At 29.9% G+C, this 144179-nt stretch overlaps 12 protein-coding genes across 20 annotated transcripts; 6 read left to right on the plus strand and 6 right to left on the minus strand.

Annotated features, from left to right (window-relative positions):
• Nucleotides 1-27642: 27642 nt before the first annotated feature.
• LOC111040330 (MORN repeat-containing protein 4) lies at nt 27643-30710 on the minus strand. Its single transcript, XM_022324205.1, has 4 exons — nt 30602-30710; nt 29470-29656; nt 29238-29347; nt 27643-28957 (listed from the first exon to the last, which is right to left on the minus strand). The coding sequence occupies exons 1-4, from the start codon at nt 30609-30611 to the stop codon at nt 28803-28805; spliced, it is 462 nt and encodes a 153-aa protein (XP_022179897.1). The 5' UTR covers nt 30612-30710; the 3' UTR covers nt 27643-28802.
• Nucleotides 30711-43799: 13089 nt separating this feature from the next.
• LOC111040100 lies at nt 43800-59103 on the plus strand. 2 transcript variants are annotated; one of them, XM_022323859.1, is made up of 20 exons: nt 43800-44041; nt 44407-44647; nt 46443-46636; nt 46711-46871; nt 46948-47225; nt 47327-47457; nt 47558-47666; nt 47746-47943; nt 48038-48213; nt 48482-48604; nt 48672-48813; nt 48876-49127; nt 49198-49440; nt 49891-50005; nt 56361-56522; nt 56603-56697; nt 57442-57629; nt 57692-57963; nt 58043-58430; nt 59013-59103. In XM_022323859.1, exons 2-19 carry the CDS (start codon nt 44414-44416, stop codon nt 58054-58056), a joined length of 3087 nt encoding a protein of 1028 aa, XP_022179551.1. In that variant the 5' UTR covers nt 43800-44041; nt 44407-44413; the 3' UTR covers nt 58057-58430; nt 59013-59103. The 2 variants fall into 2 exon arrangements, with proteins under 2 accessions (XP_022179551.1, XP_022179559.1); XM_022323867.1 differs by lacking the exon at nt 43800-44041 and adding an exon at nt 44218-44328.
• A 690-nt stretch (nt 59104-59793) lies between these two features.
• LOC111040081 (glycosylphosphatidylinositol anchor attachment 1 protein) lies at nt 59794-63860 on the minus strand. Of its 3 annotated transcripts, none has more exons than XM_022323815.1 (13): nt 63500-63860; nt 63255-63428; nt 62965-63188; nt 62679-62838; nt 62510-62617; nt 62230-62438; nt 62044-62156; nt 61897-61977; nt 61709-61812; nt 61451-61566; nt 61184-61383; nt 60719-60886; nt 60367-60652 (listed from the first exon to the last, which is right to left on the minus strand). In XM_022323815.1, exons 2-13 carry the CDS (start codon nt 63394-63396, stop codon nt 60367-60369), a joined length of 1911 nt encoding a protein of 636 aa, XP_022179507.1. In that variant the 5' UTR covers nt 63397-63428; nt 63500-63860. The 3 variants fall into 3 exon arrangements, with proteins under 3 accessions (XP_022179526.1, XP_022179507.1, XP_022179517.1); XM_022323825.1 differs by having other exon boundaries at nt 63494-63860; XM_022323834.1 differs by lacking the exon at nt 63500-63860 and having other exon boundaries at nt 59794-60652; nt 63255-63396.
• Nucleotides 63861-65301: 1441 nt separating this feature from the next.
• On the minus strand, nt 65302-67691 carry LOC111040092 (60S ribosomal protein L26). Its single transcript, XM_022323845.1, has 4 exons — nt 67558-67691; nt 67189-67370; nt 65557-65697; nt 65302-65492 (listed from the first exon to the last, which is right to left on the minus strand). Exons 2-4 carry the CDS (start codon nt 67354-67356, stop codon nt 65340-65342), a joined length of 462 nt encoding a protein of 153 aa, XP_022179537.1. The 5' UTR covers nt 67357-67370; nt 67558-67691; the 3' UTR covers nt 65302-65339.
• Nucleotides 67692-73125: 5434 nt separating this feature from the next.
• Nucleotides 73126-86080, minus strand: LOC111040262 (heat shock 70 kDa protein 12A-like). Its single transcript, XM_022324099.1, has 13 exons — nt 85846-86080; nt 80739-80885; nt 80412-80553; nt 79377-79711; nt 77731-77909; nt 77433-77654; nt 77132-77303; nt 76847-76978; nt 76334-76545; nt 76113-76238; nt 75730-75997; nt 73956-74131; nt 73126-73818 (listed from the first exon to the last, which is right to left on the minus strand). Exons 1-13 carry the CDS (start codon nt 85925-85927, stop codon nt 73633-73635), a joined length of 2379 nt encoding a protein of 792 aa, XP_022179791.1. The 5' UTR covers nt 85928-86080; the 3' UTR covers nt 73126-73632.
• A 907-nt stretch (nt 86081-86987) lies between these two features.
• LOC111040153 lies at nt 86988-90038 on the plus strand. Its single transcript, XM_022323914.1, has 2 exons — nt 86988-87728; nt 89843-90038. The coding sequence occupies exons 1-2, from the start codon at nt 87583-87585 to the stop codon at nt 90036-90038; spliced, it is 342 nt and encodes a 113-aa protein (XP_022179606.1). The 5' UTR covers nt 86988-87582.
• On the minus strand, nt 89785-99539 carry LOC111040170 (integrator complex subunit 10-like). 4 transcript variants are annotated; one of them, XM_022323955.1, is made up of 14 exons: nt 99239-99379; nt 99108-99175; nt 98918-99051; nt 98640-98755; nt 97662-97743; nt 97414-97538; nt 97242-97354; nt 97010-97161; nt 96604-96816; nt 96363-96538; nt 96108-96281; nt 95725-95981; nt 95461-95641; nt 89785-90032 (listed from the first exon to the last, which is right to left on the minus strand). In XM_022323955.1, the coding sequence occupies exons 1-13, from the start codon at nt 99377-99379 to the stop codon at nt 95461-95463; spliced, it is 1932 nt and encodes a 643-aa protein (XP_022179647.1). In that variant the 3' UTR covers nt 89785-90032. The 4 variants fall into 4 exon arrangements, with proteins under 4 accessions (XP_022179647.1, XP_022179663.1, XP_022179654.1 ...); XM_022323971.1 differs by having other exon boundaries at nt 99112-99175; nt 99239-99279; XM_022323962.1 differs by lacking the exon at nt 89785-90032 and adding an exon at nt 91892-92068.
• LOC111040189 lies at nt 90077-90942 on the plus strand. The gene is made up of 2 exons (XM_022323992.1): nt 90077-90667; nt 90730-90942. The coding sequence occupies exons 1-2, from the start codon at nt 90303-90305 to the stop codon at nt 90863-90865; spliced, it is 501 nt and encodes a 166-aa protein (XP_022179684.1). The 5' UTR covers nt 90077-90302; the 3' UTR covers nt 90866-90942.
• On the plus strand, nt 92514-94682 carry LOC111040197. The gene is made up of 3 exons (XM_022324005.1): nt 92514-94189; nt 94253-94406; nt 94488-94682. The coding sequence occupies exons 1-3, from the start codon at nt 93994-93996 to the stop codon at nt 94594-94596; spliced, it is 459 nt and encodes a 152-aa protein (XP_022179697.1). The 5' UTR covers nt 92514-93993; the 3' UTR covers nt 94597-94682.
• Nucleotides 99540-102668: 3129 nt separating the features above from the next.
• Nucleotides 102669-104864, plus strand: LOC111040299 (coiled-coil-helix-coiled-coil-helix domain-containing protein 7). The gene is made up of 3 exons (XM_022324165.1): nt 102669-102931; nt 103176-103274; nt 104571-104864. The coding sequence occupies exons 1-3, from the start codon at nt 102890-102892 to the stop codon at nt 104670-104672; spliced, it is 243 nt and encodes an 80-aa protein (XP_022179857.1). The 5' UTR covers nt 102669-102889; the 3' UTR covers nt 104673-104864.
• A 204-nt stretch (nt 104865-105068) lies between these two features.
• On the minus strand, nt 105069-111671 carry LOC111040030 (AP-1 complex subunit beta-1). Of its 3 annotated transcripts, none has more exons than XM_022323728.1 (15): nt 111452-111671; nt 111320-111362; nt 111074-111199; nt 110101-110271; nt 109790-110035; nt 109522-109715; nt 108822-108996; nt 108553-108740; nt 107789-108493; nt 107370-107702; nt 107209-107295; nt 106237-106366; nt 105985-106156; nt 105634-105788; nt 105069-105235 (listed from the first exon to the last, which is right to left on the minus strand). In XM_022323728.1, exons 3-15 carry the CDS (start codon nt 111179-111181, stop codon nt 105161-105163), a joined length of 2739 nt encoding a protein of 912 aa, XP_022179420.1. In that variant the 5' UTR covers nt 111182-111199; nt 111320-111362; nt 111452-111671; the 3' UTR covers nt 105069-105160. The 3 variants fall into 3 exon arrangements, with proteins under 3 accessions (XP_022179420.1, XP_022179428.1, XP_022179413.1); XM_022323736.1 differs by having other exon boundaries at nt 111447-111671; XM_022323721.1 differs by having other exon boundaries at nt 111443-111671.
• Nucleotides 111672-114309: 2638 nt separating this feature from the next.
• LOC111040047 (transmembrane emp24 domain-containing protein 3) lies at nt 114310-115872 on the plus strand. Its single transcript, XM_022323750.1, has 3 exons — nt 114310-114647; nt 114724-114969; nt 115048-115872. Exons 1-3 carry the CDS (start codon nt 114486-114488, stop codon nt 115288-115290), a joined length of 651 nt encoding a protein of 216 aa, XP_022179442.1. The 5' UTR covers nt 114310-114485; the 3' UTR covers nt 115291-115872.
• Nucleotides 115873-144179: the final 28307 nt, after the last annotated feature.

Raw genomic sequence — 144179 nt, forward strand, 5'->3', positions numbered from 1 at the left:
TAATAATAATAATAATAATAATAATAATACGCGCTTCTTGGTGTCGTTCACGCACGATCACACGCTCCCAGGCGACAGGAATGTGGGTCATGCTCGATGAAAGTGAAATCTAGGTTAGCGTGCGTGCGTGCAAGACGAAAGACTCACTTTCACTTTTATTCCGCCAAGTCGAAGCCGCGGAGGTACGCCTACGACTGGGTGGGCGCGCGTTTCCTTAACGAAAACCTCCTGTGACGATCCTGTGAATCGGATTTCTGCACGCCACACGTTTGCACGCGGCCCGACTTGCAGCGAGTCCGTCCCATACGTAACACGTAAATCGTATAGAATGTGTTATAACTTATGATATTATTATGTACATTGGGTATGGGCTGTGACCTGCAGTCGACGGCGCTGTTTTTATTTTTTATTTCACATTATATCATGAAGATCTTACAACGATATGAGTGTCTGTACGACAGTGGGCAATCTTTCGCCGGTGCTGCTGCTTCCGCCAATATAACGAAAAATTCGTAGCCCGAAGCAATGCCCCCCCCCTAGCCACCAAATGACAGATCATTGACAACGCATGCACTGCAGTGTATATATATATAGTCAATTACAAGCGCACTGCACAATTCTCGTCCAGTTTTCTATAGGGATAAAGCCTATAATATCATAATATTATATTGCATAACTCATCACTATTATAATATTTTTATTCCGAACCGAAAGCCGTTCAAAACGTCTGATACACTCGTCGTGTTCTAACATTACATTTTAAAGAAGACTCGCACGGGATTTGCTGGCTCACGAAATTTGAATAATTTTGGTCACAAAAAAATAAAATAGTTATTGTAATAAATCGTTTATGATTTTAGACCTGCATTTTGTGTTTGGTCAAACCACCAAAATGTGACTGTGTTAAAAATACGTGTAGTTCACATATAATGGAGTTTAAGTCAGGTACTGGCATTATTTAATTTTCCCCGGGATTAGCAGGATCAGCGTTCGGCTTGAAGAATATTCAGCGGAATGTTTCTTTTTGTTTGTTTGTTTGTTTGTTTGTCCTCTATATAACTACTCAATAACTACCGACTGGACCGTTTTCAATAAAAGTCCAGCACCAATAAATGTACCTATAATAAACGAATTCCTTGAAACTCGGAGGGTGTTTATATTGCTTATAGCTATATATAATAACCTCTATATTGTATGATATACGTTACTGTAGAACGGATCATAAAATAATTTAGTTTTGGCCCACGAAATTCGAATGTACTTTTTTTGCTTGTACACATGGGGATGCCACTGCAGGTCGGTACAGAAAATAAAATTGTTATTACCCATCATATTACTATATACTGTTAGGTTATCGCAGTTATAATTTTAGACCTGAGTGTCAAAACCACCCAAATCGTCGCGTTAAAAATGAGTGTAGCTCACCAATAATAATATAATATTGTAGGTACATTCGACGGAGTTCAAGACGAGATAAATCCATTGGCGCTTTTTCGTGATTTGTCACGGGCAGCAACGCCGTGCAGGATCGGCTGTACACATACCGCGGTAGGCATAGCGTGTTTTACGTACACTTATACCGTGGTGATATTGTACGGTAATTTCGTATTAATACACTGTACGGTAGTTCTCGCCGTTCTCGGGCCCCGGTGCGAATTATTGTTATTATGTATACGTGTTGGTCATGGTACAGCGAATCTCGTGTGTATATATTATATATATATATACACGGGCGAGCGTGTGTGTCGTAATACCCGGGGCCACTGGAGCAAAGCGACGGCAGCTATCGCGCGTTCCAATATTTTGTTATTCCGCCAATTACCGGTGAACCGAATAACAAATCTTAAGTATATATAATACTCATACATAATAATAATATGTACCCACCGCTGCAGTCTTCCAGTCCGTGGCTCGTGGCCTGGAAAACAAAAAATCCGTGAACATAATATCTCGGTAATACACTATACCTGTATATTTATAGAAAAGAGTACCTATAACTGCCTATTTGTGTATAATATGTAGGTACAATACGATTCGCCGAGCGCGTTCACTGCTTATTTTTCTTCATCGCTAACGGATTTATTCTGCAAAATCTGGTTTTCCAAATTTGTAAACTAACTCGAAGACCATAATTTCGAATTCTCGAGATTTTTCCTACTCATTTTGGAGTGTCCCGTGGATACACAAGCTTCTGGTTTTCAAAAGACGACCCACTAAAAAATGTTATCGAATGATTTTGATTTCCCTATAATGTTAACGTATCAGAATCAAAATTCGATTTGGTTCATTTTGAGTTATTTAACGTTGTGTTCTGCGGAAAATAGATTCCGCAATAATGGGTTTGGAAAATAAGAGGGCTTTGGTGATTTGAACATTTTAGTGATATATATTAATCTATCACCATAAATGATTTGTAAAAATGGTACATAATAAGTGATAATTGATCTAATATTACATATATTTTATACTTTTATGACACTATTTTAAAAGGACACTATCCTTTGAAAAAACATGTCTAAAACTACTAGATGGTTCAAACTTTTAAACTCAAAAACAGAATTTTTCACCATTCTCTGAGTAGAACATAAATATTCAAGAATTCCTAAAACGTAGCTTTTGAGTTTTGAGTTGTTTTTTTTTATCGACATTTATAAGTTCCAAAAATCATAAATTGAATAAATTCACTATTAGAGAAAAACATAATGGGAGTGAGCATGCATGGTAAATTAATTTTGTATAATATGTGCATGGTTATGTACGACATAGTCTTGGTATATATTGTATAATATATAATATATTTATATAATAATATGTACATTTTACAATGTATCTAACCAAATGTGAGTGGGGATTTTGTATTTGCCGAACGGCGGTCGTCTTTTTGGGTGTAATTACCTGCTTTAATGTTTTCGAAACCGTAAACACTAAACTTCTTTTTAACCATGAAATGATCAGATGACGACCGCAGCAACGATTAAAACTAATCATACATTCATACCGCATATATACGTAAAATGGATCTACAGTTTTAAAATAAATATAAAATAATCAGGGTTAGACTAGCCCCAAAATGTGCACCGAAAATTCTATTTTTTGCCCTAAAATAATCCTCAAGGACTCAAGGGCAATATAGCTGAGGAGTACGGCCCCTTCATTGCTACAGCCCACAAGGGAAATTCCCGGGGCACTGGTGGGCTAATCCAACCCTGAAAATAATTGAGATTAAAATTGATTGTAATTTATTCACGTGTTCACTTTTTAAGATTTTAATTTTTTTTGGAATATATATTTATAAATATGTTTGTGTGAATATAAAAATATAGTAAATACTAAATACATTAAAGTTTATTATGTATACATAGGTAGGAGAAAATGTTTACGTAAAAAACATATCATTATATAATTTTGGTATTTTAATATTTTATAGTATTATATTTTATTCACTTGGCATAGTGTTATTTTTGAATGATTTTTAATTTTAATTAAAAAGAATTTTAAAAGAATGAATACCCACGGAAATATTTTATTGCAGCATATATTTTTTTCAAAACTTAATAGGTGGGGTTTATATGAAAAACAAATATCGATAGTAGAATAATCGTAGTACTAAGGCCACATCAAATAACCAATTCATTTAGATTGTATAACAGACCATTTGAATTTTGCATAAATAAATAGATCAATGTCTAACATGTTTACTAAATGCATAATTTTTTGCTCTGGCCGAACATAATTTGATACAGTTGCAGATGTATTATAAAAATATATTTTGAGTTTTACTGTCAAGTAAATCGAAAAGTTCAGTATAGGTATAGGTACCTACATACTTGCATGTTTAACAATAAACTACCTACCTACGCTTGTAGTTCTGTAGTATTGATATATATATATATATATATATAATGTATTATAACATGCGAATAAATCGATTTTGATATACGAAAACGGGTAGCTACATTATAATATGCTCAAATCGCACCTATAAAATGTCTAGTGCCCCACGGTCGCCAGCACACAGTGTAATTTGTCTAGTGCGATAGGTGTATGCAAATCTTCAGTGATCTGGATCAGTCAAGTAGCGTCAGAATTTAAATAAGCCGAAGAGCGCGGCAGCTGTTTGATTGTTCCTCGTAAAAAAGGGCAGTACTACACTGTTAAATCTCTTTATACGATTATTATATATTTCTCATTGTGATGCAGAAAGGGAATCGCGGGACTTCTCCACGACTTTCCTTCTTCCGTTCGCCGTGGCCAGGCTAAGGGGGGCACCGCCTCTTCCGACCCACCGTATCCTTGAGTCTTTTGTCACGCACACACACACACACACACACACACACACACGAACACATATACACCGGAAGGGTCCAGATGTTTCTCTCCTAAAAAGAGGCCCCAATGTTTGCCGTCAAACCAGAAGGGAAGTGTATATTATGTACAGAGCAGGTTTTCCACCAACACCGATAAAACATCTAAAGCAAAATGTTTTGTTACGCAACGATAATTTGTACCGAGAAAAACCAAGTGTTTATTGATGCATAGTTATTTTATTTTATTTTATTATTATTTTTTTTTTTTGATCTTAAAACTCTTCATGTTCCAAGTACAGAGTACTTTGAACAGTTTTCAAATAGTAGCGGTTTCTTAAACTTGATAATTCAGCGCTAGACTCCATTGTTGCCTGCATATGGTTTCGAAATTGACATGTAGGATTTACTTTATTTATAATATGATTCACATTCGTCTTGAGTGTTGTTCAGATATCAGCTATAAAATGTGATCTCTATTTATTTACCGAAATACAAATCGTATTTTTAATTCGCTTACATAAGCCACAAACTATTTTGATGTGCAGTACCACTACTGCATGCGTTGTCTATAACTACTATATTTTATTGTTTCAAAGTGTTAAATTATTTAAGTTCCTAAAAACTAATATAGATACAAAACATGTATATAACAGAAAGAATGTAGTGTACATATTGTTATATAAGTTTTTTCTTATTTTTTAGGTACAAAGTAGCTACGCATTTATCTTAAGTAATGGACATAGACAATTATTTATTAAAAATAGGTAAGTGTATAATTGTATTGCTTCATCAATGTCGTACTGATAATATACGTTTTTCTAATCGATTATTATTAAAATATTATATGACGTACCATTTATTGTACTGAGTATCCACATAAAAAAAGTGAAAAATTTAACACATAACCTATTTTGGTGATTTTTAGTACCTATATACACGTTCAACGATGTTACACTACTTGAAATAACACTATAATATCAGAAGTACACAATAAGAAGTTATGCAATGTGTAATTAAAATTAGTACTTATCTCCTTAATGTAATTTCTATCTACAAACGATACACCGTAAATATTATATATTAATTCAAAAGCAGGTCTTTAATATATTGTGGGTTTAAAGAACCAAGGACTTAACACCCCTTTTTGTTGTTAAACGAACATAAGGATATACTAGAGTGTAAGTATAATTGTGTGCACCCCATATACTCGCACTGCTGGTGGGCACGACTTACAAATGTTACGGATCAATGACCTCAATTAAAGTATTTATCTCGATAATTTTGTTTATGATAAAATATGTCATAAAAATAAAATAAATAATTGTTTTGATTTTATTATTAAAATAGGTATGTATTCATTATATTTATAAAAGATTTGGATAAGGTTTTAACTATAACTTTTAGCTCAATTTTATTGAAAATGTAAATAATATGTGTTTACAATCGTTGTATCTAAAATTCATAAATTGTAATATTAAAAAACAAGTGATTTGAACAAAAATATGACTGAATTAACAAATTTTATTGTCAAAAATTTAAATAATAAGAATTTAAATGATGAGTCCAACTGAATTGAAAACCAACAATAGACTAGACCGTATTGTATTTCTCACAATTTTCGTTGTTAAATGGAATACATCTTCGTTTGGGTAGAAGAGTCCTACATCACTTACCTATGTTTTTTTCATATTGTAAGATTTAAAAGTATTATTTAGTAAAATGAGTACTTCAAAACCTTAATTGAATTAAAGTTAATCCTTCTATAAAATATAAATGACAAATTTTACTAACTTTAATAATTATTGTTATCAAAACATATATTATTACAGTAAGAAAAAAAAATAATTCTAAATCATTTATATACTTATTACGTAAAACTCCAAAGACCTATTTATTAATGATAAAGACATATTTTATAATATTTACCTGAAACTGTACTATTTCATATAAGGATGTATTTTTAATCCCACACAAAAATTCTAAGAATTCAATAAAATGTACTGCGCCTGAAACAAAGTATAAAACATACATACCTATATCTATGAGGGTATGTTTTCCCTATATGAATATCAATATTAAAGATTGCACATAATACAAACATATTTTACTACAGGATTTTGAATTTGAAATTCTTCACATGATATTTTTCAATGAAATTGTTAAAAACATATTGATTTATTTGTATAAATATTCTGGAATTTATATGATGAAAATTGTTACACCTAGCAATCATTGATATTGAACGATTTATTAACGTCGATACACTATTCACTTCTAAGTCACATCTAATGAAATATTTCAAGAAAATAAATTTCATGACATTGTTCAACACTACAATAGTACATAATAACCCAAAAGTCCAAAATGCTGCTTAACAATAAATCTTTTCTAAATAGTCTTAATCAGTAACCTCTAATATTGAAATATAAAATTACTTCATATTATTTCAATACTTGACAGATAGTTAATCGTATATTATTCGTGAGCACGTGGTCAATGGTCATTCAACTTTTAACTTCCACGATATTTTAAGATTGGGTTATACACTAAGTGATTTCTATATTATCAGTTATCACTGTAACAATTTAAATTATTGTACTCAAATCTTTGTAATACATACAGGAATTATTCATGTGATGTGTCTTGATGAGCTTCCACAGTTCCACTAATAGGTTTGATAAAATTATAATTATGTGTAGATTGATAATTTAATTGGTTGAATAAATTATAATTATTAATTAGAACATATTAGTACAACAATTTTAAGTATCTTCAATAAGCATTATAGATGTACATATTGTGTTTTTAAATTATTGTATTGTTTAAAAGTTTTTTGAACTTAGTAAATTTTTTTTTTATTTATTACGGAGTTCGATAAACTGTATAGGGGGACCTGATACACGAATCAATTACCTATATATAGTATTACACAATAAGAAGGTCAATCTGTACGTTTCCCTTTAATACTTAAGTCGAGTTTATTCGATTAAAAACCTGTTCTTCACTGACCTCATTACTTATGTTATATCAAATACTTAATCTTAATCAACGAATTCGATTCAAAATTAAATGTCATTTGTACTTCCCAAAAATAACATTAAGTAGGATCGTAAATCAAATACAATTTACATCATACTTACAATACAATTAAAAGAAAATCAAATCGAAAATGGTTAATATTATATCCTATTTCTCTATAATAATTGAATATTATATATTATATTCTCCTTTGACCTCTATTGATTAATAAGGTGTGTTGATGAGAGATGCCATAATATAAACAAAGCCAAAGAAGAATGTCCATTAAACAATTTTTTGTGTGGCAGATGTTGATACATTTGTAAATTTTATTATATTGTCAATGTTCCCCAAAAGTTACTATTTTGTTCACAAAACCCAAATATTTAGAAACAATAAAAATACCCAATAAATGATAACTTAATGAATAGTATAAATTTACTTACAAAACAAACAAGATCATTTCATAAGCATATATATTTTTTAAAACATACGGATTTCGATTATGAAAATTTTTGTTTATTGTAATTTAAAACGTCATTTTTCAATAAAATCTTATAACATGAATAATTAACATTACGTATAGTATTTTTATATTCAGGAACTCAATGAAATAAATTATTCAATTATTTAAATCGCATTAAATATAGTTTACTTGTTTAATCATATTACTGACAGTAAATATAATAATGTACAGAATCAACAGCTGCGCATATTGAAATAAAAAAAAAATCTAAAAAAATGCATGTGTTTGTAATGTTAAATTGACCCTTTATTCAAATCACTGTCTCCGTGTGCCGGATAATCATTTAATAGCATTTATAGCTTTAAAGTTTTTGTGGTAAAACTCAAAGCTGATTATAACCATACCATAAGATAATATTTATTAATTATGTCGAGTCAAACAAATGTTGAGTACTCCGAAAGTTTTTAGTTATTCGCTGTCCCATATAATATTACGGTTTACAGCCTACGTGCCTACAGAGCAGTGAGTACAGACACCATTATTAAATTCCACAATAAAATAAAAGCGTCTACCTAATTAGTAATTAATGATTTATTTTTTAGCTAATATAAATGGCAAATAAATATTATGAGATGCGAAAAATAAACGTAAATATAACTTATAAGTTACGCCTATGAAGTCAATTGAGTTAAAAAAACAAACTGACCTACACTAATATCCGACAAGCAGAACTCACTGTATATTATATCACACCTACTTCCACAATGACGAGTCATTACTCATTTGTACTTTGTGTAATAATAGTATCCAATACACACGCATCACACTCATAATAAAAACTTTTTTCAAAGTTGGAGTCTATATTATTGTTTCTGAGAAATGTATAATCAGTGGTAGCGACTATAAATATTTCTCAACCATATTTGTTTCAATAGTTTTCCTCGAATTCCCTCCGTAGCCATCGAAGATACAAATGTGTAGGATAATACTACTGAAACAAGTGTGTATTGTTTTGAAATGTTATAATTATGGCTAAAAACAGCAACGATGTCCAACAGGTAGGCTTTTTTACCTACATACACTATGTTTCGATCAGTGATAAAAGTACCACGTGTCCACGAGAGACGTTAAACAGTGGGTAATGATGAATCATTTACACTAACATAATACATTTTTCTTTCTGCAAAATGATTCCCATATATTATGATCCCCATTATATACTTATATTGAATTTTTTTATTCAAGTAATAACATGAAATATTATGAAATAAACTCTGTATGCTGTCGTTCAATAAAAACAAAGAACATCAACAATTTTTTTTTTCACGAACATTGTTTAATATAAATTAAAATTATGTAAGTATAATATTTTTTTAAATGTTAATATTTTTTGAGATAATCAGTGCGGTTACTGTAAAAATAATCAGTTATATAATTACAAAATACAAATATATTACAATATACATATATAGCAGTGACGTAACCAAGGGATAAGTGGGTCCCTGGACTGATCCACTTGGGCTGTATAGCAAAATGTGCAAAGTGTACGTTTATATTTTATCTTTTTTTTATGCTATTGAGATAAACGCCGAGAATGACTCAATTAAAGAAAAATAGGCATACATAATATAAAATAATATAACAGTAAATAATGCAATTTCATTTCGTAGGATTTAATCTAGGATATAATATAGATAAGTTGTCCACTAATAAAAATGTTGGGGTAGTTTCACATGATTATAACTGATAAGTCATAAATGATATCACAATTATGAAGAACGTTTCGTAACTTTCGGCACATCAATCAAACAAGCTGTGAACCCCACTTGAAAAAATTCTGGTTGTGCTGCTGATTTATAGAAACTATATCTGTCTATATAGAAACTAAATAATAGATTTTAAGTAAATGCTCCACCAAATTCGTATACTCGATATTTCGTATATTCGTGTTTTTTTGTTTCTATTGTTCAGTTGTTATGGTCTTCATTAAACAATTTTAATAACATTTACCTATGATTTTAGAGTAACATCAATTATATTACAAAGTCTTAACAAAAAATGTATATGTTATGTGTTTTAGAAAAAAATAATTAAATAAATATAGTCTTAATTACCTTTAAAAATTGTATAAAGCTACCTAAATATCTGATCTAATAATTGGTATAATATTATATTTATTTTTTGTGTCGAAATTCGTTGTTTCGAACATAAAAGTACTGGAAATGTGATAATATTAGTGGCTCTCTCACATTCAAATTTAACATAAAGTAGTTTGATTTTAGCTAACCTATTTATAGAACAATAAATAAAATGCAGATAAAAGATAAGTGTTTTTATTTTTAAACACTAAAACATATTGTATATACATGTTTTATGATAAATAGATTTTTGGTAACCATTATTTATCCAATAGTCTATACAGAAAACCAAATTGTACTTAGTTAACAATGACATTATTGTCTATTATTAGGTTTTAGAAATTTAGACATTCAAAACATCACATGTATGACATATAACACATTTTTTTCTGCTTGACAGGTGGTGTGACAGAAACGCATAGAATCAACCTTGAACAAACTGCACCTGGATGATTGCATGAATACCAATACGCTACTTGGACATAATATACATACAACAAATTATATATATTAGCTTACGTATACGTATAATATTAACTGATGCATACAATAAGATCTCAGGGTTAGTTTAATGAAATATCTGAATGTTTAAAAATATGTATATCATATAGACAGATAGGTAGTATTAAATTATTTTATAGAAATTTAGATGAGTGCAGATAATGTATTAGTGTTTCATGGCGTGTTCACATAATAAATAATAATATTAACAGCTATACTATTATGTTTTAGAGTATACAAATTCAAGGATATAAAATTCAAATCTAAATGTTACCAATTTACCATTTACAAAATCTAACCGATAAAAAATATAACATTAATCACAATTTAGCATTAAGGAAATAATTGTGCAAATAAAATGCATTAGATATTATAAATGAGTTTAAAAAATGTTTGATTGATCTGAGATGCCCAGACATCACTAATTGCTTCAATATTAGTTAAAATATTATGGAGCATTATCAATAAATATAGGCAGATAGGTAGGTATCATAATTCATAATCTATTTTTCCTAAGGTACGAATATAGGTACTTAGTTATAGGTAGGTACCCTGAGATAAATCATTACTTCATTAAATCTATGATTGCTTTCCTTCGTGATACATAGACATATATAACGAATTCCCTTAAAAGTTTAAATGGATTCCCTGTTAATGGAAAAAAATAAAGAGTCCTGTAATTATTCCTGGTTGAACATTATTTTTTTAAATCTTTGATTTATTGATTTTTTTATACTTTAAATAGTACACATTACCACTTAATATACTTTTAACCGGACAAAACTTTAAGCCCTTCGTATGCATGTGATCCGGATCCTGACTGTTTATACATACCTACCATAAGATTTATTATAAAATGTTTATTAAAACGCTAAAGTATCTATGCTCATGCTGCCCCTGAACGTTTTGAATATATTCGTTAGGGCCGAACCGGTCACATTGTCCAAGCTTGGCCACCGTATAATGTTCGATAAAAAATAAGGTAGTTATTCAAAAAGAGTATTGAATACCAATATAATCTTTTTTGTGTTTAAATAGATCTATCTTCAGGGCTACTTTTAGATACGATCGACAGGTGTGACGGTACAGGGCGCCAAAATAAGAAGGGCGCACTAGAAGCATCCAAATTATAATCTGAGAGGGGACGACGGATGCCAAAATAATTCTTGTACTGGGCACCGAAAGAACTAAAGTCGATCCCGTAAGGGTAAATCTTTAAGATTTAGTCCACAGTATATCATTATTAATATTATTATTAACATTCATTAAGGATATATATGATGTATAATGTATATCTATATCACGTTGGGTTCCATCACTGGTTAGCCTCCCTTCTCAGAACATTCAAAGTAATTGTACAGACAATTATTATATTTGCTTATTGTGCCATTCTAACACAGATTGTAAATATCTTTATAAATAAAAAAAAAATACAGTTGATCGAAAAGTAAAAAGTAAAAATAACTAGGGTTTTCTGTGTCCCATCATGACGATGCAGTAGGTACAACTAATAATTGTATACCTAATAATAATTAAGTAATTGCATACATACTTTGTATTCTGTATTATTATATCCTAAAGATTATTAACAAAATAAGTATACACGATTATTATAATTCATAAAATATTACATATAATGTTAATTATAAATTGTATTATTTTACACACATAAAACATAAAATTAAGACAGACAATAACTTCGAACGATTTGAAGATGTTTTTCTCCCCTTCTACAATTTACAGCCTTGAAAACATACTGCATCTTAATTTATAGATACTTAACGAATTAATTATTTTAATCGACATTAATTATTTGTGGAGGATATATTATTATGATATAAAATTTAAATATGCACATAGTCAATACACACATATTTTAATTGAAATCCGGACTAGTTATAATAAACGATTTACTTTTATAATTGAGCATCTACAAACTACAAAGTAGAATACATAATATAAAATATAATATTTATAGATTTTATAGGCGTATAGGCGTGTAGCAAATATGAACCGTTCAAGTAGGTAATTGGCTGAACTGATAAATATTTTTAAAAAAAATATATCTATTGAGAAAGATTATAGTATTTCACTCAATAATATATTTGTCAAAATATGTACGATTTTGAAGGTAAGCATGATTAAAATATTGATGTTTTTTCACATTCTGAAATCTATTTTCTAATATTTTTAGAAAATATTTCAAATAATTTTTTTTATACGATTTTAAATTAGTAAATATGTGAAAACTGAGGTACAACATCTATGTACAATATACATACCTTCAGCTGAAGATGGTATCAATGTTAATTTATTTTTATATCAGTACCTATTTATTATGATAAAACGTTTCGAAACAATATTATTAAGTGATATTATATATTATTGTAATGCATAATGATTTGTTGTGTATTATAGACGTTTACTAATTACTGATGAATTATGAATATTAATTATTAAATAATAATGTATAGAACCACTTAAAACATTATAACATTATATTTTTATAAAGTCGTTAGATACTAAAATCATAAAACTACATCCTTGGTAAAGTTTAAAAAAAAAAAGAAAGATATTATTATCTTTTAAGTTTTTTAGTTTCATTCCTATTAATTTTATGATTCTTAGAAATTACACTAAAAACTCATAGGTACGCCTAACCTTTTTTTTCATTCATCCGGTACCTTATACGTCATATCACACTAAACTTATATAATTTAAGTGTTCATATATACCAATAATACAAATATTTTATATAATATTGATTATAAATTATATGTAACACGTGCAAATACACATAAAACATAACCAACCACTATTTTTTTTTTTTTTAATCACTTATGTGTTACCTTATTAACGTTTCATTATTAAAAAAAAAAAAAAACAATGGCATAACATCATAAAGACCTTGTTATAAATTTGTAATGTTGAACAATGTCGCTTTGTTAATTTATTTACATTTTGCATAAAAATGTTGCTAATTTACAAATAAAAAGTTTTGTATACCAAAAATAATTATTAAGTTATTAAATTATTAAATATTTAAAAAGCAATGTTCTTATTTTTGTTAAAAAATGAAAAATGAAATTAAATATTTACTTGTACAGAAAAAATTACAAATTACAAAAAATGAGAGCATAATTATAAGCTATATCTGTTACAAGTTTCTGAATATGTTATTTGAAATCATTGATAAGGCAGTGACGTTTTTGTAAAATTGTACTGGCTACTGTGATGACTGATGCCCCTTAAAAGTAAAAAAAAAATATTAGTGATTTAAATTTAACATTTTGCTGAAATAAAAATAATACCATACCTGTTTAAATGTACGACTGTGTACAATATGGTGTATGACATATATAATGAAATATATTTGTGTACTTTTATGAATATTGTTTGAATATTGTTAAGTCCTGTTAAAAATATTTCATATTTTAAGAATCAACCTAAAAACTTTAAATTTAATATTAATACATTTAAAATGTATACGTATAATATTCCACATTTACACTTATATAAAGTACATAATTCAAACAGATTCGAATAAAAGTAAAACAAGAGGCTTGGGGGTTCGTTGCAGGGGCTGGAAAGGCATTTGTTCCTGATTGAGGGGTGACGGACAAAACAAATATAAAAATATGCTTTTTAAGTTTTCTTTCATTCATTCTTTAAACAATATTTCGTATAAATATATTTGTATTATTGGGGGCAACAAACTCTGTCACCGCTTACCAACCTGCTTTTACGGCAATTCCTTGCATACCTTTGAAAAGGTCTTCAAACCGCAGTTACAATGCACTATAGTAGTAAAAAGGGCATGTGATATATTACATTATATTGTAATTTAGAAATTTGGTTTGAGTAGTATAGTACCTATATAGTAGGTATATGTGATATCTCTATGAGTTTTTTTAATGTATAAATTAATGTACAAACAAAATAATATATATGAATTATAAAATATGTATAAGCAACTATAAATGTTTAGTATAAATTAATAATTGCAATTATTGATAATAGATGTTGAAATTATTTATTCAATGATTTTTTTTCGTGTGCAATGACCTATGGCACACGTCTTGAATATACCTACAATTTTCGAAATAAGGAGCAAAGATAACAAATTACATATGATAATTCCTGGTGCTGGTTTAATGTATTTTCAGTTTATTGAATACCTAGGTGGTTTAAACGTATATAGCAGGTAGGCAGTTGAGTTGATTTAAAGCATACCTAAAAAAAAAAAATGTGTATAATATAATATAATTTCTCGTCTACAAAAAGGAATTCTATTCAACTGAAATGCACAAGCGTGATTTAAAAATGATAAAATCATTTACATTTCCCTACTCGCTTTCATTTCCAAAATTCCACTATAAAATTCAAGGTCGTCCAGTTCTATGCACGAACACAGTATTCTGTGTCATCGTTATTCTATGATATTATTTTATTATACTCTCTCGTTCGTACGCACGCGGTGTTCTTTTGACGCAGGTACACCACACACATAAGCACACACATGCACACACAAACACACTAAGAAGCGCGCGTACACACAATGCACTTCTATGACGTGCTGGTCTCTCGATTATTGTTTCTCGATTGTATTGTTCCACCGAGCCGCCGAATAAAAGGACATTCCTGCAAAGGGGGAAACGGTACAAGCTGCGCACAACGGGAAAACGAAAGGGAAATATTATGAAAAATCCAAACGACCAACCCCGCGGGCTTCCTTGTCCATCTGAGCGGCGATGCCGGTCCGTATCCTATACGCGGTGATGGGGGGGGGGGGGATAAACTAGTTAAAAAGTTCATTGTCTCACACTTTCAGACCTGACTAGCGGTAGTCGGTTTTCTAACTCAACTAGTTTAAATTACTGCAAAAGCTTTTTCAGTTGAATTGATAATAATCTAATATTAAATGTGCGATAAAAGCGATAAATTAAAAAGAAAAAATTTTACGCTAAAAACTTTTGTTGTTGAAGGGAATCGATCAATTAAAAAAAAAAACAATAATAGTAATATGCACCTATCTCCTTGTAGGCACTATAATTTCTGTTTTGTTTCTGGATAGAATAATATAAGGCAGCGGTTCCCAACCTTCTTAGCTGTGCGGGCCACCAATTTTATAAAAAAATCTTTGAGGCCCACATATAGCTCACCTATATACACGAATACAGAAATATATATATGTATATACAAACGTCAGTTGTTAGAACTAAAAATAATTACAAAATCAATTGTTTATCATGAAAAACACTTTATTAAACTTAATCACAAGTTAAACAATTAAATGTGATTTTTGATATTACTTGTCCTTTATGAGAGAATCAATATCGGGATGAAAACTGGATAGTTTTAGAATTAAATCATCTTCAACATTCAGTTAATTTCCTATACTCAGCGTTGATTTGACACTAATTTGACACTACAGAGTGAAGATAATATTGATAGATATTATTATCACCAGAAATATTATTGGGCATGTACTAAAAATATATAATATTAAATGTCATATATGTTTATATGGTTCACGGCCCAATACCACGCTGCTCGAGGCCCACAAGTGCGCCTCGGCCCATCGGTTGGGACCTGCTGATATAAGGTATACATATAGAATATGACTACTAGATAGGTACTATTTATGTGGTCCGTTTCGGTACTAATTGGAAAGAAAAAATTAGATTGGGTAACTCGTTTTGACCCGAGTCGTGTCAATGTATTTTCCACATTAACTTTAAACTTAGCGGGTTTAACTGATTATTTGTTAACTAATCGTTAACTTGCAGCTCGACAACAATAATTACGCCGTGCCAACATAACTCGAATCGATTATTATACAATCAACTTGTCCAACTTTGCGGCTGCACATAATAATATATAGGTACCTGCACATTTAATGCGCGCACGGTGGCTGTCGGTACTAATAATAATAAGTGAGTAAACTGAAACTCGACCGAAAGAGCTTTGTGCGGTGTGCCGTGCCGTGGCAAGCGAGTGAGCAGCCGTGGCGGACCGCGCGCATCGCTGCAGGCGGCGTGAGCGGCCCGAGGGGAGGGGGAAACGTGTGCATAATACACTGCAGTTTAACATGCAACTGTGTAATACACCACTACGGCGGTGATAATAGTAATAATAAAACTGCAACGCCGCGGCCGCAAATGCATTGTGCATTGAGCGCGCGCGGGTGGGCGGCGTTTGTGCGTGTGCAGATTGCAGTGCACAACGCAAACACGCACACACACACGCGCACACACACACGCGCACACACACACACACACGCGATGTATACGTGTGTGAGTGTGTAATAAAGTCGTAATAGCACACGTCCAGCGGTGGCGGTGGCGGCAGCGCGGTCCAGCATCTGCTGCAACGGCCAAGGCCGTCCGCCTCCGGTATCTCGGGCGCACCCTTCCGCCCGCCCGCCCGCGAACGTTTCTTTGTTTCCGGCAACACGACATACGATTTTTGGTTCGTGCGCGTGCGCGAGTGTGGGCTATAATGATAATGATGTCGATACGATATATTATCATACATAGGCAGAGTAGGTCGTTTTACGAGTGTGACAATAATATTATATCGTTATCGTTAGCGCAGCAATAATATAACAACAATGCATAATATAATATATTTTATGGGTACCGCCTACGCACGAAAAGGACGTGGTGCCAAGTCCAGTTTCCGCTCACAGGCGGCAGACGACACGCTAAATGATGATGGTCATTTTCTTATTAGCTAGGGATGGGTCGAACTTGGGGTTTTCCGGACTCCAACTCAAACTACAACATTCCACGAACTGTTCGGAGCATTCGATTTCCATTAAATTATAGTCGTTTCCAACGAACAACCGTTTGAATTTCTCGAAGTTCGGAGTGTTCGAGAATTCGATCGGTATTCGAGACACGTTTCTAATAATTTTAATGGACCACACATAGGACCCATCGGTCATCACTGAATGTTGAACATATTTTATGTTTTTATAAAATATATCGTAGAAAATTCCCGCACCCAGCTATACAGGTATTAGGTGCTATAATAAAGTACATTGTACGTACTCTGATGCCCACCTCTTGGCTGTTGCACACTTGACTGTAAGACGACAGAATACATAGTATAAGTGCATACAGTAACTATTTTCCAACAATAAATTCGTAGAAAAATTATTATTTTATTTCTCATACCGTTTATTGTTTTTTTTTCGGTAGTATTTTCTGCTGGTTGAAGTGATTAAAATGACTGCAATGAGTATACTGTCTATGCGTATTTCTATGTCGTCAACATTTAATTGTCTTAGAGATGACTTATCGTTTTGAAATTTGTTGGTATAAATAAATCCAACTAAAGTTTACACATTTTGACATCCTGTAATGTTAAAAAAAAAAAAATTCAAGCCTGGTTGTTAGAATTAAGGACCAATGGTTTATGTATAATAAATGTTTATTTTGTCACGAGCATTGTAAATCCTAGTTGCACCACTGATCATTTGAATAAGAATTGTTTGTTTTCTTCATAGGGGTTCCGTTTCTGAACTAGGGTAGATACCTGTTATTTATTGCCCTGGTGAACCACTGTCCAAGTAACTGAGCGATCGTTCCCTCTGTATAATCACTAGTACCGATCAGTTCGGCTGCCACGGTGAACAGATCATAATAATTCATTTTATGATATCATTTGACACATTTGCAAAATGTGATGCCCAAGTGCACAACTCGTGATGTTATGTAAATGTACATCACATAAACCATGATTTTCTTTGAAAATATAAGAATTTTCAAGTTCTATAGTTAACTGGTTTTCATTTTTTTTCAAAAGTGTTCGCAAAATATTGGTGACTGGTAAAGGTGGTAACATCTGCACACTCAAATCGAATACCACATAACAGCCCCCATTAAAACAAAAAAAAACTATCCCTCAGATTTTTTTTCTGTATGCTCGTATTAATCAAATTTATAGTGTGTGAAGTGTGCACCAAAAATTTGGTGAATTTTAACGCGTTTATATTAATTGATGACTTATAGTAGGATAGGTAATAACTTGTAACCATTAGTTACTTGTTACGGATTTTTTAATTGTTCACACTATACTCGCATTTTCAGGGCCACCATAATACGATAGCTGTATAATATATTATTGTTGCGTAGTATAGCGTAGTCGTGCTCCCTTCGTTGTTATACGCGAAATCGGTTCGGCAACTGACACTTGTCATTGTCACCTTGTCGTCGTTGCATTATGATTTACGATTGTCCGAGGTGAATAAAACTGTAAAATAAAAAATATATATTAATATCGATGTCTATACCTACTCTATATCGTAATAATAGTAATACTATAGTAATAATATTATTATAGTCACGCGTATTCCATTCGTCGCGCGACGGTCTTAATCGTTTGTTGTGATAGTTATTTGTTTTTTGCTCTATGCTTGATATTCGTTTTTCTTTTCCTAATATTATTCAACGCGTGTACATGTCGCGATAAATAATACAACATAATGTCTCACAAACGTTTAAATAATATATTAATATGCACGGTTAATACACATAAGTGATTATTGATCGTCATTGCAATATATTATGCGTATATATTATAAGTAATAACTCTATAGAATCAGGAGTATTTAGACATTTTCATGGGAAGGGGCCCAGATAATTTTTCCAACATTGGCCATTGGCCCCACGCACTTTCCAATATCACACTATTGGAAATTTGTAACGGGTTTAATTAATACAAGTACAACTTATACAAACTGTTTTGACTTTTGTTGCTCACATTTTGATTTTAACAAAAGTATTATCTTTTTCAACTGGTGATTAATAAAATTCAACCAAATTCCCAAATGCTAACTCTTCTTTGTCAGTAAAATTTGAACTAAATAAAGTTCAATTCCCTCCCAAAAATATCAGGAAAATTTAAAAATGCTTTCAGTATTCTGTGAACTTGCTACATTTGATTATAAATAATATCTCGTAAATCCAGGCTACACCATTGAATTTTAGGTTCAATTATTGCATTATTATCAGACATCAGTGTTGTGCCAAAAATAGATATTTTTAACAATTATTATTGGAGCAAGTGTACTGTGTAGGTACTTATAATAATTTAACAAGACGTTATTTTGAATACTTCTCAAATATTATGGCATACGTCGGAACTAAATAATTATTATTATTGATTTATTACATAGTACATACCTACATTTGCCATGTTTTTACCATCAAAAAACTTGTTTATAAGTTTATAACACGAGTAATCAGTTAGTTATGAAGTAAACTATACCTGTACGTGGATAATTGAGTATTACCCCTCCCCGCAACAAATGTTTACAGTTGACAATGAATTCAAGTATTTACAATTACAAGTTTGTTATTGTTTGAGACATGATAATTAAATAAATATAATTCCGAATTAGGTTATAATTGTATTACCTAATAATACATAACATAAATTATATACATATACTATAATATAGTAGTATAGTATAATTATATGTAGTATGTATATTAAAGTTATAATGGTGGAAGCCGGTAGGCACCCATGTATACAAATGAAGATAATAATGTTGATTTTAGTATTTTTTTTTTTTTTTGTTACTCCTCTCTTGAATATGATATTTTGACTTACACTTTTTTTAAATATTAACATGATTCGCCAATTCACACGCGTACACAATAATAACTATTCGTTTTTCGCATGCGTATCGTATATTAATATTACGGAAAACGATATTAAATTGTTCTCTACCGTGGTTGAAAATATACAAACCTAACCATTATTATTATCTATTAGTTATTACTTATTTGATACGTAATGGGCTGTCTTGAAAAATTCGAAACGCGTAATCACAAACCACCAGATCGGATTATACGAGTAAATCGCGTATGTGTGTTTGTGGCTTGAGCTCTGCAATACCTTTAAAGGCACATACGTATTGGTAGTTTCATATTATACCTACGTTATTTTTTTTGTTTCAAGAAATAACACATTAGACTCATGCGACGTATTATTATGGACTGTGTATGTATTAATAATCGTTTAAGCAGTGTAAACTAACAACGTATAAACTGGGTTATATATGGAGACGACTAGACGGTCAGACGGTATTCACGTCAATCAATCTTAACTTAAAACCAATATACAGGTATAAAGATCACCAGAGCACACAACTCCTTAAAAAATAATTTACAACAGTTTTCGTCTGAAAATGTCTATCTAATGTATTAATAAGTCGACGCTCAGTAGACAAAATTAATGAGTAAAAAAAACACGTATTATTATTTTGGAATTCGCTCACACAACTGCAATAATTTCGGAGCCTCCAGTGTGGTTTTGAACACAATAATAATATTTATATACATATAAATTTATTTGAATTTTTAATAAGCTATCTACATAATAGTTATTGATAATATTACATATGATGTGATGAAGAAAACAATATTTATACAGATCGATTTTATAGTAAAAAATTTTTGTTCCGATAACGAACACCTAGTAAACTAATACTTTAGTATTATATTGCAAAGGTCTTGGTCACTTATCAAGGTTAAATAAATTGTTAATATAAGCCATCACAATGGAAACACGTCAAAAATTATTATAAAATACAATAATGTACATTGACAATAAGTATGCCTATATTCATAATATTACATAGACATACAGTGTACAATTTTACTATATTCAAGCTCTAAACTGCAGTAACTTATTACAAAAACCTGGTGGTTTTTTTTATAACTTTTTATGTTTTCGCCCATTCAGATATACAATTGGTGGCATTATTTTTTTAGTTCAACAAATGCCCAAAAAACAAATTATATATCTGCAGTCCAATGCAAGATTATACTATATTATTACGACGCTTATCATAAATGGATCTAAAGTCGACCCAGTGGCCCGATAGTAAAAACTATTGGCAACGTAGCATTATGCACTTGGCAGTTTATAAAAGTTGGCAAAGATTGTCGTTCGAAAGGAAGGCCAAGGTCAGCAGAATGCAGCGATAATAATAGTCAAAGTGCACTGTACAAATATAAAAAAGAAAACCTGTGATCATACAGAGTGCATTATAAGTATAATAGTAAGGATACTATGTAATGCCATCATCAACGCGCAGTTCGCAAGCTGTTTTTAAGTATATAGAAAATTAATAAACATTGAAAAATATAATTTCTATTTGTAATTTACTTAATCGTTTTATAATGAATCCACATTTTGTCACTTACACAGAAAAGCAATACAATAATGTTTATAATATTCATGTCACATTACTGATTGTTGATATCCTAAAATTATAAATTCCTAGTCAACTATCTTCAGAATAATATAATATTATTATCACCGAGCCTTTATTTGGATTTATAGTTACTATTTATTTACATAAGCTCTGAATCACGGATGCAGTTGGCAGTTATCCTATTGGCACTGCATCGAATTATATTTATAACGTAAAAAACACTATTTAAAATAGATATTATATTGAACGGATCACCTACTATTTTTTTTTTATTATTATTATTATTCATCTCATTACCAATTATAATGTACAATATCAAAGTGATTAAATATGTATCTATTTTCCCCTAGTTTTCCGATCTAGATTTTGCTTTGTTATGTAACAATACCTATGTTCGAAGCTTAAATAACGTAGTTGCATTAAATAGGTACCTACTATTATATTGGTATATAGATCTAATCACGCATAGAATATGTGGAATAGATCAATATATCTGCCGGCCCTCTACAATATATTGGACGTATTAAAAAATAATAATCATCACAATAATAACGCGAATCATTAAAATAACACAAATGACAATCGTTTGTATTTCCTCCAATGCAGAGGGGCCCTCTCCGCCCCCTTCCTCTATATTTGTATATATACCTACTCGATTGAATGCATTTTTGTCCTTGACCAAGAACGATTTTTATCAATGCGCATACAGAGCGCTTTGCAGTGTGCGTATTCCGTTTCATACGATTTCCTGTGCTCACGCCCCCTCCCACCCCGTACCCAGTTAACCGTACACGGAATGGATAGGCAAACAAGCGGGAAGGGCCTCTATAATAATAATTGCCTCGCAATGCATTTTCAACTGCATTCACTTCCTGGTGCAAATTGACCTTGATAGACGGTATAATGCATGTGACGTGGGGGGAGAATCTTAAATTTTTTATCCGGCCGCCCATACGCGAGGTTTGCAGAACGCTAATCAGCAACTATATTATTATGTAGGACGTAGATATTATATTAATGCATATATGTCTATATACATTACGTGTATATAGGTACAAACTAAACAATTTATTATTATATGTAGATGATGAGTAGCAGATATTATATTGTAATATGTGCACGGCAACAGCATTAATACGATACGCACTTGTGATTTATGACACGGCCAACCGTGGTCGGGGTATACTGTCAACGTGTCTTTCGTTATATCAAATGCATCATATTTTTAACATTTTTTGTGATTAAAAAATGCGCTGCCAAGTAATATTAAAGTATAAAAAGCGGTCACAGCGGCGGCTCTGCAAATACGCATCATAGATAGTTGGGTAGGTAGGTATCTACACGACATAATATTATAGAATGCAATTCATAACAAACGGTTTGTCGTCAATTTGCAAGCACGTGATAAATGCAACAATCAGCTGTTTCTGATTAGTCAGGACTAGGTCAAGGTGACCTTGATATTGGATATATAACATATTATATATAATATTATATGATGTGTGTGTGTGCTTGTGTGTGCATTGCGTACAGTTCAACTGCAGTATATGACGTGTACTTAACCCGCAGTATATAATTAATTGCGACATATTGTACTTGTACTTATATACTTATATATATAATTAATATGTGTATATATATATATATATGCGTATTATGAATTATTGTTTTTAAAATGGACTTACTATTATTTATTTAATTATTATTAATTAATCGATATCTTAATGTGATTCGAGTGGAAATAATATAGGTGTTAAGATGTTAGCAGATGATTACAAAAAAAAAAAAAAAAATACAGATACCTTTACTTATATCGATGGTACGACCGACACCTTACCCCGTGAATAATACACAACAACAGAATTACGATTTAATTAACGTTAAATTCTCATACAATATTCATATATTATATAGGTATGAACTGTTTTTAAATTTGACGAAATCGGTAGCGTGTTTTGAACTCATTGTTGAGTAACGAGTTTTAAATAATATCTGGTTCTAGTATAAGTCATCATATTATAATATAATTAAATAAATAATAATAATTAAATAACTTGCTGGTATTCATATTATATAGCAACAACTCGCTGTAGATGTTATACATAGAACTATATACAACTTTAGTACTCTAATATACATACATGTCTGTTGGCGTACCTATGTTTTTAAATCATTATCAAGGCGATACTTAGCAATATTTGTTTAAATAATTAATTTATTATTAAACATGGAAATATAATATTAAAAATGTTAAACTGCGTGTTTATACATTTTATACAATAATTTTCCTTATTATCTATTACGTTTATATAATAATATCGTTAGCATAATATGTATTTTTTATAGCATGAACGTAAAATACTGACATACAGAGTAAATAATTTATTGGTTAAAGTGCATAACTTATATTAGTGCATTAGTGCGTGCATTAGTGCATGACTTATATAGTTATATTAGCATGTCTTCATATTTTCATTGTAATAGATAAACATCTAATTTTAATATAATGTACAATAATACACTTTTTGACTTTTTAGAATTTTTTTATTTCATCATCATAATTATAAATTAAAAATATATTAAGACAAAAATTGCAGTTAGAGTTTTCTAGTTTGTAAATGTTTTAAATGTTGTATATTATAATATCTTATGTAAATTCATACCATACAAATTACAATATAGGCATAGGTTTATTAGTATAATGGTAAATTATACTTAGGTACCTATATGGATATTATTCATTGGATGTATAAAAAATACATGCAAGTGTTTGTTTCTTAATTACGCTATACAAATTACTAATTCAAATGACATACGAGTTAACATTCTGCATTTTCAACTTATTAATAGGCATTTTCTATAAAACATAAATTTTATTTTGGAACTCTCCCAACAAAGATAATAAAAATAATAAATACAAATTTATGAATTCATTTTCATAAACATCGTTTTTTCTACTATCTATTAACATAAAATTGTGTAAACACCTGTGTGAACTTGAATTACAGAAGGTTCAATTAATTAACATTTTAATCAATTTATGTTGTTCGGAATTGTTTTGAATTTGTATTTCATCAAAACTCTATATTATATAATATTACGTAGATACGTATACTATACTTATGGTAAGATTTCTGTAAGTCATTAACTTTTTTATAATTTTAAAAGTCTTATTAAATGTATATAAATTATTTAATATTTAAATTTATTGTCCTATAAACTCATAATAAAAAAAATATATATTCTTAAAACGTAAAAATCTAAGAATGGCAAAATATTATATGAGGATATTTAAATAGTTAAAAACATGACTCATAATATATTTTCTATGAATAAATCCTAGTAAAATTGTTATGTACTTATCTATGCTGTTTTAAAGTTAGTCAGCAAGAGCCAATCGGTGGACACTAGAGTAGGTATAATATGCATTATTATAGTACGAGTGGGCGGGAATAAACCTTGGTACGAGAACAAACACGACTTACGACTAAACGATGGACATTGAACACCCCATAGCTATTATACTTTTTACCTATTCGTAGATATGATAGCACAATATAGTTTACTAGCTATGCCCATACGTCCTGGTCCTACAAAACTACCTACTGTTATACGAACGTTCAAGTGGAAAATATAAAATTATGAGCAATTTGTATTGATTGTTATTAGTTGATGGTAACTACGTCGATATGATTAAAATTGTAAGTTCAAAACTTAGAAAATAATAACATATTATATCATATACATAGGCAAAAAGTAAATTGCCTACATAATAAAACAATATACATAAAATATATACCATAATATGTTAAATTGTTAAATATACTTCTCATATTATCCTAGACCACAATAATATATACATTATAATATAGAATGTATCAACTATAATTTATTCGTCGCATTCAAATCTGTAACTTTCTATTAGAGCAAGCATCTATATAGTAGGAAGTACATTAGGAACCACAAAAAGTGTCCGTGGTTTAGAATAATGTAAAACATAATAGTTTTCTTTACAATGTTTTATTGAATTCTTTACAGCATTGTTTTATTTATTTATAATTTACATACACACAGAGTATATTTTATATCAGTGCAAAATGTTTATCCTGCACACAATGTCAAACAACTTTTTACAATAGTATATTCAATTTATCTCATACTATAAACTATAAGCTATGCTCACCATCCACTCTAGATTTTATACAACTACCCCCCCCCGAGATGTTTTAACTAAAGTGATTTTAACATTTAAAGACAATGCTTTAATCATAATTTTTTTTTCAGTTACCTCGACATTTATATAAGCACAATACTATTTTCAAAACTTTTTTTACGTATTATAGAGAGATAACCATGAATAAGTATAACTGTACATGTATTATGAACTATTTAGCTGTACCTACTACTGTAATAATTTTACAATGATGTGTATTTGTTTGCATTGATAAAAAAACAGTTTGAAAATGAAAAAATTCCTGGTGATGCTTTGTTATAATAACAGTTAAAAAATATTAGAATTACATGGACACCATTTTTTTTTTATTAGCATTTAAATTTTGTCTATAAATTAAATATTTTAACAAATAATAACGATTTTAGTTGTTTTGTTGTAATTTAAAAATATTATTTGGAGTAGTGGACTGACGTTTTGTGGGGTAACCACGTACCCCTCCACTCCGTTCATCTAAACATTTTTAACTTTAATTACTTATAAATTATAAGTTATAACTAATAAACAATTCTTCCTAAAATTATTCTGCATTCAAAAATTAAATGAGAGCTATAAGTCATCATTCAAAAAAGTAAAAAACTTAAAAAATTATAAGGATAAAAATATTTTAAAATATAATTTGTTTTTTTAAACACGTTTATTTGTAACAAATTGACGCCGTGTAAAAAAAAAATTTTCAAAAACATTAATAAGTTTAAGAATAATGAGTGGCTCATGATAAAAGAATCACAATACATTATTACATTTTATACGCGCAATGACATTTCAAAATGCAATGTTTCCGGCAAAAATTAATTCACCCTACCTACTGTATTAATTGCAGTAAAATAAATAACTTTAGCAATAATTTCATTAAATATACACAGTAATATAGGTTGATTGACTTACGCTCAGAATCGTTTTTCTTCTTCAATGATATAATATCGTTGAATTCAAATTTGACACATTCATTACAGTGACCCACATGACACCCTACATACTATATAGTATATATAGCAGAGCAGTACCCATTTGCCTACTTTTTATATATGTGTCTTGTTTGAAATGAAAACTGTATTATAATAGTGATGAGTCCAATAAAATTATCCTTTACTTAGAGTGGTTCAGTACCTGGATATTTCTCTTTTGTGCATGATTTTACTCCACCTAATACCATAAAGGCGCAAGATTCTGTCAGTGGTTCAGAGATTGATAGAGTTACATGAAGTAACGACTTGGGCGTTATTTTCACTGCTGATCTTAACTTCCGTCCTAACATTGGATCTATCTTATCAAATTAACTTTAAAACTCCACATCGCTCCACCAGGTCCAGAGTTCCCTTTTCTGTGCCTTTACATAGCACCAACTATGGTAGAAACCAATTGACCGCCTAATACATCTGGGTAACTAGGACCCTACCTTTCTGAGTGAATTCCCATACTGTATTCTTGATTTTATTTTGTTATATTTCATTTTTTTGTTATTATATAATGTATTTCATGTATAGTTTTTGTTTATGCTGTTACCATAATATGAATATCTTATTCTTTATGTCTTAATTATTATAATTTATGAATTTTGTACCTGTAATTTTACTGTACTATTGGGCCACCGCCCGTTATAAATGATAAATAAATAAATAAATAAATAAAATTAATATTCGATGAAATGGTTTTCTTAAAATAAACTTCTAAAAGGGAGAAAAATATATAACTGATTGGCAGAATTTTAGAATAAATAATGAATAAATACAAACTTTACTTAGGTAATTATCGTTCTTGGATGTAGTTATATAATTTTCATAAATATTAATAAATGTAAATATAATAATTCTAATTATACTATTATTAAGTGGTATCAATTCAAAACGATATGTTTACATTATAGGTACCTATATTATTATATTTATAAAACATTATGTTAATATTACTTATTATCACATAGCCACATAGGTATGGCAGTATTTGTGTATTTGTAGTGTGTATACACTTATTTATCACATGTTGTACTAGTGCAAGGTCAAGTTCACTAGGTTAGAAATGCAGGATCCAAAATACATATAACTAGTAACTACCCAGTGTAACAGAATATTATGTAATTGATATCTACTACTTTAATATAATACTTATAAATTATAATAATATAGATACCTCTAATCTATAATATAATATAAACACATTTCGATTAAAATAAGAATTCAATTACACTAAATCAATCATTATTATTTATTTAGATAGGTAAACTTTATTCAATGTATTAAATGCCATACTTGTTAAGTATACAAAAACTCAATAACTATTGTGTATTATACTAAATTTTAATTCTGTATTCATTTTACCAAATACAAAATCAAAAAACAAATATTTAAATTTAAAAATAAACCAATCTGTGAATATCATTGGTAGATGACTATCTAATTTATTCTCTCTCCGTTAAGATTATTATCTAAAATTCTAAGGCACCTCGGAGGCTTTTATTGATGTTTTAATTTTAAAGCAAGTTATGTTCGTTTTAAGATTTACAAAAAACTACAGATTTAAAATGCTTTTAAGTTTACTTTGTAATTAAGATATCGTTAAAATCCTCAGAGATGCTTTAGAATCTAGACGGACTAGATGATAATCTAACCTTTATTTTTTATAATTGATAAATCACTCTAATTTTAAAAATAACAAGATAAAATGGATTAAGATGAACGTGAAATTTGCTATGATATACCTATATGTTTTTAAGACAAAGACAACAATGTGTGTGTGGTGTCCTTTTAACATTAAAACTATTGAGAATTACAAAATCGTTTGAGATAAAAAAAAAATCCCATTTCTAGTAGATTATTTATCAAGAATTATAATATTTTTTTTTTTTGTATTTTGCAAGATCTATTTTTTTATTTTTTACACTATACGTAGAAAATTGTATTAAAAAAAATTATGTTTGTTCAGTTTGTATTCTTGCCATCAATGCTGCTCGTTGTGCATCTGTAACTACAGCCGGACATTTTTTCTTCTGTACAAATTTGCAATCTTTGAAAAATCCTTCGTGCCTTGGAAGCCCGTGGGATCCATCCTTAAACGTTACTAAACCTATACAATTTCAAAAATCATACTACATATTTTATGGAAGAATATATTATTTGATTTAGTATACAATATAATATGTAAGCCTGTATAAGAATTATTATACACAAACCTATGCGCATATCACACATTCGTATAACCTAAATACTTATATTATAGTATATTAGTAAAGATTTTTATAGTTTTATTTATACATAAAAATATATAAAATATATAGTGATCTTAGCTCTCGAGTCTGCGTGTTTGAATAGTTTTATTTAAATGCAAGTACTGAAATCTGTATTACCTAATCCCCAAATACGGCCACCTCGAAATTGTCCTTCGTACTTCATGCCATCAGCCCTCCAAAACATCCCGTGACCATGAAACCATCCTTCCATAAATTCTCCTTCGTATCTGCAATGTATTCATATAAATAAAAAATGCACTAATAAGTCATTGAACCATTAACGTACTATGTTTGAATAATTACAACGATGTTTCATTGCTATACATTATTTATTTTTTTAAGTATCTACCTCGCTCCATCCGGGTACTGGAGAACTCCAAGACCCGAGCAAAGTCCATTGCTAAATCCTCCTTCATAGCGTGTGTTGTCTTTTAACTGGACGTGACCTAAGCCGTGTTTTCGACCTCGATCGTTCCAGTCTCCTATGTATTTCGTACCATCCTCGTACACATAAGCTCCAAATTTGGTAACCCTAGCTAAAAAACATATATATATATATTTGCGATATTGTTATAAATCGTTGTTCCAACAATACCTTTTAAATACAGTTGCTTAGTAGAGGTGAAAAGTTATTTATTTTTTATTAACAAATCTGCCATTAAAAATTATAGTAGATTAAATAAAGTATTAGATACAGCTTCTACACGCCCACCAATAAAGTATTTTGTATATTTTTAATACAACCGTTTACTGAAAACTAAAACTACCTAGGTATTTATAACAATTAAAAATTATTATTAATTATTAGATATAATTAAATTTTTGATTCAAAAATGTTTGAATAAGTTTAAAAAAGATGAATAAGCGATAAATAAAATAATTGTTATTTAAAATAAGACCATCGCAATAAAACAAATAAAACCTAAACATTACATAAAATTATATACATACCACCAATTATATATTCTACATTTCTACATAGTATACACCATACAATATATATTATTTTTGTAAATGTCATTAGTTTCATATGCCAAATGAACTAACTTAACTAGGTAGGTATCAGGTATGTATTTTTTATTTCCATAAAATAACTATCACTTATCTGCGTTAGTATTTAGACATCAGAAGTTAAAATGTTCGTCAACAGATTGTATTTAAATATATATTTTATTCATCAAATAATAATATCATCATAGTTCGTCATTGATTAGATTATCAATTATTTGCACTATTGTATTTGTATATATTAAACAAATATTATTTTTTTATTCTAAAATGTGTATACCTACTTAAAACGTATTCTTTCATTATTTTTTAAGCAAGTAAATACTAAATTACTTATTATAGGTACTATAACACTTATTATGTTACTATAACATTTTATATTTAATTATTAAATCTACTTATAGGCAACGTTGACAATTTACACTTGTATTATCTAGTCTTTTCAGTATGAATTAGTACAAAAATGATCTCACCTGGCTGCATAGTTGTACTCCAAAATGTACACGATATGTATAAAATGGTAGATACTAACGTTATTGAAAGTAACAAAAGCTAAGAATGTTTTATTCTTATGAGGTTTCATTGTCTGCTATCGATTAGCGTTCATACTATATTTAATTTAATTAAGCGTAGGTTGTGTAGGTATCTATGCTTACAAGTATGACGTACGTATGACCAATCATAGCCTTGTACTCCAAATTTAAATATTATAAATTGATTTTTAGACGTTACTCTAAAGTCTAGATAATGAGCCATGTACATGGTTAGGTTGACTAAATATTTTTACATAAGGAATTTTGTACTTAATTTTGGGTGTTTATTATTTTGGGTCGTATATTGAGTCACGTTGTTGAGTACAATTGAGCACGTTTTACCTTTTTGGGTAGGTAGACGATTGCGCGCAATGCCGGAATGACAAAGAACACGATTTGGACTCTTCAACGGCGTTCGACTGCACGTAAAATTGGAAGCGACGTTGTCATACGTTTCTAAAACAAATTACAACTATTTCAAAATTATTTTTAATATTCAAATACATGTACAAATATATCCTTTCAGAAACTAATTAAATACATTTACTCAAAGAGTTATATTAGCTTAAAAAAAAATATTATCATCTTCTAAATTCGAATGGTTACATTTACATAGATTAGCACATTTAAGGATAGGTAGTCCCCAAATTTTTTCATGTTAATTTTTAAATTTTAATAATCATTGTGCGAGTATCCATAACCATAAGATAATATGAAAAAGATATAGGGGTTTCAGCACCCCCGGTTTTTTTTATTGAAATTGGGCTCCTCATTAGACCTAAGTATTTTACTAATTGGAAGGTGGTGATTGAAGTATAATATGTGTTTAATAAACAGGGTATCCGAATCGATGACTATAATTCACCGCAAGTACAATAATTATTACAGTAAATAGGATTTTTAAGTGAGTTAATTTTAATTTTTTTGTGTTTTTATAAAAAAAGGTATTTATAGGTAATTGTGATCTTTCTCGAAAATTGCTGATTAGTAATAACTGATAAGTAATAACAGTTAAATATATATTCAATATTGTAACTTAGTTCCAGCCGTATTTTTATGACACATAGTTAAATTATTTTTTAGATACATGGTAGTTAATTCAATTGTTATACTACTGTGTATTATCTACCTAACAAATTTAAATTTACTTATTTTCGTTTATTTAAAGAAACAATTATAGTACTTTGAAAAAGGTGCTATGAATGCCATTTAAAAACATTTTTCAGTGTTTTCACAAATAATAATAGTCAAGTATAACTTTTTAATTTTAAGCAGTCTGTTTGGAGACATGTTCAACTGTCTGTAGGACTTCAACAAAAGCACTTCTGAATTTGCTCTTCAAATCCGAATGATGAGTGACTACTGTCGTTGATCAAGTTTTTATTTTAAAGGTTACTTATTAATAATAATTAATAATACACACAAATAAAGACATTTTTTCATCTACTGCGATCTATTTTTAAAATACTTGTATTGGATGAATGGATTGCAGAAGTAGAAGAAAGCCTTTGCTATAATAGAATTATTATTAAATAATTCTACCAAGGTTGGAATAATGGAAAATTTGCCACTACATGAAATATCACTATCATCCTAGTATTTGAAAATGCCCTGATTAAAAATAAATTTTTTTTTAAATGTTTTAATTAAACAGTATGTAGATCAGAACATTCCACGAGAATTAAAAGGAAGTATAAACACTTTTCAGAATGGTTGTGGTCGAAAAGTAGGGTCAAATGTACCGCTATAAATTGATATAATATAACCTTGTGAATCGAAAACTCAGCTACTAATGTATTTGTAGAGGTAGGTTGATCAGAATCATAAAGTATTGGCATTTGGTATCTATTATAGAGGGTCGTTAAGAGGACGCCGCACCCCCGCGGTGCGTTGAAACCCGATTTACTACAGTCCCTTTTTTTTGAATAGAAAGATTGAACACAATCAAAAGAATGCAACGTTGTTAATTTTTCTGTTCGTGCACGATCAAACATCTCCACATACGGATAAGCTTATGGAATACTCGTACATTACGTAACGTTCATTGTACAGTTTTTTTTTTGTTATTTACACGTAACATTTTATTCTAAGTTTGTGATTTTTGACAAAAAGTAAATTTTACGCTCAACTATCAGTCGTTAGTCGAGTTAAACTTTTTAGTTTGATTAGTTGTTTGATGTTACTCGTTACTGCACCATCTTAATTTAGTAGGAAGATATTACAGTTTAAGTTAACTAACTCATATACGCAGTGGCGCACTACGAGAGTGCTTAAGCACCCCCAACTTAACTTTGAGCTCCCGTTGTGGAAAGTGAAAATGTGTGAAAATATACTATTGGACTTTATATTATTCGACGTGCCCCTAACAGGTTAGGTTTTATACTCATATTCATACTGTGATAATTTATTAAAGTGTCGAAACAAAAAAGAACTCAACCAAAGGCTTTAATAAATTACCATTTAGAGACCATTGCCAGACTTAGCTAATGACATTATTCCAGACGAAATATTGAGTACATTGGCTATTATTGATATTTTATTATTATAAAATACTACAGTAAAAAGATAAAATGTGTTACATTTTTTTATTATAATGGTATTGTGAATAATAGTATAGTCAAAATATTGGTAATATGTAATATTGAAGGGGGGATGGAGAACGCTTTGTTAGCAGTTCAGAATTGTAACAATTGCAGCACCCCAAATATTTGAAAACTTTAGTTGCTCCACTTCATACACGCGATAGGAAATTATAATATTAAAGTTATTTTTTTGTTAAGAGGAAAAGAATTTAAAAAAAGTTGGAGCGAATGTTATAAGTGAAAAGTTATTCACTATTTATCTATTTATATTTTTATGGTATTTCTAAACGACTTGATATAATGTTTAAGGACAAGAACGACAATATTATACTGAAATATATAAAAATTAGGAATAAGTACACCAATTCGGTTAATAAGTTAATAAAAACGGCAACGTTGTACATAGGCCAATGTACAACACTCAATCTTATTGCATTTTGATAATTTTTGGATTCCTATTGTTTGATTTAATCTGGGCTCAATCGGGCCGTGAAAAAGGTGTTGTCTGGTTGCGACCCCACAGGGCGACTCCACTACATCATGTTAGGTTACTTGTGGTATAGAATATTTGGTATTCCTGAATAAGAATAATATACCTATCCAAAGTAAAATATTTATAGGTTTGGTTACGAAAAATGAATGGTTATCTATACTTAAACACAATGGAATTCAACATTGATTTATTTTTAGTTAATTTAAAACGATATAGGTATCTACTGTTAGTGCAAAAAAAAATACATATATATGATAACCATAATTGACTATGAACATTACATACAAATATTATGTATTATGTGTAAATTACCAAATGCATTTATATAAAAATAATTATATTAGCTATTATTGTGCATATGAATGACAATGTAGGGAAAACTCAATACAATAATAGGTGGTTAGCTGATTTTCTTTACAATAAGTTACGTAGCAATACTTTAATAACAATAATAACTTTTATATAGATATTTTATATTTAAATTATCTACGTACATTCAATAGACCTAAGCCACAGTAAAGTGTAAAGTTCTTGTTTGCATTTCCTATCATCAACGCATAATATTTTAAATAATTTAGAATCAAAAGTCACACACGTCACAAAGTACCGATGTTTACATACCTATCAAAGATTTACGTAAATAATAATATTATATTATAATAATATTATAACAATATATTTATGCGTTTCTCCCCCCCTAAATATAATTCTATATAAATGCCCTTGGTCGATGCCAAAAGTTGTTCTTAACAATTTTCCTCTGACGTATAACACAAGGTTAAATTAATACAATTATTTATATTAAATGTAAGTAGGTATGACTATACAGAAAGGATACTTAAGGTATTATTCCTGAAATGTATTTTTCCACTAAACTATAATTTGTAACTAAGCGCTAACTATAGAAGGTATAAATTTCTATGAATAATTAATAAATCATGATTACTAAATTAATTATTATGTTGTTAGGTTAGGCTAAGTTACTTGGAATCTATTAAAATAGTATAGACGCTTGTACACTTACAGTTCAAAGTTGTAGACAACGTAAATCTCGGAAGTTAACTATTTATTGTCGAAACTAAACAGTTTTTGATATTTTATGAAAATAATTTAATTTGCAAGAATTTATAAATTTCTGTAAATCATTATCCAATAGTATTTCAATTATCAACTGAAATATAAAATTTAATTTTTTTTTTAAATACCCTGGGGCTTTATTATTTTAACGACCCAAAGGTCTTTATACAAATGTTAATGATACAAATAATTATATTTTATTTTACATACCAGAATAATATTTTGAACATTTTAATTTATTTTATGAGGAAAACATTTAAAATAATTTATTAAAGTATTTCAAGTATTTATTGAAATATTATTAATCACAAACAATGAAACAAAGGCATATAGACAACATTAAATAGGTATTATTATTTAAAATTGTATTAAAAAGAGATTTATTTATACCAACTGCCTCTAAAAATATTCTTAAAAATCATTATTATTTTTAATTGAAATGATATTATTCGCATAATATGTAGAATATTGTTATTATTAATTTTACTAAACTACTAACTATAGTTTATAATGACAACTGCAATTTGATATGTCATTCAATGTCATTAGCAAAATCAGCACAATTTAGAATCCGGTATAATGGGCACGGAAATTATTTTTAATTTGGAGTAAAATGAAAATATTTAATGCAGCTCGATCTGGTGGATTATTTTTATAATACATGTTTTACGGAGTAACCGTTAGGTTACGTCACATACATATTTTTATATTTAATCACGGACATACGCATATACATAAATAAATATGTACGTCCGTGTATTTAATTGAGAAACATTACTATATGATTTTTTATTTTTTATTTTTATAATATGTAGTATACCTACTGTTTGTGCAGCCAGTAGACTTTTGCAGGTCAAAAATAATTAAATTGTACGGTTGTACATCTTATATTTACTTACCATTATGTATATATAATTTATATATAATTTATAAATACACTATGCATAACAAACCTTTATTATTTCGCAGTACCTACTTAGAAATTAGTAGGTACATAAAACTACATGGTCATTTAAATAAAAAAAAAAATTCAAAATGTTTATATGTAGCCGGACTGTTTTTTTATTGGCCTCATTAAAACACATTTCGGTGACTTCTTTCCGCGGGTATTAGGTTAAGTGCATGTGTAATTTTCATTCGAGTGCCTATAACACCTATAGTTATAAATTATAATATCTAACTGTTTCAGGTGTTGAGCGATCTTTTTGAAAAATGAAGTAAAAAATCATTCAAAATCGACTCACTAAAATATCGAGAGGGAGATAGGGAGATGTCGAATAACACAAACATGCGTTATACCTTGTAGCTATCACACAAGTACATACAACAGTATGTAGTTTGCAAAAAGAAGGCAAGAACGAATGACTTTTTTAAACGACCACTTCTCATCGATATGTGTTAGATAAAAATGGACGTTTCTAACCTAACCACACGAGTACGTAAGTGGAGAGAACAACTGCAGTGGGACGAAATATCAACCTGAGGTACCAACATTAAATGTTTGCGAGCCGCATCAATAATTCTAGGTTCTGGTCGCCGCCAGTGCCCAGTTTCCTGAGGATTAAACGAGTCATAAGCGGTACGAATACGAGCACAATAGACGCACACCGACACCGTGTAAGTGTGTCACGCTGTCACAGTGTCATAATTCACTGGTTCCTTGTGAGGGTGAGCCGTCTCATACGCTTTGACTTACATTATTGGTGTGAACGACCAATATTATTTTCATCCACGTTTAAATGTTATAGTAATATAGTATTACTATCATCTGCATAATATTACAGTAAAGTCAAAAAGTTCGGCGCATCAAAAACGGCTCCCGTTGAAAAGGGATAACGAACAGGTAAATTCTTAAACTGCTGACGTTATTACTAGTACACCGATTTAAGGTCGATGTACTGGTAATCAATTTCCCTTATATTTAAAACAAAATACCGAAAACATTAGACATAATATTGATACCAAAATTATTTAAATATTATATAAAATCGTGCCCATAAAATTTATCCAATGTATGATTTTTCACATTTTTTTCTAATTTTTAAGATTCTAATTCTAAGATTTAACTCATGATATATGATTTATTATTTAATTTTTATAGTTCACTTAAAGTGTACACCAACACATTTTTAACCACGCCTCTTTTGAGACACTCCTGAGTCTGTATGAAGTAAAAAGGAATTTGTGTTGTAAGCAATCGAGGCTGTTCGAGAATTTACCTGTCCGTAAAACCTTTTTCGACGGGATCCGTTTGGGAATTGACCTTTTGAAATACGGGAGCCATTTTAGGAAAAACGGAAGTCGAATGGGCGACGTCCCGGTTAGTTTATGTAAATTATAAGTTATAAATGTATGGATAACTATGATCAAGGGTGCAGGGACGGTACTAGGAAAAAGCCGTTGTATGTTCATAATATTATAAACAATATAAACTATACCTATATAGTGTGTCCCAAAAGTCCTGTATCACTCTTGTTATCTCCATAGGTCACAGCAAATTATGTGATTATTTTCTACAGTAATTTGAAAGTCAATTTGTATTGAATATATATATTATAATATGTATATTTGTATTACATTATATGGCTATCTAATGAAAAACAATGTTTAACACACTTACTGATTTTTATCATTTATCAAACAATATTAAGACTATACAAAATAAATCTAGATTTAAATATGAAATAAAAAAAGGTTAGGTAAATAGGTTCTTAAATCGAAAACAAACGATATATAGGAACTCGCTGTCAAAACTATATGATATGATTTCAATAAAGCTCCTATAATTATGAAACTCGTTAAAAAGGTTAGGTGTCAATGTGATGCGATTATAATAATAACTATCGAGTATTTACTTTTACCATAAATATGTCAAAAGCTATTTCCTTTTACCTTTGCTGTATAGTTTGACGAGGAAGCCAATGATAATAATAGTATTATATACTATATTGGTTCCGTAGTGCCGCAAATTTTGGAATAGGTAATTATTACAATGTTTTACAAAAATTGTGTAGGTATTTCAAAAACAATTGATAGTTTCTAACACAATTATTCGTGTAACATATTATTATTAAATTGTATGCCACAGTAATAAGTAGGTAGGTTTAAATGCAATTATGCGGTAATATATAATGTATATTATAGAATATAGTTCGATACACATTAAATTTTAAACAAATTCATAGAGGAATATTATAATTATATTTTATAATGTTTTAATTTATGTATAGAACATAGCACATCTCGGTCAAGACGAATAAAAGTGATGACACAATACATATACGGTATATATTCGTTGAAAGGTGCGTAATCAAGAAGAATAAATATAGCAATTTATGGTTTTGTTAATAATTAAAATAGTATTATGTAAATATTTAAAAAATCTGTTAAATTGTTTGTATCATCTTATAAAAAAAAAAATTGGTAGGTTTTAATGTCGAGTTATATTTAGGGGCGGAAGTTAAGGCGATGACTACTGAATTGGCTTTTAATTTTAAATAAATATGAACTCAAACCTTTAAAAATAATTAATTTGCTCCTAAAACTGTAAAATATTATTATTTAACAATAGTTTCTAATAAAATAAATACATATTTATCAAATTTAGTCTTATTGTACAAATCGCCGCAATCCACTGCAATAATACATGGTCATTGATTTTATACACTTCTTTAATTTTGTCGTTAATATTTTATTACTACAACAGTCGTGTATCTAGATTCTAGATTGTACCATTGTAGATAGTAAATACGCTGTGTTCGTTAACAAATTCTCAGGAGCCAACTTAAAGACACTTCTTATTAAGGGTGTATATTATCAATTTCACCGATTTTATATCTATATCCACAGGCCCCAGGCCATATTGATTCCACCGAGCCTTAAATGTAATATAATATATGTATACCTAATACTTATATTTATTTTAAAATTATATAGGTATATTATAAAACTGTTGGTATCCAGTTGGTTTGTTATATAATGTACATCATGTAACCCGTTACTTTGAACTTTATATCTTTTTTTTTAATAAATCATATAGGTACTTACCAATTATATTCTACATTTATTGTATAATATCAGTTATAAAGTATCTATATAGGTATCATATATATCATGATAAATGGTATTTTAAATAAATTATACATTATATTAATACATACCTACTTATAATATTATAAGTGGATACATTTACTTACGTTGTAAATTAATTATTTTGATAACAAATTCAGTAAAATATGAATGAAGTCTTATGTAACACAACTCTTTTTTATAAATTTAAGATCTGACGGGATCAATAGGTAGGCGATTGTAAAACTCTGTCTGCTTAAAATACCAGTTATAGATAAAAAGGTAAGAAAAGCTCTAATGTAAACTCCGTAATATTATTTTCTTACCTGTAATGGTTGTATGGAAACTCCATCATTTTTATTTACTTACCCATATGTTAGATGTTTGCCACCCTGTACCTTTCCCCGATAAATTCATTGGACGTCCCATCCCCCCAAACTCAACAATTTTCCCCTCAGACAAAAATTTAAAGGTTAGATTAGGTAGGTTAATAAATTATTATACAAGTTGAGAGTTGTTAAATTAATATATAAATATAAGTTAATAATACTTTCACATAACTTTGGTTTATCAACCCATTAAATTGCGTAATAAACCCATAAATTGAACAGTCAATAGATGCCAAAATGATGATCTTATATTTCGGGTAAAACCAAAAACCATATTTTCCAAATTATTATTAAGTGTACAAAAACTGTGTATTGATTCAAGGAGGAAACGTCCAGTACCGCTAAAATCCGCAGGGAAAAGTCACAAGGGAAAGTCCAAATACTGAATAATGTGGACTGCAGTAACCGCGGCAGAGTAGATTATACCATTGATTTTAAAATATTATTTAATTTTAAAAATATTATTTATATTATTTTATTATTTATATTATAAAATCGATGATTATTGACCTTATTTCCAAACCGGATGTTTCTGCAGGATCGATAAATTCACGTGACAGTACCTATCTAAAATATAATGCCAATACACATATTTTAAGATTTACGTTCATTATATAAACATAAAATTATCAACAATTATAAACCAATACGTTTCTCAAACTTGTCCTCCAATAGACCCATTTGCAGAGATATGAAAAATATATATAGTTAAAAATTAAAATATAAATATTACATTGGTATTGTTTTTTTTAGTTTTAAAATAACATAATCTCAAACACTACGTACAGTTGTATAACATATAAAAATAAAAAATGAACTTATAAGGTACCTACCTAGTAATACATATTACCACAAAGACAGTTCGTGGAACTCTTAAGATATACTCGCGAACCCTGGTGTAAAGGAAAAGCTGTTATAAACAATTTTATAGGCACTATAAAATATAACTACGAATTGCAATAGGTATTGCATAATTGATGATATTATAGATTTTGCAATATTGTAATGTTGATATATGATGAGACCATTGAGACCCTTAAACAAACTTAACAAGCCCTCCTACTGAGACATTCCCAGTTTTAATGAATTCTGTTGTCGCTACAGAAAGCGCTGAGTCGTTAGCTGGACTTTTTAGTAGAATACCGTTGGCCGTTAGGTGTTGGGTATTTAAGTATTTAATTAAACCAATAAAAAGGCTTATAACTTAGACTGCTATCAAGGTTAAATTAGCTGTTTATTTTTCTTATACAATATATGTAAAAGAAACATTTGAGACTTTGAGAGAAGAAAACAATGATGATGACACTCTTTTTAGCGGAAAAAGTATATTAATCATCAATAACAATAAGATGTGTAGCCGTGTAGGTAACAGGTATATAAAGTATGTATTAGTGTACTACTAACCTACCTAATATTAAAGTGACGGGTTACTCAAAGTATTATACACCTATACCTACAGTCTATACTGCAGATGACTCATTCAGCACACCCACTATGATGATACTATTATATTCGGTTGTAGTATATTAGACCTATAAACTAGGTAGTAAGTCTAACGTCGCGTAGTCTGCAGCGGAATAATAAAACTGATTATGGCAATTTTATAAATGGAGTTTTTTATTTCAATCAAGAGTAAAATAATATATCGTTTTATTATATATTATGTATTATAGCTAGTATGTATATAGTCTCTAAACCTGACCCAGACTATACGTATTATTAAAATGTTTAATGTAAGTATCTACTTATGTCCTGAATAGTATAATATATAATATACTTTTAAACTGCAATCATAACTCATAAGCAACTGAGGAATTGTTAGTTCTGTTTAGGCCGAATAGCGAACTGCCCATTAATAAAATATGTTGACAAATAAGCCAGTATACGGCACGTCCGCATTATAGATATGTTCAAAGATACATTTTTTTAATCTAAAATCAATACACGTATAATGCATCATGTACCTTCATGGCTATATATAGTATTGCTGGATACAATTTATTTGTATAGGTAAAACTACGTATCTAACTACCTTAATTTTATGATTGTTTTTGAATTAATAATAAATAAATGCAACAAAGCAATAACATAATAATAATGACAAAATAACATTATGAACTATTTTATTTTTTCTTAATTTAATTTTAAAAGTTAATGTAATTATTGCGATTTATTAAAATAACATGGCTGTGTATGGCCCTGTGGTTTTGTTGTTTCGAGCACTAGCCATAAAATCTATATTGTAAACGGCACGACTAAACATATTAAAACAACCCATTTTATTAGCATAAGTACATAATTGAATAAATAAACAGACACATCATTTATATATATATACATGGACACATGGTATCAACTATTTAGTTCATATTCTATATAGGATAGGGTGAAGTAACATTTAACAGTTACTATAATATAATATACTTAAACCAACAATATAATTTATTCGTTCTATATTAATTTAATTATTTAAAAAAGGTATACCTATCGCACTTATATAGTATTTATGATATTGTACAGTACACATAGAATCATTTTTCATTTTTTTTTTAGATGATATTTGATAAAAATTTAAAAAAATTCCGATATAGATCACTCTATTGTGTAGTACTCCAGTTACGTAAAATACAATTTTGAATTCTTTTTTTAAATATTATTTTGTTTAAACACTACTCCACCATATTGAAGTATAGGTGCGTTCCACACAATATACATACATATTATTTACAGTCCATATACGATGTATCTACAATTATTATACCTATCATTGCTGTGTCCGCCAGTGTTGACCTTTTACCTTTAGGCTATGGTAGGTAATGTATACTCAGATAGGGAGAGGAGTAAAATGGACGATTTATCAAAATTCAGAAATAAATAGTTTACATTTAGCCAGTTTTTGATATCATCTATTTTTCACATCTTACAGCATGTTTTCTCCGCTTTTTATTGATAAATTATCTTAGGTACCTATACTTACTCGGGTTGTCCAAAGAGTGGGTGTAGTTACCTCGCATCACACACGTCTACAACAAAATAAATTACAAATTTCAATACCAAATAAGAAACGATAATGAAATAATGATAGACACTAGCTAAAATTAAAAAGGAAATAACCACTAATGGTACAAATGTACGATACAAGACAATGTTATATTAAGAGGATTTCGGGGAACTATAATTTGTTTTCTCTCTCTAACCTACACTCAACAGAGAAAGCTTCCGTTTATCTGAACCAATTTTGTGTTGTTAGCTTAAATATGACAGGGAATTGACCTGCTGTCAAACTTAAAGTTATGAATACTGAGTACTGCCTGTGTTTGTATTTATACGTTGCAGTAGCGTATATAGAAATTATTTTCAGTGTGGGCCAATTCACCACTAGTCATGCATAGCAGTATAGCACTGTATTATGACTTTAACTAGAAGTTTTTTAGGTAGTGGAGTGATGGTTATAATTAAAACATAAACAACTGATATAGAGATAGAGCAATTGTATTTTATAAATATGTATATATGATAATTGTATATATTTTATAAATTATACAACTATTGCGCCTAATTTGTAATGTTTCACATAGGAAGATGTTCTGATGTTCATTATTTGCATAGAAATAAATTTAAATACCTATCTCAAAAATGTGATGTACAAACATAGATAATATGCTCTGAACTTTAAGCCCAATTCACACTAATATTAAAGCAAACAACGCAAGACAGCTGAATGCAAAATATATGTTATGGACTATGGCGCTAAGTTGTGCGTAATTCAGAGAGTGGAAACAGGTATTGGGCAGACACCTTATAATCAATATTACGCGTTTTTAATGACAATTATAGATAGCTTACATTGACTACAGAGTACAGATAACAATATGTCTAGTCTACATCAGCAGCTGGGTGGTTGCAGTTGGTTGGTTGGGCTTTAATGATGTTGACAAAAAAAGATTCCTATCGATTTAAAAAAATCAATTTTACAAGCTTATTAGTTATCATAAATTGTATTTTGAAAATTATTACCCGTGTAAAAACGTATATACATACATGATTTCATTTGTTATAGAAATCTTTGAGAAGTGGGGGGAGGCTAAATGAGTAATTGAAAAACCCCCACTCAAATTGTTCTCGTGAAGGGAGCCTCCCGTTAAAAGTGGAACAATAGGCAAGACAAAAGGCAGCACGGGTAATTGAATAGGTATTTAATAATTCATAAAAAACATTAAAATGTATCCAACAGAATACATAATAATTAACAGCGAGTAACGGCTATTGGCCCAGTGGCCACCTCATCTATTTAAATCTATTGTAGGTACCTACGTGTTCACCGTTCACTTCACCATTCATCGTTCGGTGAATATAGTAATGTGTGTTCTGTAAATTGTAATTATTGCTTTTTTTAGTCGATTTTTTTCGACATTAACAGTTATGGAACAAGATACCGTGTTAACCAATAGACAATGGTAAAAAAAAGTGATAGCTCATGGAAGAAAAAAGTTTGTATTTTTTTTCCCCTTGCAAAGTCTCGTATTTAAAATAATATTATACTCTGCAAGGTAAAAGCAACTTGTCATTTCCCCGAAAGTTGCGACACGACGGTCAAATCTCCATAATTCTTTTCCCGAGCGGCGTCAATGGACCCGGCCCGGTGATGGACGCGAACCCGAACTACGATAAAATACGTCCGTCCGCCGTGATAACCGCAGTCGACGATCGTATGATAACCGAATCGCGAAAGACGACGTCCCTTTGAATTCTGTGCATCACACTTTCACACGTAAGTACTTACAATTTTTCCATCGACTTGCTCCGGTTCGACGTGTAATACGGTCCGCCGACTGTGTCTCGATCAGCCGCCGCCGCATTGCAGTTGCCTTAACGTAGACGTAGTGCCCAACAGTGTACGCCCTATTTTTCCTTTTATGTAATCCCACGGCAGCAGCTGTGTGTGTGTGCGCCAGTGAAAAAAATGTATGTGCCACACATCAGCTGGTAACATCTGTCGATAGACCATATTTCCTCTGAGTACTGCTCAAAATATTATCCTGGTCCAATACATGTTGGGTAATTTCTACGCATACCCAGGAGAAAATTGATCAGATTTGTACTAATGGAATTGTGTAATTTTTGGCTTGTGTTTAGTGGTGTGATGGCACAAGAAACTCGCACCGATGATGGCATGTACATAAAGCAAGAGACTTCTAGTGTGATACATAATGTGTGTTTTGTTTGTGGAAACTCTGGACACCCCGAGCAGTATTGGTTACGCGTGCGACCACCATCCGCCGGACCGTCTGATGGCACGCCACATTTTCCATTTTTGGAAATGCACGAACCTCCACAAGGTTATAGACAACCATTGAACGCCAAGCAAGATAGTGCGGTATGTAATTGTATGGGTTTTATTTAATACACAATGTTCATTAAAAAATAATTTGCTATTCATAGTAAACCACAGAATAGTATTACCTTCAAGAATATTATCCTAGTTAAAAATACCAACATCACGGATTTTTTTAATGAAATACTGTTATTTTAAAACATCTCATCTACTTATGCATCTAATAATTTCTCTCTCGACTCAGAAAGGTTAATCTACAAGTATATTATTAATGTTTGGCTTTTTGGTATCAACTAGACCTACATTCAAAATTTGACTTAATATTATGACTAAAGTGAATCTATTATCTAATCGTAAATGGCTTAAAATCAATTACAATACAATGGTTTTCAGTTGATTCAACTTATGTTTTCAAGTTTATAACCCATAGACAACATATTAAATTGTTAATTTAAATAATTTAAGTTATATTTACTTTTCCTTACACAGTTTTAATGGCAATGATCAAATGTACCATTTACAAGAAAATAATTTTATAAAAAATGTTAGTCTTAATTTATGTAATGCACCTACCTAACCTATTGTTTTAACATAGATACATACATACTTATATTTTTGGTATTAAAGTATTATTCATTATTTAATTAAAATATCTATACTCCGTTTCAAATTAGAATGCCCACTTTCTGCTCATTTCAACTGACTATTATGGCAGCTCCAAGATCTAATATCCCCTACCTTGCTTGAGGTGCAAAGCTAACATTTCTTGAAGACAGTAGTATAAACTTTTCTAATTTGTTATCGTAGCCAAGCATCACAGTGTGATTGGTAGGAGATGCACAGTACTGAAATAAGATTAGATAAGATAGTCTTTTTGAATATAGGCAAGGTAGGTACCCATCATACAATTAAAATTATAAAGATATGGAGGTCTATTATGATGGTAATGTTATATCCATATGAGTACTTCATAACAATAAGATAAAAATAATCAAAGTTGTACTCATTCAATTTATGTTATTAATTATTAAGACAAATTGGTTTTTTAAAACGTTTGTAGTTCATGAAGTATTATTGTTGTACAAAAAAATCTACGAGTATCTTGTGAAAAATATATTAACCAAATGTTGCTTTTCTCATTTTTGTTATCCTAACTACTACCGCCCCGAGACTACCAAGTCAATCATAGGTTTTTTAATTTTATTATGTTTACTTCTGAAATTACGTTAATTGAAAAACATACAAATATGGATCATAAAGTATTAACTACGTACTCTTATTTGTGATAAGTGATAACTTAATGTTGTTTTTATTATTAACACTAATGTAAAAAAAATTTAAATATTTTTGAAATTTGTGAATAGTATGAAAATAGAGTATTTATGTTCGTTATTTGCTTATGATGTAAACTGTGAACTCAATAAACTATCACATAAAATCCTCAAATTCATTGACTAAGTATAGCCGTATAGGAATAGAATTATGTATAAAAAGTATGTCAAATTTAAAAAAAAAAGTATTTTAAAATTGTATGATTCATTTATAATAAATGTGTTTAATTAAAGTCAATCAATTAGTTAATCATAAAATTAGTTGTTTTTTTTTTTGTAGTGTAATTTAAAGTAAGAATAATAATTATTAATAAATAACATTAAAAAAGACTAGTGGAATATATCTGTGGTATCACTATCAATAAAGTCTTAAAAGTATTTTTTATTTATTTAAATATACCTACTGAATAAAAAATACTTTTATATGTAACAATTTTATTTTAAGAACTGAATTTCTTGTCATTTAAACACTTTTATATTTTAATAATTTGGTAATTCTTATTTAGATAACAAGTTGTTACTTGTGTTATTCACTATTGATTGGTCAATGGGATCGATATGAAAGAGAAAATGTTCCAGCTAGGCAACGTGTCTACTGGTTAAAACGCTGTGATAATGGTCCATTTACTGGTGCTGATCTCTCAACACAAGGGGAATATGCATGCCAACTATTGGGACTCAGTGTTGACTACACTAATAGGTTAATAAAGTGCTATTATTAATTTATTATATCATATACATTTCTTTAACAATTTTGTGGATATCTTATTCTAGTCATAAAGATACAATCATGTCATCTGCAATGTCTCAAATTACTGGAGAGGATAGTCGAGGTGCTAGAATACCACTTACATCAATTTCTACATCATCTGATCACATAGCACAATTAAATGGTTCAAATCCAATTAATACAAATACACCTCATTCTAATCCAGGTAAATAAGTTTTTAATAAATATTAAATTCTAAAAATGAACCATTATTAATTTGTATTATCATCTTTTTTTAACAGGAAGTTATAGTAGTAGTAGTGGTACAGATATTTTGGATCTATCTATGCCTGACAAAAATTCTTCTACTGAAGTTTGCTATGTATGCGGAGAAGAATTCCGGCGAGGTTCCTTATCGCATGTGTCGGCTAAACCACCAGCTACTGTTAATCAAACTGAGCAACCATTTTTTCCTAGCCTTATGCTTCATCCTAGACCGCCTCGTTCTAGGCCAATGGATAGTACAGGGCGTGTACAAACATGTACTGCTTGTCATGCTCACCTATTAAATCAGTGGCAGGTATGGTACCTTAACGACTTTAATATATTAATTGTTTTAACTGAGTTCATAATGAAACATTTCAATTTCGTTTTTTCTATGGACATGTTGTATTTTTACAGGTCTATACATCAAAAGGCATTCCACACGGTGAAAGGAATTATATTTTACGTAAAAGATTAATTCCATCTATAGATACATCAACATTTATTTGTTTTACCTGTTCACTCGAATACCCTTCGTCATCTATGAGGTGAGATATTTACTATTAACAATAAGCAATAGTCTTATTGTTTTAATTTTAATTTTGATACATGAATATTTTAACTAAAATAATCTATGTTTGTTTAAAGGTCATTATATTGCTATCCAAATAATATCCGTGAACCTTATTATCCGTCATTGACAAAAATAAAAACTCCACCTGGTGCACTTCCTATATCTTCTCAAGGCACTGTTCAAGTATGCATTTATAGTGTTATTATTATAGTATAATGCTTTATTGAAGTTATTGCTAAAAATAAATTAAATTGTTCTATAGGTTTGTGCAGTTTGTTTTAAATCTGTACCTCAAAAACACCAAGTTACTATGTTAATGGATTTACCTGTTGTTCCATCACCTTCTCCATCTCTTCAATCAATTAAATCACCAGATATTCGTTTTCGGCCTTATGATATAACAAAACCAAATAAATCACAAACACCGACACCGTCTGAAGCACATCGTAGTACTCATGCGGTCAGTAGCTTATATTTTGTATTATTTATCTTACTAAGACCGTTCTATAAATTATAGTAAATAGTAAAAACACATGTTTTAATTCAATATACAGGTTAGTTCTGACGTATCTGGTAATGGAGGTCCAGTTCGTATCATGAGTGGTAATAACTTTCGTTGTTATGTATGCTATGAAATGCAACATCGTTCACAATTAGAATGGATATGTACAAATGCAGAAGGAATGAATTCCCATGCTATGCATTTTCCATGTCTTACGCAATTATCAAGGTAAATTTATTATTAATTTACAATCATAAACATCATCTAAAATTATATTTATATGAGTACAAATATACAAAGTAAAAATAATTAGATAATACATTAAATTTTAAAAAGTATGTTCTTTAAAATGTCAATATTACCAATAAGTATTTTTTTTCTAGTCTTCAAAAAAAAAAGAGTAAAAATCTTTCACAAAAATACTATTTATTAAAATAGTTTAGTATTATATCATAAAATAAATCATTTTTATCTTGTATTGTAAATTGTGATTTAGATCATCAGAAAATTATTGTGTTGAATCCCAAGGTAGAGTATTAGCCTGTTCTAAGTGTGTTCCACAGCTATCTGCCCAATGGAATTCTATGGAAGCCAACAGGGTCCCTTTAGAACATAGGAGGTATGATAAAAACTAAATAGTTATTTTTGTGATGTGTGTATTTAATTTTTATCTAAAACTATTTTAGGTATAACGTTCCTAGTTTGAATGTTAATGGTTATAATACTCAACAAATATCTAGTCGAAATGATGTTTCGTCCATTTATTGTTTCTTATGCAATCACCACTCAGACTTAACTTATGCCAGAGTTTTATACAGCCGTCCACAAGTAATTTTTCTTTTACATTTTTTAATAACTTATTATTGATTATTAATGTAACGTGGTTTTAGGGTCGAAATGCACCATATTTTCCATATCTTTTAAAACACGAAACTACACAAGGTGCAGAACAATTGCGTGAAGACGGATCTGCATTAGTGTGTACATTTTGTTACCATGCTTATGTTGCCCAATGGCGTGATTATGAATCAAGTTCCATACCTATTCCACAGCATGAAAGAAGTTATAACCATAAGGAATATGTTTGTTATGTTTGTACACAAAGAGCTGGACGTCGACAAATTCGATCACTAGCAGTTAATGTAATATTTGATTTATCTGTTATAATTATTTTGTTTATGGAATAAAAAGTAATTTACATTTTAACTTTAGGACTATCCTTTTCTACGCTATCATCGTCAAATCGACCAAGCATTATTATTAGAAAATGGAGAGTTTGCAGTTGTTTGTGTTGAATGTTATGAAACTATACATATACAAGCTATTGAATATGAACGATTTGGTATGCCATTAGATAAACAAAGTCTTCAAAATACGAATACAGTTAAAATGGTAAAGCAAGAAGACAATTATAGCCAACGAGTTCCACAAAATATGACAGTTGAAAAAGCACAGGTACAAACACTTAATAATTAACAGTATATAAGTTTAAAAAAGTAAAAATATAAGCAAATATTGATTAAAATGTCAAATATTCCATGTTCAAACATCATTTTTTTGTATGGTTACAGTTTTGTTAACAACTTAAAATAATGTTATACATTTTTGTTTGGAGTTTAAAAGATTATTTTTTATTATTACAGTACTGCAGTTCTAATTATGTGACCTAAATAAACTTAAAAGTTTAATGTTTTCTCTTTGATTTTATGAATACATTCTTTTATAATATTTCTATTGGCTGAAATGAAAATCAATTGTTTGATTAAAGTTGCTTGTCCTAAAGGCATAGTGAACTTTTTTTTTAATTGTATTAAAATTATAATTTTTATATTTAATCTATTGTTAAATATTGAAATAATCTGTGATGCCAATTATTATGTAACAATTTTTCATTATTTTTTTTAGGTTAATCAGACTAATAAAGTTCAACGAAAAAATGTTAAACAACAACAAACTACTGTTGACAATTCAAAACGATCAATGTTAAATTCTAACCAATACAACTCCAAAACAGATGCAGGTATGTCAGTAGTTATTAGTTACTATATTTTATTATTTTATACTAGCCGTATAACCTGAATTCACTTGGAAAAATATATGGGACTATATATAAATTATATGGGGCTATATCAGTGTATCTTGGTTTTAGTGTACCTCAGTTTATAAGGAAATTGTGTGAACGCTTTGTGAACTAATTTGACCAAGATAGGTATATAGTTCTCTGTATATTTTTGGATGTGGTTCAAGCTATACCCTAAACTTACCTGATATCTCAACCATACGCTAAATAAAATAAACCTGATATCTTTAAGAACAAAATGACATTTTTGTCAAAATAGTTAGAGTAGTTTTTGAGTCTATAAGCTACAAAAATACAAAAATCCTACAGTATATATAAACCGATGATAGATAATGTTTGAGAAAAAATACAAAATTCATTTGTCGGCCTAACCCACTCTAAGTAACCTATAGGAGTTGAAAAACAAATCTATAAGCACTCTAGAATCTCAAGGAAAATGTGTACAAAAATTAGTGCCAATTAGTTCTGTAGTTTCTAAATCTATAAACCCCATCCAAATGTATATAATATGTATGCATGAATTGTATTTAGATGAGAAAACCCTACTTGTTACATAGTTAAAACATTAAATATTTTATTTGATACATCTAGATTTAAATTAAGAGGTTTCTCTTGTTGAAAATTTTTTAACATTGAATTTTTGTTATACAATTTATAAATTAATTTTTTTATAATGGGTGTTGGGTTATGAATTTAGGGCACTTTGTCTCTATTAGACATTTAATAATACATTTTACATGTTATGTCATAGAAAAATTAGGTAAGAATAATTTTGTTCATTAGTTCAATATTTTTAAGAATAAAAAAATTAGATAATTAAGTTTTAAATTATGAATTTGAATAAGTTATGAATGGTTGGAACAACCATTTATAGTAGATATAAGAACAGTTAAAATGTCTTCTGACATAATAAATCAATTAATTGAGCTTACTTGTGATCCCGAACTTAAACAAATGTTTATTCATACTTTTTTGAAAATGTTTCATGCACACTTATGCACGGGAAATTACAAAAAAACTATAGCAGTTGACATGGGACGTGAACATTTTTTTTTTTAAATTGTGGGTTGCTAGTCAAAAAGGTCGAAGACCAGAGCTGTAATAGTCTTAAATATCTACAAGGGAGCTAGATTGTATTTTATTTGTAATTATGAACAAATATAAATGGTAAAATAAAAAGACAAAAGGTTTATAATATGATTAATTATTAATGTTACGGCTCGAAAGTTAGAACCATGGAAATATTTGAAATATGCAACTAAAATATTTCTTTTACATAATTTAAAGTTGTAACAATACAACATTTTTAGCAAAATATTTTATATCTTACTATAGTACCATTTTTTAAGTGTATCTTTTAAATCACAACATATATTTTTAAACTAATATTCTTAAGAAAAATATTATATTTTAATCTTTAAAAATCTAATTTTGAACAAGCAGTTAATTAGTTATAACTTATAACTTATAACTTATAACTTATAATTCATAAGTTTTTAGATTTTTGAAGAGCGTTGTGATGGATAAACATTTTTCTGAACCACTTCACTCTGCTCATTTAAATTTAAAATACTTACATTTTATAATTTATAAATTATTTATCTGAAATTCATATTTTATACATCGAAGAACTCTTAACAAAATTTTGAATTTAATATTTTTTATATATATATCAGTAAATTATTTGGGTTTGATATAAGCTGTATGAAAATGCTGTCTTTTTTAGTATTATACCCACATGAACTGGTTTGTTCATTATACAATAACCAGTTGACCACTGTCCAGTATTATATGGCCTTTAACCTTTAAAAAGTGAACTTATTCTATTATTCTTTTTCTGGAATATCCAGTTTTAAAAAGACCCCCTTTTATGTTGGATACCCATGGGTTGTGGTTTTCTATATCTAAAATATATTTTCAGGAGCCTAAATATTACTGATTATTTTTTAAGTTTGTACTGGTATTTTTAAAGAAATAGAATATTTATATATAATACGTATGTAATCTAAATTTGGTTTTTTAGAAGTGGTTATTTTAAAAAACTAATTTTATACATTTATAGAAGTATATATTATACTAGACAATAAATTCATAAATTATAATTATTAAAAAATACTTTTTTTTAACGTTGTGTTAGTTTACTCTGCTACCTATGGCAAAAGTGCTATCGTTAAATTCGTCGAAATTTTACATCATTTTCTTAGTTACCATAAACTCATATGTAATACTAAAATAGTAAACCAAGCTGTATTCAGAAACGTTTATTCATATTGATTTTCGCGAAATTCGTATTTTTAGCTTTACTTTAAAACAATAACACTTTTGAATAGCCCAATGAGTATTATAAATTTAAAAAAATACGCAGTGCAGAACTAATAATCATTAATCATCAATCTTCTTTAGAAATTATTGAATAGAAATTTAGAATTACCAAATACACGCAGTAGAGTTACCACTAACCAGAGTATAAGAGGATGACGGCCTTCCTTTAAATTTCAAAAAAATTTTAAAATAATTTCAGTGTTCCATAGACCGTAGACGTATTTACATAAGGCACAACCATGTATCATTGTAATTTCTATGAAGAGTGCTGCAAAAGACGAATGTGTTATGGTGCATGTTTTGGCATCCGCATACCAAACTTACGAGGGATCCTAAAGCCTCTCATATATAAAAAATAATCAGCCCTTGACCTGCAAAGAAAAACCATAGCTACACCAACGAATACATTAGTTATTTTGTTAATATTTTAATATCAATTATTATAAAATAATTTATATGATTATCAAATTGTATTTTCAGTTCATTAACATACAATTACTTATCTTAAAATACCATATTTTCTCTAAATAAATTTGTACAGACATAGAATTTATTTTAAAAAGAATTCTTATAATTTAGCTTTTGTATACCGTCCCCCTTTTCAGTTTGTTTTCAGATATCTGCTGTGTTTAAGGGTGCTTATTGGATATTCATCCCCTATATTGCTAACCAGTGTTGTTTTTTTATTCTCGTACGTTCGCTCCACTGTATTATTTTCATCGTTGTGTGCGTCCCGTATGCGTCGCCAGTCACCACTCGCCAGTTAACGCAGTATCCGCAACCCAACCACACGTGTAATGCTATCCATACAACTGTATAGTGAACTATAAAAAAAATCACATCCATATAAATATAATAGTGACTTAACATTGTTCTTTACCGCTGAACTACTGGAACGTTCGTTATTTTCATAAATAATTATCATTACGCTGAGCCATTTTTATTAACTATTTTGTATAATGCGTTTTAATCACGATACAAATAGTGTCCCTTCGGACCACTTTATTCACGATATAAACAATATTCCTATGGCTGGATACGGAGCGTCTGGTTCCGTGCCTCAATCTCCGAGTATTGTAAATAACATGATGTACTACCAAGGTATTTATCATCTAATTAAGTGACACAACTTGCATTGTGAACCGTATAAAAATACTTGACACTTAAATCATAATTTGTTACTCTCGTACATACAAAAAATAATCATTAATATCATTATTATTTAACATTTTTTTATTGTTCAATAAGTACTACAAGTTAGTCACCAAAGATTTAAAAAATATAAATGTATGTACGGAAGTTAATTGGGACCTCCGAGACTCCGAAATAGTTACGCGTTAGTGTATTGAAAATATTTCAAGTGCAAGGTAAAAATTACTGGTGCATTGAAAAATCTAATAGAGTACACTGTATTGTAACTCGTTTTAAGATCGATGATTTCGGTATTCGTAATTTAAAAATAATAATCTAATGAACCAAACATTTTCACCAATTATTAAGACACTACAAATACGAATCTTTTTTTCTTTTTTAAAAAATATAATTTTTTTAATTCAATGGGGAACTTATCGTTTTATTCGATTTTTATTACATTCCTGAAAGTTATTTAGATATGAGGTTTCTAGATGTTATTATTCTTTGTTTTATAAAATAAATATATGATATATATTTCATATTATACACATTAAGACATCACAATATGCTAAAATTAAGACGCTGTGTGTAAACAAACATTATACAATATTTGATTGAAAAAATCCTTTTGGTTATTGAAGTACTTTCCATATAAATATTATTCTAAGTTCTAACTTAATGAATCTAATAATTCGTACGTACCTTATGATTTATTAATATATTTATATAAAACATAGTATATAAGATTTTAAGTTTGAATAACGATGTTTTTTTACAAAAATAAATGGTGTTAAGCACAAAGGTTTGATATAAAAATAATAATAATATTAGAATAATTGGTGTTTAGAATCATTTTTAAATATCATAAATTAAGTTAAATTAAGTATAAAAATTATATTTTGTAAATAATTTAACTTTTGTTCAAAACTACGCACAAGCGAAGCCGGGTAATTTAACTAGTAATATATAATATTATAAATATGTGAATATTATATGGCGTTCTGAATTTCTGATGTGTGTTTTGTCAGGAAGTTGGCGGTCTCGTTTACACTTGTATTAAAGGGGGAGGTAAACTGTAAAGCCCAGATGTTACATTGCCAAACACACACAACCATATCGCCCTTTAAGTGATAATCGTTCTATTCGTCGTCCCTTCTATTTATAAAGAGGGTTCCCGAATTTATCGTGTGATATGACTCATCAGTGTATCATTCATGTATAGTGTATACTATCAAACATTTTTTTTTTTTTTTACTTTTATTAAAAAATAAAATCTCGATTATGAATTAGGCCTAGGAGCAACGAACATGATAACGTGTCTGGCCTTTGACGGGGTGGCCTAACCTGCGAACTTGAATTAACTGAAAACTAATATTTAAAAAAAAATTTGTGGGGAGTCCTGATTTTATATATTTAAGGAATTCCCCAAAAAAATACTCTTGGTCATATCTGCGAATATTTAGTTAAAAACACGCTTTCAGTCCCCTTTACATTTAACATTTTGTTTTACGTATTTGAGCTTTTTATATTTACATAGTATGTATTGGTGTATAAAAAAAAAATACATTTTTAATAATTGTTTATACATCGAAACATTTTCCTCCAAATTGAGATTTCAGTTAATTTTATATAATATTATATAAGCGAGCGTCTATGTAGATAATATTATGTAGGTACGTTCTTTATATAGGCTTAAAATTGGTGTACAAATTTCAATAAAATGTGTCAATAGATTCGTTGTGACCCGTGAAATGTCATAGACTACTTTTTATCCTGGAATTCAATAAATAAAGGGTGGCTCACACGGAGATTGTATGCTTAAAATATGAAAATTAATTGTTTAGTTATTTTTGGTTTCCATTAGTTACACGAAAAAAAACAGCTATTTTGTTTAATTATTTTAGCTTATTATTCTGCCCTTAACATTCGATTAATGCGAGGACGTACGTCGTCTTAAGTGCGTATTACTAAATACATAATAATCCCCTACATTCTACGGCGTTGTAGTTTCCAAAATCGCTTGTATTTATTACAAATACATATTTCACTCTTGATCAATTATCTAAAATGCATACAATTTTAGATTTTATAATTATTAACAAGTTATAAATTGCTGATTACAATCAATAAGACTATAATTACTGCAAAGTATGTCAACACAACCACCCGTATGTATACATACGCACATATATACTATATTATACTAAATATTTATTACTTATTAGTATCGTTTTTACTCTCCTCCTCCAAATCTATTCAATGAATTCGAATGGATTTTTCACTATTGGATAGCACAGTACTTTGGAAATGTTCAAATCATAGTTATAAAGACCCAACCTGAGCATTTTACCTTTGGCACTTAGTCGAAATTGTTGATATATTTATTATTTTCCAGCCGCCGTGACCTTTATCGCATTATATAGGTATAATATATTTTAAAGATTTATAAACCTGTAGGTTTTTCTCTTATTTATATTAGTTCTTTTTCTAATTTATTTAGCAGGTGGCTTTTATGAGTACAAATAAAATTATTACCTATTATTATACTATCAACTACTGATTTGGATGAGTTACTCTATTGTATGCTGTAATACATTTAAAAACAATTATTTATTAGGGACCTTCTTTCTAAACATTCTGAGGGAAATTCTTTTATTAGTTTTCTAAAATATATTGCATTATATTTGTTTTACTTTTGTTATTTCCTATTCATTTTAATGTAATTAATAAATCATACCACATGAAAATATCTTCTTTCAGTCAAAATAAATTGCATGTTCATTTTTATTTAAATTACCAAAAAAAATAACATTACAATTTTTAATATTGTTTTTTTTAGGTTTAGTTAAACCTCAACCAACAAGTTCAGGTTCAAAACGTAGTTTAATGCCAAATCTTATTGGACAAGCTCCACCGCCACCATCTCCTGGTGGTAGATCATTTGCTGCTGCTCTTAGAAATTTAGCTAAACAAGCCGGACCTCCTTCTACTCATTCCAATGGTAAAATATTAAATAATGAAGTGCTTTTATGTAAGTTAATAATATACAAACATGATTTCTTTTATATTTTTTTTAATTAGATAAAGAAGGAATTGAGTCCCAAGAGAAACACCAACAAGAATCTTTAAAAGGACGAATTGCACTTCCAGGCTGTAATAAATCACAACCAGATAATGTAAGTGTTGTAAAAAAAAACATTGAGCTATAACAGTTATAAGTATTAAGGGCGTCATCTTTTTATGCCTAAGTCAAACATTTTTTTTATTACCTGTATAATAATATATATTTTCATAATCGGTGAATTCTCCATTAATTATAAACTTGATAAAGGTGTAAAATAATTTAAAACTTTGGGTTTTATATGTATTAAAGAACTTTATATTGATGATATACAACTAAAAACTGTACATGCTATGAAAGTTCATACAATTTTTAATAATGTACTGCCCAATAATAATGAGTGTTCCAGTCACTAAAAATATCTTAAAATCAAATTTTAAAATATTATATCAACAACTTTCTTTAATTTTAAAAAGAAGAGGTTACTTAAATCTAAAAATTGAATATTTGGGAGCATAAAATAGAAATACATACTATGATACTAGTGTAAACAGAAAAATTGATTTTGATGGGAAAGTGAAACACGCTTCAAAAATAATATTTTTCTCTTAGCTGTTACCATGGGTAAAATTGTTTCTATACATTGTCAGTATTTACAATTTATAGACTATTACTTTTATGAGATTAGAAATTGCAAAAGGAGATATGTAAAAATATATTTAGATTGAAAATACAGTCTTAATATTTTTAGTTGAAAGCCTATATTGGTAGGATTTATCATGTAGAAAAAATAAATTAAAGAATCAACTATTATAAAAAAAATTAAAAACAATTATTAATTATATATTTTTATCACAAGGAATCAAAATCAACTGGTCTAAATACTGAGCCTCGTAGTGGTTTTCAACCTTATAAGCCTGATGAACAAAGAACAATGGTGCCTACATCAGCATCTGCTCCTCCTCCCCATTTTGCCGTTGACCCTGCCACATACTCACCTTACCATCCTGCAAATATTTATTCTCCGCATTTTCAACATGCTTTTCGGTAAGTTATTATTTGTATCAAATAAGTTATCCTTATTAATTTATTTATATGTGTTATTTTAGGATTGAAGAACAAATGTATCTTGAAAGATGTGGAGTACCTTTGTTTCCTACTTCTCCGTATCATCCTCATAATAGTCCTCATCCTTCAGCTCTATATGGACTTCATCATTTACAGTCACCATTAGTCATGTCCCCAAATATCATAGATAGAATGAAAATGGAAGAAGACAGGCTACAAAGAGATAGAGATATGCAAGAACGAGAAAAAAGAGATAAGGCAAAGCAACAACAGCGAGTTAAAAATGTTCACACTATGGCAGCCGACCTTTCAGGTATAAATTCAATTTGACTAAAAATTGTGCTATACATTTTAGTACTTGATTTTACAAAATTACTATTTGTTCTATCTAGGAAGGCGTCATTAATGTCCATAATTAGTCATACAACTAAACCTCAATTTGTATGTCTTTCGTGTACATCATAATGCCAAATTCATCAAAAATAACAAAGTTACAGTTACCAAAATCAAACCACCAATGTAATCAAGTGATACTCAGTCATAATACCAACAAATCAACAAGCTTCGAAACTGTTAAATTATGTTTCTTACTCCTGAAGTCCAAACTTCTAATTCTTCTAAGTGTTATGTGACAAATATTACAACATATTTCAAATTCAACAAGTCCTGAATTAAAATTTGACAATAATCTATAATCAACAGCAGTGGGATATTAACACAACATAATACTTCTTTTTCTCAATATGCCAAGAACGACACCTATAAATCAACAGGCACAAGGTATTTGTCATTTAATTATGAGATAAATTTAGTTAGTTTGCAGTTAAATTCTTGTTTCCTGTCTAATTCTGACAGTTTCATTTTATTAGATGACAGAGTATATATATATCATTAAATTTTTATTTTATTGAAAGAAAATCTAACCAGAAACACTAATTTAATGTCTTAGAAATAATAGTTTGTTATAAATTTAATAAAATTGTTTTAAGACCATTTTTGTAATAATTAAAAAATAACCGTTTGAAATTTCACTGTAATGTAATCCTCACCAGTGTACTGAGATATATCAAATTCTATTACCCTATAGGACAATGATGTATTTTATAATTCTAGAAATAGACAAAAATGGCCCATAAAACCAAAAAAAATTATATCAGAAAAGTATTTCACCTGAAACACATTTTTAAGTTGAGAAACATCGGTGATTTGTCCTAGCCGGGCATTCCAAAAATAATTGATTTCTATTAATACCCCTTTTTTTCAATTCTTTCCTATTTGTTTCGCTACTTTTAATTTAAATAAATTTATATATGTCATAAATTAATTAATAAATTCTAAATATTTTTATTCTTAACATTTCAGATTGTTAGCTGAATAATCGTATGGTCTTTGCAGTTGGCAGAGAAAATCAAGAAAAAATGTATGGTGTTAAACAACTAAAAATACTGAATATGAAAAAAATGGTTTACTAATAGGAACAAATTATTCTCTCAGAAACTTCAACTTTTTGTAAAGTATTATTATAATACTTAAAACATACAGTTCAAGTAATCTTTTCAATCACGTCACATATTCCACCGAATATTCCCAATTGCTCAAAAAGAACCCTTTGTTTTTTCTATGTATTTGGCATTTGAGCAAATCGAATGACACAATCACATCACCCCTATTGATTATATTATGTTTTACCATTTTTTTTTTTTATAATTTAGAGAATTTTTTTTTTGATACTAATTATAGTAGGTATCTACAAATTGACTACTTATTTATTAATTTAAGTAATATTATTTATATCTGTATCGATTATATACTATTTATATATATCATAGATGTATATATGTATGTATATGCAGTTATATATTATTGTGTTATGATTTTACTAGGTACAATAATATTACATAACATCCAAGTTACAAAGTACCGTGTAACAATAATAATAATTTTTTCTGTACATGCATTATATGATCGCCAAGTGAGATCTACAATATTGTTATGTGATATATACTAACTTAAGATATTTTCTTGTATAATTGGTTGCTAGCTATTTAAGAGTCATTGTTCAATGATAAGGAGCTGATAATTAATGGCTGGCATCTCAATAGCCCCTTTCCCTCACCCATTTTTATTTTATTTTTTTATTATTTTATTATTATTATTATTATTGTATGTATTTTGTTTATAATTATACATAATATGTAATATCTGACACAATATTGGAAAAAACCAATTATGATGTCCTGTGATTTTTAAGCCTGGTATACTAATCCTTTAATTTTCCCAAATAATAATAAATAGTTCAATACTTTTAATTTAAATTATATTCTTCTAATTAATAGTTCCTACCTACCCAAATTTAAGCTATGTTTTTTATAATAATGCTTAAAGTGTCCTGTTTCAGTATTATATTATTTTTTCTACTATAACTTATTCATGAACAAATTTTATTTTCTAAATGAATTTTGTTACCTTATAACTATGTAAAATCATGATGTTCATTGATTTTCATATTATGACTGAACGCCAAGGCACATAATAAATATAAACATATTATATAATAATACCCGCACTCACTCCTACTAGAATAATATAATGATTTTAGTTAATATAACATAAATGGTTTATATATTGATCTTTTTTATTGCTTAAAAATTATTTTGTAAATAAATTATTGAATAAAAAAAAGATTAAAATGAACAGGTTGTTTTTTTTTTTAAATTCATTCTGTCTTCAATTTTTGTGAGATATTTGTCGGAAGGAACATAAGACACCAAAATGACGTCCAAACGGGCAACAATAATAGTACACCGACTGAAAATGCCCAATTACCATAAATCATGTTGTCTACTGTCGACAATACCATCCATTGGCCCGATGCCTCTAGTACTTTGGTCAAAAAATCAGTAATCGACAGTTCCGGATATGCAGTATACGTGATGTATGCAGTGATCCAAAACAGTGAGCACATGGGGTGCACAAGTAACCAAAGCAGTTTTACTATTATACTGAAACAGAAATTAAATAGTGTGAAACAATTCAGAGATATGTTCAATGGTATTTATTATGTATACCTGTTTTGGCTAGATTTAGTGCAAACTGCTGGTAGAACATACACAAGAGCTGTTAAATATCCCAGTGAAAAATTATGCATTGAAACACATAATAAACCAATTCCAAGTTCTAGTAAACAAATTACGTGCAACAGTACCCAATTTGAAGATTTGAAAGAATTTAGGCATCTATAAACAATAATATCAAATTATTTGTATGAACCTATACAAGGTGATTTTTTAACACTTATAAATTGTTTTTATTTATACAATTTTGAATTTCAAGCATTTAAAATTCCATTATTTTAAAAAGATTTTTAAAGACAATCGATATGTCTCAATTGCATGTCCTTCAGAAAATAATTAATACACAAAAATCAATGATTTATCTTAAAAAATAAATTAGGAAACGTGTGTCCTACATTAAAACTTCCTATAGTATATTACATTCATAATAAGTTATTTTTAAATACACATTTTACTTACTTTTTCATTATTATTGGTAGAAGACAAACTATGGTTATGGATAATGAACCATAACCTAGTAATAATGCACGATGTGTTGGTATATGATTCCAAAAATGTGTAAAATATGCTGGTGCCAAATTTGGTAATAACATTAAACCAACAACATGAGAACCCAATATAATTACACTGACCATTCCAACATTCAAGTGTTCTGGGATCTATAAATAAATACAATTTTCCAACAATTAACTAAATGAATTATCTATGTAATCTCGGTGTTAATACAGTAGCTTGTGCTGATGAGTCACCCGATTTATGTTCAGAAGAATGTTGAATCCAAGTTGAGAAAGCTTTCAAAAACAAAGCCCCAACGAGCAATACCAAACAAGGCATGTACAAACCTAATAAAACAATTCACCTTTTTTAAAATTTGTAATATCAATAAATTCAAGTTTAAAAATGATATAGATATTATATTTTAACACAATATTATACAACAGTATGATATGCACCAAAATTGTATACATTTAATATTTTACTTACCAATTGAAACGTATCTATCCGTAGAAGGTAGCAGATAAAAAAAAAATGATTGATGAAATCTTTCAAGTAGATTATTCAAGCTACGGAACATGCCTTCAATAACCCTTGAAATAAAGAAATAAATTAGAAACTAAAATTATATAAAAATATTTCAGTTATTTATTTGACATATACATCGTTTGCAATACCTTCCAACTTGAAATACACTGGAATAAATTCCTCGTCCTTCTTTTTCATATCCTTCTAAAGTTATTGCTTCAATACCAAATCTATTAAAAAAAAAATAGTGTACATGCCAATAAAAGTAAATAATAAAATATCTGATAAAATTTTACCTATGAAAAAGACCATGGTTACCATCTGGCACTCCAGTAGCTTGAGTCATAACCATGGACATCATTGTACTCAAATTTGTGTAATACGAGTTGACTTTACTACGACCAATAGCCTAATAAAAATAGTTAATTAATTGGCAACTAAAATAAATGTATTGTTTTAGAGTTTAAGGACTTAGTACATACACCTCCATCAACATTGTTAAATGTATGTCGAACAGATTCTTTGTTGCATAATCGATGAGCCAAATTCACCAAATCTAAATTGGGCAATTGACCATTTAATCCAGACAACTTAATGTCAATGTGATCAATTTTTTCAGAATGAATTTCCAAATTAATAGCAGCTTGGATAGCACCTGCACGGCCACTTAACTTTCCAGAATCTAACACGCCTATATTGACATTTCAAATTATAATTTATAAGCCTAACACTACTAATAATCTAACCAAATAGTTTAGTTACCAAGTGAACCACAAGAAGTTCCATGATATGCCTCTAACCAAGCTTGCATCCCCAGTTGTTCATGTTCAGTTACCAAAAATATAATATCTTTTGCCCAATAAATTTGTTCTGTTGAAAAATTTAAATTAAAAAAATAATATTTTTATTTCAGTTATAAAAATATACATACGGCGAAAGAATTGAGCAATTTGAAACATAACAGCGAGACCGGGTAGAGTACTGGGAAAAACACTTGACGGTGCTCTATATGGTACACTTAACACTATTGACTCTATACTAGCACTTCTTGGTGCTCGAAGAATACCATATACATTGCGGCCGGTATATTTCTATAAAATTAATTCTTCTAAGATATTTTGTTGACCGACACATACTATTACATTTGGTTATAATAATCATAATGATAGATATAATTAAGTAACATATAATTAATATGTTTGATATTTTAAACTTACTGTGTTCTTTTTTAAAGGATAATTCAATGTGAAATTATGAGAGTAAGTTTCTAGCCGTAAGTTTTTAAATTTTGAAATCAAATATGAATGAGGTGTTTCAGTTTCATAATGTTGTGCTTCGGCATTGAGTTCTCTAAAATGATCTCTAAACGAGGATCCAGTGTTGTCATTCAACTGGCCTTTTACCAACCCGGGTAGAAGAGCGTTTTCAGAAAAATAAGTTTCTAAAAATCACAAGTATTGACATTAGTTATTTATTATTATACACTAAAAATGTTTAGGAAACTTACGTGAGCTTAGACTATAGTGTGCCAGCATACAGAATAGTACCACAGACACGATATACATTACTATACAAAAGCGATTGTGATGTCGAACAAATATGCTAGTCAGGGCACCATGACCGACCGACGGATCAGTCAACAGACCCATTTTGGAGAATTTGCTAGCGTCGTTTTTTTATTCTAAAAAAAAAACGAGGATTATCATTCATCGGATAATCTAGTTTACATCATAAATCACAAATTACACCAACAGTTTGAATATGTTCTCGAAGGATATTACGTTCCAGAATAAAAATAGAAAGTTAAGTTCACTTCATCCTTCATAATTTAGATGTGAAAATTCCATTAGAAGAGTAACGAATAATAATAAGGCGTGTTTGGAGTATATCAATAAATTAAATAAGAAACTAGAAACTTTATCCAAACGAGTACAACTTAAGTACACCTTAAAGTGAATTTTTCTCTTAGCTCTTGGAATTTTACTCTTGAGAGTATTCGTCAAGCAAAATGGAAACACAAAAATTGTTGAGAAAATCGAAAAAAGATCAACTGCCGAGGAGACGAGGAGTGTCTGTCGGTTTCATACTTTAAATTGATATTTTGATCAGTGAGTACTTCACTTTGTTATTGTTTTCGATCGTGATAAAAGATAAAGCCGGATGAGATAAAAAAATTGTCTTCACTATCAGTTATTTATTTTTTGCATATACCGACACTCCAAAGGTACCTAAATTTCTTTATGGAAACAAATTTTTAATTTTTATCAACATTTAAAATTGGAACTTCAAACGTTTATAAATAAAAATACTGCACCTATTTTTTAATTACTGTTGAACACCCGACATATTGAGTAGGTTGTAGGTAATTCCGTTTTTTTCCAAAAGTTACAAATTTTTCTATTTTTGAGTCCTCATTTCCCGATGTTGTTACCATCTAGATAAAATTTTTCTCACAATACCAGACCTCAAGTTGAAAATTGTCTACTCTATGACTTCATGAAAGACCCCTCAGAATTTAAAAGTGCTATGCATCAAGTGTGAGTAAAATGGTCAAATTACCGGCAAAAATTAAATACTAAGCTATTTTTACCGCAACGACAAAATATCAATAGTAAATGATCACAATATTTTCATTACTTACCCACGTTTACGAAATTCGCCACAATCACAATACTGTGTATAATACCTATAGTAGTTGTGGCTTTGAGAGACAATTGTTTAGTAGAATGTAATTCTCAATATTTCTCTTAAATTATTCTACAGGAGATACAAGTTTGGTATAAAAGCTCATTATTTTTTTACGAGTTCAAATATTGACATCAGATATAATATGTACGTAATATAAAATCACAATTTATCCTCAAAACTATTTTGTTACTTTGCTCATCGTTTTAACTTATAAAGACATTTAAACACCTTAGTGGCCATTATTACTCATATCATCATTTTCCGTACAGTAAGGTTTATTTAATTAAAAATTTAGATTTATTTTAAGCTATTACTATGCAAGTATCTTATTTTCCATAATAAAATGATTAAATTTGGTCAAAACTAAATTGAGATATAATATGAAAAGTACATACCTACTATCATTGATGATAAATACATGCATTTACAATCAATGCTATTATACACAATATGAATATACATTTTTATATTCCTTCAACTCTCAAAATTTGACAAAATAATTTTATTACTTGCAGTTTAAGTTTGAAAATGTATTCCAAGGTTTTTCTTATAGTAACCCAAAAATGTCTCAATATAACACATTATGCAACACTTTTTAAATTCAAATGTGGTTATTCACTATTTAGTTTTGCTTGTTACATCCAAATTCAAAACATTAAATAATCACAATTATTGATTGTAATTGGCAAATAATCACATTTTTAGTGTATTGTCAAACTTTATATTTCAGCAATAATATTAATTACAATATATATTATTTATTTTAAGACTGAAATAGAATCAATGCCTTACACCATTTAAAACAATTGTAAAAGAAGTACCTCAAGTTGGAGATAAATTAAGGGCATTAAAAAAAACAGAAACAATATTTGTTTTATGTTTTTTATTGAAAAAGTCATAACTATTACGATGATGATGTTTCCATCGCGGCTGCTGCTGCAGATTCTTCGGTGTATTTTCCTTTTCCTTTAAGAGCCAATGCTTGAGCTCTTCCTTTGCCTCTCCTGTCAAGGATCTTCTTGCGGTCTTTGTCCAACTTCAGTTTAACAATGACACACTAAAGAATGACATACAAATATATAGAATATAATATTAAACAAATAACAAGTCTTAAATAATACCTTTGAGGGATGGATTCCAACATAAACAGTTGCACCATTAGCTTTCTCACGTTGAATCCTTTCAATGTAGATGACGTATTTCTTCCTGTAGACTTGGACAATTTTGCCAACTTGTTGACCTCTGAAATGTCCTCTTACAACCTAAAAATATGAAAAATATAGATTTATTAATAGAACCATTAATAGTTCAAAGTGAATGATTTAATATTAATATTTAATCAGAGCCTTAGAATAATCATTTCACAGATAAAACTCTTACAATCATTATTTCGGTTACAAGAACTGCAACTGAAAAACAATTGTATTTGTTATTCGTCCGTTTCAAAGAATGGTTTTGCTTCATCACATTAATCAAAGGAAGTATAATATAAAGCAACTAACTAGTTGTACTATTTATTTATTTTGTCAAGTATTGAAGTATTTAATCAGAGCCTTTATAATAGCATTTAACAGATAAAACTCATACAACCAGTCATTGTGCTACAAAAACTGTAACACAAGAATGCTTGTACTTGTTATTCGTCCGTTTCAAAGAATGGTTTTGCTTCATCAGTTTAAGTACTTGCCAAAATAGGTAGATTAGAGAATATGTCTTTAGACTTACTAAAAAGCACAGCAATTATAAATAATAAAACCTTAGTTTTTGAATTACATCAAACAATATTTAATCAGAGCCTTAATAATATCATTTAACAGATAAAACTCCTACAATCAAATATTACGCTACAAAAACTGTAACACAAAATTAATTGTACTTGTTATTCGTCCGTTTCAAAGAATGGTTTTGCTTCATCAGTTTAAATACATCTGATGATTAAGAAGTGCATTTACTCAAAAATTGTTAGGAAGTTTTTTTAAGAAATGTCATTAGTTAATCAGAGCCTTTATAATAGCATTTAACAGATAGAACATGTATAGTCAGTCATTGTGTTACAAAAACTGTAACACAAGAATGCTTATACTTGTTATTCGTCTGTTTCAAAGAATGGTTTTGCTTCATCAGTTTAAGTACTTATGAAAATGAGTTATAGGAATAGATAGTCTAGAGCAAATCTATTTAAACATGATATCATGTAATATTGTATACTAATGGTATATAATACTTTCAATTATTTAAATTGATATTTAATCAGTATCCTTATAATAGCATTAAATAGATAAAAATCTCACAATAAAACATTATGTAATAAGAACTGTAGGTAACAAAAAATTAATTGTACTTGTTATTATTTTGTTTCAAACGGGTCAACATCATTAACGTAAGAAGGTATTTCAATAATGTACAATATGTTTATCATGCATCTATCCACTGCCTTAAATAGCTTTCAAAATCACTGAGTCGGATAAGTGCCTAAGTCAAAGGCAGTGCTTTCCAAAATTAATGCACAGAATCCTAACCAGCATTCTAACACAGGAGATTATTTTTTAATTATTCACCAATCGATACCAATCACATAAACAATCAAGTTTCGAAATCAATGAAATCTTCCAAGTTGTAAAGCCTAAGGGTCATAAACATGAAACCACAACAAATGAAAATACCTTCCAAAACTTAACAAGATTCTGAATTAATATCTAGGGAACAATTAATCTTTGAAAATAAGTAGTAAAATCTAAAAAAAGATCACCGACCTGGACTTCGTCGTCTTTACGGACGGGCATAGACTTGACGTTGTACTTGCTCTTCAGTTCTTTGGACAGAGGCGCCGACATGATGCGACGTCTGATGTGAGACGGAGCTGTGAAGTGTAACTTGCGGGACTTGCGTCTCGACGACGTTTTGTAAATGTTGAACTTCATGTTTGGGCAGGTAACTGAAACGAAATTAACGAGGTAGATGAGTACGATGTCACGGTGTTCGTATCGCGAAAATAATTTCGTCGATCGGGTTGATCGGCGAAATCGAAATCCGCTACGACACTGTCGAAGCGGTGACGAGAGTTTCTTACGTCGAAAGCTTTCGAGTATCACGATCAAAACGGATGAAAAATTCGTACTTACCAAACTCTGCAGCGGCACTCAAAAATCACGCTCGAGTGAAAAGTAGTGTAATCAGATGTTACGCTTAGGCACTACGCTGACAGAATTTAAGGTTGTAAACACAACGCACCGGACTGATGTTGGGAACGGTCGACGCGATAACCGTGGTCGCCGGCTATCATCAGACGCTAGCTCGCCAAAGACGTTCGAAAAATAAGAACAATATTTTTTTAAACTCTTTCCCGCGCTGTGGGTTTCTCTTTGGCTTTAATAAATCCCACCATACACATTTCGTAATTTCAAATACGTTACGGATGCGTATTGATACGACAATTTGTATTTATTATTTAATTCTAAATACACCTTGAAGTTTGAAATGTACCCGAATGATTCACATTTAAATCGTTTACCGTATTTCCAAATCTACAATTCATTGAACTATTCAGGCAGTTGTTTAGGCAGTATGTGGTTTATGCAACAATGCTAACTATGCAAGTACGCAACAGTCGTATTGTTTTCGTGTAAAAAACTGCATTTGCCCATTGCTCAAGAGCGTAATTTTAGGTAGGTTTATCCATAGACGTGATGTTGTTCTATATTAGCGGTTCCCAAACTTTTTCCCATCGCGGCACATTATTATTAGTTTTTATAAGTCACGGCACACTTTAGATTCCCTATGCACAGATGTAGGGTTACCATTAGTACTCTTTTAAGAGTACATGTACTCTTATAAGCTCTTAAAATTTTTGTACTCTCACTTTTTTTATATTGGCAACAATGTACTCTTTTTTTCTATTTCTATTTAATTCCGAAAATACCGAAATGCCACAAGTCGTAATAAATTTATAAGCTAATCTAATAAAGTAATAACATAAATTTAAATTTAATCGGCACGGACGTTATCGATGTTATCGACGTTTTTCTCGGAAATGTCTACGGTATTACGGTATATATAATATATGTCACATTATGATCGATGTTTGAAAATTGGAATTAGTCTGTGTTAGTATTTGCTACTATGTACTATAGTTACAACCATATAGTTTAGTTCGTTAATTTCACGCTTATGTATCAAGCTACTATTCGTAAATTGTGTTCATCAAAAATGTCTCGCCGAAAATGTAAATTTCATGATAAATTAATAAAAGAATACCCAATGTTTAAAAAAACAGAAAATGAACACGAGCCTTTTTGTAAAATTTGTTGTATAATTGTTTCATTGGCCAATAAAGGCAAAGCTGATTTAATATAACATTTTTCTTCGTCTAAACATTCAAAAAATATTCAATCAACTAGTGGTTCAAGATCTGTGATTACGTTTTTTGTAACACAGAATACAAAAATTGAAGCAAAAATATTAGCAGTTGAAGCCACACTTGCCTTTCATACGGTAAGACATCGCCATAGCTATAAATCTTGTGATTGTTCCACTAAATTATATCGTCTTATGTTTTGCGATTCAGAGATAGCATCTAAAATTTCTTCAGCTAGAACCATGAACTAAGATATGGCTAGAACTAAAACTGAAGCTATTGTTAATAATGTCTTAGCCCCACATTGATTAACAGAAGTTTTAAAAATCATTAATGATAACAATATTTCATTTATTGGAGTTCGTACAGATGGGTCTAACCACGGTGCTGTGAAAATTTTTTCGACTGAAAAATTCGAAGTAGTAATAAATATTAAATTCTTAAACATACCTATATTATATTAATCAAATACCCGTGTATCTAATTAAAATTATTAATAAAACTAATTTTTTACCAAATGTATCATATACCTATGATAATATTATGCATTTCTGTATTAAGTATTCATACATAGTTTAGTATATAAAATGTCTTGTTAATTAAATAAATATTAACTATGTATAATCAGAGTTTTTATATTATGTACTCTTTTCTAAAAGACACAGGGTGGTAACCCTACACAGATGGAGCTCCTGCAATGACTGGCAAATTTAAAGGCTTTGTTTCGAGATTAAAACAAGATTTTCCAAATATTAATTCAACCCAAAGTTTTATACGTCGTGAAGCTTTGATGATTAAATCGATTCCAGATGAGCTTAAAAATGTTCTTGATTTGGTAATTAAAATGGTAAATTATATTAAATCAAGAGCTCTTAAAAAACACGAATTCTCAAAAAAATGTGCGAAGAAGCTGGTTCTCGTAATGAAGTTTTAATTTTACATACTGAAATTCGATGGTTATCAAAAGGTACGTAAGGTTTTAAACAGATTTTATGAAATGAAAAATGAATTGTTGCAATTGTTCAATAATGAAGACCCAAACAGCGATTTCGTAACTCAATTAAATAATCCTTTGGGAAACAGTGTTCTATATGGATGGACGGATAGTGAAACGAAATTATTTTGTATTATTTTTCTCGTAATAACACCGACGACTTACTCAAGGTGAATTTATGCTAGACACCCTAGAACTTTAAGGGCCGTTCTCACAATGTCCGGTTAAAGTTAACGGACACTTAGGTAACCAGCGGAATTCTGCCGGTAATTAAATCTGTTATCTGCTGGTTAGCGTTAACTGACACTTAACCACACATTTTGAGATCGGACCTTAGATTCTGAGTGGAGCGACAATGTATTTTTATAATGAAGTGGTTTTTTTTTTAAATTTTATTTTGTGCCTGTATACCTACATTATACAGAGTGTATTACTTTACAAAGTATATGATTTTCAACTCTGAGGATGGCTTCTGAAGAAAATTTAATCTAAATCGTACTTTTAAGTGGTAAAAATTGAAAATTCTCATAAAATACTTTTAAAAAAGTATCTGGAAAAACAAAATTAAGAAAAACCTAGAGAAAACCCGACATTTGTACTCAAAACCCATTTGGTTTTTGTGGTGTAACTCGAAAGCTATTAACCTTAAGATGAGTAGATATACTCTCAATTTTTACCAATTGATTATTTTATCATTTTCTATACATGATATATTTTTTAATTTATATATTTGGTATATTTTAGAAAATATTCAGTGAAATAATGAGATTAAGCACATAAAATATAGGTATGTGCTATGCTAACATTTGCAAAATACATTAGATATTAAATTTCCGTTATGGGTACGAGATACCTGTAAGGCTGTAACCTGTATAAGAAAAAAATAAAAACTTCAAATTAATTTAATCCAATGTGTTTTTCTTACATCGCTGTTCATAAAATAATATAATAATATTAATATATTATACAGGTAGTTGTGTAGCTCACACTCGTTTCCTGTAAACCACAATAAAGACGGAAACGACAGGTGGAAAGCATATGAGGATGCACGTTTACGCAGCCATACCTACAAGTATATTATGACAAATGAAATAGCTTGTAGACGCTTATTATTACTAGTTACAATAATTATGTAAACAGAAAAAAAAATCCTAAATTATTATGGTTAAACAAAATATAGGAAATATAACTATTTTATAGGTAAAATAACTAAAATAATTTAATTATTATGACTTTATAAATATTATATAGTCGTTTGTTATAGTAATGTTAATTGTTAGCTACATTTAATAGTGACTGCAGTTATGTTTGAATTAAGAGGACGCCATACCCGCATGCTTTGTCCCAGTCTTAAAAACTCATAACATAGGTTAGGTTATTGTACGTTCCGAATAATTAATTTAATTTCGTTATTTTTGTTCATAGAGTGAATTCACCTATAATCAAATTTAGTAGCAAGAATATTATCTAGTCGATGACATAGGTGTTTTTCTATACTTCGATTTTAAAGCGAGTTATCAGTATTTTAAAATTGTAAATTGTTTGTTAAATAAAATTATTTTTAAGAATTTCTATTGGTTAAAAAATATTTTTGGCCCAGGTTATTGTTAAAGGTGCCATGTAACGAGATGTTTATTTGCCTTTTGAAATTTAGAGGTACGTGAACCATAAAGCCAATTAATTTCCAAAAATATTATTTTTAATTTTTTTTGAATAAATTCATAAGTTTTTGAATGTACAGACAAAAATTGAATCAAATAAGAGTTTTATAAATTATTATACTGATTTTCTTCAACTCACTTGGTCTATTACATATCATCTCCAGTTTCTTTTATTTTATAAGTCTTTGATTATTTTGTAAATATTTTCACACGTATTTGAAGGTATACTTATTTGTTCATAAACCATTTAATTTTGGGGTGGATCTTTTAAGATTATTTTTCCCATCGTTTTCTATAGTCTCCCAGAAACACCACAAGTGCATTAAAAAAAAAATAATGTTGATTGCTTATCTATATTATTTTTTATAATTTATTTTACTTACTCCGCCCAAGTTAAAGTTACCTAGTCCATCTTTCTATCGTTTTCTCTTTGGTTTCATACGAACTATATAATACGATCCTGTAATGAATACAATATAATACAATGATTACTTTTATAGTTTTATGAATTGCCATTTCTTAATTTTTGAATTTATTTTTGATGTACCTAAACAATCGTTCGGATTGGTAGTAGCCTTTTATGTGTTTAAGTATCAAGAAGTTCACAATCACATAAGACGTAATCATTGTAATATTGTTCTCATTAGGATTTCATCTGAAGATCTGACAATACTTCTGTCCACAAACATTTCGTTCATTTATTATATATTTTATGTGTATTTTAGTGTATTGATAGTTTTAAACCAATATGAGTTTTTATTGCATTTTTATAATAAAGTATGACTCGAGCTCATACATTTTAGCATTTGAATATTTTCATAAATTAATGATTATGATATGTTTGTTTGAACACTTACCTAAACGTAAACAGTGATACACATTTTGTAATCAATACTTTTTGAAAAATTCAATTTTCCGCAATTTATATGAATTTATTGTACTTGATAATACAATAATACTCACGGCTATTTACTTATTTATCTATTGCATTTTTTGCTTGCCATTATTTTACTTATTTTAAGCAGACCATGTTAAATTCATATTATATACAGACAGACTCAACAGAGGGTAACAGAAAGATATGGGCTAGCACACAAATTATACTCGTTAGAAAATCCCGTTAATTCGCTTAAAAAAAATTATTATACAATCACCTGCTGCAATATTTGTTTTTGATTATTACATTTTCAGATAGAAGCGGACAGTGGTGTTCTATAAATGAAGCTGCAATTTGATTACCTGATCTCCAAAAATGCCATGGTACTCTAATTTGTGTGTTCTAACTGCAACTATTAGAGGTAATAAGTAGATACTTATCCATAGTTATATGGTTATATCCATAAAATAAAAAATAAGTTATAACATAGTTGGTAAGGATTGGATTATATTGATGTAATAGGTGTATATGGCAATTATGATTTATGACACTATATATGGAATCATGTAAAAAGAAGCACAGGTCACTATAGGGCATATACTTCTGTGCCACAGCCGCTCAATAGGTACGTTAGTGCGCTTATGTATGTGTTAATTGGTTCGTAAAAAGTCAACATAAACTTACATAAGCCTTTTAAATTTTTCCAACGACACGACGATATTAGTTTTATATTATTTTCTAGTAATTCACGTAACATAACTATGAATAGGAACATTTTTTAGGTATGAATTAATATTAATCATAGACGTACATAATATAATATATTGGATAACAAAATTATATTCTTATAGTTGTTTGTCTTTTGATCTTATTATATTTTAACAAATAACAGGCAATTAGAAGTACCTACTAACTATATAATGACTAATGAGTAATAATTGTAACATTATAATATAACACTAGGCGGTAGGTACATTGTTTGTTCTTGATATGCAGTAAGTAATGCTAGTAGTCTCAAATACGAATAAAACCGTTAAATAAAATACATATAAATTATAATCAGTATATAAACGTATACTACTAAGTACCTATAAGAAACAAGAATATTATTTAAGTCTAAAACAATACTATAGTTGTAAAATATACAATTTAAAAAGCCAATAAAGATTTAGTCGATTTAGATACGAACTTCATTCAGCCCGAATCTTTCATTTTAACAACAATATATTTATATACCTAAGGACTTAATTATATTTTATAACAAAATCTCAATACAAGACTATATATATATATATATATATATATATACTTTCAACAATCAGTTTCAGCGATCTGAGCATCCACTCGAGTACCACTCGCTAAATCTAAAGCTGTAGCGACTACTTCTCCTTGACCACAAAATCCTATTTGTACCAACAGTTCTTTAGACAATTGGACGTCTTCGTTTCTCGTCAATTTTAATGAACCACACTTTGACACCCCGTCGTCCGTAACGAACTAGAAATAAGAAAACGAATAACAAATAATAATGAATTAACCATCGAATAACATTTAATCATTAAAATCCGCAGTCCGCACACTAGTTTCGTTTTCATATTTATAAAACGATAATACAATATAATACACATGCATACCTTGGCCGATAGATTATGTACTAGGTATATATTGATAACGATAGAATCTTGCGAAGAGTTCGCTGGAGTATATTTTTTTATGACCGTCTCATTATCTCTAATACAATCGTTTTCTTCGATGAGGTAATCCAGCAAGTCTGTACACCAACGCTTGCCGTCTTTTATAACGAGTTTTTCTGAAATTATACATCGTAACTCGTAAGTATACAATATTATCACTAAGCAATGAGAAAAAGAGCAATAAGTAATAGTAATGAGCAATAGAACAATTTCTACGGTGCAATATATTATAATGTTAAGGTGTCCCTGCACTGGTGCGTCGTAAAAATATTATACAATACTTTTTGTCAAATTAATATTTTATTTTTCAAATATAATTTTTAAAAATCTTTACCGTTTTAGATAGTCAAATTTTTTATAATTAGTAAATTTTAGAAAGAATACTCAGGATAAACAGAGTGATTCACCAAGCATGCTCCTCTCCTATATTTATCCTTTAATAACACATATTATTTTAAAAATTTGAGGTTTGGAATTTTTAATTATTATACTGAATAACCAAATACTTAGATGTTTAAATATATTTTAACATTTAATGAGTGTCCTGTACTCTTGTGGGAGTACAAACTTTTTACAATTTGTTTCAAATAAGAACCCCTTTTTCAGTTATTGTATGTTTAGCAGATCATTTTTTTTTTTTGGAAACGTTAATGATAATCTAAATCAAAATTCAAACGAGAAGTTTTTGCATGTTATTATTAATCTTTAAGTGAGTATTAACTACTAAGATAGTCTTTAATAATGGTTTTACATAAAATATAAAATAGATTTAATATTTAGTTTCTAGAACCTACTTGTTATACAACTTCAAAAAAAGTCTTACAAACGAAACAAAAACAAATTGATAATTTTTTTAAACCTGTCCCATCAAAAGCATGTATGTATTATTTATATAAGATTATAAAATACAATAAGGTTATTCATTTTTTAATATGAGTAAAAATGTAAATAAGTAAAAATGCATTTTCACCCGAACCCCCATCAATCCGCCGTTTTTGTTAATCTGGCAGTAGCGTGATCTGATATCGAGATTCTACAGAACTGTACTCGGACAATATATTCACAACTTATAAGATTTAAGATTTTAGTAAGTTAATATTAATTAATCAAAATATGTTCATATAATTATCATAGCTCCACATATTTTCTAAATCTACTATCATATGGACTACCATCCTAAGTAATTTAAGTTTGGTAACACAGGAATTATTAGTTTGGATTCTGATTTAGATGTATCAGTATTCAAATTAAATAAAAAATCATCAGCTTAAGAATTTACAGTGAAAAAGGCTGCTATTTTTTGAAAAAAGAAGTTTGTATATGGTCACAGGACATTCCTTAAATGGTAAAATAATTCTAAGGACTTGAAAATGTAGTCCTTGGGCATAATGAAAAATCCAAAAACCAGAGTTTTTGAACGATTCATTACTAAAGAAAAAATTGGGGTGAGCATGTTTTATGAATCACGTTGTACCTACATTACAATTTATTTGCGAAAGGGTATGCTATACGAGGACAAGCACGGTGAAACGTCTATGGCTGCAATATGTATTGAGCATGATATTACATTCATGAATTCAAGCTATAATTTGATTACACGATATAAGCAAGCATGTTATTTAATATTGTGAAAACTGTGTACAATTATGTGCATAAAATCTCAGCAACAAATATCAAGACTCCAGAAAATCAATAATATACAGTAAATTCTTACCGATTGGATGAGTGTTGTCGACGAATGGTTTAATTATGCCCACGGCATAACTGTGTTTAGCTCTGTACGCCGGCGTATCCGACCTGTTCAAGTCGTACATGACTGCCCCGCGGAGTACGCTGACAAAAGCCATGTCGGGTAAGATTATTTTCAAACGGTCGCTAAAACGCTCGGTGATCTTTTCTTGGAGCCACAGAGACTGCGAGTAACCTCCGACCAAAAACATGTGAGTGACTTTTTGATCTTCATTTACTATACTGTTGATTTGCTATAAAACAACATAAAATATATCTATGTATAATTATAGGATTTCAAGTTTGGAATAAAAACCGACCCTTCGACCACCGCAAATATTGTTCAATGGCAAACATTAGTGTGCTTACCTCCGAGATGCACGCGAAACTGGGCAGAAAGAGCGGCTCGATGGCCAAATAGTGCAAAATGAAAACGCCGTCCAGTTCGTTCCAAACGATCGCATCGGATCCGTAATCTCTGACGGCGTCGGATACCTATTTAAATATACGCATTTGCATCATATATATAAAATAACCACCTTGGACGTTTACTTAAAAGCCAAATTATTGTATTTATGTTGTATACGAACGTCTTTGTCTGAGTACTTCAAGTAGTGTTCGATAAACGCGTACGGAGGCCTTATGACTATAGGCGCTCTCACTTTGCTGGACACAGACTTTTTAGCTTCTTCAAACCTCTGAAGAAGTTCCATATACGCCGCGGGTCGTTGAAGTTTAAAATCTGACATGAATCCAAAACCGAATAAAGCGCACAAGAGCTTAACAAACTCTATATCTACACCTGCAATACAACGACAACAAACAACGTTTACTTAATTATATATATCACATATGTATACTGTAAATAACAATACTTATTTGGTGTAATTTGGAAAATAATACAAATAGAGTCGGTTTTTTAAAATGTACAATACATAATAGTACTAAAAGGTTTAAAATTTTAAATACACTATGATATAGTACCTAGTAGGAACCACACCTATTTACTATAATAATAAACCTTCTTAAAAGCGAGTTATGTTTATTTAAATAAGAGTCGAATAATAAAAACAGATGAAATAAGTTTTTTTTGTCTATATTACTTAGAGATCCACAGACGCCAGCTGAAGGTTTATGAAGTTTACTGATCGGGAGTCGGTTGACAGTCCGACACACTTGATGAATTGTTACGTCTACTGTACCGCCGCCACAATTAACAACTAAATAGTTACATCCTAAAGTTCCGCAAAAATAAAACAACACAGTTATTGTTAACTTGAATTTATTAAATATATTTATTAATCAGTTTGAAATCAGTTGAAATGTTTAATAACAAACTATAAGAAACAATTCAAACAAATATTAGATATCATTCGTAATTTGATTACCTTCGCCTATTTCGTTCAAAACACAGTAGTCAGTTTCGTAGGTATCCTGATATGTAATTTTAGAAAGAACTTTGGTATTTTTGAGCCGTGCACTGCGGCAATGTACAGCTGCTGCTTCGGGCTCTAAAACTATAGTTACGGCTTCTGGATTTTCTAAACTACCTAACCCGGCCTGGAAAAATTATTATACTGTAAGTACACATTGTTGATTGAAATGCATTTATCAGTAATAAATGGGTGACTTCTATCAGTAATTAATTGGTTGCTAGAAAATAGAAAGTTATATTATATTCTTGCAAACCTCGATTGCGATTTCTTTCATCAATTGCCTGGTACTTTTATTCCAAATAGCTGGCACGGTTAGTATCCACGAAATTGAATCCAGACTCAAAGCTTCGGAACACCGTTCAGTGAGCTCTTCTAAAATTAAATATCTAAGATGTCGTAAAGCCTCGGTCAATATGCGTGTGGCTGGGAGGGACACGCTGTTGGCGGCCATTATATGAGTTTCTTTAGAGATTACCTGAAAATAATTTCGATTTCATACTATTTACGCTTCAATAGGGCACCTAAACAAAACATCGTGCGATTTCACTCACGTCTTTGTTGTACAAAAACATTTTGAACTTATCAAAGTAGTACCACTTGTGTGCTTCTTCCGGGTGCATATCGTGGAAATAATCGCGGGCCGCTGTTCCAAACGAATGGAAATTGAAATCTGGCGACAACAGCAGAGCCGTGGGTATTTTTTGACCATCGACTATCGTATCGCATTCGTCTAAATATAAGAACAACGCGTCACAATACATCGTTGAACTTAAACATGTAAATTTAATACAACAAGGATATCATTTAATATGTTTATAACGTGGTAATATCAATCTATAACTCTATAATCTACGATGTTCATAAAATAGTGCCTCCTTGAATATTATGTATAAATAAAAGGCTTAAAAAAAGGAGGACAACAATGGAAAACAATTTTTTTTAAATCACTGAATGCAATATTTATATATGCTGCAAAATTATTTCATTTTCACTTTTTGTGAGATGATTTTATTGTTTTAATAAATAATATAGCATGTATAGGTTTAATATCTATAGAAAAATAAATTTTACTACTGCAAATTCTCTATGAAAATATTTTTACATAATTTATTTTATTCTTCATACTTCTTTGTTTCTATTATTTGAGTGAACAAAATTTACCCTGTCGACAGTCACTAAAGTGTTAGTGTGTTACAAACATTGTTTTTCCTGCCATAGTCTTAACTTTAAGAGGAATGTAAATTGATCGTAGTACGTATGTAAAACAAATTATAAAATACTGTGTCACCAGTGAAGCGATTTTTAACACCATACTATCGTATATCCATCCACCGAAAGAGTAAAAAAAAATTCCGATGATCTGGATATTCATATTTTATACATTATACAAGTTGCCCCAATGTCTCCCATACAGAATAAGTATAGTGGTACATAAACTTCACAAAACTTAAGAACTTTGCCTATAAGTATAAGATGTAACAGAATAACCTGACAAATTAAATAATTTTTGTTCTAATCAATATTTAATGTTTTTTTATGCTTATAATTTATGGACACGTTCACCACAAAAACATTAAAAACATTTTTAAGGTCCCCACACACTGCAGCGGTAGCGGTAAAATTCTTTTGTCTTGGCGGTGCCGTCGCGGTGGCGGTAAATTGTGTCCGGACTCATTTTACCGCCACCGCCACCGCTACCGCTGCAGTGTGTGGGGGACCTTTATTTGTTAATACTGAAAATAAAAACGTCAAATTGAATTATTTAAAAATTCAAAATAGCCAATTTGTAAATAGAGTTTTTAGAAAAATGTTGGTGGTAAAAACGTTAATTTTTGACAAATCATTAAAATATTAATATTTTTTTAGAGTAAATTGATTCAAAACATAATAACATTTATCAAAATATTCTTTTTGGGAATTTTCAGACATAAATAAATCTTAAATTATTAATCATCCACATAATTTGCATATACGTTTAACTACAGTATTCATTTTTCACCCGTCCGGTATTTCTATTACACTCTGTACAGTCGGGGGCAATTCGTAATAAAAACTATTGACCTCTTTCATTGATTTTGGGAGGCGACTTTATAACATAGTATGCACTCATATTGGGCCCTCGTTCATCACCGAGACTACAATATGACCTACAACAATTATACTATAATGGGTTCCAGAATAGGTGTATTATAGTTACAGTCGGGTTTCTTCATGACGGCAATTCTGCCAGACCGTCGGAAAGAATACGCGTAACCGGTGTACGTTGTACCGATGTCGATGGCCACCACGATACCGTCCTCGGGAGATTCGTCCAGCACTTGGAGCTCGGTGGTGTGACATTGGTCCCGGTTGACGTATACCTCTTCGACCAGGTTGTAAGTCTCGTTCAACGGCACAGGGCTACAGCAGTTGTTGTTGGACTTGACGGTGATCGGAGCGGCGGCGGCGGCGGTGAAACTGCTCATCGCGTTAGTACACTCATCCCCTTCCGGTTGTCGGAAACACTGCTGTTCCAGCGACAACGATATTAACCTGCAATGTCGTCAGACCATATTAAACATAATAATATATCTGGTAGATACCAATGCTGGCATTATTTGAGTTTTTATAATAAATGTGCCGAAATTTAAAAAGGCCAATTTTGTTTCATCGTCAAGCCACTTTTTCTTCTGCACTATAATATACTAACTATATAGGTACACATAGAGCTGAAGGGTTGTATATTTAATATTTTAATGAATTAAAAAACGTGGAAGGTTTAAAGTTGGATTTTTATATTATTTACCAGTATAATATACATATAGAATTAATAAATATTCATTACTTCCTTATACTATATTATATAGGTAAGAATTATGTGGTATTGGCTCTACATGGTAACTTTTCAGTAACTTTTCAGCTATCGGTGAATTTATACTTTTTATAGCTGGTTAATAAATGCAGAAAAAAGTACAACCGTGGCCCAACCCCCCAATTAGTACAGATCAGATGCATCTGGTTTTTGGTTAACGAAACGCATTAATGATAAATACTATAATTCTGTGGTTTGGTGCAGGAAGGGCCAATGTCATATTTAGACAAATTTGAGAATATTTGACCAATATCATGTCTTATTGTTTGTGAATTCAATTTCCCATAAACAACGTTCTTTTTCGACATTGGCCCTATCCCATTGTCCCAGTCCACAGAATTACAATAAATTAGGTATACCTATAGTCAAGCGGTGTCGTACCTGTTCAGGGTCGTGTTTATCGAGTTGGCGACGTCGTCCTCGTCGTACTCGGTCGGTATCCCGGAGTCGAGCGAATTGTAGCGCAGGGCGCATTCGATGTCGTCCAGCCTGTATTCCGGTTCCTCTTCCACGCAACCTAAGACTGATATTAAACCACCATGACCTTATAGCTCGCAGTGTGTGTTTACCAAGTGCAGATTCGCGAGCGAACATAAACGACTCACACACGTGCAAGCAGTGTGGGTATAGTCGCTCGTATACGCGCGCGCGTCTGCAGTATACATTTATAAATATAGTGTACACGATGTTTAAATACAATATGATTACCTTGTTGAAATTTCTGGATGTTGTTGTGTCTGAACAGCAGTATCTCTTGTTCGAGACTAGACAGTGGATCGTCAACGAACACTCGTCCCCTCCTGCGTTCGTGGTACGACGTGTCGGCTGCTGCAAAGTTCATCATGGTTGGCGGCTCTGCGGCGGGCGGAATAGAAACAAATCACATCAAATCAATTGAATGGGAAGAAAGTGTGCCGGGTGTGTAATTACATCGCGGTCGTGACCAACCACGCGGAACGCTGCAGCGCCGCAGTTAACAACAATACAATAATATTATACTTATCAAAAGAAAAACTAACTGCGGTGAAAAAAAAATTACGGATGCATAATGAGACTTTGAAATCGTTAACGATTTTTAAGCTATTCTTATATGATAGATAATAGCCATATAGAAATAGGTGTTTTCTTCGCGTTCCACGTGGGCGGAGTACCACGCCGTTATAATTGTCGTATAGGTATATGCATATCTATATACACATGCGTATACCTGGGTAATATATATTATGGTAGGGACATATACAAATATTATAAACCTAGGTAGTAGGTACAGTCGTATTGGAAGAAGAATACGACAACACGACTGCACGACAATAGCAATGGTCGACAATAAATAATGCCACATACTAAACTATAATATATATATATATATATATATATATATATAATATGAGTAAATGCGTTATAGGTAGTCGTTATAAAAGCATTATGTGAATAATATGTATTATTATATATGATATATATTATACAGTTGATGTACCATGTACAGTCATCATATAGAACTCCAGAAGTCGTGATTTGTTACTTTCGGTTTACATTATCAACACTTCACGAACACGAAGACAATAAACCAACTGCAGTATGTGCACAGGGCCGTAAAGTAAAAGCAAATAAACTATTTATGACGCACGCGCTTTTGTGTATAGGCAGTTATATAAATGTATTTGGCTAAAACAGGAAGTCTCGATAACCATCGATAAATAGAACTTTAGCGTTACTTTTTTCAAATCATAAGACGACTTGCAAAATATGAATTAAACATTTATACAAATAAACTACGAATTATAAATCACGGCTTATGACTTATTCGGTGTGACATAAAAATTATATCATACATGTAGCTAATATTATGCTACACACCTGAGGTGTAAACTGTATTTATTATAACCTCTAACAAGTAACAGCCTTACAAGGATTGTTAAAAAAAAATCACTTCAGGTCTACTTGTAATTAGTGAAGTAAGTACTATTACGTATTGCAAAAATGATAATTATTAACTTTCAAAAATTATTTATAATGAAATATTCGTTTTTCTATATAAAATATCATGTCAAAATACATAAATTAAAAAAAATAGTGAGGAAAGCGTCACAAATAATTAAAAACAATTGTTTCGAATTAAAATTTTTTTTTGCACAATTAATCTGGCCATAAATTATAAACACAGCTATTAAAAAATAAGTGAATTTAACGATGTATTGGTGTGAATGAAAAAGATATGTTTCACAGAATGAAGAGGATAGTATGATACATCAGATATCTTATGGGAAGAAGTGAGAAACATATTGATTTATAACGTAATATAGTTATTAACTATAGAGTATCAATCGTATAAGCAATTATTTTTGCACTAGGTATAAATAGGTTCCTATTATCTGACGCCTAATCTCACTATAATAACTGATAACAATTAGGATGTAAGAACTAAGCATTTAAAATAATAGGTTGGTATGTAGTATGTACCTACATACTTTTGTTAGGTAGGTACCTATACGGCTATACCTAATTTAAACTCATATCGGTGTAAGTATAGTATTCATAGTGTATAAAATGCAAAATTATACCTAATTAATATTGCGACCACAAATTATTACACAAATGCTTGTATTGCTGCATTAGATAGGTTCGTAGATAGTTACCTACCTACTTTCTGATATTATATGATAGCAATAAATTAAAAAGTTAGATTGAATCATGTATTAGAACATTGGTACATGATACATACAGGTATGATCTCTATACCTACAGCTGTAGTTAATATGTTATAACTATACGTTGTAGGTACCATATATATTACATTCGATAACACATTTAGTAAGATAATTTATTTTGTTTTTGTACTAATAGGTATAGGTGCCTATGTATTATAATTTATAATTATTAAATATAAGTACCTAATAACTAATAATTTAATTATTATACAGGTATAATAAGATACCGGCGAGTAATGAGTATAATTAATAATTACCTAATACCTACTTGTAGAGCCATAAAAATATTTAAATACATCATATTACAAAATCAAATTAAAAATACATTAGACAGTAGATACAGTTAAAAAAATATAAATAATGCTGTAAAGCTTTACATTTTAAACATGAACCCTTTAAAGTTTACTTTATTTCTATATTATATTGTAATGTGTTCAATTTGCATTAACCTATAATATAGAATTATAGTCCAATAGGTCAAAAGTCTATGTGAATTTTTTGCAGAATGTGTATTGGTTTAAAATGAATATGTAAGTAGGCACTAACTACTAAGTAAGTGGTAGGCAACTAAACAAAATCAACAATAGATTCGCCTCACTCCGTCCGGGGTCTTTAATAGGAAACCAATTCGTTATGAACAGTTTGCATAAAAAATATGTTTTTTTCTTTATCTAGGTAAGTATCTGCAAACTACGTCAGTCACCTTTAGATTATATTTTAAAAAATGTCTAGGTAGGTACCTAGGTTATACCAATATAGTTATTAGATATAATAGTATATTAAGGATATATTATGATTATTAATTAAACTAATAATGTAACGAAAATTAATTTTCTTCAGACTTATCAAGCAATTTCTAAAATTAGTTTATGGTACAACTGATTAGGTAGGTACTACGCTCACTGATTTGGTAATTGGTAGATAGTAGCCAGTAGGTACCTATCTCCTAGTTTGTCACCTTATTGGTAACTTACTCATAAGTCATAACTGTAGAGCCCGAATTTTTATGCCCAAAAAAATATATCAAAATAATGTAACATATCATATTCTGCAGTCAAAAAAAAAAAATTTATTGGGTTATAGGTAGGTATACTAATATGATAAAATTTTTTTTTTATTTGATTACTATTATTATTAGTTTATAAATTTATTAGGTATTAAAATAATGTAAAAAAATCAAACAACTTATAATTAGGTAAGCATTTACTTAATGACCTTATCTTTATCTCAATTAAGTACTATTTGTGGCCTAAAAAATTAATTTGAGTTTTTTACTTGACAAGACATTATTTATATCTTTTTTTAATTTTTGCTTCAATAGTTTTGATTGCCAGAAGTTACAAACTACTATAATTTGTTTAAATTACTGACGAAAATCCAAAAATGTGAAAAATGAAAAATATACTGCAGTTGCATCAAAATCCACATTCTACTCATAAGTCATAAGCATAACCAATAATTGGTATTTACACTATACAATTAACACATTTACACATAGTCCATTTACCCCATAGGTAGGCCTATAGGCATATCTCATTCATGTGTATCTTTGATATGGTCGTTAACGTTGCACTTTTTGACAATAGGTCAGAGTATTCATCGTTCAATACACACAATGCGTATAATATGAGTCTCAGTCCTCAGACACAGTACTGTTATTCATATTCTATTCATATTTATTTTCTTTGTAGTGTTAGAAAATGATTCCACCAAGCGTATCTATACTGTGCTTGTGTAGGTAGCTTCAATTACCAATAACTATTTAAATATTTACTAAAGTTTACAAATAACGGCTTTAAATGATTTAAATAGGTACAACTGTACAAGGTGTACATTTAGTATTAGTAGGTACCTACCTATAAGAATTGAGTATATATATACTCAATTCTATAAGTTGTACAAAAAACCTTATGGATATAGTTTGATTATATTTATTAGGTACAGATCTTTATGAAATATTAAGAGAACAATAACGCATAATAAACAAATTTTGCAATTCTTTATCATCAAATTTTTAGGTAACGAAGGTATTATCTAGATTCTATAGGATCTATAGCCCTATATTCAATTCATATATTGGATCATTTGGTTCCTGTTTTTGACAACACAAAATCATTCCCACTCCATGCAGACATAGGACTGTCCCAAAAAAATAAATGTGTTGTTCTGTTTAATTTTATATGAAATAGTGAAAAAAAAACATACTAATAAACATATTAATAGTTTTAAATTTGATTTAACTCAAAAAATAATATTATAAATCATAAATGTATGTTCTAGTTGAAACATAGCGTTTTTAGATAGTATATACACTTTTAGTCTAAAACGGGTACATTTTGTATAGGTTATCTACGTTTTTTCACATATTCAAGTTAAAAACTACTTATTTAGCCTAACACCCACTGCAGTATATGGTTTTGGATTTAAAATTGTTGACATCGAATACTAGATCTGTTTGGAATTGACATATTTGTTGGGACCTGAGCCTTTTGGAACCAAAAGTCCAAAACAAACAATGAATGAGAGCCGTTTGAGCCTAAAACACAATGAATGCTCCCATTTTAAGCTGCACCGTATATCTAGGGCCACTCGTAGAATTTTAACTTTTAAGCAAGTTTCAATCCTTTTAGAATTGTAAATTTTAACTGTTCTATAATAAAAATCATTTCATCTGAGAAATGTAGAGAATTTTTATTAGAAATAGTAAACAGTATAGTATTATACTATTTATACTGTGACACTGTGTAATTAAAGCTATTCTTTAATTTCTGAAAAAAAACTATTATCAACAAAATTCAGTAAATATGCATAACTGTAAAAGGCACATATACCTATGTGAATGTAATTAGTGTGATAACAGGTAATGGACGGATAACAGTAAAACATAAATGCATGTACTTTGTACTATATATTTTAATATCCTAGTGCCATCCTACTAAAACCTAGATGTATAATATATTGTATAGTGTACCTATATATAATTATTAGTTAGCTAGGGAAAAATGTATCGGGGGAAAAAATTACGTTACCAAAATATTATAATAACAATAGGTATAATAAGTACCTACCAATTATAATGCTATATAGAAAATATAACTTTGACTTACCTCTACGATCGTGTATTTGGTACACCGCAGCTTCCGGTTCGATTGCATAGGCAAATTCGCTCTTTTTAGAGTTCGTAAACATTTAGATTTATTTGGCTCAGACATAAAACAAAGAATATAAAGTGTTCACTATTGTAACTATGGTTTAATACTAACCGAATAACGTATGAATACGTCAGTCATGAAAATCTCTGGACCGTGCCGTGGAGTCTTCACAGTCCAGCAACATGGTAAATGGTAATTACATACAAAATAGGAGGAAAAAACCTAATTTTTATTTGGACGGAGAAAGAGAAAGGACTATATTATAGCGAATATAATGTAGAGAATAAGAGAATATATTAGGGTCAAGAAGCTAAACGCTAATTAAATTGCTGCCCTTAATTTGTTTTCAAACAACTCGATCATCTATTGTACGTGTTTTTTAGTATTTGAAGAATTCGGTATTTTTTTTTTTTATATATATTACCATAAAATCAGTCATCCATTACCATTATTATAGTTAATAGTATGCTCTATTGACCCACTGTACACAAAAAAAAATGGTAGTGGTCAGTCAGCTTGTTTTAGATGAATTACGTTTAATAGATGATTGAAGTACAGGATTCAAAATAAAGAATAACATTTTTTTTAAACTCGAGTCAGTGAAAAAATATGTACCAATAGGCAATCATAAAAGTTAAAAATGCATATACAAATTGAAAATACTAATTATAATTTACAATACCTGTATGAGTATAGCAATTTATAGTAATAGTTATATTATTTTACTCTTGAGAACGTTTACGTAATAATAGCGAACTTAGAATATGTTATTTTGTTTATTCTAAATAGGTTGAGTACATTGTATATTCTTGGGACAACGTAATAATAATCATACAGCTTAGAAATAAAAACTATTACCTAATTAACGCAGCATATATGCACGCTCGAACAAAATGGCGGGCTTGTTAGTTGTTGTACAACTGTAAAATAAAATAATTAGGATACAACCACAGATTAAATAGTTTTATTTAATCTGTGATACAACAATAATTATTGTGATGTCTAATCGGCGAGTTATATAAAATAGATCGGCAAGATTAAAATAATTAAACTTCTAAAAAATGGAGATATATTTTAGTAGTAGTACCTATCTAAAAAAAATCTCTTCGATCGTCAATGATGGCTTGAACTCAATCGTTTGTAAAAATAAAAGAATTTTCAATTCAAACGGTTTAATATACTTACATAAGACGTAGGTACCTACGTAACATTAGGAGCAATTATGGCGAAAAATTAAAAAAATAAAAGGTGAGCATACCTACGAAGTACCATTTAGACATTTAGTACTCGACGGCGGTATTGCCGGTACACTGGTATAGGTATACTCTTGTTGAAATGTCGAGTATGTATAAATACGTAGGTAATATGGTTAACGGTATGTGTAGTGGGTAGGTAGGTACCATTATATAGTATGCCGTAGGTTGTAGCTCTTCAGTAACCACTCTTGGTTCGGTCGTTAACCCAGAAGATAATAATATGAAGGTACCTATGACCGTACGCGGTCTCGCCGACCGAGAACGCATATACACGGTCACCAATATATATATACCAATATCGTCCACAATGAGATTTTTGTGCGCCAAATGTGGCGTCATGGTGTCCCGGAGAAGCAGCACGATTAAAACTTCAGCACAAGACGTCGTTATGACAGGGTTGCCCTTTCTATGTCCACTCGTGACAGTGTAACGGCCAATGGGAATCGAAGACGGCGAGCCATATAGGCGTGCGCACGGATGCACTTGCAGCAGATTCGTGTCCTCGGCTCACCGCTCACCTTTCGCTGCAGCTGCATCCACAACATTTTTTTTGGGCGGATCGATTGCCTATAGTCACAGTTGGTTAGTCGGGATAATTATTTATATAAGTAAATAAAATGGATCTGAACCAGTTTTTCCATTAGATAATTGCAGATATTTATTACTTTGTAAAGTTGTACTTATTATACGGCACCTATATAGTTAACAACAAATAGGTACTAGGTCAGAATTAGATCCGATTAGCATCTTTCCTATGGCATGAAAGTAAATAAAGTTAATACTTTGGGGGCTCAAAAGTAAGATTTTCAGTCAAATGGATGGAGAAAACCAAAAAAAATTTGCATGTTTGAATTTAAAATTCTTACGACATTGAAACATTGAGTAGGTATTATATACTGTAATTGGAAATTACTTATTATTCTTTAATTCTTACCTGTAAATTAATGATTTCTTATCAATCAATTTTTGATATTTTGTTAAAAATAATAACCAATAATGATTAATGGTAGATACTTAAAATTATCAACAAATGTTTATATTAGCATTTTCTATACCTACATGATAACATTTTCAAACTATTTTGGCTCTTTTTGAGTAATTTATAGGCATGTGAAATTGTCGATTTATTTTAGTTTTTTTTTTTCTGTAAATGAATAATTCAATCATTTTTCATTGAGTCAAAAAGCTTGAAAATTTAATTCAAGATTCCTGTAGTTTAAAAATATCAAAGATATATACGCAAGATGTTTTATAAGCATTTAATGTTCAAATTTTGACAATTCATCAAAATCACGAACATATTTTGCAAATTATTTTTTAGTTAAAATTGTATTAAATGTTCGATTTTTATGCCTAAAGATTGAACATTTAAAACAAGGTTTTTCATATGTATTTCAAACTGTAACCAAAAAATTTAAAAATCTAAAAATAATATAAACATTGTTTTTTTTATAGATATTTTAAGTAGTTTTATAGTAGGTATTGGTACTTTAAAAGTTTCAATTATTCATAAAGAATAACAATTTGAGTAATGGTGTTGTGATTTAAAAATAGTATTTATCATGGATAATTGAAACTTTTAAAGTATCTGTACATATTATTATATTTTATAGACATAATAGCATTTGTAAGTACTATGTGTTTGATAATAATTAATTTAACTTACTGAGTAACTAATAGTAATTTGATAAAAATCTGGTGAGCTAGAAGCCTTGAAATATTAATTAACAGTAGGTATCTCTAAATGGGTGATTTTAAAGAGTATCAACTGACTACATGGAAGGAAACATGGGACATCTCGTTGTAAAGGTACAATGTACATAGTTATTAATTTCTAAAATTAGGGTAGACAATAAAAAAAAACAAAAAGCCCAAAAAAAAATTAATGTAAGCAGCTTTTTATCAAATTGAAATCATACACCGCCATCACCTATCTACTGAATTGGTTGATATTTGGGTTGAATTGAGTTAAAACTGTTTTCAACCTTTAAGCTCCAATTGATGGTCTAAATTCCAACGTAAAAATATTAAATAGAATTCATAAAATACTCTGAAACCCTTGGCTTTATAAAAAGGTTCTCGTTGAAATTGAATTTGATAACACCACTTAAAACATTATTCTGTGCACTTGTCTTTACTAGAGAATGGCGTTGTTATTTGGGATCCGTCTACTGCGAGCAGTATGAACCAGTTAGAAAGAGTACCTACAACGTGCATCTTTAAGTTTTGCTGCTATGGTACCTTACATTGACCACTTACCCTATTAGTATGATCCAGTACTTAACTGGTTTGGATTAACAAAACAATCTTAGCTGATAGATATGTATTTGCAAACCAAGTGCTCCAACGTAACCTCATAAATGACTCTCTTGACCGTCCTGTATTGTTAAGTCAACTTAATTTTAAAATCCCTAGCAACTCCCGAGCAACTTACCCGTTTTTCATACCTCTTTGCACTACAAATTATTTTCATAATAATTCAGAATGGTGCATATTGCTAATGAGGATCCAACGTTTTCTTTTTCGTGATAGTAACACGTGCTTATGTTAATGTAATTTATATGCACTTTTCTGTTATTATTATTATTATTATTATTATTATGTATATATATTTTTCTGTACTTTGGGACATAGCCCGTTTTGAAATTAAAATAAAAAATTTAATTTAATTAATTACAATTTGATGTTACATGTAGTGAGACACTAAAGAGAACTGAAGCCAGAACAGCGGCAGTTAACAGTAGTTATTTTTCTTCAGACATCAACAGAGTGAATACAGAAACTTTCTCAACAAGTTCAATAGTAGTGATGGTAAACCATCACATAAAAGTTTTGGCCATTTTTATGGATCAAACTATATTACGGATCCTGACGGTTCAAGAGCTCCTGTAAAACATTTAATTAATTATTTAAGAATCCACTAAAATGATAATAAACAAAATAAAACACATAAATTAAGAATAAATTAAATGCAATATATATGGGTACCGTGTAATATAATTACAATTTTAAAACATATAGTAACTGTTGTTTTCAGTTTCAATATACACCTCCCAATCAAGTCCCCGCCCATAGAAAAATCACCCATAGACATGACATATTAGACCGGAACTATCACTGTGTGGGATACAGTTACCATTATACAGTCTCGCAACAATGTCGGTCTATGCTTTAACGTGTTTGCTCTTTATAATTGGTGAATGTTTAGCATATTATAACAGTCAATGGGTGCCAAGTTTTTACTTGGGTACTTATCCTGAAAGGTTTCATACGTTAAGAATGTCAAGGGGATCATGTATTGTTTCTTTGAACACTCTTAAAAGCAAACATTATAATGTAGAAATACCTTTAATCAACGGAACGACACCAGCAGGTTTTTGTGCGATACTGTTAAATAGCATGGAGAACTCGAGTCTAGCCATATCAATAGAACAAGGATTGACAGATATAAACAACAGTTTAATGAATCAAAGCATCAGACTATTTAGAGTTAAGAATGGGAATTTGAAGCTTATCCAAGAGTAAAGTGCCATTCATAATATTAATAATTATGTTTATGTTTAATTTAATCATATTGTTTCAGTGTATGTGGATCGGCTGATGTCCCTGGTTTAACATTGGCCGAATCGAACACTGCTATACTACTAATAAAAGCAGACCAAAGTATTAATTTTTCATTAAGCGTGTACACTTATCAGTCTTCAAATATTAACATGTAAATAGACTATTTATGATAAAAATATCTTTTCAATCAAAATTTTATTTTGTATTTCATAATTTTAATGCTTTATGAATAGGTATTATAATATAATATATCATGTAAAATACTAAGATATATAATAAATAATTATCAATAGTAGAATCATATGTTGTATTTATTTAAATAAAAACATTTACAATTGAAATCAATAATGTATTATCATTGATTTTGTAATATTGTAATATACTATAATTTAGTAAAATTTGCCAAATTGAATTTTATTGAAAAAATCAAGTGTCAAAAAAAAATCTAAACTTATGTTTTGATTATTTACTGATGAAGTTATTTAAAAATCCAAATAATAAAGTTTCTTTTACCTGTGATGTCAAGTACAAATTATATACTATATATAAGTTGATATGCATAATTGAATAGGTTTAATTATTTTACAAAATTGTTTTAATAAATACAATTTTAAATATATTAGATAAATATACTGATAATGAATTTAGCATTGACAATTTAGTCTATGATTCGTTACTTTAATATTTTGTACCAAAAGAAATTAATGAAGAAAATAAAAATGTACTTTGAATATTTTTATGAGGCAGTTAAGAGGCCGTTCTGGTAGCAAAATTTGACCGTAAAAACATGCAAACGTACTTCCCATTTTCCCCAGGCCTTTGTTATAATGTTATCCAAATAAGTAACTTCAATTCAAACTATTTGTCTATTATATTAATATGAGTGAATTCAATAAATCAAAATAGTGAAATCAACTAACTGGTTGGCAATAACATAACTTTTCTCACAAATCGCAAAACATTACTATTAAAAGTCGAGGAACATTCTTAATGTTTTACATTTGGTATTCCTAAGTAACAAATACTTTTAAGTCTGAATAAAAAATGTGTTACATACTTATATACTAAACATACATTAAACTACTTAGAATACAGTTGTATTTTTTATTAAAAGAATATAAAGTATATAAATATAACAAACAATTTAAAACAGTATAAGCAAATAAGATATTTATTTATAATATAAAAAAAAAAAGAATGATATCATATGAGAAGATACACCATCCAGTGATAAAACCAACGTGTTTTCTCTTACTTTAGTTTAGTAGGTATCTACAATATTTTCTTTTTGGTCTGCATGGAAAATGTATGAGTTATGTGTTTGATGAAATTTGTTATATTTATGGATTAGTTTAAGTCTGTAATTTTAAATAACATTTTTTTATCATTTTTAGTGTCTGTCTAACTAGTTAACAATTTAATTTTTGAAATCGATGAAGATAATGGAATTCCACACATACTTTAAGCACATACTATATATGTAGTACAGTGGTTCCTAACCAGGGGGGGGGGAATATAATGATGATGGGATTACAAAAATAATTATGTTATGTTATTTTACAATGTGTAAAATTGAAATCACTCTATTAGTTTTCAGATTATCGGGCATCGATAACAATTATATATTAGGTATAATTAAAGAATCAATAGATCGAGATATTATTTGTACTTAATGTTATTATTTTTGTTTTTATATTCAGTATTTTCTTCTTATACTTAATATTATTACTTTGTAAGTTGATTTATAATACATTTTTAAAATGATGAAAATAATAAAAGTAAATAGTTGTATATTGTATAAAATATAGTTATTTTGTATGTTTTATATTTACCGCTCACAAAAAAAAAAAAATTCGCCTTAACTCTAATTTAAGAGGGGGGATGAGATTTTAGTGAATTTACAAAAATGGCAAATAATAAAAAAAGGTTGGGAATCGCTGATGTAGCATTTACCATATTATGGAAAGAGATCAACTAGAAATATTGTACAATACAAAGTTGGAATGGTTTTGCCCAACCCAACATTTTAAATGTTAAACCCCATATAGGCATTTATGAATGTATTTTTTAAATCACTTTTATTCATTTCTACATACAGTAGGGTCTCGATAACCCGAAAGAGATTGGCGAAAGGGGTCGTTCGGATTAGCGATTTGTTCGGATTACCTTTGGCTTAAAAAAAAAACATCAGTTTTATTGTAATTTAAATTATAAAATTTTATTTTCATCTATATTAAATATTAATCATGTGAAAACTCGTAATTTCAAAAGACAATGAATATATAAAAATATTAACTATCATAATAAACATAATCAAAAATTGTATTACCGGAAAATATTATTTATAAATTCATATGTGCATATTAGATAAGATAAGATAATTCTCAAGTCCGTTCGGATTACAGCGTCTTTCGGATTAGCCTGTGTTTAGATTATCGAGACCCTACTGAAGTTATATCATGAGTAACATTTATATTTAAAATGTTTTTGCAAATATTTATTAAAATAATAATTTATATTATTTTTATGGGCCTAAACAAATTTTTACAACATACTTCCATTATTACTACAACACAACCTTTTAAGAGGATTCACATGTTGTGTCTCTGTATTACAAAAGTGTAACGTGGCCAATTGTATGTTCGGAATAATCAATTTAACTCTGTTATGATTCATATTGGAGCATATTGACCTATTATCAAATTTAGAAGAAAGAATATTATCTAGTTAACATCATAGGATTTTTTTAAATATTTTAATATTGCTATTTTTCCATGTTACAAGTTTGTAAGACAGTCGCAACACATGCAGGCATAGCATCCTCTTAAAAAACACTGTTCTAAAGATTAAAGACATCATGCTGAGGAATGAAAATGCATTGGTTAATTTTATAACAATAAAATTTAAAAATCCATAGTAAATTGTAACTTTTAAAAATACACCTTTACATTTAATGGCTAATGAATATTACAATTTCATATTATCAAATAAGTCAAAATTAAAAAAAAAACATTCAGAGAAAGTGAAAACAGCAGTCGAATAAAAAAAAGGTACCTATATAATCAAACATAAATACATTTTACATGATTATTTAATTAGGTATGTTAATTAACCCTCATATTTTCTGTAGATAGTACTACCCATATAAGTAATAATTTTTTTACAAGAGTTGCTGACTGCTGTTATAAATAATATATTGTTTAACTTTCACTATTTAGTTTCACACATTGTGTTACAGCTTTAAACTAAATATTACTTATTTTAGCGAGTAATTGATACAAAAATGATATTTTCATACGAAAAAATATATTTTATTAAAATCTTAATTATATTCTTTAATTTGTATAGCAATAGTATGCAGTTAAATTTCAAATGGCCAGAAAGTCATTTACAGTTAACTCCATGTCATTCAACATACACAATATCTTCAGGGAATTATGTGTTGGACTATGATTCAAAAGTAACTGGGAATTACCACAGTAAGTATTACATACATTCTACAACTAAACAACTGAAGTACAAATAATCTATTTATTTTCTAGACGATTGCACTTTTTTAATAGAAGGTCCACCAGGAACACAAATGCAGTTAAATGCAACTATTTCAATATTAAATAAAATAAATAATGATGAATGTATGGACTGGATAAAATTGTATGATTTCTATAGTAATACAACATTAGTACCTTTAGGAGAGTAAGTGAAAACGGGGCAATTGATAAACCCAATACTAATAATTAAATTAATAATGATTATTATATATTTGTATTTTAACAGATATTGCGAATCAACAAATTTAACCAACTTATTAACATTTTCAAACATCATGTACATTATTATTAATATTTCACCGGACGATTTATTCAAATTAAGCATAACGACTTAAGTTTGGAAAGTTTTTAAAAATAATAATAATAGAACAACTAAATAATATTTTTTAATTACATTTTGAATACTTTTTTAATTATTGTTTTTATTGTTACTAAACTAAATTTTTGTAATAAATTTCCAAGAACTAAATGTTATCATCAATTTTAATATTTGAATTATGTAATATACAAATGATTACATTTCATATTATATCAGTTTATAAAATAAATAAATATTATTCAGAGTATTTTAAAATTAACTATGATGTTATGGTATACTACTAACAGTTTTGGCGATAGCACAATGAAAAAAAAGATTATAACTGCGTTAACGCCAAGTACATTATACTTTTTATAGTATGACACAGGGCTTACCTACACAAATTTATCTGAGCAATACACTAAAATAAAAACAAATATAATAAAATATATTTTTTAGTAAATTATCTTTCTTTTTATATTGACCCTTACTCCTTAGTATTGGTAAAAGTTATCGAAACTCAATGCATAAGCAAGAATATTGGAAGTAAGAATTGTATTTAATTATATTATAATACTAAACATAATAATTATAGCATGTAATTGACTGTTATAATTTACAAATTTTGTAAACATTATTATGGACTAAGCTAAAATGCAGTATCTTATACAAGATTTTTTTCTTTGTATCCGTCTAATTATTAATTATTTATTTTAATCTCTTTTCTATGATTCATGTTGTTTAAACTGTTAAATATTACCTGTACTATTTTATTGAGCAATATTACAGACTTACTGCTAAGTTCAACAAAATGAGTAGGGACTAAATTCTAATAATGTGCAAGTCATGATAACCCAGAATTACAAATATATTATTATAGGACTTAAGGACCAGTACTCACTTAAAAAGTTAATGATTTTTGCATAAGAGTAGCGGTCTTCATTAAACTTTCTCTTTCATTCTTAAAAAATAACAACATAGTTTCATCCACTGGTTCAGACCATCGTGATACTTGTTTCTTCAATGCTGACCGAAACTCTTCTTTTACTCCTTTACCAGCTCCTCTGGTTGATATTCGTGGACTATGAATACAAATTATTATTTAATTATCAGCTATATTTTTGGAATGGAAAATATAAATTATGAATAAAAAATAATTATTTACCTTAATGAAGAAGCTACACATGGAAATACATTTAAGACACATTTATCATTTTCCATAAACATAGCCATAAAGTGTTCAATGATATCTATGTTAGTAATATAAGATGAAAATTGAGGATATGTAAACAAAGGCAATTTTCCTATGTGGTTATACATATCTTCAGCAATTGCTTTGCCTTCAGGCCAAACCATTTGTGACAAAACTAAAAGATGACCAATAAGAATATCACTAGTTGATGGATAATTGGAAAGTTGATTCTAAATTTAAAAAATAATTTATTTTTGTATGTTATATAGGTAGTGTAAATTTAATCCAACTGTCATAATTAATAAATAATGCCAAAAATATTCAAATAAAACCATTAAAATCTAAGTAATACTCACATAGAGTATTTGAACCATTATCTTCACACAATACTGTAAAACGGGCAATTTTGCTATTGGAATATAATACATTTCTCTATCTTCGGGTGGATTAGCTATTTCTGTAGACACACTTCCATACAAGCTGAGACTTTCTATTTGATCTATTACTTCAAAAATGTGCTCGGTACATTTCTACAACAATAATAGAATAAGTATGTTTCTAACTTTTTAAATAATTGATGATAACTTTTGAACAAATTACTAATTATATACCTTGAACTCTTGAACACAATAGTATAAGGTCACTAATGATAATGATTTTCTAATACTTTCATGAACTGGTACAGCTTTGAAAAGATTCTTGTACTTCCCTTGATAAAATTCAATATCATTAAGGAATTGCCCAATGAATGTATCAACTTTAATTTGAGCACTTAATTTCCAATAATCTACAAATATTTTGAGCATTATTAAATATAGTGAAGAACAGAGCACAAATATTATCTCGTTCTACCAGTGCACATTGGTTCTTTAGTAGTAAGTAATTCCCAATAGTTGAAAGCCATTTTAAAATGATCAAGAACTTCAGATGAGTCGTCAGTAATACCAATCAATGATTCATTTAATTTAGTGGCTATGGAAAGTACAGCTTGTTTCAGAGGAGGTTTATTAATTTGTACTTTTGGACCTTTAATTGCTTTAACTAACAAATATTCTAAACCATTTTCTAAAAAAAAAAAATAATTACACTACATATTAGTTATATTATTATATTATATTAAATGGCATACTAAAATCTTGGTTAACCATAAGTTAATTAACATTAAGAGCAAGATTATATTCTACAAAAATATTTTAAAAATTAAGCCTCGTTAATTTTCTTTCAAAACAAATACCCAAATAATAAAATAATTACTAACCTATTTTTAATGATTTATTATAATCAAAAACATGTCTCACAAATAATATCATCCCACAAAACACTAATTGCTTGCTAAGTTCGCTGTTATTTGAAGCAATTACAAACTTTTTTGCAAAACTTGATACTTTTTTCCAAGCTTTACGTTTATCACTAAATTGTAATAAAGAAATAATTAACAAATAAAATAATAAAAGGTTAAATAGGTAAATTATAAACATTGGAAAAATTACCTTTGACTTAGAACAGATCTTAATTCCCATGAAAGCTTTTTACCAATACGTTCACATGAAGCAAATAAATCTTCCCAAGGTGTTTTGATATAATTTTCAGTATCAGGCAAGTTCTATAAGAAATGTTACTATAAAAATTAATGTTAATAATATTGGATAGTAAACATGTTACCTGTATAATAGAATGTCCTCCCATAGCATATGTAATATAAAATTCAGTAGTTTTTGTTAACATTTTATAGAGGTTTTTCTGATTTAATGTACTTGTTGATACTAATAAAGGACCAAGATCACACACTGCAAAAATTAATATTAGTATCATAATATAAATTTTTACTAAAAAATATAATTTATGTTATTGAAACTAAAAAATTAAATTAATAACTAAATACAAATTAAACATAATCCTATTTTTATTACCTAAAATCTTTCTGTAACAGTTTATAACATTTGGACATTGATTGTGTTTTTCTGCTGTTATCATTGTATCCATTAGCTTTAACTAAAACAGTTAAATTTAATAATACTACTATTTAATCAAATAAATAAATAGGTGGATAATATAAAAATATTAAATAATTTGTACAATATTTTTAGTAATGGACCAAGTATTTTGCTTTAATTATTTAACATTTCAAACATGTTGTAGAACAGTACACATTTTTTACTAACTTAATAGAAAAATGAGATGAACAAGATAGTTAATAAAGGTTAGTTTTTTCCTGAAATTTTTATGATTCATTTTTTTGTCTTTCACAACTTAAATTTTTATACTTGCAACCAAAAGGCCGATTTGTTGTTTATCATTACTTATTTTGATTAATCTCAAAATGAATTAAAATTTTAAGTCAATCATTGGGAAAAAAATATAGCACACTATTTGTTTTCTCTTCCTAGCCCATGTGTAATTTAGCCAATATGCATTGAAAGGAACCAACATATGTTGTTAGCACATAAATTATCAAACTAAAAGTTGAAAATATTTTCTGTGTTTAAAAGTTGAAAATGTTATCTGTGTTTATACAATAGTTGTTTATAATATTTCTGTTTTAAAAGGATGCGTTTATTTTTAATTAAAATATTTTACATAATCACAACTTGCATAAAAATTAAATCATAAAAAACAAATCAACACACAAACACAGATAATGTTATTAACATGGATAGTAGGTAATTTTATTCTAATAAAAACACACGGTTGATTTAACAAATTTGGTATGTTGTGCGTGGGTCAGACACGTATCTTTCTTTCTCGTCCAAAGTTCCTATTTTAATGTCACATTTTTTTTTTGTTCCAATAAATATAATTAATATCAGTTTTATTAAAAATATTGTTAAATAATACTAATAATAATTAAGCTATGTGCTGTTTATTATATATACTACTAGTACTCTTACTGCTAATTCAGTTGATGATTGAGGAAAACGATTTAAAAGTAAAAGTACTAGACGACAATGTTCCATTGTGTCTTCACTTCTTTCAGCACATACTGACAATAATTTCTGTTGAATAGCTATAACAAAAAATATTAAATATAACATTTTGCAAAACATATGATTAAATTAATCATCCCTTATGAAATTGATTTTATATTCATTCAATACAATACTTAGGAAGATTAGGCTGAGCAAAGTAAATTAGAATTTCATAGTAAAAATTGTATTATTTAACTTACATAAAGGGAGTGCAGAAAACATTTCTCTAAAAAATGTTTGTTCTTCTGATAAACAAGATGTGTCCATACATAATATTGGTGTAAAGTTTTCAATCTCTTTCCAGAGAATTGCCTCGTTTGGAAAATCTTCGAGCCTAAACCATAATCAATGAATAAGATATGAAAAATAAAAAAATAAAATTCATCTCACAGACAACTGAAGCATCTAGCTGCTCTTTGGACACAGCGTAAATTTTTCTCTATTTCATAACATTCAAACTGAAAAAACACATAAAAAATATAAAATGCCTAACAGTATTGGATGATGTAAAGGTAACGTACGTGTATTCCAAAATTATTCGGAAACATTGATTTAGCTGTAAGTAACCATGATCTACATCTAAAGCAATCGGTCTCAAGAAAACTTTTAGCTTTTGTCATCATGTACTCTTCGTCAGTGACTGACACTTCCATAGGTTCCATTTTATCTTAACTATAGGTACTTCTTTGGACTATATTTCCAATTATGAATTGTAAACGGTAATGTTTGTTTGAATAAAATATACAATATTACAATATAACATAATATGGTAAATGGTCGAGGAGCTTTTTAATATAATGTCGCAGATTATTAAATATTAACTATTTAACTACAGTTTTTAAAAAAATAATCTGTAAAGATAACTCCGCCAGAGTTAGCTTCTATACCACTGATAAGAGATTGGTTATTACCAGTTATATTGAGTTGCATTTAATACATTTATAAGGGGCACTTTGGTAACGGTGTCTTAATGACATCAATTCCAAAGCCTAAGATCTGTCTGTAATGCAAATCATTAATTATGATTTATAAATTATAATTAATCAATAATGAATAATTATTATTTATTATTAATAAACGCGTGTGCTCCATGCTATATTCAGCTAAATGCTCAGTCAACAAATTTGCCAATTTTCGGACAATCACAATTCTCCGACAAGACCGCCACGCAATCTCAGTCACCGCTTTGACGTTTCGAACGCGAAGTAGCCAAATTCGGGATCTTAAGCGTAGTAAAAATAAATGATAATTAAAAAAGTACGAGATGAATAAGAGATAGGATCTAAACCTGATAAGTGCATAAGAGGCGAACCACGTGGTCTCGTTCTTCACTTTATTCTGTTTGAAAAAATAGGATATAAATGTATTATTTAATATGCAAAAACGAAATAAGTATTATAATACAGAATATCAAATTTACGAATTTACGAATCATCATATTATAATGTGAGTAGAGACTACCTATATACATTACCCTTCAACCCCGAGAAGTAATTCATTTATATCATGAACAATATAATACTCTGATATTCATTGGCAAAAAAATTTGCGTCTCGAAACGAAAGAGGTTACATGAAGCCATGAAGTGAAGATTTAGAATAAATCCCGGACGAAAAGAGCATTTTGATTAAAATTGGACTAAAAGCAGAGTAAACTTTGTATAGTAAACTGTAGGTAAGTATAAGGAATAGTAATCGAATTCAAGTGTAATATAATATTAATATAGTAAATACAAAATAACAATAGTAATAATAATTACATTTTCAAATAAATATTAATATTATATTTGAAATACCTATGTATAATATTATACGTATAGTATAATAATACAATATAATTCAATATGAATGAAAATTTGATACAATATTTTGTGTTTTCAGACTCTTTGGGTCATAAAAAATGAACCCGAACTTTTTGTCCAACTTTTTCGAAATAGAATTTTTGTCCCCGGACTTTTTCGCCGATTTCAATTTAGGATAGATAAACAGTATTATACAATATAAAATATAGTTAATCAATACAATTTTACTAACGCGTCACGCGTGAATTATTTTATTATACTCGTATAATACACTTTTAAATTGTCAGTGGGATAAGAGTAAATAATTGTTGATTGTTCAAAACGTCTATGAAAAGCATGATGAAACCGGAATTGACAAGGTCGCCGAAGAAGTCGTTGAATCAATAATATTGATTGTCCGCGGTGATGCACCGTTGGCAGAGTTGCAGCCAGTCGAATCCGCTGAAGACTGCTGGGCAATGCGATGCAGGACGTGCATGAAGAGAACATAAGGGAGCTGAAGTATTCAACGTCTTCGGTGAGTGACTCAGTAACTCCGAGTTAGTTGGCAGGCTGAATCCTGGTTAGGATCCGACTACATTTTGATTAACTGCCTGACATGTTGCTGCCAGAGTTTTGTGGACGCGGAGTTACATTTTCAATGTTTGACCTTAGCAACATCCGACTCTGTTTGTCAAGTTCGTCTATCTGCAAGTCCTATATGATTTTCGTCAACTCCGTTTTTCAAGATTGTCATTCTGCGACTCGCGAGCCCAATACTTTTTGTAGTTCGAGAACTCTTGAGGTACAAAAATATCCTCCTATTCTCGAATTCCAAACATAATACGAGAATTTAATAATTTATATTATAAAATGTATTAATTATTTATGTACTTATTAATAAAACTGTTGAAATTCAATAGTTAATATATTATTCTATGTTCTGTTTATTTAAAATTCAAAACCTATCATTAAAATGTGTATCTAAATTATGCCATTAACTTTTGTTATGTACTATAGTCAGTGGTTAGGTAACTTAAAAAAGTTCAGAAATATGTTGAATGTTGATATTTATTTTATTCACTAAATTGTTAGTTTAGAATTGTAAAATGCTTAAAAATATTTTATTCTAGTTTGTTTTTTAAAGATCTTCTTCTATTTATTTATTTGGTATTAAAAAGTCAAGGCTCTGTTACAATAAACACGATTAATGATAATAATGGCTATTGCTGAATATTTTTGAAATTAGGTACCTGGGTATACATCATAGACATATTAACTAATTAGTTAATATGTCTATGGTATACATACTATGCATAATAGATACTTATTAATTAATTTAAATAACTTGTCCCAATGTTACTACATAGTATATAATTAAAATTTAATAATATAATACAAATATGTAATGATGAATAATTATCAATAATCATTATCATAATCTATTCTTCTTAAATCTTGAATTGTTTCGAAAACTAAGTTTATTAAAATCCATATGTGCATAGGCAATTATAGTATATGCAGTATTGCGGTTAAATGCCACATAATAAGTGATAAGCGGTAAATGCATTGGATGATAAAATGGGTGGTCATCGCATATCATGCCTTTAAAATGAGTCGTAATATGACAAATAATATGTTTATAATTTTATATAGTATACTCATAGACCTTAACTATACTATAAGCAGACTCGGTTTTCGGATAAATTATCGAGTAGGTGAAAAAATATGAAAAATAGTATTCGTAATATGTACTGAAATACTTCATGAAAATAGTATTCCGAATAAAGCATTTTAAATACTTTTTAGTTTTTGTTTTAAATATTAAACCAATGGTACTTTTCTTCAGAAAAATTTGAAAATATCGCCAACATATATGATTTAATAATATTAAATAATATATAATTTATGTTGTTGACATTTGATTTAAAATGTGTATAATATTGCAAAAATGTCCAAAAAAACAAGGAAAATACTTATTGTGAATACAAAAAGTATTTTTTTTACAGTATTCCTAGTTTAAAGGTCTATGATTCTAAATAGTTAATCAGATCAACTTTGCAAAAAGTATTCGGAAATCGGAATTTTGAAATGTAAGTATACAAGAATTTTATAAAAATTTACTTTTCAGGGTTTTATTATGTTTGATAACATTTATTGATAAGAATTATGTTTTATCACAATTCACGATGCATATTGCATACGATTTATACTAATAGGTAATTAATATTGAAAATCAAAATAGTAAACATAATTTATAAATTTAAATATCGTACTAAGCATCTCACGACTAACGAGCATCAAGTATGATCTTATAATATTTGTACATCTACAGTTCAGCTTTACACTTTGTACTTTGACCTATAATAAGATCATCTGGTTGAATTGTAAAATGTCTGAAGCTAAAAATGGAGATTCAAATCCTTGCTTGCAGGTAATATTATATAATTTCAGTTATAACTTATTAACATATATGTTATTACCATGGAAATCTGCTAGAGTCTACGATATAAATAAGTTTATGGTTAAAATACAATATGTTACACAACTATAATAATATCTTGTTTACCCACTTTCAATGATAATACATACCTATCATTAATTACTAAATTTAATTCATCGTGTTTTCAACGTTAAAAACTAGAATACTTTACGTTTAACTGTATTTTGCTGTACAGGAACAAAGATTATCATTCAAATGCTTACAAGATAGTTTTGGAGATAAATCACAATGTGAACCGCAAATAGAAAATTACAAAGACTGCAAAACATTTTGGGTATGTTTTTATGCACAAAAAATAAAATTAGTACCAAGGAACGCCCGCAGCAATGTAGCTCAGGGGGGGGGGGGCAAAAAATTGCAAGTACCTAAATACATATGGGAAGATTTACCGCTACATTTTCATCTACTCATACTTAGTAATAGTATCGTTTATAATTTTTAAAAAATCAAAACTAATTTAAGTAAATATAAAATTACAGTAATGACACTATTATTTCTAATATTTCTAATAAAAAACATAATAAAATTTAAACAAAAAACAACTTTATTTGATTTGAATTTACATATTACATCATTACATGTTACATATTACATCATATTTATACATCATAATATTGCATTTTATTCAAAAAGTAATTGCAATCTCCTTTTATTAGAAACAAATAAATTAATTGAATTATCAATTTACTTTTATCATGATTTAATTAATAGTTATATTCATGAAAATAAAAAAATAAAAATAAAACTTATTGTGTCAATAATATTGGCTATTTATTATTTAAATATCTGGGTATTCTTGTAAGTTGTATTAACTGAAAAAAATGCATACTTTAAGTATGAAAGTAATTAATTTAACTCCCAAAAACATTTGTTATGGTGGTAGAATGTAATTTTAATAAAATATTAGCAAGAAATTAAACATAAATAATCCAATATAAGAGCTTACTTTTTTTGTTGTATCATTTGAAAAATAAGAGTCAAGTGTCCTCATTTTCTTCTTTTTAGGAACTGAATCCATATTTGCTCTTCTTAACAAATTTTTTTATTATTTTAACTTAAAAATTGGTTAATTTGTAAATTGTAGGGCAACAACGCTAACAACAGTCAACACTCAACAATACATGGACTTTGAAAACACAATAATTTGTGTATTAATATTATCGTTTGATAATGATTTATATATAGTAATTGCACATTTCTACTCATGATAGCTGAACACATTACCCAGAATATGATAAATGTAATAATAATAATGTCTGTCAAACGGTTTCTATTTCCGTCGACGACAGGCTGCTTTTATATGACTTGTTAGATACAAGGATTGTCGCACAGTCGCTAAATACTTAAGACCAGCTTTATGTAAAAACACTTCTAATTTTGTAACTGACAACAAATCTCAGTGGGGCAATGGCCCCCACTGGCCCCCCCTTCCGGGCGTCCCTGATTAGTACTTATTATTTTTCCTTTTCTTTTGAACAATTCCATTTAAATATTTTACGATGCATAATATCATATAGACATATTATCTATGTAACCTAGACAAAAATATTGATTTATATTTTACTTTCAGTATAACATTTATAAAGAAAGGAAAACCAACAAAATAAGGCCATACATGCCATCATTAGAAGAACGGATAAAAATTAAGAAGGAATACATGAATGGTCATTAAAACAAAAATATATTATAACTAATAATATGTTTATTATAATATATTGTTTACTATAATATTATCTATATATTTTTAGTGTTCATAAATATATGGTTATAACTTATAATTATGTATTTTTATTTAATACTTGAATAAGGTTTAAATAAGTGTAGTATTGTTTTACTTCAATAAAAATATTTAAAAAAAAAAAAATGTTTATATTATTATAATTAAATAATATTTGCATGTATAAATAACAAAATACATAATGGAAAAAAAATCAACATAATAATATTGTATTGCTAATATAAAAAAAGTTTAATCTTAAGACAAACATATTTCAATTTAATATTCATCTATTGTGAATAAATAATAAATAAATAGGTAGCTAACATTTTAATTAAAATACTTAAGTATTTATATGATAATGAAAGCTTATATGACTACCGCCTTACAGTTTTAAAACTCGTACAAATACTTGGAATTAACTTAATCTTTAGTTTAAGTTTCTATGAATGAAGGATAGCATCATACGCTTGGAAAACTCCTTGTGCAACTTCCATAGCCAGTAATTTTAGAGATAGCTAAACATAAAAATTTTTCAAGTAAAAATAAAAATAAAATTTTATAAGATTTTTATCAAAACAAATAATGATGAGTTTTATATAATAATATTTTAGTTAGCTAAAATATTTATTTATAAATGTTATAAAATAATTGTTCTTTGAAATAATTAGATGTCATGCATGAAACAAACTACAGTACAATTTTGTTAACATTGGAATAAAATAATATGGACTTGAACAATAAGTTTAATATATTTTTGACGGGTTTCATGAACAAACACCAAACATTTAATAAATCAATAGCGAGCTAAAGGTCCCTTAAACATGATTGGACCACTAAATTTTATTGAACCATTAAATTAATCAATTTGTCATGCAACCTGGCATGAATCTACTAAACTTCATAAGCTACTTACGGTTATGTTTGGATTTCCTGGCTGAATTTTAAGCTCATTCAACACCCAATTACCATTTGTCAACTTTAATGACTGGTATAACATGTCCTGGCCTTCAACGTGTCTTTTCGCTATTGTAAACACATTATTTTGTGACATCTTCAAGACAATAGCCTCTGAAAAATATTAATATCTATAAGAAATAACTGCTAAAGATATTGAACAAAGTAATAAAAAAAATAAACTGGTAAATTTTGGTTAAAACAGAAGGAGACAATCATTTATGCAACTTAAATATTACTAGAATATTAACTGAATGGTTTGAGGTTGTCAAATATTACTTCATACACAATTATTGAACTTATTTTTTACCTGTGTTGCAAAGAACATTTTTTAAAGTGAATTGCACTTCATTTTCTGCAGGTATGTCTTTCCATGTTTTCAAAAACACTCGCTTATCCATTTGACCATCTTCGATAAAGAATACATTCATTGGTATAATACAAGCATAATATAAAACATCAATATTATTTTTTATTGCCACCTATAACATGGTTGTGAATTAAAAATTTATATACATCAATTTTTATTTCATAATTTATTTAAAAGTTAATTAATTTATACTTGAAGATTAGTTATGGGTTCCATTCGTTGAACAAGTCCAGTAGTCGCAAGAGGTAAGCTGGTTTCATAAGATGCCGTAGGCAATAATGGGTTTAATACTTGTAACGGACGAGCTGGTGTCAAGCCAAAACTAAGATGAGAAATATTAATTACACTTTAATTTTCTTATTAATTAACATACATTATACACATGTTTACTATATTTATTATTTTTTCTATTACATGCAATGTAAAATAATAACTGTTAATTGAATAGTGTACTTTATTTTAAAAGTTATATTAAACTAATCAGTTAACACTTCCTGACTTTTAATTTAATTTTAAAAATTTTAAGCTAAGTGAGGAATGTGTATTTCAGTATTTGGTTGTATAATTAAGGTTATTGACAATATTATATAACCAACAATACTTTTGAAATTGCATATTGTTAATATCAATATTTGTATCATGTAGAGGACTACTGAATTTTATACAAACAAGAGAAAATTAGTTTACATTTAATGAATAAAACGTTTTAAAAATTCTAGAAATATTAAATAAATACCACCAATCTGAAAAAATATTTTTTAATAATAATAAGATTCTTCACCTAAATTTATTGAATTTATATTTGAACAATGTAAATTTATTTTAAATAAAGGCAACACAACAGAATTTCTTCAAATAAATAAAAAAATAAATAAAATATTATATTAATATCTTATAAATTAATGTTATAATTAATTTATGTTTTTATGTTATATACATTTTTAATTATGATTATAAAGCCTGGATAATTTTACTCAAGTTCAATCATTTGGTTAGTGAAACACACAAATCAGCTTAGACAATTAATTGTGTAAACCAGCCCTAACATTATAATGACTGAGAGCATAAAAAAACAAATTGAATGTTTTGAGAGAGAAAATAACAAAAATATCTTCTGATATTGTACATTGTATTTTTTAAATTATTTATCAAATAAATACTTACGAATTTTTGTTTAACTGAATAGCAAATCCACTCATTGGTTGCATAGCTTTGTTCTTGAGAGTCATATCCATACTAATTTGACCATTTCTAAAAAACAGTAAAACTATTAATATATGACCAGTAATTAAAATAATATTAATATTTTTAGTTTCAAAACATACTTCCTTGAAAATGTTCCCATAATTTCCAATCCTTTGCCGTTTTCACTAGGTAGCCAAAGTTGTTTAGGGGGAGAATAAGATACTGGCGTGGGTGTAAAACCAAATATGTCACCCAGTAAACCTGTATTTGATGATGAAGCTGCTGGTAAGTCAGATGTGGTTAATAACGAATCGAGCCCAGAAGCAAGTAAATCAACAGAAGGCGGTTGAACAGATGTTGGAACAACAGCCGGAGTAGTCAGGTCCATACTAAGAAGATCTCCAATCAACGATTCTTGTGGTGCAGGTATGACTGCAGCTTGAGGAACATTACTAGCAGATGCATTTTCATTTCTAAAAGCAATGCATGTAAAGTATACACTAGACTGTAATAAGTGGAATGCATACATATATGCATTAAAATTATAATAATTTTTTACCTGGCCGGTAAAGATTTTCGCAATCCTGGTCGTCCTTCGACAAATGCATTTGGTGGCTTATGATAAACACTGGCAAGACTAGAAATATGACATACAAGTTCATCAAGTAAAGTTGGTTCTAAAAGATCTGTTTCCTCAGAAATCAATGGTTTTTCAGCGAGTACAACATCTTTGGCCGCACCTGGATCAGTGGACAGCAATCTCCAGTAAATAAAACCACGATCACGTAAATCAGGATTATCAGAATCTTGGGTAGCCAAACTTAAGACTTGTTGTACTAATTCTTGAGTATCTGTAGGTCTTTTTAAAAATAGTTTAACAATAGCAGTTAATAATTGCAATTGGACTTGAGTATTTTCATCATGGAAACCTTCCAAAAAGCTTTCCAATAGTTCATCAGCATTATCTATACGTTCAGCATATTCTCCAATTATCCAAATCATAGATGCTCTTGCTTCTGGCTCATCAAGTGTGTCCAAGTTTTCACACAATAAAGATATTATGCTTTCGTACTTGTTAGGGTATTTTCGGAATATATCTTTAATAACAACAATTGCTTCTTGAACTACATAGTTCACTTTTGTCTGTATAAGGTCCAAGAGTGTAGACACACAACGTTCAGCAGATTGCTCTACTTTAATTGCACATCGGCCAATTGCACGAACTGCTTTTCGTACAAAATCAACATCAACTTCAGTGGCATACCTAAACACATTTTAATATATAGTGGGTTAAAATAAAAATTTGCTATAGAAAAAATTTACTCTTTTAGTTCTGAAAGAACTTGTGCTATGTTAGCTTGTGATGCTAAACGTATCATAATATCCAGTTTCTCAAGTTTGACATAAATAGGATCATTATATTTCACAAAAAAAACTTTCATTTCATGCTTAAGTATATCGGGCCTCTTTTGCACTATTAAATTAATATTTCTGAGAGCAACATATTGAACCTATGAAATATAAATTCATAATTGTTTAGTTGAATTTTAGACAAATAATATAATATATTATCATATAATTGTATATATTACTTCTGGTTCTGTAGATAATAAAGTAACAAGTGGTGGAGCAAGTTTTTTAGTCAATGTAGTAACAAAGTCAGAATCAGTCGGCAACATTTCCATTAGTTTCATCAACACTTTAATAGCAGACAAAACAACTGCAGCATTGGCATGAGCTAATCGAGGTGTTATTCGTTCACATATACTAAAATAAATACAACCAAAAAACTATTTAATAAATTGATCTAATTTTAAATTAATAACAAAAGCATTAAACATTTATTTAATTCCATGAGACCTAAAGTACTAATAATTATTAAATCATACTTTGCTGTCTCCAAATTTGTGGTTACAAATAGAGCAAATTATTTCATATTTTGGTTTTTTTTAAATAAAATAACCAACTAAAATAATTATTTAAAAACAAATTAAACTAAAATTGGTTTTCAAATAATTGTAAGTTTAAAAATCAAATTATTTCAATAACAAGGCAATATTCTAGAGGGTATATTTATGAAATAACTGTTTACTATAGCCAACAAATGCAATGAATGTGTCAATATTTGTGTTTACAAAATTATAGTAATAGTATACTAACAATATTACAGTTTTTTTTAAAAACTAAACTACTTGTTAGTGCAGAACCAAAGCTATAATAATTAATTAAACAAATATAATTAGATTTTATTACATAAAATCTTATAAAATGTCAATATTGATTAATATTCACCTTTGTGCCTCACGGTCATCTTTTGGGCTGTAATTGGCTAACGAATCAAGAATAAACACTTGACCCCATTCTGTACATTCATTTAAAGCAGTTAAAAGTTTATTAATAGTTTGTGAATTCATTTCAATCAATGGAGAACCAGTTATACTAGCTTCATTCATTTCAGATAAAGCAGCAACAGCATTAGCGACAACCTTTTTTAAAATAAATAATACAAATATAGTTATTTTATTATGCAAGATAAAGATTTATATAAAAAATAAATCACCATAGGATTAGAGTCTGATAAAAGTTCTTTTAATTGTTCCAAAAATCCTTGATCATCAACTAGTTGTGCATTGATGTCATAGAGCTTAGCAACACAAACTGCAGCTGTTTTGCGTACATATGGATCTTCGTCTCGCAAGCATTTACGCAATGGTTCACATAGATATTCAGTTATTTTTTCAACTCTAATGCAACCCATAGTGCGTACTGCCAGAGCACGTATTAAGGGATTTGGATCTTCACAATCCTTTTGAGACATAAAGACAGTATTATTTTTATTATAATATAGCAATAAATAGTAAGAAATATTACCTTAACAAACGTATTGACAGCCATAATAGCCATATCAGGATTACTTTTAGCATAATTCATCAAATACAAATAAACAAGTTTCTTCAGTTCTAAGTTATCGGTCTGCATACAATTTACAACATCAGGAAATAGAGCCGACACATCTTTACCAACCGTCATAGATGCAATAACCTATCAAAAAAAACATCAAAAGTACAAGTATTATAACTTTTGAATAAATGCAACATCATAAATAATTATTCAATGCTTTATTAGACATTTAGTTACAGTTTAATCTGCATGAATTAGGCTATTATATAAAAAGCATTTCATTTTTTTATGTTAATGTTAATTAATAAAAATCTTTACCATAGCAGGAAAACCACACTATCAATAGTAAGTCTCTTTGAGAAAGAAATAAACCAACAAAGAAAGTTCTTTAACTTTAAATTATCACATACGTATTCAATTACATTTGGGATTCTAAATAAATAGAATACAGTTGCAAATATAGTGACAAACTTATCAGAGGCATCAAGGATTCTAAAATAATTAGTCAAAATTATTTGGACCATACTGGTTAGTTAGTAAAAATTGCTCTTTTCCTTAAATTTTTGTACGTTTTTGCCAATTATTTTGAAAAGTACTGGTAATTTTTATCCCTCAAAATGTCTTCCAATTCTTATATAGGAACCATTTTAAGCTCAAAATAGAAGTATTTTAACTGTTCCAAAAAGAGTCCACACACAGAAAAGAAAAAGAAATATTGTTCAGTGCAGAATCTAAAAAGTGGTAACGCAATTTATTTTAGTAGGCTATAAGGGAACAGGACCAGACACAGGGTCAATACAAATTTGAAATCTTGGTAAGCCGAAAAAGTTCAATCTGACCTGCTAATTAGTCAACATTTTAAACTACCTATGATTAAATTATCAGGTAAAATAGTAATACACCCAAATAATTAGTCCAATAGTAATATTGTAAATATTTTTACCTTTTTTACAGCTTCTCTCTTTTTTTCCTTTTTATCGCTATTCAATTCAGACTTCAATTCAAATATTTCACCTTTTTTTGTGGTAGTAAAATATTTGCTGTCTGTCATTTTGATATCTTAACTTTTCTGAAAAAATATATTTTATAGTAATTCAGTATTTTAACTATAATTCATCATTCACTGATAAATAATAGGACACGATCACCTTACTAGTAGGTGCCGTAAATAAAATACTAGTATACACACCAACTTATCTTCTTGAATTAGAGGGGCGTGTGCCAGCAGCAATCTGTTATCGAATTAAAATAAGAATACAATTTTAGCACCAAAATTACTTATATTTGTAAATACTGTAAAAAATATCAATACCAACAACACCTAAATTTAGTGATTAATGTTAAACAAAATGAAGATCAGTACGATTGTGTAGTGTATTAATATTTATTACGGTTATTAATTATTATGTAAGTAAATAATAAGTATGAAATTATATTATTTGATGAACACTATTTTCTAGTCGTCCTCGGTATTCAACACTCGTCACTAGGTACTAGGTAGACAATTTGATAATTGATTGGCGACTTGGCGAGAGTAAAAAAAATCAACATTTATTAAAACTGATAAGTCATTAACATTGATAACACGTATTGTAATTTGTATTTTGTATCCGAAATTCCAAAACGAAAACATAATATTTAGACAGTTGTGTCATCCCTCCAGCGCTGATAGGCAGTGTTGCAAATTGCATTAATTATAAGTTGGTATGAGCACAAAATAGATAAAAATGTAATTTTGTTGTGTCTTCTGAAACACCGCTAGTTTCAAATTTAAAACTAAGATAATCTTCATTGTTTAAAATTTTAGCTTACATCTCAGTATCTTACACAACATACTACAGATTTTAGTAAGTTATGGATACTGCTTTGTAATATTTCCGCCTAGAGAGTGAAAACTTTACAGCACTGCCACTCTTGTTTAATACCTCGGAAAATTTACTGCAGTGGGTTCCGCTTAATGTGATCACTTTGGTGCAGGTCATTTTGATTCTATTAACCGGTTGATTCTATAAAACATTTACAACATTTTTTTCACGATTTAATCTTTTTATACAATTACATATTTATTTATAATTACCTATTTAATGTAACATACATAATAAATGACACAAGTACACGACGCACAAAGATAATTGAATACCTAACATAATAACGTACAACGATATACTGCCATACTAATAAGTTCAAAAATAAAATGGGTTTTATAAGTTAATCAGTTTGAAATACCATAAAAACGTTAAGATTGTTCATAAAAGTGATTCAATTATCCAGTACTTAGTGATTCTAATAAAAGGTCAATTTAACATTATAGTAACATACAATTTGGTTTGGGATTTTCATTTTTGATTCTAATAAACGGTTAGATTTAATAAACCACATTATCCTCTTTACGGCTAAATTACATAATATGGGTTGTTTTATGTTTAAAAACAAATAGTCAAACCGATATACCAATACACCGTTCAAACACTAAACAGTACAACGATAAGTAATAAATCAATAATCATGGGTCGTTTTTATTCCTCATTATTCAATTTACAGATTTATAATATCAAAATTAATTGAATTAATTAAAAAGATTTTTCAACACTAGTTCCCACATCCCACCCAATGTAAATGCCAGAAACTTACATTTTTAATACATCGTTATTCATTATAAAACACTTTTTTTTAAATATATTAGTGGTGGCGCTATAAAGTTTTCACTTGTCCGGGCGGGTATGTAACAAACTATAGTTGGTACCGTAAATTAAACTAATATGTATGAATAAATAAAAAAAAAATGTTCGGAACTTCCTTATTCTTTTCCTCTATGGCTCTATAGCAGTCATAGGCGTGTCTACGGTGACAGCCTAGGGTGCCAGACTGCCCCTGCAATTTTCGAAAGTCGCCGATCAACCGAGTTGTAAGTCTACATATGGGTTACAACTTTTATTTAAAAAAAAGTCTTTTACGTATTGTTATGATTACTATTTACCTAGAAAGATTTATGTTCCCGACTTCGGAGAACCCTATACTTTAAAGACTTGAGACAGACGACGGTCTGGTCCGCATAATCGATTGATCTATTGTTGAATATTATATTATTATGGTGTTATTTTTTTGATTTGTAGCTCGGTCATGTAATGCTGCGGGGCTGTAGATGAAAAATATTTTTGGAGTTTAATTTAACCTCTTAAAGGTACTGCAAGTACTGTAGATTATTTATTGTAAATAGATAATTTGGACTTTTTTTAGAATAATATACATTTTTCATTGTTACGGTGGGGAGGGGGGCTTTAAAAAAATACGGCCTTTGGTTTATTAAGGTACCTACCTCCGGTTATTAGCTAGACTGTTGCTGCGAATGAAGTCTAGTCACGCCTAGGATAGCAATTGGGGGGGGGGGGGACTGTAGCCCCCCTGTTAGTACATGAAAAGTAACCCGTGGACCTCATCCCCACCCCGGCACCCCATGTATATTCACGTACAAATTTAAGATATTATACAAAAAAAAGGTGGACAAGTGTGTACCACAATGCTGTATAGTGGTTGTCAAGTATGTCATTGCCATGAATGTGTTAGATTTGAATTCAATGATATATGATTTGCATATGAAAAACGATTCTGAGCGAAGATAGTATGTCATCCTATACTATCCTAACTCACATAATTAATCAAATTTAATAATTAAAAACCACTGAATATCAAATTACGTTAAAATTATAAATTCAAACGCACATAAAAATTGGATGGATAATAAATGGAAATAAATGGAAAATGTTAATGTTATTTTTTTTTGAAGAAAACTTCAAGTGTATACGGAAATTAGTTTAAAAGTAACAGCAAAAAAATTTAATTGCGTAAAAATTCCCATTATTCATCCATTTTTTTTTTTTTAACGGTTACTTTAAAAAAAATTAAAATTACAGTTCGATTTAAAATTCTATGATTTAAAAAGGATTCTATATTCTTAGTCTATATTTCTATCATCTATGACCGCGATTTAATATATTTTAAATATCTACAATATTTCAGCGACTATTCCGTTACCATGGTCATGAAAATATGGTTCTAAATATCCATATAATACCTATTATCACTCTAATGTAATAATATTGTGTTATCACTCTGTTCTTGCCGCAACGCTACCGCCAATCAAAGAACACGTAAGCAATCAATGACGTCAACGATTCGTTTGCACATTATCAGTAGCGTTACAATTATCTCCCCGTAGGTTTTAATTTCAAAGTTTGAACAGATAATTAGGTAGAACATTAAAATAAATAAAAAGTATAAAACAATATAAAACTTGACATCGAGCTGTGAACAGCTTAAATGTTTCGCCCTGTTACGAATATACTACAACAGTCAAAATGATACCGTCGAATAAGAACTCACTGATCGGACTTTTATTTTTGTCGTACTGCATCTGTTTGGTGACATCGATCGAGTTGACTTTTGAACTCCAGGACAAAGCAAAGGATTGTTACTACGAAAACATAGAGAAAAATACGTCCACCACCCTGGAGTACCAAGTAAGCGCTCGGCTGGATATAGTAGAGAGATACATTCATTTAATAATTAACTTTGTGTGTTGTGTTCCAATTGCAGGTTGTCACTGGTGGTCAATATGATGTCGACGTGATAATCGAATCCCCAACCAAAGAAATTCTATATAGACAAGTGAAATCACAATTCGACAGTCATACGTTTGTAGCAGCAGTAAGTGGACCATATGCCATTTGTTTTAGTAATGAATTCTCAACGTTCTCGCACAAGCTCGTGTATATGGACTTACAAGTTGGCGAGGAAGACCCTCTGCCCGGTATAGGAGAACAAGTGACTGTTATGACTCAGGTATATTATCATAACTCTTTATTGATCGTAGTGTCGTACCCATCTATAGAATATAAATATTTCATTATGTTATTATAGATGGAAACAACGTCGCAAGATATTCATGAATATTTAAACAAAATTATTGACTATCAAACTCATCATAGATTAAAAGAGGCTCAAAGTCGTAAACGTGCTGAAGATCTGAATCACCATGTAGCGTTATGGTCAGCTACAGAAACTATTGCAATATTATTAGTCGCCATTGTGCAAGTATTTATGTTAAAAAGATTCTTTACAGAAAAATCTCCTACACAAAATCAATATAAGTCAATGTATTAAAACTATTAGGTTGAGAATAAATAATGTTTTTAATAAAATATGATTATTAATTACCAATAAAAAATGATTATCTTTTTTCTCAACATAATATTAATATGTGTTTATAAGAGACTTAAATTGAAAAATATTTTTTGTGTGTTAATTAATATTCTTTTAGCCCAGGGTTTAACAAAAACTATTAAGATTAATATGTACATATTATCGGTTATAATTAATCATAGTTGATTGTTAAAGTGCAAAGAATTTAATATCATCATGCTTTGTACATTAATTTTTATGATACTGTCAAAATCAAATTGTTTACCTACATGATATCAAGCATAATTTATTTAGTTATCAAGAAATTGTAATACTTTTAAAGTTTTAAACAACCATGCATTATTTATAATTATAAGTGTTTAAATGGTTTTCAAAATGTATTACCAATATTTTTTTGTACCATATAATTTATTATTTTGAATTATTAAATTAATGAAATTGTACATTGACTTGAGTCTTGAAGTGTTAAATTGAATTCTGTGTGAAATTTTGATTATTTTATATTTAAATATAAATAATTACTAATAAGGATATTATATTAAAGTTCATTGTTTTTTTTTAAATTTAAATTTATATCCTTCACTTAAATAAAGTACTAACATAATTATTGGTTGGGCTTAAAAATTTAAGTGTTAAGTAAATACAGTGGTCGCCGCTTATTGGACCCACGGTTAATTGACTCATTCGCCTATTAGACTCAAAACGGCTGGTCTTGATTTGCACATATACTAACACACAGCAAAAAATTCGTCTATTCGACTCACACACCGATTAATAGGGTCATTTGAAAATTAGATAAATATATAAAATATGTACATACACTGAACAAACGTGTTATAAATGCAAAATAAGTCGGTACCAGTATTTTGCTTTTATCGCGGAGATAAAATAAATTACTTTTTCACGATAAACCAAGCAGTCGTCAATGTCAATTAGTACGACAGGTAGTGTATGAATAGACGTCGTGTTCAGTGTGTTGTCAGTGTTTAAATTCCTCTTTTTTTAAATTTAAGGATTTTAAAAATTTTTTTGGGTCATTCGCACGATTGACTCATTCGGTTAATGGACTCAAATGGCCAGGTCCCAAAGTGAGTCCAATAAGCGGCGACCACTGTATTACATTATTTAATTTAAAAGGAGATCGACTGATCTAGTTTTGGCCTATAGAAGTGGAGTATGTCAAAATCCATATGTAGTTACTATGTTATTCAGGTCGATATATGTGCGTTTATTCATGTAATCCTACGTAATGCCAACAAGTATAATATAGGTGACAGAGTATTATCGTGACGATGTGATTATCAATTATCTCACAGATGCGGCAGAGCTTGCACTTGTGCTAGGCCAGTCAAGACAGACCTGTCCTTTAGACTCTACTCTTTAGATTCTTAACCTTTTCTGGGCCATGGACCCCTTTGAAGTATAAATTTAAAGATAATACTAAGACTTAATACAAAATTAAATTATTGTGATTAATCATTTTTTATAATAGTTGAAAAAAGTTTTAATGTGACATTTGCTGTTTTTTTATTGCAATATTGCCTTGAAATTTGGAACCTTATTGAACAGAGCAATTTGCACATCGTCCTTAATGTCCAATCGATTTCTTGCTTTAGTTTTAATTGTGACCATTGTAGAAAACCCAGACTCACAGAACTATGTAGTAGGTAGCAAATATAATCAGAGCTCGTGGATAACCTAACCTAACGAACACCCAAATTCGATTACATTTTTTGTTTGAAAACCGGGGCGTGCCATTTTTTTTTATCTCAAATCAATTAATTCATATTTAACAAGGTCTGAATCATTGATATTGCATTTAAGTCTACTAGAAAAGAACTGTAAGTCACCATATTTCTGCTTTCAAGTATGTAAAATCCAAATAATTCCCAAATACATTTTCATGCACATCAAGATTTGCACAAATTTGCGTTTTTATGGAACTGGATAAAGCAATATTACTTTTTGAAAGCTCGTGTTGGAAAGTCTGCTAAATTTTCCGATTGAAGTCTTCTTTTCCAAAGAGAAATTTTATTTACAAATGCGTTTATTTTTTCGGACGCTATGGACGCGTGTCACTGCTCGTCTTTGAATTTATGTATTTACTTATCTTTACTATTATATATTATAAATGTACAGTTTCTACTTTAAAGATCCATCAAATCATTTTATGAATTAATTTCAAACAAATTTGTTTTTGGATTATTTATAAAAAACTGACCCCGACCCGTTGGACCCCCGAGTAACAATCTACAGACCCCCGGTTAAGAACCTATGCTTTAGAGTGTACAATTTCTCAAAATAGCTTAAAATTAGTCTAAATGTTTTGAACATTTTCATTGTGTGCAGACAATGATAGTTCAATATTAATAGTGAAATGTTTCAATATTTTAAGATTAATAGTTCTTGAATAATCACATAACATCAAAAATCATTTGAGGATAAATCGTTATTATATTCAGTATTGTTTGAACATTCAGTGTTTCAATTTGAACTTTAATTTCTCATAGATAAATTTTGTGTCTTATTTACGATAAACTTTTTTCATTTTTTTCCAATAATTATAAGAACTTGTTATATTCTTAAACTTTAGGTATGAATATTAAAAATGTCACATATTTTTAATAACAAAATAATTTACACATTTTTGGGATTTTGATAAATTTTGTAAAAATGAGTGCTTTAAATGAGTATAATGAAACGTTGTGTCTAACTACTAAGTATTATCAATATGATAAGATACAATTTACGAGAATACTAGGAATCTACGAATCTACCTTCAATTCAACTTTTTTCTTAAAAAACAACAATTTGATTATACTTAGGTACATTCGTACATTAATCGCAACATTTCAAATGTCTGTTCATTGCACAAAAAGAGGCAAAGTATTTTGTAAAGTATATCATCTAAGTTTATTCATTTATACATTGTTCCAAAATATAACAAATTCGATTTTGTCAAATCTGGTTGTTGTTCATGATTATTTTGAAGTTTTACTTTGACTCCGAAATTAACAACTATAGATCCAATTTTCTGCTAGAAGTTTTTACAATCCATGTTTAAAATCAAAGAATTTTTACTGCTCCTAAAGGTGGCGCCAGGGCCAGACACACACACAATATCCTCTATATCATTGCAAAAACTATGAGTACATCGATCCGCTTAGGATATAATACTATTACGAAAACTTAATGTGTTACATTATGAGATATAACCGATAATGATTATTATATACTAATGGTTATAGCTATATATAATTGCATGATTTTATAATATATTCGTGGTTACTATATGACTATTGAGTATTTATGTACACAGTACACCTGTGCAGCACGTATTAAACCATGGAAATATTTTATGGACATAAGATTATTAATTATAATATATTGTGTACTATTATAATATTATGTGTTATAAAATGTAATACTTATTATACCTATTGGCTATTACCTACATAAAGATCATAAATTATAAGTTATAAGTAAATAATATATACTAATGTCTAATATTACTACTAAATATGCAAATTATGTTCATTGCACCTGTTTGCACATGCCTATGATAATAATACATTAATACGAGTTACCTTTAAGATAATAATATAGTTGCCCCTTTATATTTGATAATATTATTTATATTTTATACACAAAGAAATAAGAATGTCAAGTAGGTATTTTATGATAAATGTAGCTTGTATTATATGTTATACTAATATAGTTATACATATCGCATATCGCTATGTCATGGAAATCTACAACATTAAAATTATTTTTCCGATCGGATTTGGGATGACTAAGACTATTTTTTTTTAAGGGGCTAGCTAAGCTCTAACCATAATTTCGTCAACGGCGAAATCGATACTAATTCAATATCATATATTATATTTTATTCTCAGAAATATTTTATTAATTTTAAAATTTTAAAATTCTAATAATTTGCTTCAGAATAAAAATATAAGAAAAAAGCTTATATGTACGTGTGTTGTGTCCCTGAATAATATCCTCAAAATTACCTTTACATTTGATGAAAAATCAATTGACTCTAATATTAAAAACAACCAAGTAAAATAAATTTTTCTGAACGTAAAATTCCCCATGTTATGATGCGCATAGTAAAACGGAGTCAAGAAGTCAACACATATAATATGTGAGTTCAACGTCCTCTTAAGTGTCCTAACTTTGTATAGTTTTTGGATTTTTTTCATATTTTTCCACTTGATTATGGTACATCACTCATATTAACAATTTTCATTACTATCGTAGTTAATTTCACTTTTAAATATAAGAAAACCGTCGCTTTCTCGTGATAGTTATTTTACATATGAACTATAACCGTTAAAGTATAAAAGCAGCATATACGCGTTGTGTACTAGCTCTTTGGCCTTTGGGCAGTGGGTCTCTACTGCAAATAATCGTAGAGTATTCTGTTTGTATAATTATTATCAACTTCATTTTATCTGTGATTAGATTTAACAATTTTAATTTTTTAATAATAAATACATATACTATACAATTAGCACAAGTAGGAATAATAAGGTATAGCCACAGATTAGTTAATAATGATTAGTGACACTTAGCTTGGGATTTATACGTAGTTAGATCAGTGGTGTATTTGGAATTTTGAATTGTAGGGAAGTTTCTTTTGGTGCCCCTTTACCCTTCAAAAAAGGATAGATATCACAGTAACTGATTAACTCATAAAATATAGGTACCTACTTATAATTACCTATATTATATTATTCAAAACATTCCTAAATACATATGTCAATATTTTACATTTATTTTTAGACTCTAAACGAAGCAAATAATTTTAGAATATTAGAAAGATGTAGGTATAATAAAAAAATAAGGAAAATGTTGACTATTGATAGAATTTTTATTTTTTTTAGTCAATTTTTCAAAAAATTTATTGTCAGTTAAGTGACATTAAAAGTCCCTCATCTGATCGTCTTTAAACATTTAAAATTTTAAACTTAAAATAGTAATACAAATATACAATACTTACTGTACCGTCTGCCCCAATGGCAAGCCTATAACGTGGCACATTTATTAAAGTAGTTATAGTTTATAGTGGTTATACAAGTAAAGAGAAGAGGCGGTTCTCATCCTTTTCATATCCACGTACCAATTTCACAGTTTGGAAATTGACATGTACCACTTGACCAAATAACGTTTTACTTATTGTCAAAAATGTATATATTATTGTACATGTATGATATTGTATTTTATTAGGAACTACAAAATTGTGGTAATATAAACATTTAATGCATAATGAGCAAATGAGATGTACACAATTAGGTATTATTTATATTATTATTAAGATTTAATATTATCAAATAAACCAAATAATATTTAATGTGAATAATGTTTCATTTCATTTTTTTTATGAAGGGAGATTTTTTTAGGGTACCACCTGAGAGGTTTCCGCGTATCACAGGTTGAGAAATTCTGGTATAGAGTCTGACCACGAGTAAGTTACTATAATATGATAAGCGTTAATATACATGTATGACGTGTACCCATATATGGTCTGGAGGTTAGAGGATTAAGTTAGAAATCTCGACACCATTTTCTTTCAAGTCTTCGACGTGACGACGTGGATATCCAGGTAGTGAAGAGATATCTAGACCGTTATCAATGGATTTAGCGATTTTTTAATCTAGTTAAGAAACGTGTATAAAATATTGTGACTTCTCCCTCAATTGTTTTAATGTCAATAAGGTCTTTGCTGAGAGTCAGGTTAGAGACAAAATAGGTACCGAGAATTTGTAATCTTGGAGAATAAGTATGATACTTGGGAACGCTTGAATTTTGTTTAAATTTGACTTCTTAGTCCATCCCAAAAGTAACATTTTTAGTGAGCGAGAATAAGTGTTGAAAATTATTACTCTATTGTATTTTCCCAAGTAAATCTTTTATCGAGGTTGGTACCTAAATATTTAACAGAGTCAAGCAAATGGATATGTAAATTATGTACGATAGTATAACGACAAAGTCCACTAAGGCGAATGTCGTATGAACCGATTTATTGTGGTTTAATTTAAGTCGTCATGTTGTGACGTTGCGTCTATATATTATGACTATACCACAGTGGCGCTATTAACCATTCGAAAACAGATTTAAGTTGGATTGTAATTTGGCGGGGAATTTAATGGACAAGAGTATTTAAATAAGACATAATTAAAATTATCTATTTTTGATAAATTTATGTTGACCTTAAAATGTATAAGTCGAAATTCGTTGACTATAATTTATATTATTAATAATGAACCTTTGAGACCCAATATACACTTTTCTCTGTAGTGTAATTACCTATATGGCTATTTCTTCACAAAAATACAAAAAACACGAAACATTTTAAACACTTAACTTAAACAGAGTACCTATATAGGAATACACCATTTTTAAACTATTAAACTCAGATATATTTAGATACATTTAGCGATTTAGCCAGAAGACTGGAAGTGATTGTCTTGAAAATTGAAATTATTATATTTTAGTACCTCTTACTACTACCATTGAGTAGGTATATAAGTTTATACATAGAAATGCAAAATTATTTCATATTTTACCATTTTTTAAAAACACATTGTTTTACTCGTTGCTCGTACTTACCTCACACTTTTGCAGCGCATACATAATAATAATATATAGTTTGCTTGAAATATATTAATATTATGTACATCATATGTATATGCACCCAGTGGTCGAAATGGCTCAAGATAAGTGGAGGGATGTCTTACAATTCAGATTTCCCGATATCATCATAACATTCTTCATACCTTTATATTTTAGCATATTGCTATAGTTGCTACGTCCCTACTTATTATCATCAATATTGTTATTGTTTTGTGATATTGAAAATTAAAATATTATGTTATTAGCTCTAAACACGACTAAGGTTTGTGTTAATTCTTAATCCGTGGCTCTAAATACGAGTATAGATAATATGATTGCGAAATGGCCTATACGAAAAATAAAAAGTTTTCTTATACATAGGTAGTTATAGATATAAAAATCATAATAATTATTTCATTTTAAAACACAAGTCTTAGGAGGAATGCGTTATTCTAGACAAAATAAGTAGAGCGATGAAAAATGTAAATACAAAAAAGTAGAGGGATGTCATCCCTCCGTATCCCCCCCCCCCCCACTTGGACCACTGTATGTACCTATACATATTATAAGTCACTACCGTAAACAACAGACTGATGAAAAATTGGTATTCGATATGTTCTCGTAAGTCGTAGTAATATAATATAATATTATACTAATATTGTTACGGTAGGACGATGTGGGGGAGAAAAACGATATCGCGGCGGACCGGGGAACGCCACAGTGGCGGCGGCGGCGGCGGCGGGCGGGCGTCTACGAGTCCCCCGTATAGTAGACCGTATACATGTATACATATGCCGGACGGGACGAGCGGAGAGGTCCTTGGGACGTCAGCGGCGGCGGCGGCGGCGGCGGCGGCGGCGGCGGCGTTATATGATAAAAGAGCCGGGCGGGCGGCGCGCGTATAAGCGGCGGTGGCGGCGACTACCGTCTTGTATGTATATAATATAGCGGCGTCGTGGTCTGAGTGTGCTGGCGGCGGCTAGCTGCGGCGTCAGATATATTGTATGGCGTCGTCGTCGTCGTCGTCGTCGTCGTCGGACTTCGGATGAGATATGCGGAAAGAAGCTTTCGTCGCGACTTCGAAGGGGGCACCCACCGCTCCGTCCCGTCAAACCACCCCCTCGCCCCTGTCCACAGACCAACGCGACGGCCGGCCGCAGGCGTCAACCGTCTGCGTTTAAATACTGTGTGTACGCGCCGTGCGTGCCTGCAGCGTATATATGTATACACACACACACACACACACATACACACGTGATTGCGTGCGTGTGTGTGTGGCGGCGGGTGGTGCCGCAGCGGAGGAAATTGATTGTTCGACGGCAACCTAACGGGCGAAAACGTGTATATACATATATTTAGTATATATACATTCGGGGGTGGGGGGGGGATGAGAAAAAAATAATATGAGAGAGGAGAAAAAATAACGCGCGCGTACGATGATATGACTATATATAATATTATAATATATATATGTGTACACGCGAAAGAGGGTATGGTGGTGAGATGATACGTATATAATACATTGTATTTTATATATACGTATACGCATATGAGTATAAGGGGTGAGGGAGGTAAGTCGTATATTATATTATATGTTTGATATAGGACGTGGTGGTATAATGGTTTATCGAAAGATTACTGTGTACCTACACAGTACGTATACACGTTATGCTTTTATACAGCAGTGTACACACACACACACACACGTTATACGCATCGTACGGTATCGTAAATTTATATTTTGTACATCAGGTTTCAGGACGCCGAAGTTCGGTGATGACTGGTGCAGACACCACGATGATAATAGTGATAACGTGCCGAGTCGGCACAAGTGCACAACGCGGTAAAGAAATAGTCGGCTACGTCAGTGTTTTGCGGGGAGCAGAACAATTTGAATATGTGAAGCGTTACACACATAATATTGACATTGGACGAGGGTTCTTAAATTTTTCTGAAAATAATAATGTAAACAAAAACGTAAAAATTCGTCTATTCCATTATGTCTATTTCAGAATTAGTTGGTTGAACACTAAAAATGTATTTGACAAGGGTGGTAAGATACTTTGAGTTTGTTTTACATAACCATTATTATTATTTAAGTGCTGTAAATATTTGTGGTGGTGAAAACTCATTTTCTGCCAATTATGTCTGACTCTTACGGTTCATATTGTTGTACAATATTATAAAATACCCCGCGGTATAACTAACATTAATGAATTATGGTACATATTATATTTTAATAAATTACTTCCCGAGTTAGTACTGCAGTACCCACAACTAATAATGTACAGCATTAGGGGAAGTATTCAAATATGCTGCACTTGCAGACTTTGTTACATTGGGTTGTAGACTGTAGTTATAGACGTAAACATTGGTGGGGGGGGGGAGGGGCGTAACTCAATGTTGTTCATACGACCATACTTATTTTATGTCATTACTTACCTAATTATGCAATTATTATGATAAATAATTATCAATTAATGTCCTAATAAAAAGATTAGAATTAAACATTAATCAATAATCACAATAATGTTATAATTTGTTGGGTATACTGCTACTCTTATAAGTTGTAACGTCAAAGTCATATTGTAAAGAAGGATCTATAGTTATCTATTATTATTATTATTTTTTAAAATATTTTTATTTAATTAGCTTTTAGCAAAAGATATGATAGCTTAACAGGTACATTTTATACATTATACAATATTATACAAAGATAGATTATTATAAACTATTTAATTTTTTTAGAGAATGTCAGAGAGCCATTTGTTTTCTTTCTCTACTCTCTCGCAACATTGTAAATGTATATTTAGCAAAATAAATCCTGTGTTGTTGCTTTTAATATTAGAACGAATTTACCTATTATCAAACTTTAAGCTAAGAACATCTCCTTACGTTAGCTTTCTTACGGTATTTTAATTTTTATACAATTTATAAGCATTTATTAATCGTAATCATTTTGATGCTCATAACTTATATACAAATTAAAATATCATAAATTAACCAAAGTAGGGACACAGGTAATGTTCTTAAATGAAAGTTTGATGGATTCACTATAATATTAAAAGTAATAAAAGGGTTAGTTTTGTTCGACGAAAATTTGCTATGTTCTGCATGGGCGAGAGAGAGAAAACAAACAGTCCCCTGACATTCTCTTAACAAGATTAATTACGTTTTTGAAATAATTCAAAATTAAAATCTTTTTTTTAATGCCATAATAATGTATCTATTTAATTTGTTTGAATATAATTATTGCAATGAGTTTGCATTTACTTTATAAGTTAGTGAGACATGTATATTGAACTAATTAGATGATTTCAATGAATGTTCAAAGAGAAATAATGTTATTTTTAAACATTAAAATGTTTAATATAGTAATTGCACGCAATTAGATTTGAAAATTTCATACAGACATAATATACATCGTATTTTTTACTGGTGCACATGTCAAGTTACATCTTTGTCTAAAAAAATTATAATAACTTGGTAAAGAAGCGATAGATAGTTGTTCGCAGACAATATGCAGACTGCAATATCCCAGTATACAAGTTTGAAGTTACAAGTTATATGTATTACAACAGAGACTTATACATTTTATTCGTTGTCACCCGAGGTCAGTGGCTTTCCGGTTCAACTCTTCTTAACTGAACTTTGATACTTAACACGTGAAAGTGTGTAACTATATCATAGTATAAAACTAACAACTGTACATTGTACAAACTTAAATTCAACAAATGAACAATATGACAACACGATTTTTTAATTGTAAGTAACTACTAACTAGTAAGAAAATATCACATAGTTAAATATTTCTAAAAATATATCATAACATTCGTTAATATATTTACCTACCTAATTAACTAGTTGCCATTTGTTGAATCCTCATATCAAACTTAGAAATATTTAAAATTACATGCCATTTCGAAAAATAAACATAAATCCTTAAGTTAATTTATCAATACTATATGTATACTAGTACAATATAAAACTCGAGTAGTACCGAGTAGGTTTATAAATTTAAAATAAACAGACAGTTTTTACTAGTTTTTATCTTATTTAGGTTAAAATTTAAAATACCGTTAGAAAGCTATTTCGATTAAAATTATTTTATTCCCAATCTTCTGAGTGCTATAGGGTACCTCATAATATTGTTAGATTTATGTTTACCTATTTTGTTTACTTAACGTTTTAAAGAAACAAGTATTATAAAAATAGAAAAATAGTTGGTTTCACGAGATGACATCATCGGTGATTGTTACAGAAATACAAAATACAATTCAACTGTGACTTCTCAGAAGAATCAGAAGAATCTGGAAGAAATTTGGAATTATGAAATAAATATATAAGATTAGAGATAATTAATTCAAAAATCACTTTTACTATTTCATAACATTAAATATTATTTACAAACATAAATACAAGCAACCGCCAATAGCTGAAGTATATTGGACATAAAACAAATTTTGTTCAGCAAGGGTAAAATAATAAGTTCAATGTACAATTTTAAGTAAAATTGACAATAATAGTTTAATAGGTGCATAACAATGTATGCTGAAATAAAAAAAAAACTAAAAAAGTGTCATTGTTGTTAAAAGCGAAAATCAATATAAATAGAAAACCAAAAAAATTACTAAGAATAGGTACATTATCTCACTTACACAACAGGCAAATATTGTAAACAGTAGTTAAATATTATAATTATAGTTATTTCTATACAATACGCTAGTATAACACAAGCTATATTCTATACACCGGCTGTATGGTTGTAGTTGTGTTTTTGGATGACACGAATGCACAACAAGTGGGTTTTGTTAATTTATTTTTTCGTAACTACTGTATAATTTACATTTAAAAATAATATTGAAAATTTATAACATTATATCTCATATTTTAACTCTATTTTTTTCTCTAGTTTTATCGCCTAAATATTATAATATGTTCACTTTTCACTTAGTGAATAGGAATGTAAATACTACCGAAATGTAGGAAGAATTGATTATTCTCCAAGTTCTTAAGTTGTATTTTGTTATACTATTTAAGACTATTATTTTGTATATGAAAAATAGGAAAGGCAGTACAATGTACCTACTTGCTTACCAAACCACAGAGCTCTACACTATTGAAGCAGATGTTAGTAGACCGAATAGTGATGCAAAATTATACAGAATGATTCATTAATCATTTAACACTCATTATTTCGAAAAATGACGAAAATTATTATTCTTGTTAAAAATATTTTTTTGTCATATTAAAATTGTTTTTTAAATTGTATGAATGACACCTACATTTTTATTTAATATTCCGAAACAAAATATTTCCATGAGACTTTGGATTAACAAAATTGGATACGAACGAGTTCATTTTACCAAACATGACACTCTTTAAATTATACAATAAAAATCTGAAGTATTTGAAAATAAGAGTCTTTAAGTTTTGTTATAAACTTCAGAAATTGAATAACTACATTATTTGAGGTTATAAAAGAGCAAAATATTATACAATGTATTTGACGTTCTTCTTGTTCATGTCTCCGCCGGAGACACGTCTCCACGAAGTTTCACTATTTGGATCGTATTTGTATGTGAAATTTTGAAAATAATATGTTCTAATATGCAATGCTAAATACTTTTTAAATTTCTAATAAACTTGTCGTTTTGTCTAAACTCTAAGGACGGAAAATATTTCGCTCATCGTCGGTTCGGTGAACGGTGATGTGTTTTGTTTTAAAGTGATAAAATTACGTACGATTGCTCGTGTAGGAACCAAGTGCACGGCGCCATAAGTGATGAGGGCACCCGACGAATAAGTGCACCCAGCAATCGTCCCTTTCCCAGTCAGCCCCCCCCCCCGCAATCAATCTCGCATGTTACCGCACTTACCACTCTTGTCTCTTGTACATCATTGCGGTGCAGGTGTTGGCGGTGGTCGTCGTGATGTTTACCGAAATACAACCGACCGCAGAGCGGGTTGTTCACTTTCCCGTCGTCGCCGAGTTATTTGCTTTGTCGACCCGACGTTTTGACGCCGCCTCGTGTAAACAACCCGCTCTAGGGTCGTATTGCGACGGTACGCGGAAACGAATCGCCGGCGAGACGAGACGGTGTACGACAACTACTGTAAACAGACAATGTGCCGATAACAATATATATAAATGCACGTAAATACACAACATAATGCAGTACACGTGTATGCATTAAGTTAAAAAACGCGATGTGTGTACATTTGGAAAAAACCAAAACGTCGACGCTCCCGTACATTAAATATATAATATACGCATAATGGCAATAATAATAACAATAATAATTTACTGTTTTTTGCCGCCGTGGCGCCCCCGAGCCAACCGAACCGTTAACTATTTTTAATATCGCCCACCCCTGCACACACGACACCGCTAACACACTCACACACACGCAAAACATAATACCTCGAGGGGACTACCCCCTCGTCGTTTCCGCACATATAAGCGTCGTATCACGTGTCTATCTAGTGTGTCGTGTGTGTCTGTGTGCGTATGTATACTATTCACACACACATATATATATATATAATATACGCGCGCACACACACACACACACACACACACACACACACACACACACACACACACACACACACACACACACCGTGATAATATGAACCCACACACAAACATAATGGAAATATTGGCGACAGAATGATGTTGGCGTCGCCCGCCGGTTGCCGCCGGTGCGGCTAGCCTGGACGTCTTCGTGGCGGACGGCGGCACGACTGGCGCGCGCGGGCTCCGGCCGGCTGGGCGCGCGCGCGCGTGTGTGTGCGCGTGTATACGCCGTGTACACGCGTGTGCCGGCCCGCCCGTGTGTGGGTGTGGAGCCTTTTGCCTTGGCGTCCGACATCTTTTAAGTCTGCCGCACATGGCAGCAGCAGCGGCGGCAGCAGCAACAACAACAACAACAACGCCACGGCCACCGCCGCCGCCGCCGCCGCCACCACATCCCCCTGCAGTACATATTATATACATATAATATACGTGCAGCGGTGGTGGTGTATTAGTATATATTATATATACACTGCACGACGACGACGCGCTCGCGTCTGTGTGCGTTTATTATTATACCGCGCGAGAGGGAGAACCACTCCGGCGGGTTAGTGCGATTGGAGGGGGGATTGGGGGGGGGAGAGGGATGGACGCCGGTCGCAGCAGACTACTATTGCTACTCTGCCACTGCGACGACGACGACGGCGACAAGTCGCGCGACGTCCGACGGGGGCGGAAAAAAACGGGTCGAAGGACGAGTGGATGAACCGAGGGACGACGGACGTCTACCGCGGTGGCGGCACGCAGGAGGGCTCTGCCGCAGAAATCGGTTGACGCCACTTCGATTGGATTATTCTGGTGCAGCCGTGATATATATATATATAATATAATACACATATTATATACATGAACGCCTCCGTCGTCCCCCGCGCTGCCTGCTCGATTACGCAGTGTATAGACGCCACCGGCGATTATGATGTTCACTCCCAAAACTCCATTGTATACATCGAAAGCACTCACGCGACACCCGTCGGGTAATGCGGCGGGTACGCGACAGTGGGGCACCGAATGTACCGGTGCAGCGGACGCGTATACTCGGCAGGAAGATCATATATAGGTCGGTGCAGCACTGGGATGGTTACTGCTACTGCACCTCGACGTGTCTCGTATCTGAGCTTAGAAATACTAACTATACTGGTACCTGTCCGATTTCAGTACCGTTACTATAGGGTAAGGGTTGTCTCAGGTTTTTCGGTTTACCGTCGTCCGTATTATTACGTATCGGTAATCGGTATACCGGTTCACCAATATTCCCGCGGTTATTGCTCAAATACCGTCTGAACGGTATGGGTATACCGTAACACTGAGATATCGATACGTAGGCACCTATATCGTTCAATACCAAAGTTCTATACCGTATACCGTATTAGGTACACTATATATGTGTTGAGGGTTTTTTGGTATATACATGCATACAACAGTCTTTAATACCGCGGTACCTGCAGTATCTGATTTCAATACCGTTAAGGCGTTAACCCTATTACAGCGAGCTATTTATAAGACTGCGGGAGTGTATGTGATATTTATTTATTATTTTTAACTGCAGACATTAATATTATTCAAACTCGTGCCCTCGCACCTCCTGTCGGGAGTAAAGTTGCTAAGTTGCAGCAAATCTCCACCATAATCCTCGTGTGCGCATTTGTGTAATTTTCTATATTATTAACATAATATTATGTATCGTTAAAGTCGTTCAAATCGTTTCTTATTCGTAAATTGTTATAATTTATACGAATATGAACAGTATAGTTTTAGCGGGTGAATTGGATAGCTGGTGCACATTTATGTCGAAAAACTACTACATAATATGCGCAGGATGAGATAGACAATTACAGTTTACATCACACTGCAGGTATCTATATAAAGTATATAGGGTATTGTTATGTACACCACAGAGTTCGTATGATTATGTGACAAACAAATTTTCGAATTAATTTGTAAGTACATCGGAAACTCGTATACGGTTTTAGAATAAACACTTGCTTCATAAAATGTTTAAAATACATCTTTTAGATATTAAAATTGCCTGTCGTAAATCGTAATAAATAACAATTTATTATAAATAAAACCTAGAGCAGTATAGCCACGCCGTTTGGAGAACGGGTGTCTTTGTATTGTTGAAACTTTGAAAGCAATAATAAATCATCATTGCGCGTTGGAAAAACGTTTCGGAGTAGAGCTCTCATATTATCCAAAAATGGTCACGCTCGATTACATTTCCTCGGTTTTTGTTTTATTTATACATTTTCACTTAAAATCAGTGGAGTGCTTAGTCCTGAATTTGAGGGGCGGGGGTATCTCCCTGTTAGTACACCGTTCTTAAAAATACTTTCCAATTAGAAAAATGATATATCTGCTCACATTATCACTACGTCCTTCTATACACACTATATGAGGCTAGAGGTGTCAAAGTGTAATGTGTACAGGTATACGGTGTATAAATCCAATAAATATATTCGTACAGAAAGTGATGCTGACATTGAACTTTGTAATTTCAAGTTCAAACACAGAACAAAGTTTGTTTGTCATACCTGCAGAATGGCCGCATAATACTGCATCTACTGAAACGTATATGCTCGCGTAATTTCCGACGCAGTGACCACGGCCAACGATAGCGACGTTTTTCTTGTTTATATATACATAATATACATGATTATATAAATCAATATATTTGTATGATATGATTAAATTGTACTACTTGATTACGGGGACCTGTGTGCCTGTATACCTGTGCGGTCTACTAAAGACATCTTATTTATGGTATAAATTATTAAACGTCCCGTTGTGTGTGAACGAGTATAGAAGACAATGGGTGGTTTGGAAATAGTGTAATTTAATGTATATACCGGAATCGTGGTAAAAGCCGTGGAGATGCGACGATGATAAGGAATAACACAAAATCAGTCGGCGGTATTGTATATTCTGTAAGCACCCATATCAAATGCGTAGGTCTTTTTTATGGTTTTATTTGTAAAAAAAATTGTTTTTTTACACAAATAATAAAGACTCATACATAACTACGTGCGTTGATCGTGCGTATGTCACAAGGTACAGGCTTGTGAGTCGTGAACCAATCTTTTGAATATTTCTCGGATTGACCACCTGCAGCATGCCAGCATATTATATGATATACATATATAATGTATATATTCATCGAACGGTATAGATTAAGCGTTAAGGCTCCAAACGTACGTTTGGAGTGAGTGTTGACGTCTTTCAACTTTTGTAATCGGCTACTTTTGTAGCTTTATCGCTCAATTTCACGAACTGTCAACTAAAAAAATCCCAAAATCCATTTATCAATTGGACAATAAATGAAGCATAATAATTGATAATGAGGTAAAAGCTAAGTAAGAGTTAAAGTCTCGAGTTCCGTAAAAATATATTTTCTATATGTGCCGTGACTACGTGCATATTATATGATAAAGTAAATGGTGTGTTACGATGGCCTCAAATAATGAAATTAATTTATTCTAAATATTAATATTAAATAATTTATAATTCACATTAAAAACAATGTATATAAGTATATATATGTATGCCGGTGTCATCGTGTAAGTGATATTGTAAGTACAAATTTTAATTAAATTAGTTGGGTAGTTTACCTATTTGTACAGTAATTGTCGTTAGAGAGTCTATTAAATGTTTACGACTGTAGTTAAAGTAAAAGTTCCGAAAATGGTAAGAATAAGTAGGTACATTTTTATAGTGTAACTAGTAATCACCATGGAATATTAACGCTAGTATATATACTAGTATAGACCCTAGCTGGTACTAATATCCTAGTACTAGTCGATCGACTTTTAGAATACGTATATGTATATCGAAATATATGCATTATAGTCAATAAAAGATTATTAGATTGGTAACCAAATCACATTAACGTACCTAACGCATTTAACTTACTATTGCTAATACTTAATTATATAATTTGTGAACGGAGTTTTCTCCATCTATAATAAATAGAAAAAAAAATTACTTATAATTATAATTCTATTTTAGATTTAATATTTAAAATTAAATACTTATACTATACACTATCATATTAAAAATCACTAATAGGTACGAGTATATCGGGTATACAGAATAATATATGGATAGAATAGTACCTATTAAGTACCAATTAACGATAACTAGCTGTATTCACATGATCGAAGAAATTAATTTCGTAATAGTCGAATAATTGTATGAATTTGATGTCCATTGTCCATTATAGTTTTGAATAGGTACATGTAGATAATAATATAATATGAGTGAAGGACTCTGGCTATAGTTTGTATAATGTATGTTCTTTCATTCTTTGTATGAGTCATGTACAGTGACGAAGTGAACTTAAGAATTGTCCTCAAAAACGACTGAATCTCCAATATTAGATTGTTAATGAATAACGACCGATATCATTACCCACCCACCTCATAAGCCCCTTTCAGGTATCGATGAGTATCCATAGGTACTGTGTTCCGGACACTTAAACATATTTTCCACCTTAATGCGTATATAATATGATGATGTCCCACATTGTTTCACCATTGATTAAACAGGACGACCCACCCATACACCCCTTGAAATCATTAATATAAACGAGAGTATAATATTATATCCTATACATACCTACATTATAACTATTCATTTTTTAAAACATTTCAGTGTATTCCTTAAAATTTTTTGAAACCAAGGATGGTTTGCATATTTTAACGCCTTACGTTGATTTAGTTTAAGTATAGGTGTGTATTTAAGAATGCATTTTAGATTTTGAGCGGAGCAATGAATGTATCGAATTTATAATGATGTGTGTTTTTTTTTGTATGTGTATAATATACTATTTATACCTTTGATTTTCAACTTCAATATGTTTTCTGGTAGGAAAGTGAATCTAGACAGTACTTTAGAGAGGTCAAATGTAATACCACCTGCGGCACTTTTCCTAATAATTGAGAAAAACGGGAAGTTTCAGACAAAACCAGTTTTTACAACATGAATACCCTATTTTGTTGTAATTAAAAAACTAATTACGATAAATGTACTATACATTTTCATAAAATGATTATATTAGCATTTTCATGGTGTAATGTTCAAAATATTTTGACTACTTTTGGGTAGAAGACTATTTATATAGACAAGTGAAATTTTCAAGTTTTTTTTCAATAATTGACAACAAATAAAATATACCCGCTTGCTACAAACGCGTGAATAGATCAGCTTGCCAAGGAAAAAACCACAATAATTTAATATACTATGTAAATATAGACATATAGTATTCGTCACTACATTAAAATCGTGTTATAGCGATCAAGTTAATTAAGACAACATTTTGGCGTCAAGCATGTAAAAGTCATTCTTTCTCGTGCTGATGACCGTGGCAATACGCTCATTGTCTTTGTCCCGCTAATTTCGCCTGTCCCTAAATGTACCATCATTGTTGGCTACAACATAATACGTCGCTGCCGGTCTAATATTATGTTATACCGATTATCAACCTAACATATATGCATATATATATATGTTCAACACCATACGCAATATGTTGTAGGCTATAAACTATAACAAGATCTATATAAATAATATCGAACGAAATTATTTTACCATATTTGGGTTTAACTTGGCTTCCCAAACCTAAACACAGATTTTAGTATGCACCTAAGTTCCTACAATACACAAAGTGACGAAGCGAAAATTATGTATAGTATGTAATATTTTTATTATATGTATTTATGTGGGTTTCACCATTGATTTAAGGATTTTTGTGTTTCACTAAAAATCGTTATCCACTCATCAGTACCTACGCCTATGACAGTACGACCTACCCTTTATACCATATATAAGTGTCACCGGTGGTATGTCGGTGGTCACCAAATATTACTTCGCGGTTATTACATGATCAGTATAGTAGCTTATACTGCGAATTTCCTCGTGGAATAGTTCGCACATATCGCCATAAAAGTCATCGGCACAAATATACAGAGGGGTGGAGGGAAAGCTGTTGATTGGATCGAGAATAAGTAGTTGAGAATTGGACTGCCGACGATCGCAGATAAAGCAGCCGTGATATCTATTTTCCTAATATACTGATAGATGGAAAATATAGGTCGTGGGTGCCGTGTACAATTATTACAATTGGTTAAGTTGTTTACCATGATCGAGTTAACTCCGGTCTCCTATTCTCGCCTCGGTATTGAGCGTTCTACTATGGTTGAGCATGGCATAGCTAAATGGGAGCTAATGGGGTATAGTATAATTGCAGTCTAAACAGTTCAAATATTTGTGTAGCCCCTAAATATATTATACTAGATAAAAGTAGTCACGAAAAATGTTTCTTCGAAAATGTACCTATAAGAACTAATAGAACGACTCAAGACTGGACAGGTATGCTGTAGCAAGATTGTTAATCAAATTTAGATTTCTCCACATCGAATCAGATAATGTCAATTTATTAAATAATGACAATATATGTTTATTAGAATAAAATATACATACTACTGTTTATTATGGGATAAATATTAATGTAAATTTATATTTACTTTATAGGCCACTGATAAATACATACAAACTTGGTGGAACCATACTGAACCAGTAGAAGATACATAGGATAAGAGGAGTTTTCACACAGATTAATTAAACAATAAATAATTATGAATGCTATCGGCCAGCAATTTACCCGCAAAAATTTAGTTCGTAATTTCGTAAATTAGTAGGTATAATACTTATACAATGATTGTGTCTATGAATTCTGTAACGACTCAACATTTCGGCGATATATGGTTTTACTATGTGGTACGATGTAATTATTATTTTTAAGTCTCATATTATACATAGAAATAAATATTGTGTAGAGCATTTTTTGAGTTGTTATTCATTACAATAAACATATATATTCGATTAGATATGTTTTATTTTAATTGTATTATTATTAATACCTAACCTAACCTAACCTATATAAGATACCTATCATAATAATGTTATTATTCCATTTCTTATATTTATCTGGTATCGGTTATTGTTCGCACCTCACATAAACTTTGTTTAAGCAATCAATTATTGATTATTTGTATTCGAATATTTATAGTTCATCGAAATAGCAACATTGAATTAGGTGTACAAATAATCCATATTATCTCAAATTGTATAAATATAAACGGTGCATTATTAGGTCTACAATAGAATGCCACAGTTTAATATAATACGTAATAATATCTATATTAACTTATAGTTCAGAAATTCAAAAATATTAATACTTAATATAATTTGCATAAGCACCCTAATCTCTAATACACGTTTTTATGGTGTTGCTGGTTAATTTGAAATTATAAATGTATTTTGCCCACATAGTTTTGTATGCAAATAATTCATCCTTAAGCATAATTTACATTTATTATACTTCATAATATTATTAAAATATGTTTATATTTTATACTCACGAATTGCAGTGTCGTTCAATTTAAAATGTCAGAACTTGAAACATATATTAAAATTTCGACTACTATAATGCCGACAATCGAAATCAACCAGATACTAAAAAAATAAACATCCTTTCACCATACTCCGCGATGTATTCTACATACAGCCAGCTTAAATACGTAAACATCAGTAGCGTAGACGCGGGGGGGGGAGACATTTTTCCCATAATAATGTACGAAAATTGTAAAAACTTGGTTCAATTTATATTACCCATCATTTCAAAATCCTGGCTACGCCACTGGTAAACATCATATGCATTTTATAAATAAGAGATTTAACCAGTGGAACGACTATAGGTAGGTATACACCAATTGTTATGTAGGCTGTCAGTATTATTGTACAGAATTATTATTTCACTATGAATGATTCGTTTCCAATCAAAACAATTACATGGAATTCAAATTTGAAATATCCCTACTGCCCATTTCTAATTAATGTACAACTTATTATTAATCAATTAATAATCATTAGTCTTTGTTATACAAGTCAAATTTATTGCTTTCAAATAGTTTAGTTAAAAAATGTACCAATATATATAACAGCTTTACAGCTTGCAAGCACACTGCATGTAAAAACTAAAATAGTAGGAATTAATATTATCGTTAGAATTTTATTTTTGTTAGATGATGCAATATTGTATGTTTGTTCAGACTATATAAGCTACCTATACAATTTTCAATAAATTGATTTTTGATTTTTGTGAACACAAATTACAAATAATGCAAAATAAATTGAGCTGAACACTATATTTTTTTGTTAGCATTTATTATATTGAGTGGTTTGAATGTTTGACATTTTGGGGATCACTTTCGAACTAAAATAAACATGTATATCAAACAAAAATCATAAATCTATAAAATCGTCCTATAATAAAAACATCAAAAATAATGATATATTATACCGATCTGAAAACGAGGGGGAAATCGCTGTTTGTTGAATGAAATTGACTATTGACTATACACATAGGAAATAGAAATAAGTTGAAACGTTATCCTGGTTGTTCAAATGTTAGTATAGCTAGAAATCAACAATGGTCAAAAATGGAACAGCAAGGGTATAGTTGCCTTATATATCTATATTATAGTTACCCACCCCATATATACTACATTATGTGTTGTTATTCTAGGCGTGCGTATTTTTAAACTTTACGAGATTCTCAATTATTATCAGTAATAGTGACTAGTCATAAATGATAAATCAATATGTATCATTTAAATATAATTATCAAAGTGAGAATATTGAAAGTCAACAATATGACAATATCTCATTTTCAATGACTACGGAGTTTAAATTCGAAAAATAATAATTTTCTTCTTGTTATTATTATCATTTATTTATATTTATATTTACCTCATAGCTTAGTAGGCGTAGGTCGTAGGTATGAGGCCTTGAGGTACATTTAGGTACCTATAATATTACACTCTCTGGCGATGTTTCTGAAATATATTCTCTCACACTCCTATGGTCTTGTTATTGTAATTTGTAACTCAATAATACTGCGTGGTCTGTGATATGGATAGTCTTGTAAAGTATTCGAATACAAGTATTTGGATACTTGTGTGGTGAAATAAAAATTCTGTATATTTTTTGATTGCCTAAAATGGGCACGAGTATAGTTTTAGAAATAGTAAATACAAAAATGTTTCTACTTTATATTTGATAGGTATATGATTGTTCACATCTTCTCAACCTCATATCAACTTATACTGAATATTAATTAGCTTTATTATATTATGATTAATGATGTATATAATATTATATTAGCCATTAGGTAAATTATATACATTTATGAACTCCATAATACCTAATATTATAGACATAAGGATCCACGAATATGGTTTACGAATGTTTAGTTTCAAAATGCATATGCCAGCACATTAGTACATGTGCGGTGTCTATTATAGTGGTAACTGGTAAGTGGTGTAAGCTATACAGTATACAAATTAAGAATTGTTTAAAATAACATCGTTGCGGTTTTATGGATCGCTCATTCACTCATGCTGTTATAGAAAATGCTGAGTATCGACAAACACTTCAATGTTTAATGGGTACCCAACAAAAACCAAACATTTTATCAGCATATCAGAAATCAAAAAATAAAATATTGTTAATAAGTAATCTATAAAAGTTAAAAAAAATATGTAGGTGAATTACTTTTATCATCATATTTTTATAAAAATAAGATTAATCCTCTTAAAATTATTATAACTTATATAACTATAACACTTATATACATATACAAGTAATTATCAGATGTATTATTTACATAATAGGTAGAGTATACAGATAGTCAATACAGTAATTTATAAAATGAAAATAGGTATAATAACTTTTACAAAAATAATTTCCATATTCGTAATCCGTTGGTTCATAAAATTCATTTTTCTAATTCGCACGCACTCCAGCGACAAATAATAATTCGAATTTTTTACTTTTTTCCAGACCAATATTTAGCATGCAATCATGTACCCCAGGTGTATGATTTTTCTAGGATACTTATACTCCTTCCTTAAAAATTAAGTATTAGGGGGAGGGAGGGTTATAAAACAATAGATACATCCATTTCAGTATATAGATAACCTGGGAAATATATATCCCCGTGCAAATACATGGTAATTATATGCTAAATATTGTCTTCGAAAAAATTATGAAATTCCAAGTATTTCATGTTGGGGTGTGGCAGGGGGCACTCGTGAATTAGTACATCGGATTTTACGAACCAAAGGATAACGATAGACTTTCGGGACCAATTGTGTTATCTTGTTTTGAATTAGAAAATGTACTCCAAGCTTTAACATTGAGAGAGGTTTCTGGTTGCATATTTAATGTAATTATTGGTACTTTGTGCAGAGGTCATATAACAGGAATATCTGCGCAATGTCGCAACACTCAATTTTGACAAAATTAGTTTGTTTTTTAAATTTTTATTCAGTAAAGAGCAATCGTACTGACCGACAATATACCTATATGTATGAATGAATTATCATTTATTGTTCTCTAATCATGATGGCGCAATATAATTTTCAACAATTCAGCAATTTCAACATTCAGGTATTCCAACTTGGTATTTGTCCAATTTGTAATTAGAAAAAGTAATCTGTTTAAATTTTCAGAAAAAGTTGGCGTCCATAATTTAAAAAAATGTTGTACTGCGCATGTACGTAGGTATTGAAAAGGTTAATTTACTAATTTTAATTTTTCTTAAAATGTGTATTTCGTTATTCCTTTTTCAATCCAAGATCATAATCAGCTAAAATATTGAGTGGTACTTCTTAGCATGGAGCCATGAGCAGTGAACACATTGTAGATATGTCCAATTATATATTATGAAATTTATATTTATATTTTACTTAAAAATTAAAATCAATTATAAAATTGTTAACACAAATATATGAATGTAATTTTTTACAGAAGAAGACCTTAATGGATTATCAAGTAAAAAGTAAAAAATAGATTTTATTTTTTCAAAATCAGTATTTTCTATAAATTATTATGAAACCTAAGTACGTATAGTCGTATTGTAATAGTGCTATACAGTTTATAGTTCCATAGTCTCTTGTGAGCAATGAATAGTACCAAGAGCGGCCGGAATAGGTCAATATGCGCCTCAAAATCGAATTGTAGGTAGTCACCTCCAACACCGGTGCACCATCACCACCGCGCATCAACAACGACGTCCCGCTGACTTGGTGCAACGGTTCTCCGAAGACGGCGCCACCAGGATCGTGGAGTTCGTGGAAGGCATGTCCATCATCATGAGCGCGAAGAACGTCCGTCGATCGTCTCAACGTACGACGAGTATGCGTACATACCGTGTACAGATGATTGGGACGGGAGACGTTTGACGCGAGACCGTTTCTCTGCAATGTATCGTATGGCATTAAACGCGAATCACTCGAGCCGGATTCACAACTACGTCGTGTCGATCAAATCGCATTGTGATCGGAAGTTATTTTTGGTATCATGTTGCAACCGACTATACCAAGAATTGACCGCGGATCGACTTTTAAACCAATATGGTTACCTGCAGTCTTAACCGTAGTTACCACGCCCTCTCACGACACGACACTCGACGTAGCTGTGAATACGGCTTCAAGCCCCAGCCAGTCGACCGTCACTTTCGGTTGTAACGGTTTATAGTTTGGGTTCGAAAGCACAGCCCGAGCCGTGACTGTGCTGACCTCATCCGAGGCATGGTGCTATCACTGCAGTCGGGCCTCGGGCGTTAGCTTTCAAGTGTTTTGTCGTCAATCGCGAGACATGTCGACGTCGGCATTCAGGGCGTTGATCAGCATACGGCCGTGCACTAAACCTGCAGGTGTTAGGACGGTGATACGAAAAATCCGCGACGACTCGTCCATTGGCACACATAAGGGGGTGTCAGGGGGTTCCTCCCCCATGCAAGGATCACTTTGGGGTAAAAAATTTTAGCACTCCCAAGTTTAAGACTGAATGTGCGCCCATGGATCTATCCACAGTCGGCAGGCGTTACGAGTCCGGAGTCACCAAGATCGTATTCAATCAGAGCGGCCGCTGCGGAAGACCACGTTCAAACGACACACAAGTACGTCTGAATCGTTCCACAAGGCGATTACGGTCTGATTTTCAAAGCTCTGCTTCAGTTATATATAGGCATCGATCATGAATGCGTCCAGGTATAGGAGCCAGGAATCGAGAAATCAAGCGGTATCATCAAATGGATATTGTCATATAATAACCGTTTAGATTGCTTATCAAAGGGTCAAAATCATCGGCCTGAAAAACGGAATAAAGGAGCTGACGTGTGTTATCAGCATTCGGACCGTCAGCGATGAAACTGAACAGAGAAGACTGATTTAATCCACGCAACCGGTTCCACACCGATAATTTTGGCCCCTTGAAAAGTCATCTAAACCCAAAAATAATAAACGATATGAGCAAAGGGAATCAAAATTAACGAAATTTCAGTTGATTCATTTTTTTCATATTATGTTAATTGAGTTCGGAAATTAGGACAAGTTACTATTAAAAATTAATACATACCTGCCGGTGTTTGCATGCACTTTACTGGAGTCCGTGGATTATCGAGTTTCTGTACTGTGGGTACATCCATTCATGATTACAAATTAATATAATGGAAAATTGACCACGGGGCACGTGGTACACAGCGCTGTTTCGTATAGTCTTAAGGCTTAAAGACTTAACGCGCGACCAATCGGTTTATTACCTGTAAATTGAAATTATTAGTATTATATATTTTCTGTACATGAATTTGATATTCACTATATAATTACACAACAGCTTGATTCATGTAATTGTACCATATAAGCTTTTTTATTATTATTAAAACACATGATTATAACATGTACAATATGCTTATTATAATACGAGTACATACGTCATAATTATTGTTATAATTGTGTAAATAACTATAATTTTTAGTTTTAATAGGTACCTATTACTTTGCATAATGAACGACTGTTAAAATATCGTTTTCAATTTCGTTAAAGGTTAACAATTAAAAAAATAGGTTTATTTTTTTTCCATCCCATATGATATTTTCTTTTATTTATGGCCACCACAAATGCATAATAATAATTATAATACCTTTAGAAATATAGAATATTAGAATACCTATTATGGTAGCTATAATTTTACTCCCTTAAACCAAATTATACAGTACAAACTTTCGATTATTATCATATACCTTTTAGTTAATATGATGTATCAGATAGAGTGTACTCACTAGTCACTACTCAGATATATTTGACAACTTCATACCTCCATAATCAACACACGCACACAGCACACTCACACAAATTTGTAAATTACGTTAATAATAGCAGTAGGTAGTTAAACGATGGTGCGTTTTAATCAAATCTTATATTTTTATATACATTGAAGTTTCAATGTACAAAAATAACACATACCTACCTATATTTACCCGCGATATCCGATGACACAGCAATATGATATTAACCTCCGTCTCTGACGAATATATCCGCTGTAACATAGAAATATAAGTATAAAACGTCCTGCTCAGAATTGTTTCGTTTTTCATCGTATACACAATGATTTATCATTGAATTCAAATTGAATTGGCATATTGCAGTGACCTACTAAATAGCCAAGAATAATCAACACCTACATTACTATTTTAATGCACAGCTACTTCCCCGCTTTTTAACCGTTGTATTAACGTAAATACATTATATTTATTTTCTTATAATGTTCTAATTATATGTTCCTCTTATTTTATATTTCATATTAAATCGTAATTTTAAGTCTGTTCTGTTTGGTAAATAAAATAAAATATCAAACTACAGTCGATTACATTTACATCGCCCCACTTTTACGTCAGAACTCGAAACTTTCTATCTAGAATCTGCACAAAAACCATTCAATATAAATCATAGCTATGAGACATATTTGGGCATATATACTGTGCAAAAACTTGAGGTTGTGCTAAATCGTCCTAAATTTGTGTAGTTTAAGCTTTCCAATGAATCTCTCTTTGTAGACACTTCGCAATCTCAATAATAAGATTATGGTAAACTATTATCGATTGGGCCAAATGCAAAAATAATTAAGACGTTTAGATTTTTATACATGGCGAACTTAATTTTTTTTTACTTTATGTATTCAATTATATTTATTCAACTTTTCGTTTAAAAATAACTTTGCCCCTATATTTGACAAGATTTTTGGAGAGGGCGTTAAGGTCTTTTTGATGAGACTTGGCGGTTCCCAAAGTCCCCGTGTATATTACGTTATACGAGTATGCTCTTCTAATCGAGATCTACTCTATCAGAAAAATTACAACGATAAATGCGTAATCGAAGTAAACTTTTGAAACGTAAATTATATTATATTATCTAATGTGTTTATTTATATTATTATATGTACTAGCTGTCGGCTGGGTCTTTCACACTTTGTAACATAAAATTGGTGAGAATTGTGTAAGAATCTACTCAATTTCAACCATTTTTGTCACACGAAATACGGAAGACCCAAATATTAATCTGACTATATAAAAATATTACAAATATTTATTTTGATAAACATGTGCAAATAATAATTGACATGATTAATTATTATGTTTTTGGCAAAACCACTTTTATCAACCTTTGATTTTTAAATGGCAACCTTAAATACCAAAGTTCAATTTAATCCAATAAGTATTGGTATTTCAACGGAAATGTCAGAGTTTTAATAAACAAATATTAAAGCAATATATTTTTATTTTATTTGTATAAGCAATTACATAAAAAAAAAAAGATATCAGTTACGAATATAGTGTCAAGGTTTTTACTTTATATAGGAATATACTTAGAAATTTGCAGATCTAAATTTGAAGTAGATACATTTACTAAATAAAATAAAATAATTTGTTTAATATTCAGTAACGTGGTAATTTTAGGAAGTTTCAGGACGCTCCAGATTACGAAATAAAAAACAAAACGTTGTCAGAAAGAACAAGTTAAATTTGTTGACAATTTACCTATAGTATATAATTATGACTACCTAGGCATATGCGTGTACTGTTTAATACCAAAACACACTTGATGAAGGCAGAATACAACACACAATTATAGAATAGCTCAGGTCATGATAATACGCGTCTTGAAATTTTCAAAACTTAAAAATATTTCAAAAAAAAAAATTGATGCGCTTCGAAATAATGAATACGTTATTCGTAGCCCAAAGAATCACTCTATATATTATATTCGTCTGCATGTCCAGTGTTTAAATATAATATAATAACATATGTATATACATCAGAGCTGCACTGTGAAAGCCACGCGATTTGAGCAAAGCCATGTGGCGACGACGTATACGGGACCGGGACGGGGCGCCCAACTTTCCGCCGTCCGCTAGCAGTGGGCGGTGCCAACCTGCGTCCGCGCGTTTCGTCGCATTCCAAAAACAGGGAGGATTCACGCGTGGTCGACCGACAGTGTGCTTGATGCTGCCGATCCGTCCACCACGAAGGGGCATTGTAAGGTGCATACTATTTCAATATTATAATACATCGGAGCTGACGTACAGTTTGACTATATATTATAAGTCCGTTACCGGCACCGCGATTTTCCGAGATTTCTTACACGTCGCACAAATGCCGTTCGTCTTCCGTTTCAGGTAATTACATCAAAATAATGCACATCGTACACACCGCATTCAAAGCGGTATATAATATATATATTTTTTAAATATTATGTAT

Source organism: Myzus persicae, unplaced genomic scaffold (genome assembly GCF_001856785.1).
Source record: "Myzus persicae strain clone G006 unplaced genomic scaffold, MPER_G0061.0, whole genome shotgun sequence".
Classification (NCBI taxonomy): domain Eukaryota; kingdom Metazoa; phylum Arthropoda; class Insecta; order Hemiptera; family Aphididae; genus Myzus; species Myzus persicae.

Bases quoted from the DNA above. Each gene is read 5' to 3' on its own strand.
- LOC111040081 (XM_022323834.1), bottom strand. From the start codon at position 63,396: ATGGGTCTGTTGACTGATCCGTCGGTCGGTCATGGTGCCCTGACTAGC. The intron at 63,189-63,254 runs GTAAGTTTCCTA...TGTGATTTTTAG, and splicing joins ACACTATAGTCTAAGCTCAC to AAACTTATTTTTCTGAAAAC. The intron at 60,653-60,718 runs GTATACATAATA...TTTCTGTTTCAG, and splicing joins ACTAAATCTAGCCAAAACAG to TATAATAGTAAAACTGCTTT.
- LOC111040330 (XM_022324205.1), bottom strand. The intron at 29,348-29,469 runs GTAGATACTTAA...AATACATTGCAG, and splicing joins CAGTACCCGGATGGAGCGAG to ATACGAAGGAGAATTTATGG. The intron at 28,958-29,237 runs GTAATACAGATT...GAAATTGTATAG, and splicing joins TGGCCGTATTTGGGGATTAG to GTTTAGTAACGTTTAAGGAT.
- LOC111040100 (XM_022323859.1), top strand. From the start codon at position 44,414: ATGGCACAAGAAACTCGCACCGATGATGGCATGTACATAAAGCAAGAG. The intron at 44,648-46,442 runs GTATGTAATTGT...ATTCTTATTTAG, and splicing joins ACGCCAAGCAAGATAGTGCG to ATAACAAGTTGTTACTTGTG. The intron at 47,226-47,326 runs GTATGGTACCTT...GTATTTTTACAG, and splicing joins ACCTATTAAATCAGTGGCAG to GTCTATACATCAAAAGGCAT.
- LOC111040197 (XM_022324005.1), top strand. From the start codon at position 93,994: ATGATATTTTCATACGAAAAAATATATTTTATTAAAATCTTAATTATA. The intron at 94,190-94,252 runs GTAAGTATTACA...TTTATTTTCTAG, and splicing joins AGTAACTGGGAATTACCACA to ACGATTGCACTTTTTTAATA. The intron at 94,407-94,487 runs GTAAGTGAAAAC...GTATTTTAACAG, and splicing joins ACATTAGTACCTTTAGGAGA to ATATTGCGAATCAACAAATT.
- LOC111040170 (XM_022323955.1), bottom strand. From the start codon at position 99,379: ATGGAACCTATGGAAGTGTCAGTCACTGACGAAGAGTACATGATGACA. The intron at 96,539-96,603 runs GTAGAACGAGAT...AAATATTTGTAG, and splicing joins TAAAGAACCAATGTGCACTG to ATTATTGGAAATTAAGTGCT. The intron at 95,642-95,724 runs GTAAATAATTAT...TTGTATTCATAG, and splicing joins TGTGTAGCTTCTTCATTAAG to TCCACGAATATCAACCAGAG.
- LOC111040030 (XM_022323728.1), bottom strand. From the start codon at position 111,181: ATGACAGACAGCAAATATTTTACTACCACAAAAAAAGGTGAAATATTT. The intron at 110,272-111,073 runs GTAAAAATATTT...TTTTTTTGATAG, and splicing joins AGAGAGAAGCTGTAAAAAAG to GTTATTGCATCTATGACGGT. The intron at 110,036-110,100 runs GTAATATTTCTT...ATGTCTCAAAAG, and splicing joins CTGTCAATACGTTTGTTAAG to GATTGTGAAGATCCAAATCC.
- LOC111040262 (XM_022324099.1), bottom strand. From the start codon at position 85,927: ATGTTTACGAACTCTAAAAAGAGCGAATTTGCCTATGCAATCGAACCG. The intron at 79,712-80,411 runs GTACGACACCGC...ACGACATTGCAG, and splicing joins ATAAACACGACCCTGAACAG to GTTAATATCGTTGTCGCTGG. The intron at 76,979-77,131 runs GTAATCAAATTA...GCGGAACTTTAG, and splicing joins TTTGAACGAAATAGGCGAAG to GATGTAACTATTTAGTTGTT.
- LOC111040047 (XM_022323750.1), top strand. From the start codon at position 114,486: ATGATACCGTCGAATAAGAACTCACTGATCGGACTTTTATTTTTGTCG. The intron at 114,648-114,723 runs GTAAGCGCTCGG...TTCCAATTGCAG, and splicing joins CCACCACCCTGGAGTACCAA to GTTGTCACTGGTGGTCAATA. The intron at 114,970-115,047 runs GTATATTATCAT...ATGTTATTATAG, and splicing joins AAGTGACTGTTATGACTCAG to ATGGAAACAACGTCGCAAGA.
- LOC111040189 (XM_022323992.1), top strand. From the start codon at position 90,303: ATGTCGGTCTATGCTTTAACGTGTTTGCTCTTTATAATTGGTGAATGT. The intron at 90,668-90,729 runs GTAAAGTGCCAT...ATATTGTTTCAG, and splicing joins AATTTGAAGCTTATCCAAGA to TGTATGTGGATCGGCTGATG.
- LOC111040092 (XM_022323845.1), bottom strand. From the start codon at position 67,356: ATGAAGTTCAACATTTACAAAACGTCGTCGAGACGCAAGTCCCGCAAG. The intron at 65,698-67,188 runs GTCGGTGATCTT...TCATATTTTTAG, and splicing joins GTAAAGACGACGAAGTCCAG to GTTGTAAGAGGACATTTCAG. The intron at 65,493-65,556 runs GTATTATTTAAG...GTCATTCTTTAG, and splicing joins TTGGAATCCATCCCTCAAAG to TGTGTCATTGTTAAACTGAA.
- LOC111040299 (XM_022324165.1), top strand. From the start codon at position 102,890: ATGTCTGAAGCTAAAAATGGAGATTCAAATCCTTGCTTGCAG. The intron at 102,932-103,175 runs GTAATATTATAT...TTTGCTGTACAG, and splicing joins ATTCAAATCCTTGCTTGCAG to GAACAAAGATTATCATTCAA. The intron at 103,275-104,570 runs GTATGTTTTTAT...TTTTACTTTCAG, and splicing joins AAGACTGCAAAACATTTTGG to TATAACATTTATAAAGAAAG.
- LOC111040153 (XM_022323914.1), top strand. From the start codon at position 87,583: ATGGGAATCGAAGACGGCGAGCCATATAGGCGTGCGCACGGATGCACT. The intron at 87,729-89,842 runs GTTAGTCGGGAT...TGTTACATGTAG, and splicing joins ATTGCCTATAGTCACAGTTG to TGAGACACTAAAGAGAACTG.